We start from the raw sequence: 114,707 nt of genomic DNA on the forward strand, positions 1-114,707 counted from the left end.
GGAAAATCTCATGGTCAGGAAGTCTCTCTTTAGATATCTGTGCTTTATTGTGTCACCATTATTTTTATGAATAGGCTGGCTTGTCCCAGAAAGTTCTGCGACCTCACCCAGGTAGGAGAGTGGGCAAGAGTTTCTGAAACCCCTAGGGATGGAGGTGGGGAGCAGAGCGCTGGGAGGGCCAGAGAACAGAAAAAGCTTATGGTTGGGACCCAAAAGAAACAAAATGCTAGACCTTGAAACCAAAGGCCAGGGACACCAGCAGCTGAAGGCAGAGCCTGAACCCAAGGACAGAGTGGAGGTCGGGGTTGGAGCTGGGGGCAGGGGGGTTGCGGAAACAAGCTCTCTGGCATGAGAAGCGAATGGCCACGCTGGCAAGGTGCCAGGATGATACATGAGCCTCCCCAAGAGCTTAGCGCACCCTCAGGGAGAAGGAGAGAAGGTGCATCAGGGTGGAAGATTCCCAGACTTAAAATCTAGACGTAGCTGAGTTACCTTGAGTAGGTGATTTTGGTCTCTTCCATTGCATTGCTAGCCAGGATGAAAAGATCCTCCACTGAGTTCGGTTACAGATTAGTAGAGCAAGTGACATTTCTGCATGTTTGAATCTTACAACTGAAAGTCTTATCTGCTCTACTAGCAATATGTTGTTTTACTAAAGGATGTCATCTCTATAAGAATGCACTGACTCCCTAACTCCCACAGTTTGTGAAGGTAAAAGCCAGAATCTTTTTTTTCTTTTTTTAAAGTGCCATTAGACATGGAGCACCTCCTCAAATGTTTCATGTCCAACCGGAAATTTGTTTATATGTGTACAAAGGAAAAACAGTAAAAGCTGGTTTTGTATGAATACAGATGTGATTTATACAAAACACAGCTCCTTCTTGATCTGCTATATTTTTAGACCTCTGTTAATTATGTTTTTGGCAACATAATATGTTGGAACACATTCTCCTTTTCCACACAGTCATTGCTCCTTCAAGTGCGAAAGCACGTGAGCAGGAGAGCAGGCTCATGATCAGGCGCCCTGTTCCCTAAAGTGAGTTAACTGGCCAGCATTACTCTCAGGAGATAGGAAATATCTGGGCCTGAGCTATTCTAATACGAAGCCAGGTTTAGAAATCTGACTCACTTGTATTGAAACATCTAAAGAGAGACGCCAGATCTGTTCATGAAGCACTTTTGTGGGTGTTTGCTCACCCACAGGTTTCTTTGCACAATAGCCTTCCTATTCTGGCTGTTTGACAGAGTCTACCTGCTACAGCAGAGGTGCAAATGACAGTTACTTGTTTTTCTAAAACAGCTCCCTTTCACGATGGCATGGGTATGAGCAGCTGTGGCCATGGAGACATAAGGGATATCTGCGGGAAATTTTCCTTAATCATAAAAAGAAAGAGATGCAGGAGGATAGCCTCCTTCTTCCCTCCGGCCTTTAGAAGCACTTGTGAGAGGGTATGATTCCTGGAGCTGTGGCAGCCATCTTGCAACGTGAGGATGCAGGCCTAGGATGAAAGTCAATATGCTGTGGGTTGCAGCCTGGAAATATGGGAAGTGTCTGGCTCCTAATGATACTGTTGAGACGCTGACTCAATTAGGCCTACAGACTTTTTGAGATGTGAGATAAGAAAAACCTTAAACGTTTAAGACATGTCAAGTTGGTTTTCTATTACTTGCAGCCAAGCAATACATTAAAAGTCATAGGAAAGAGAACTAATTTCCATAAGCTGTGAAAATAGAATAAAAATATTTTAGTTTGTGCTCTAATTTTCCTGCTGTGATTCTCTGGATTTAGTGTTAGAGTCTTCTTCCCCTTCCGCTCCACCCCATTCTCCAGAGGTAAATGCTTCATTCTCTCTGGGGGTCCACAAGCCGACTCCCAGCTCCCCTGTCCTCTCAGTACCAAACCCCTCAGTGCCTTGCCTCCCATTCTGGATCTGTTCCTGCTAGGGGTTTCTCCGGCGCTCTGTTTGCAGTGCTTTTAGATGGCTCTTGCATAGTACCATGACGGACCAAATAAATGACTTCCTTATTATCCTGGATATTTGGATATTGTAAACACACATGAGCACAGAGTGGAGAGCTTCTCTACTATTTTTTGTGACCCCATCACCACCTAGATTTTCATTCTTTGTTTTCTTCTTCCTTCCACAACTCTTAAAGATATTCCCTGTGTATTCCCTTTAATGATCTAATTGATGATCTCAAAAAGTAGTCTAATAAGTGCCTTAAGCCATAGTGTACAGGATAAACAAAAAGTATCAAGAGGCATAGTCCCTTTGAGTTGGAATCCTGAGAATGGTAACCAATGTGGGCCATTTTTTATCCTTTCTTATCTTTGTGCTCCCTCTCTCTTTCTCTTTTTCTCACTCACAGGAGAAAGTGCAAGAAGAACCTCTAATGAAGCACTCGATTTCCCAAATCTGAATTTCATTTGGTTTCTTTTGCATAAAATACCAAAAATGAATAAAGAACAGATTTAACAGTGGTTCCTCCAGTATAAGGCTGCCTGACCTCATTTTTACTTTAGAAATTCAGCAGATCACCATCCCTACTTCTACAAGAAAAGTTTCTCAAAGGGTGGTCCATGCGACATCAAGTCAGAATAATATTTTGAAATGCAAATTCCTGGGCCCCATCTCAGAGCTAAGAATCTGAAGTCTTGGTGGTCGGAGAATCTATTAAAGAAGCAAGCAACCCAGACGATGTATATGCACATAAATATCCCAATCTTTCAGTTTACCATTTTAATTATAAATGCTACCTAAAAGATTTAGTGGGCTTTGCAAAGCAGAAACCAGTGACAGTAAACCTTGTTGAAGTATACGTATATTTAGAAAGAATTATAAACACTGGATAGTATAATCCTGATGAGAAAAGTAGGTTGATAAACAGAGTTAGCTTTAGGCAAAATTTAGGTCTTTGAGGTGAGGTCAAAAAATTCCATTTAATTTTGGAAACTTGAGTTCTCCTTTCTCAGCTTCCCTCCAATTCCATATTCCATGACCAAATGGGCCTTTCTCTTCTGTAACCTACCTTACCTGGCATTAACCAATTAAAAAAAAATTTTTTTAAACAATCACGTAGGCTGGTTACATATGTGTAAACTTGTCAAAACTTCAGGTTGAAAAGTAAAGAATTCAGATGCCAAGGCATTTTAATTTACCCATCAATCCATTTATTCATTCAAGATATATATTAGCGAATGTCAAGTTTTGAGGGTAGAAAATGAATAAGACATGGCCCATGCTTTTAAGAAAAATTATCAGAACTTAGAAATTAAGAACTCACATCACATTCTTTTGATGTTTGGGCATTGCTTAACAAGACTGCCCGCGGAGTATTTAATTCTTTAGAAAAATGTACGCGTGTTTGACTGGCTACTCACTGTTAATTAAGGGCTTAGGTTCCATGATGTGACATGTAACTTCCAGACCTACCGGCACCTGGTGGGGGCGGGAGGGGGGTGTGAATATATTAAACATCTTACAACAAATAATTCTCTAGTGCCAAAAGTCAAAGTCGGCGGGACTGAAGTTGGAAAACCCTGTTCCAAAGAGCCTCAAAGGCAATAATTTGGGAAATCAGGAGACCTTTGTCCCCTTCGTGAGAGCAGTTTGAGTGGTTTCTGCCCTCGGCTGATAAATGGTTGGGGAAGCAGGAAGTGAAGACTTTCAGTGGGAAATTTTCTCTTAGAGTTTCTGGTAGTGTCTGGTGTGAGATAAGGGAGAAACACCAGAGGGGAGGCAGGGTTAAGAAGCTTTCTTAGGAAGGATAATTGGTGGAAGTATTTAAAAACATTTGGATCAATTGAAATTTTCATTTTTCCTTTAGACATTTAATGCCTTTGAAGCCCTAACCTAAGCCACAGTGGCAATGATAGCCTGTTGTTGAAAGATCCTTACAGTTTTTACACGTTAAAAAGGGTAGAAAATAATGCTACTTATTTTTGGTCATGTCTTCACAACCGCAAATATTTAGCAAAAGAAAAGAATAGAAGTGCCTTTATGTTGAAAGTTGGATTCTCCTAATTAATTATTTTTTTGAAATTACTGTCGCTCTGTAAAGTTGTATTGCATTTTTCTATGTGAATATCTACATGATTAAAATTAGTTTAACAGTCTTTCATTTATTAAATACAGACACCCCTTGAGTTATACTTCTTATACCATGAGTGACTAGCCAGTCATTACGTCTAGAAGGAAAGTTCCTCCTAGTGTCCTTCTGTTTGAAAAATGTGAGTTTTCCATTACAGAGAGAGAGAGAGAGAGAAAGAGAGTGTAAATGTCATTACAGTTGGAATTGTCTTTATTATTATTTATTTATTTATTTATTTTATTTTTTTAAGGAGCATGGAACAGTTGTTTTGCCTCAGTTGAGAAATCAAAGAGCCCTGTGGCTGAACGGATAGTTCTTTCCTTGCTAGAAAACTCAGCAGAGGCTGTGGTTGGAGGTAAGATGAATTTTTTTTTTTTAATTAGTTGGTAAGCAGATGCCATAGCTGGGAGATGGGGTCTCTCTTTTCATTGGACAGCTATTAGCTGCTGCAACCAGCAGGCACAAGTCCACTTTTTTTTCCCCCTAAGCGGAAACAGCTAAGGCCGTAGCTATACATGGGTGACATCCTGAAATCAACAGTTCTGAGAATCCAGCTGAAACCATATAGTATGTTTTCGTATAGATTATGAAGCATTTTATGGGATTACCTAGAAAACAAACCACAATTTATAGCATGATTTTCATAAGATATATTCCAAGTTCCAAACAAACTATAATTATTTTGGATCCTAATACCTATGGGTTAGTCACTTGCTTTATGAGGCAAGCTTTCTTCTAAAATCATTACAGTGGTGAGTTTCAATTTCCTTCTTTTTCTAGATTCACTTTTCTATGTGTCTTAAGTATGATGATGGGAGTATAATTTTTATAAAATGGAAAAGGTTTTAACAATGGTTGGTGAATTAATGTGTCTCTATTGGGACGCAAGAGTGGATTCTTCCTATAGATTTATTTGCATACAAGAGGCTGTCTCGACTGAACAATTTTTTGAAAGAGATCTGCTGCTAAGTAGAAAATAACCTGTCTTTCTATAGTCTGAGGATAGTGGGTCTGGGAAACTGCTAACCTAAATTTTCTCCAGCAGAACCTTCTACAAAATTGACTTACTACCCAAGTTCAAAATGAAATCTTTTGTTCTACTTATGTATAATTGAAACTATCCCGGTATTTTAACTAATTTGTACATACATGTATTGTAACAATATTTTGCCTAACTGATGAACATTTGACTTTATTTTGAACCTGCCACAAGGAAACTGACCTTGGCTTGTGAAGTTGACATACAAATCATCAAGAATGTCCCTGAACATTTTCTCTCAAGATGAAGAAAACATGCAGAAGGGAGGGGCAAGATTTCTCTTTACTGTGAATCTGTTGAGTTCCATTTTCGAGTGTATCCAAGGGCTGTGCTTTGAATAGGCTGCCTACAGGAAACCAGAGTAAGAATGTGACTTAGAAAGCCTTCTGCAATTACTGAAGAAATTTCATTCCTATCTTCAAGTGTCCCAGGAAAACTGCTGATCATCAAGCAAGGTTGGTATCAATCAGGCAAAGTATATGCCTTTCTGAAAATGACTGTTTCTTCACTGAACAAAAACTTAATTTTTCTAGCCAAACAGGAAGTTTCTAATAAGAATTCCATATTTCAATGATGTCATATTTTTAATAAATGGTTTCAACATTGGATTGCTAAGTAGTATTACATAAATATTGTTGCTAATTTTTCTTTCCTATGTAGTTTTCTAAAATACCATTTAAGTTTTATTCGGCACAGGAATACTGGATCAACTATTTTATTGTATTTAAGTGATTAATAGTTTATTCACTAATTACTTAGTCTTGTGGAAACAGTTAATAAACTTACTTCTATGCCTTTTCCAAAGAAAGCATTTTTCCCTCAGAGGGTCCAATTTAGTCATAGTAATTTCATAATTTGGGGGGTAATTTTGTGTTCTGGGGGTCCCCTAAAAGTAAAAATGCCCCCCAAACACCCCACTTGCATTAGACACAGTGTTATTTTTTCTCTTTTCCCCACGTCTATTCCTAGCCTAACCTGAACATGCTAGATCCACCATAATTCTGTATGTACCCTGTGGCTTACAGATAATGGTTAACCCCTCGAGAGATGCTCCCCATGGGGTAGAGTGCTCTGACCTGGATGTTCAGGCCCTCTTGTAAGAGGAGCAGTGAAGGCTGAACCCCATTATTAACTGGCTTGGGAGATGCAGACAGGACAATATCACCTGCAGACTTCTGGGATGTGCTTATGAGAGGTGTTCTGATGAGCCTCCTTCGAATGTTCTATCAGGCATCAGGATGGCCGGCCTCACAGGGTGTGGTTGAGAGGAAAGGCTTGTAGTCAAGGCTAGGTTTGATTATTGCTTCTAAAACTGACTATGTGACTGGGGCCAAGTTTCTTCACCTCGGCAAGCCTCCGCTTCCTTACCCGAAACATTACTTGTCTCACTGGACTGCTGGGACAATGGAATAAGATGATTCACATCTGAAGAAGGAAGCAGGAATGGAGTGAGTGTAAGACGCAATCAGTACTTTTGCCATGGCCATTGTTCCTGTTGGCTCTCCTCTGGTCTCCAGGTCTGATCTGGGAAGCTTGGAGCTTCAGTCATGCTGACTGGCTCCTCCATGTTGCTCTTTGTGCAGCCAGCCATGGACCTCTCTCCCTCTTCATGGTGGGTGTGTTCTTAATTTTAAAATAATGTCTTCAGTTATTTAGCAACAAAATACTTCCTTGACCCCGGCCTGGAGAAGAAGGTAGGTGTTGCTGTTTTGAGGTAGGAGTTGGTGGTGACATGGTGGCACTTATTATTTTTACAGCTCAACCTACAGTTCACAGAAATTCAGGTTGTAAATTAGAAGACTCCAAGAGCAAAAATATAATAGATTAGAATGTAAATGGCACTGTCTGACCATCACCAATTCCTGAGCCTTAAAGTAAAATCCAGATCAAATTTCTAAAACAAAAGAAGAGTATAGCTTCTCAAGCGAAATGGAGGCAAAACCCTTGATTGCCTTCTAACTAAACAGTTTCTTCACCCTTAATGGTCTGTTCCCTGAGTAAGTTGATAGGTGATAAAAAGATCTGGAAATAATTATACAAGGAAATATAAGAATAGTTAACTATAGAGTAGATTGATAACTGTTACAGGACTAAAACCAATTGGTCATTCAATTGCTTCCTGGAAACAAAACCACTTAGATAAAACCCAAGAAATAAAAAAATAAAACAAAACAAAAAAACCCCTGATAAACCCATAACACACACTTTACCACAGGAAGGACTACGAAGTTCTTAATGCTTTTCTCTTGACTTTACGTATCACTTTCAAAAATTTTTTTTTCAAAATATTTATTTAACACTGAGTATGTGCACTGCGCCAGGCACTGGGGATACCAAGATAGATACCTCCTTGCCTTGAAGAGGGTCCCAATCTCAAGGACCCGGTAGTCACTGACCAAGTAGCAATAACACAGTGTACAAGAGAGAGGTGTCTGCAAGGCAGCAGGGAGGGGTTTTGTGTTTGTTCAATCCTTATCTTTCCACAAAAGTTTTGATGGGGGCATGGATGGATACATATTTTGGGGAGGAGAAAAATGTACAGAGCAGCTTCTCAAGGGAAGCAGGTTAAACTGGATGAATTGGTTTTGACAAGCGGTAAACAGTAGGGCATTCCAGGCACAGACAGCATCCTGAAGAGCACACAGAGACTGGAAAATCTGTGGCTTATGGAAAGATGATAAGACAGTTTGGCTATAGCTGAAGTATAGGATGATGCCTGGTAGGGAAAAGCTGGAGAAGCAGGTGAGGGCAAACTGTGAAGGGCCAGATCATTGTAGCACTGTGCTAGTTGTGACGGAGAAAAGTGTCTTAATCAGTTCCAGCTGCTATAACAAATTACCATAGGCTGGGCGGCTTAAATGACACTTATTTCTCACAGCCCTGGAGGCTGGAAAGCCAAGATCATGGTGCCAGGGTGGTTGGGTTCTGGTAAGAGTCCCTTTCCAGGTTGCAGACAGCTGGCTTCTCCAATGTATCCTCACATGGGGTAGAAAAAGACAGCTCTGGCCTCTTAGTCTTCTTTTAAGAGCAAGAATCCTATTCACAGGGCTCCAACCTTGTAACCAAATTATCTGCCAAAGGCCCCACCTCCAAATCGAATCACTTTGGGGATTAGGGTTTAAATATATGAACTTTGGAGGAACACAAACATTTGTCTATGGCAAACAGAAACTTTGAAACTCCTAACGGTTGCTTCCCACACCCCCCTTTAGTAGTTCCTTTGACGCTACACTCGAGTAAGGGTGGGGGAGTCATTTCTTCTTTTTTAGGTTATCCCTACAACAGTACCTGGCAAGGATTGCTCCTCTCTGGGCTGTTTAGTTTTAACTTTACCAAATGTCAATGGCTACCACTATCTCAGTTTCTACCTCTCAGATAATTTTTACTGAGCAAGGAAAAGAATCAACGATACTGGAGGCAGGGAGAGGGACCAGTGTTATGTAGGCTACAGGAGTCCGGCTATTTTACCCTACTTCCTGGACTTGAAGAACAAGTCAGTACCAGCTGCCATCTTCCTTCTGGAGCAAAGAGTTGGTAAGGCCTTGTTCTCAGCTCACACTCCCTATTTTTATTGAGGGTCTCTTCTGTGCTGTGCACTGAGGACATAGCAGTGAACAACTCAGTGGGCTGCTTCTGGAAAAGCTTAAATCGCAAGGTGCTTTAAGCTTCTTTTAAGTATTATAGAAGAGACAGTATCCAAATCGTATTTGTATCCAAATCTTATTTAAAAAAACAAAAACAAAAACCCCTACGATCACCCTACATAACAGGTTTATAGTATATTGTATTCTGGTTAAACAAAACAAATATTAGTATTATATGGTAATATCCTTGCAAACCATAAAATGAGAGTCAAAGTGGTTTTTGGAATGGAGTGCTCTGCTAGCTAGTTTGAAATCTTAGAAGTGTTAGCCTGCTGTCTTCCAAAATATAATTTTGTTTTAATAAAATGACTGTCGCTATGGCTAGGCTTAATTCTTTAATGCAGCTTGCTTAAAACTCAAAAACCACCTTATAGTCTCAAGGATCCTAGAGAATCCCCATCAGTAAATAGCATTGTATAGATGATAAAATAAGCTTTTTAATTTTTCATAGAGCAAGATTTTTTTTTATATAAATAGGAGTGATCCGTTTTTAATTCCATTCAGCACGTTGGTGGGTGATTTAGTAATCAAGACTAAGTTCTCTGCAAACCTAAATTTAAAGCTCCAAGTGGGGGCAATACAGAGAGGAGTGTGTTGTTTTTGTTTGGCAGAGTTTGTTTTCATCGTACAACCCACAGAAAGTGAAGTTGGGTAAAATCTCTTATGTTAGGGATCTGAGAAGCCTGTGGTTTTCAGCTAAAGGCAACTCAGAATGGTGGGGGTATGAAGAGGTTGGGGATTTGTCATTAAAATGGAACGTGAGTTAAAGTTAAGAAACGTGGTTTCGGACACGATTAGTTATTAGTGTAAGAAGTCTGCGCCACCCTGTAGTGCAGATCAAACTTCAAGGCTGTGCCTAGGAGGGGGAACAAAGAAGGGTATACAGGGCGAGGGGTGAGTCTGGGCGCGGGAAAGAGCCAGGACCGGGGGCCCGGGGGAGACGGGCTTGGAGGGACGGCGGCATCCCGGCAACAACATGCGGTGCGGGCCGAGGCGCCGGCGGAGCGCATTCTCCTTCTGGAAAAGGTACGCTGGGCGCCGGCCCGGGTAAGTCGAACCCCCCGCGGGAAGAGGCGGGAGCCGTAGGGCGAGCGGCCGCGGGCTCCTCCCCCGGCGCCTCCGCTCTCTGGGTCAGGACACGGCGGGCCGCGGGGCCGGACGTGGGGACCCGCGGGCTCCGGGCTGCTGTTCGCCGTCCGCCGCTCCGCTCCCGTCCGCCCGGCAGCAGGTCCCGGGTCCCCGCTCTCCGACGGCGGAGAGGCCCGCGCGGCGAGCTCAGGTGCGTGCGGAGGTGGGCAGGGGGCGGCTCGGCGGGCGGAGGCCCGACGCGCCCAGGGTGCGGAGGGCTGAGGCGGCACTTCCGGCGACCGCCGCGGCACTTCCGGGTCTCGCAGGGTGGCAGCCGCCGGCTCTGCGGGGCATCCTTCCGCCGGCGGGCGCCGCGTTGCGCCCTCCGGCTGGCAGAATCGGCTGGCGGTGGCTTTCCGCTGCCGGGGCAGCCCTGTCGAGCAGGCGTCTGGAAGCTTCGGTCCTGGAGCTGTCAGGTGTTTCCACTTAGGCCGCCCGTCGTGGGTGCGTGCGGAGCTGACGGTGTGCTGCCGCGGCCCGGCGGGTCCCTGCAGACCGGAGGAGTTGCAGCCGGAGACACTGGGTCGCCTCATAGCCTCCGCTCCTGGGTCTTACCTTTCAGCCTCCGGCAAACATTTGTGTTGTGTTGTGTTTTGCTCTGACTCCGATCCTCTACCTATTTTACTACAAAAGGAAGGCCAGATTTTCAGTGCCACAAACATTTGCAAATAAGCCAAACATCAGCGAGCCCTGAGTTTAAAAGAAATTATTAAACAGGGAAAATAGTGAGAACCTGATGAAATAGTATTTGAATTCACTTAGAAAGTATTAGGTTATCCAGGTCGCTGTGAGGAATCTGATTGCCAATTCATGGTCTCAGAGGTAATCCTTTGGGAAACAAACCTCAGGCCTTGAGTGTAACCCATGATGTTCCTTTCCCCTTCTTGCAAAATTTTTCATACATCTTCCAAGTACCAGAGTTACATTTTTATGTGCTTCCCCCTAAGATTCTGCTGATGATTTAAATGAATATATATTGCTAGATACTGCTGAAAACATTGTAATTTGATAAAGCACAATTTCCATTTCTAAAAATTAATTTTAATGTAGAAATTTCTTTAGCGTTAACATTTTGGTGATTTATTACTTCAGTAGGATTCTTGGTTCTCATCTGCAAATAATTATGTATTACCCATTAATTTCAGATGCCAATATTTTTTATTAAAATAATGTCTCATTTTCTATCATTACTGGCACCTTACAAACGAAACTTGTAAGGGGAATAATACTTAACATTTGAATAGTCAATACATTTTTAAATTACTGTGTTTTCATACTAAAGTATAGTGTACACTAGTTTGATAATTAAACAGAGAAGTTACATAAAAATGTAATATAACCTTTGAAATTATACTGCAGGTAAGCAAGTATTCTGATTTATTACTTTGCTAGCTACTTTTTTTTTTAAGATTTATGTATTTTTAGAGAGAGTGAGTGCAGGGGACAGGGGCAGAGGGGAGAGGGAGAGTCTTAATTAAGACTCCAAGGTCAGTCTGAGGAGGGGCTCGATCTCACCACCCTGAGCTCATGACCTGAGCGGAAACCAAGAGTCTGGCACCTAACCAACTGTGCCACCCAGGTGCCCCTGCTAGTTACTATTTTTAATGAGTGGCATTTTTCAGATTGGCGGTTTAGAAGCAGGTGTATTTTATACTGATACAAAATTGAAGCATAGCTTGCTCTATTAGTCTCTGATAGTGGCTATTTAAAAGCAATACCTGCCACTGATTGATTCTAGTTTTTCCCCCAGTTGATTTTTATAGTTCTGAAATCCTGAACATCTCTGCGCAGTTCAGCATCCTCCTTCATAGCCTTAGGGATGCTTTCTGAATCTTCCTCATGCAGCAGTACATCCAGGAGTTGTCAGGGTAACAGTTTTCCTGTCCTAGTCAGATGGCCCCTGGGTAAATGACTTGACAGCTGGATGCCTGTTTGCTTATCCGCCATAGAGATAATACTAGGACCTGCCTCCAAGAGATCATTTGGAATTGGTATAATTCCTAAAGAAAAGGTCAAACAAAAATTCATGCTCCCGGCCACCTATTTAAACCTGGGGCAGTCTCAGGGATAAGATCGCCTTCCTAGGTAGACTTTGACTTCCATTTATTTACTTAATTAAATGAAAATAATTTCAAACTAGGCTATGTTTTTTCATGTAACATTCAAGGAAGGCCCAGCAGGAATGAGCCAAGAAAGCAATCAGAATAGGAAGATTTCTTTTAATAGACCTCTGGATCAGCATATGAACATTCTGCATGCATCGTTTTATTGACAAAAAGCCAAGAAGATCAAGTTTGATGCATGCTTATTAGATGTAATGCAAATGGAAGTCATGGGCACATAATGACTTTTCTTAATATCTGTTGCCTTTTTGCAATAATCTTTCAAAATAATTTAGTTTGGTGATAAATTTTTTTTGTGTGGAAATAAGTATACAGCTAATAATAATTACCCACAACTTCAGCTGAATTGATCCCAATCTACTGCTGGCCTGTCTCCTGTTTGGGATAGGAGAGGACGAATGGTTAGACTTACAGTTCCGTTCTACCAATTAGGTAAAAATGCTTTTTGCTTAAAAAAAAATTAATTCCAGGCAAACTTCCCTGAGGTCAGGCAGGCCAGATTAAGCACACAGCCTTTCTCCTAGAATCTTTGGCTTTAGAAGAAGGGATTCTTATTCTCTTGGATATAATACTCACCAACATCTGAGGTAATTTCTGGAAAGTTACTATTTTAAAATCATTCGTCCTTCTCTTTTACACTGAGACCTGTAATGAAATGGAGCATCCAAATAGGATCCTCCCTGCATTCAATGCATATCCTCTAAATATATTACTTAAGGAATCTGAGAAGACATTCTCTTAGGCAAACTTCTTGGAAATAATCTTATTCACTCTCCCATGTGGCACCATTTGAAGCACCACTTTTAGTTGCTCATTTAGAGTATAAGAAACAATGGCTTGCTCAAGTATGTGGGATCATGGGATATAGACCATAGGAAGGTACGTTTCAGGTATACAACTGAATTCAGAATTCCCATCTTTCCAGTGCTCCTTCCCCTGTTCTCACGCTCAGCTGTTTATTTTGTTTCCTAGTTCACTTGGAACAATGAAGCAACCACAGAGAACTTTCATAAGCTCCCACTGTCACATCTACCCACCTTCCTGAATCTGCTCACATAATCTGCCTTTTCTTTCATTCCTATGAATGAACGGTTTGTGTTTCCATCAAAGGTCAACGTCTGTGCCTGTGTACTGCAGACCATCCGTGCCTCTGCCTTCTCAAGTTTACTGCTGCAGTGATTTTCTGATCTTTTACTTCATCATTTTATCTTCCTTTTTAAAAAAAAATTGGATCTTGTCCATGCCCAAATAGAAATGCTATTATTTCTCCATCTTTTTGGCACCATTTTCCAATATAGTCATGACATCATTTCTTCTCTCCTTCCTTGCTGTTTGCCCGTTTGTTCTTTTTTCTCCCTCTTCTGACTTCTTTTGGACTAATTGAATATCTTTACTATTACATTTTTATCTCCACTCTTGGCTTATTATTTATACCTTTATGGAGTTTTTTAAACTGTTCTTGTTTGTTTAGTGTTTGCCCTTGGATTTACAACTGTACATCTTTAACTTACTATTATGACACTGCATTATAATCCAAGACCCTTAAAACAGGAGGTCCTATTTTATCCCCTCCCATACTTTGGGCTATTGTTGTCCTCAGTTTTTACTTCTACGTATGTTATAAACGCCATAATTGGTTAATACCATTTTTGCTATAATAAGTGAATGTTTTATAAAGGAATCTTAAAGTGAGAAAATTGACTTTCATATTCACCCTCATAATTTGCCATTACTGATGTAATTCATCTATGTAGATTTAGGTTTCTATCTGTTATCATTTTCCTTCTACCTGAAGAACCTCTGTTAGCACTTCTTGTAGTGTGTGTCTGATGGCAATGAATTCTCTCAACTTTTCTTTGTCAAAAAAGTATTTGTTTGGGATGCCTGGGTGGCTCAGTCGTTAAGCGTCTGCCTTGGATTCAGGTCATGATCCCAGGGTCCTGGGATCGAGTCCGGCATTGGCCCCTTGCTCAGCCGGGAGTCTGCTTCTCCCTCCGCCTGCTTGTGCACTCTCTCTCTCTCTCTCTCTCTCTGACAAATAAATAAATAAAATCTTTAAAAAAAAATAACCACTTTAAAAAGTTTTTGTTTTACCCTCATTTTTGGAAAATATTTCACTGGGTATAGAAATGTAAGTTGACACCTTTTAAAGATGACACTCCGTTGGTTTTTTTTTTTTGCCTGAATAGTTTCTAAGGTGATTCACTGAGACAACGTGTGTTGTAATCTTATCCTTTTTTATCTGTAAACATGATGTCATTTTTCCCCACTGACTACTTTTAAGATTCCTTCTTTATCGCTGGTTTTCAGTGTTTTTGTCTAATTTGGAAATTTTTTGGCCATTTTTCTTTCAAATACTTTGTATACCCCTTTTTCGTCCCTATAACTTGAACTATATATGTTTTAGACTGCTCGCTATTGCCATAGGCTGTGCTTGGCTTTTCATTTTTTTGTTTCTTAGTCTTAATATGTGTGTGTGGTGTATGTATATACACATAGTTTTTAATTTTTAAAAATTTTTTAAATTTAAAATTTTTTAAATTTTTTTATTTCTGTGTTTCATTTTATATGGTGTCTTAGTCCATTGGAGCTGTTGTAACAAAATACCATAGACTGAGTGGCAACAGAAGATTTATTACAGAACAACAGAAATTTATATCTCACATTTCTAAACCTAGGAAATCCAGGATCAAGGCACTGGCAGATTCATTGTCTTATGAAGGCCAATTGGTTCATAGATGGCACCCTCTCCTTATAACTTTACAAGGTGGAAGGGTGGAGGGGTATCTGGGGGTTCTGTTTTATGAGTGCCCTAATCTCATTTATGAAGACTGCCTCCTGAAGTCCCCACCTCCTAACAGTATTACCGTGGGAATTAAGATCTCAACATATGGATCTAGAGAGGACACAAACATTTAGTCTTTAGTAGATGGTTTCTGTTGCTTTGTCTTCAGGTTTGCTGACTTTTTTCTCCACAATGCTTTTTCTTCTATTAATCTCATTCAATAAAATTTTATTTCAGATATTTTATTTTTCATCTCCAGAAGTTCTATTTGGTTCTGCTTAATACCTTCTATTTCTCTCCTCATCATGTTTATGTGTTTCTTTAACATATTTTTAATATTTATATTAAATAGTGAACATATTTGTAATAGTTGTTTTAACATCCTGTCTGCTAATTACATCATCTCTGTCATTTTCCTGCTTCTTTATGTATTGAGTAATTTTTGATTGGATGATCAACACTGCAATTTTATGTCATTGCGTTCTGAACTTTTTCAATTCCTTTAAAGAGTTTTGGACTTTCTCTTGGATGCAGTTAAATTATTTGTGAATTAGTTTGATCCTTTGGAGGCTCGTTTTTAATCTGTTTTAGAGTAAGTCTAAATAGATCTTAACTCTAGGGTTAATTAGGCCTCATTTCCAAGGCATTACCCCTCTGAGATCTCTACTGAAAGCCTCAGATATTTGGTAAACACTCTCTACTCTGGCTGGGGGGAATTTGTATAATCTTTAGGAATAGTTAGGTTGATAGATTCCTGGAAATTGTTCATTTGCCTGTCCTGATGGGGTTTGACTATGCATGTTCAGACTGGTGTTTGCAAAGTACTGGATATTGATGGGAAGATAATTTGGGGAACTTCAAAGTGTGTAAAGAAGCCACACTATATTTTATTCTAAACACAGAAGTTTATTGCAGTACTAACATACTTACTGCCATTTTAAAGTCTTGGAAGGAAAAGGACTTTATATTATTATAAATATTATATTTACATTATATTATTATATTTTATATACTTATTTATATAATATATATTTGTATATAATATTATGTTTATTTAATAATATATTATGAATTATATTATATTATACTATTGTTTTCCATTAATGGTCTTCTGATTTTAAGAACAGAGATAAACAATAAAACTTGTGAAGATGGGATATACCAAAGAAAAATTATGGTGCATTTAGTCAGAGTAGCTGAGTTTATGTGGAATTAGGCAGGCTAACGCTTGAGCCTTGAACGTAAAACAGTGAAAGTTCAGATGGAAAGAAGAGTCAAAGAAAGGACATTTTTGCTACTTTAAAAAAGAGGAAAACTTGAAAGAAAATAAAAATATTAAGACCTCAGGCAGAAATAGAAATGTAAAGAGCAGAGGCCTTCTGGGTCAAAAGAAGAAAGGAGATGAAGCCTGCATGTGTTAGCATTTTTGCTCTGCATGCTGAAAAAAAAGAGATGAGGTGGGTTATAAACTTGCCAGAGCTCCTGATATATTTTATATTCCAAATCCTTGGGCTTTTAAAATGTTTATTACTCTAAGTATATGTGTGAACTGGGTACTAAGAAAAAGCTCCTTGGACTTCCTTAAAGATTGGGTAAGACTCAGAAATCAGCATACTAATTTTATACAGATAAAGGGTGCAAACACAGTTAAGCACAACTTGAATTCTCAAATAGCTTTTTTTTTTCAGAAATGTATAATGATGCTTTTACCACTATACATCATACTCTTTAAAAATTCAGATCAGTCATGTAGAATACAAATTCTGAATTAAAATTGAAACTTTACACTGGACTTCAGTGATATCCTTAAAGTAAATCTTTCGATGGGGCCACATACAATTTAGGGGTAAATATATTATACTTATTATTATATATAAATTTTAGTTTATGATTTATCGTGTGTGTGTGTGTGTGTGTGTGTGTGTGTGTGTGTCTGTGATGTAGACTTGACTTCTCTTGATTGAGAAAGCTTTAATATTTTTGTCTTGGGCGAAGACAGAAACTACATTCATTTACATTTATGCTTTCAATTTTAGAAACAAAACCCAAGAAATGCCTCATTCCGCAAACAAAGAACTGATGCTTGGCATCATGGTGGGAACTACTGGAATCAGCTTGCTTCTTTTGTGGTACCACAAGGTTCGTAAATCAAGGACATTGAATTTACCTAACTTTCTTTCCCTGGGTAGTAAGTTTGATTCCGTGACTTTTCAAGATGAAATGTGTAATGGCCAAGGAACAGCCGCGATCTTTCAAGGAAGGCAGCTTCAGATATTGGAGAAGTTAAACGAATTACTGACAAATATGGAAGAACTCAAAGAGGAAATCAGAGTTCTTAAAGAAACCGTTCCAAAGCTGGAGGGATATATACAAGGTGAACTTGGAGGGAGGATAACTGTACATAAGATAAGTCCTCAGCACAGAGGTAGAAAAAGAAGACTTGCCACAGTTCAAAGTTCTGGAACAAGCAATAGTTCAGAGGAAGCAGAAAGTGAAGGAGGGTAAGTTTCTTGATGATGTTTCCCATGGTGAATTGATTATTTATTTCATTTTTGCTATTATTTAGGTACTTTCATTATGCATTTCCAGTTATGTATTTTGCTACGAATAAGATTAAAAAAAGAAATGATTTTTTGGCTTACATCATAATTAAAACTATATTCAATAGTGGTCTGTATTTAAGATAGTTTAGACTGCAGTGACAAAAAGAATTTAAGTGACTTACTAGCACCAGGTACCATTATGTGAGTAATAAAAAAGTCATTCATTGTTTGCCAAAATGTGTAACCTATTTTTATATGTGGCAATGGTGTCACCCCTTATATAAGAACTGTACAAGAAGTGCTCTCAGCTAGAACTTTCTGTGATGACGGAAAAGGTCTAAATCTATGCGGCCAATACGGTAGCCATTAGCCACCTTAGCCATTAAGCACCTGAAATGTAGCTAGTGCAAATGAGAAACTGAATTCTTAATCTTATTTAATTGTAATTAATTTAAATAGCCATGGGACTGGTGGCTTATGGAATTGGGTAGTGAAGACCTAAAAAGATTTGAGAAGGTACAAATGATTCAGTTTCATCCTCACCATCCTCAGTGGTAAACCTTTGAATTCTAAAACCAAGAACATAAAAAATATTCTTTTAGAAGAAAAACAAATGATTTATGAGTTTAAAAAAACCTGTGCCCAGCTAGTGTTTCTGAGGTGTAAAATAGGCAAGTAAATAAAGAATCACTAGAGGTTCTTTAGGGCAGGGACACTGTGTTTATCTTGTTATATTCTTAACACCTTGCTCTTGTACCTAGCACAGAGTAGATGCCAATAAATATTTCACGAATGAGTGAGTGCTCTGCTAAATCACCATGGAATTGGGAGAAGAGAGGAGAAGGGAGAAGAGAGGAAACAAAGGGTAGGGATAAAAGTGTGATTTCATAGAAAAAGAAATGTAAATGGTGGATCAAGTCTTTGATATCATGCTAGGACTGGAATTACTTAGCATTTTTATATATGAACTGGAGACATAACTCTATGAAAAATCTTTCAGATAGGGAAGAGCCACAAGTGGTAGATCTAGATAACAGGAAGGTTTTAAACATTTGTGTTCCTGAACAATGACAAGTTGTAGACTGATTTTAAAATTGGCAGTAGAGTGTTTAAAAGGAATTGAAAAGAGTTCTAAATATTCCAGAACTGTAACTCTGAAAAGGCCCTGTAAATTATTAAGGGTATAGAGAACAACAGCTTTGTACTCCAATGAGGACAAAGATCCCAACACAACATTGTACATCGATGCGTTATTGAAGACCAGCAATGGTTATCATACCTTTATGTAAATCTAGGGCATTTCCTCATGAGGAATCCTGTGTGCAACTTTGGCAAGCACATCTTCAAAAGGACATAATGGAGCTAAGGACTAGCCAGAGAAGATCCCCTAGACTGGGAGGAGAGATGGCAGTCCTGGTAAAGGAGTGGAGGCCAAAAGGCTGAATATGCCCTTCATCTAAAAAGACCCAGGTTAGATTGAGCACAGGCTTGTTCAAGAACTTCTAAAATTCTAGGAAGAGAGGCACCTTTCATAAGTTTAAGATAAGTTTGGGACAGTCAGAGAAAGACAATTATCATATGGTTTCACTCATACGTGGAATATAGGAAATAGCTCAGAGGACAATCGGGGAAGGGAGGGAAAACTGAACGGGAAGAAATCAGAGAGGGAGACAAACGATGAGAGACTCTTAACTACAGGAAACAAACTGAGGGTTGCTGGAGGGGAGGCGGGTAGAGGGAAGGGGTAACTGGGTGACGGGCATTAAGGAGACCACATGATGTGATGAGCACTGGGTGTTATACGCAACCGATGAATTATTGAATACTACGTCTGAAACTAATGATGTACTATATGTTGGCTAATTGAAATTAAAATTAAAAAAAGATAAGTTTGGACAAATGAAAACAAGGTAACTGTGGGACTTAATTAACTTCAAGTAATGGTATAGGCATACATTGTTTATGTGAGTTCAAGAAGGATTTGTGAAATTTATAAATAACAGTCACAGATGGCTAATAAAAACTTTTAAGATTGATGTCAGGTAAGATATTTCCCCTTCTTGCTCTATCCTGGGTGCCTTTGTTAGCAACAGAATACTAGGATAGAGGCAAGGGAGCCCTAATGACTTGGACTAGATTAGGGTGAATGGCCCTTAATACAGCAGAGGGAAACTTTTTCCTATTTAGCTATACTTCAATAAAATAAAACAAGCAAACAGATACTTAATGTGAATTTTTTTTGAGAGAGGAAGAAGATACAGAAAGATTTAATACCTCTTTCTAAATAAAAAACCTAGAGACAAACTTTTTAAATAAATAATGTACTTTTTAAAAACAAGGTCTCTATAAAGTATATTTGTGTAAATTTTAGATTGCCTCTCCTGATAAACCTCCCAGGCAACAGAAATGACTGGTCATGGTAAGATACAGTCCTAGCCCCATTAACATATTTAAGTTGAGATGTATACATCTTAGTGTCCTTGACAGCAAAATTAAAACATCAAATGATAATTGCATGTTCCATATGTAAAGTTTATCTTTTACCAAAGGTTCCTGGAGCTTTTGACTTCTTTTAGTAAAAAAGGTGCCAGTCACAATTTGCTGACACTGTTCTTTCTACACAAGAAGAGGGAAGAAACGAATTATATCCTTAAGTGGTATCAAAACCTTGAGTGGGTAGATCAGTAGAACGCATTTTCTGCCAACAGTACCTTCTGCATGCCTGTCTTAGTACACAGCATCATTGTGGACATAGGGATTTATGCCTTTTTTGGACTTAGCTAATTTCATCTACTTCATTGTGGAGGTGATGGTGCCAGAGGCTCAAATTCTCATAATGTGGCCATCAGAGGGCCTGTCAAATTTTTTCCTTTTCCTTCTTAGCACTAGTGTGAACATCTTGGAAGGCATCTGTGCTTCTTGGTAATATTATGTTTTGACGGATTTTGTTTTTGTCCCTGCTCCAAGACTTGGAGTCAGCCACTGCCTTGGCAGCATTGGTTCCTTTCAGGGACAAATAGTACTAGACAGTAGCAGCTGGGTGTGCAGACACGTACTATTTGTAGGCAGGATGATACCAGAGCTTGTTTGGGCCCATTTAGGGTCAGGGTAAAGAAAAATAGTTTTAAATATTTTCCACATCATGAGTTCACATTGGTGTTTTCAGCTTAGAAGTCCTTCCTTATTTCTGAAAACTTTTTAGCTCATTTTCCTTTTCAAGCTGCTCACTGCTCTTTTTTCTGCCAACCTTTATCTGTATTGCTCTATCGAACCGTGGGTTTAAAAAGTTATTTAAATCACAATGTTATGTGGAGGTGCCTCAAAAAATTAAAAATAGAGCTACCCTATGACCCAGCAATTGCACTCCTGGGTATTTACCCCAAAGACACAGATGTAGTGAAAAGAAGGGCCATATGCACCCCAATGTTCATAGCAGCAATGTCCGCAATAGCCAAACTGTGGAAAGAGCCGAGATGCCCTTCAACGATGAATGGATAAAGAAGATGTGGTCCATATATACAATGGAATATCACTCAGCCATCAGAAAGGATGAATACCCAACTTTTACATCAACATGGATGGGACTGGAGGAGATTATGCTAAGTGAAATAAGTCCAGCAGAGAAAGTCAATTATCATATGGTTTCACTTATTCGTGGAACATAAGGAATAGTATGGAGGACATTAGGAGAAGGAAGGGAAAAATGAAGGGGGGCAGAACCGGAGGGGGAGATGAACCCTGAGAGACTATGGACTCTGAGAAACAAACTGAGGGTTCTAGAGGGGAGGGGGGTGGGGGGGCGGGCTAGCCCAGTGATGGGTATTAAGGAGGGCATGTACTGCATGGAGCACTGGGTGTTACATGAAAACAATGAAGCGTGGGTCACCACATCAAAAACTAATGATGTATTGTATGGTGACTAACATAACATAATAAAATAAAATTTGAAAAAAAATTTTAAAAAATCACAATGTTATGTAAAGCTTTAGAAAGCTCTCTTTCAAAAGGTCATCTTGTTCTACTTTAGATTAAAGTAATATCCCATAATAAATTCATAGTTCTTCATTTTAAGTGAGCTTTACGAAGAATAGATGTGTTTCAGGAAGCCTGGGTGGTTCAGTCCGTTAAGCGGCTGCCTTCGGCTCAGGTCATGATCTTGGGGTCCTGGGATCGAGCCCCGCATCGGGCTCCCTGCTCTGCGGGGAGCCTGCTTCTCCCTCTCCCTCTGCCCCTCTCCCTGGCTCGTGCTCACTCTCTCTTTCTCTCAAATAAATAAAATCTTTTTAAAAAAAAAAAAAGGACTAGATGTGTTTCATTATTAGATAAATCAGGGTTGTATAGAAATCCTACAGGCCTTCTTTCTTTTTTTCTTGATGTAGGTATTTTCCTTTTAGTGTTAAGTTCATATGATAGCTTCAGATAGTATCAACAGACACACAATTATTTGAAAAGAAAAACCCCACAAATCTACCCCCAAAAGAATACCAAGCCATAATACATGCCACAATACCTAGTACCTTAGATATTACTCTCCAAATAGAGGATGGTGATGCCAGCAAGACCACAGACAGAAACAGGCTTTTTGAAATTTTATTTAAAACTACTTAAATTTTCAGGGCACCTGATGGCACAGTCAGTTAAGCATCCAACTCTTGATTTCAGCTCAGCTTATGACCTTGGGGTTGTGAGATCGAGCCTTGCCTTGGGCTCTACGCTCAGCAGGGAGTCTGCTTGGGATTCTCTCTCTCCCTCTCCTTCTGCCCCTCCCCTGCTCGCTCACTTTTGCTCTCTCTCAAATAAATAAATAAATCTTTTAAAAAGTCCTTAAATTTTCATTTCATGAGCCAAAATATAGTCTTTGCCTTTTGTTCATTTGCATTTTTTATTCTTACTATTATTTACTTCTGCCAAGTCAGTTTTACTGTTGGACTTCAATTTCTCAAGGCTTTGAAAGACAAATTCAGATATTCATGATGTGGTACTTCTGTATTCTTTCATGTTGTAGAAGAGCACATTTGCACACAAAAAATTGTTTTCTGTTTATGATTTTTAAAAACAAAACCTTACCACATAAATGAAATCCTTTTTGTAGTCCTTTCTCTTGGAGGTAACCATTATCTTAAAGTTGGCACAGATTCTTCCTTTGAAAGTTTGAATGTTTCTCCTATATGTGTATGATTATATCAACAATGAATAAATGGTGCTTGGTTCTTAAAATTTACATAAAAGGCATTATATGGTATACAACATTTTGTAACTTGCTTTTGCATCAAATGTTTCTTTAAAATTTTTCCAGATTGACGTATATAAATTTATTTCATTCTTTTCTGTTGCTATTTTGCATTCCATTGTATGAAATGCCTTAGTTTATTTCCCTATGGATGGATGTTTATTTAGGTCACCATCTTTTGGTTCTTCTAAACAATGCTTTATTGAACACCTTTATATTTCTTTAGGCACATGTGGAATAATTTCAAAGTTTATACTTAGAAGTGGATGCTGAGTTATAGACCAAATATAGTGTTATGATATATTACTAAGCTATTCCTCAGAGTGTGCCAGTATATGAGAATTCTTATTTTCCCATACAAATTTATATAGTTAGACTTTTTAATTTTAGGCAAACTGATGGAGATGAAGTAGTAACTAATCATTATTTCAGTTTGCATTTCCCCCGAACACTAGTAAGATTGGGCATCTCATCATAGTTTATTTGTATTTTGGTCTTCTCACCTATGAATTTCTTTTAAAAATGAAATAATAAAGGAAGGTAACACTAACAGTTGGTGTCCTCTTTATTGATTCTCTGAGGGTGTCCACTCTATGCCAGGCACTGTGTAAGCTCTCCAGGTACATTAGGAAACAAAACAAAGTCTTCCAAGTCAAATACAGATTTTTTTAAACAATGTAACAGAATGTTAAAGAGAGATACTGTGTTCTAATTTTAACCAGAGTCCCAAAGGCCAAGAACAGAGTGACAAGGGCCAGGTCCCCTTGCATTCTAGACCCTCCTGGGCAGGACTTGCCAAAAGATGGAAGCCATTGCCAGCGTGAGCATTCACCCACCAGTAGCCTGTGAAAGGAAGCAGCTGAAGGGCTGAGAGAAGCATTTCTTCAGGGAAAGTCGTTCCTGTGCTGGGCATCCCACCAGTATGTGTATGATGCTGAATGCTGTAGGAACGGGTGGCATTGCTCAGGCAGAATGTGTCGCACGGGAAGAGCGACAAGGTAGAGTGCAGAGCCTCTTGGCACCAGTACCGAGGGAGTGGGCAGAAGTGGGGTACCATGCCTTTGGTGTTCTATCTAAAAAGTTATTGCCAGACCCAAATTTATCTAGGTTTTCTCCTGTGGTGTCGTCTCCGAGTTTTATAGTTTTGCATTTTATATTTAGGTCTGTGTTCCATTTTGAGTTAATGTTTGTGAAGCGTAGAAGGTCTGCATGACTGACCACTCTTTGTCTCAGCCATATGTCAGGATTGTGGGGAGAAACCCTGAGGAATGAGGTGATGTTCCCCTCCAGGACCAACAGCACACTTAGCAGATTTGCTTACTGCTTGGGGTAAGTGTAGTGGGTTCCCTAAGCTCAGCGTTCCTTTCTTTGTAACACAAATCAGTGCAAATGCAGGAGTCTCCAGGCCCTCTGTGTTGCCCTTGTGGGACCTGGAGTCTGGGAGAACCAGCACAAATATGCCAGTGATCATACTGTTGGATTTGCTGTGCGTAATAAAGTCCTCTTCTTCTGACCCAAGAACCATTTGTGAGACATTAACTGATTAAGGTATTAGCTTATATGTAGGGTAAAATTAGATCACGAAACTGACAATTATATGATGAAAATGAGAGAGCATTAGGCCTTCAAAAACTAATTTGTTCAGAGGTTTCCCAAAGAAGATTGTTAGGAATGGAACAAAATCAGAAGGTGGTAGCAGGGTATTCAGGATATCGAGAAGTAAAAAAGTTTATATTTGAGGCAGTGTTTTATGTCATTACTGGCTTGACAAACATACCTATTATATGGATAGGGCTTCAAGTTGGTTTGGAAAAGGAGAGGACAATATTTCTTTTCTGATACCTCTATTACCCTTGTCTTTAAATGGATATAAGTTGTTTCAAAGAGTTAGAAACAGTAACAGAGCAGATCTCTATAATCTGTGCATCTGGCCCACATGATCAGATTGCATGCTTTACTGCCAACATAGACAAAGCTTATCTCATTCTGGGGGGCAATGATGTTGGCTATTTAGGTTTGTTGGTTTGGTTTTTTTCCTTCTCCATATATCTTTGGACCAAAGTCTGTAATGGTAACTTTTCCATATCACTGGAGGGTATAAAAACCCAGGGTGAAGAGTGTTCATGTGAAAGTAGAATGAATTAGTAAGCCAGGGGTGTGTAGGGCGGCCAGTGAGAGAGACAGTCCCAAGCAAAAGATCGTGCAGGTATTATATATGTTACTGCCTTCATGCTGTTTTCTCGTCCCTTGATTTATTGGCTGACACCTTGAATACGGTGAAGTTACAATACACATTACCCCTTCACGTGAATTGCAGCTTTTCAGAAAGGCAAACCACAGAACAATTTCATCCGAACCTGATGTCATAAGATTCTAGAGTCTGCTGTCATCACATTCTGTGTTATTGCCATGTTAATTCCACACGCAGCTTAAGTGTTCAGTCTTCTGACCTGTTCCACCTACACAGGGCATTTTATAGCTTAAGGATGATGGCTTAGGAAGGAAGGGAGAGATTTACTTTGGATTAAATTCAATATGGGAAAATGCTTAAGGTAAGCCTTTAAAAAGAAAAGAAAAACCCCCACTGGTCCATATATTTCATGTGCTAAAGAACATTGACATGTTCATGAACCCAGCTTTAACACTTCCTTTAGTTTCCCATAATAACTAAGTATGAGGACTAGCTGGATGTTTATCTGAAGTATTCTCTCCAGAGCGGTCCTACTTCATCCATGGTTAATATTTTAAAATATATTAGTCAACAGGGCATACATTTATTCTACTTGTCTCCTTTAAATATAGCAGTTCAAGAGTCTCAAACAGATACTATGATTTACTATTTTTAAAAGAGGAAGCCCCCTCCTTTCCTTCAGGGGATATTTTCGTTCTTGTGCCTTGTCATATGTTTCCCCTGGTCTGTCTTTCTGCCTGTTTCCCTGAGTCTTTCATCTGATCTTCCCAAGGTTTAATAGATTGGGCAGGTACTGTGTAGGTAGAGATAATCTTTCAGACTTGGGCATTTTGGGAGGATACATCTATGTGACCATTAATTCTGGTGCCATAATTTTCTCATTCCCTATTGTTTCCATATTGATAAAGTGGGTATTACTCTCCAGGAGGCTTGGCAGGTCTCCACCTCTGCTCCTTATTTTTTTTCCTCATTTGACACTTTTCTCACTCTAGCCGCAGCAAACAGGACCAGAGCGTGCAACCAGATTATCCTGCAGTTCCAGTTACTTCGGACCCCCTGCAGCATGGAGCCTCTTCTTTCACTCATCGAACTCTATCTCTTGATCCTAAAAGAGCTCATCTGTCTGAAATATGTAATGTCAGTTCACGTAGTGAAAGTAAAAATTTACCTTCTTCATCAAATTTATCTACTCACTCATATTTCTCACGAAGAAGACATTATTTACTTGCTAAACTTCAGAAAAGCTGTATTTTCCCCAACCATCAACACAGTAGAGCTAACTTTGATTCTCAAGAACAAAGAATCTTCAGTGATTTAAAATCAGACCATCTTGGCCTTAGATTCCAAAGTTTTTTCTCTGCCCCTAAACTAAGTGTAATTTCCTGTTATGAGAAAGCTAGTTTTTTTGATCTTCAATCAAGTGGTCGTAGCATCTGTATTCATCATAATACAGATGAAATTGAAATGGTTTGTAAAAACTCAAGTATTACTGGTGCTGAAAAATATCTAAGCTCTTGTTCTCCTGAATATAACATTACACATTTTATGAGTTTTGGAACAAAAGCTAATCCTTCAACCTATCCACACACCGTTGGTGGAAACACCTGTCAACACAGCACAGCAACCTTGGTTTCTCTTGCAACTGTTCTCTCCTATACCTGTCAACAAAACGAAACTGCAACTGATATTGAAGAAAGAGGCCAATCAAGGAAAGTTTCCCTTCATCCTGTTCTCAAAGTCACCATACAGATCATTCTCCACCCGTGATTCAGCAGCATCCCTCTCAAAGAGTAACTTCCCCTGTTTTCTGTAATGTTGGATTTTCACTTTATAAAAAAATGCTTGTCACTTTATCCCACCTCAGAAGGACATTGCTTTAGATTCCTTTGAAGATGAAAACATTGTTATTCCATCTTACGATGAAGACACATCTTCATCCAATGCAATTCATAAAACAAGGTCACCTCAGACTTTCCACTCTCTTAGAAGGGTAGCTCAAAGCAGAAAATTTTTCCACCAGGCACACTGTAGAAATCACGGCTCAGCTCTCCTAGAAGTCTCCCATCTCACTAAGCTTCACTGTCTTTTCAGAAAAAAAGACCTCCACATTGCAGTCTAAATTTAACTTTAATTGCTATGTTTTTTTGGAAAGATGGCTTATTGACATTATTGGAATTGGAAGTCAAAGGTTATTAATCTTTTTCAGGCTTTTAACAGATTGACTACTGACATGTTGACCAGTCTCAGATTTCTGGATGATTATTGTAATATTTCTGTGGTCTGAAAAATACCATCAAGCATTGATATATAAGTCTTCTAGATGTATGACATTCTCTGAGAGTTTTAACATTTTCTTTTATCCTACTCTAGTCATTATAGACAGTATTCCTACCTATGTCACCTATAGAGGTATACTCAGCAATTTACAAATTTTCATTTGTATCAGCCTTGTTAGCTTCATTTCTCATGCCAGATAGCCTGGGGACAGATGATATTTTTACTAATACAAGGATCAAATTATAAGTAAAAAATATTGTAATAGAAATATATAGAATATATTGAAAACAGGTATTTTAACTAAATAATTTTAATACACATTTGTGTGTGCATGTCTGAGACTTCAGAGAACTCTGAGATCAGAGGTAATAAATGCATATATTAGTCTTTATTTTTCAAAGTGAATATTTTTTAGATTTTTTTCCAAAATTTTCACTTAAAAAATTTTAAATAAAAATTTTATTTTAGAGCACCTGGGTGGCTAGTTGGTTAAGCAACTGCCTTTGGCTCAGGTCATGATCCCAGAGTCCTGGGATCAAGTCCCACATTGGGCTCCTGGCTCAGTGCATAGCATGAGCTATGCTATTTCTCTCTCTCTCTCTCTCAAATAAATAAATCTTTTAAAAATTTTTTATTTTAAAAAGTATCTCCCAAAACTTTATTTTTGAGTATCTTTCAATTTTTTCCCACTATATTAAACTCTATAGATATATTTATCAGAGTAACTAATGAATGAAAAAATGCATATAGACAACTAAAAATACTTAAGTTAGAATATAGTTAGTCTTTGTAGAGGAAAGAAATTGGCATTATGTTCAATTATTTATCATGATAAAATGCCTCCTAAACCTGTATCATTGGGCTAAGATATTACCTTCACTTTTGTGTTTTTCTCCAAGTTTTAGCATGTATCTTAAAAAAATTTTTTTTCTACTTCATTTTTTTAACTTGTGGTAAAATATACATCACATAAAATTTACTGTCTTAACCATTTTTAAGTTTAGTGACATTAAGTACATTCATATTGTTTTGCAACCATTATCACCATTTTTCTCCAGAACTTTTTTCCTCTTCCAAACTGAATTCTGGACCCATTAAAATCACTCCACACTCCCCCCATTCCCCCCAGCCTCTGGCAGCCACTTTTCTACTTTCGGTCTGTGTGAATTTGATTCCTCTAGGCACCTTAAAGAAGTGGAATTATGTCTTTTTGTAACGGCTGTTTCACTCAACATAACGTTCTCAAGGTTCATCTATGTGTCATAGCATGTGTCAGAGTTTCTTTTTTAAGGTTGAACAGTGTATGTATAGACCACATTTTACTTATTTATTCATCTGTTGATGGACACTTTTGTTGCTTCTACCTTTTAGCTATTGTGAATAATGCATGAACATGGGTGTACAAATATCTCTTCAAGACCCTGTTTTTTATTCTTTTGATTGTATATCCAGAAATGGAATTACTGAATCATATGGCAATTCTATTTTTTAATTTTTTTTGAGGTACTGCCTTATTTTTTCCATAGCAGCTGCACTATTTTATGTTCCTCCAAGAGTTCATAAGGTTTCTAGTTTCTCCACATCAATGCCAACATTTGTTCTTTTCTGTTTTTTGACAGTAACCATCCCAATTGGTACAAGGTGGTTTCCCATTGTGGTTTGCATTTCCCTAATGTTTAGTGACACTGAGCATTTTTTCATGTGCTTATTGGCCTTTTGTATATCTTCTTTGGAAAAATGTCTATTCAAATCCTTTGCCCATTTTTTAACTGGGTTGTTTGCTTTTTGTTGTTGAGTTGTAGGAGTTCTTTATATATCTCAGGTATTAACCCTTTACCAGATATATGATTTACAAATCTTTTCTCCCATCATGTGGGCTGCCTTTCACTCTGTTATGTTCTTTGATGCACAAAATTTCATTTTAATTTTGATGTCTAATTTATCTATTTTAATTTTGGTGTCTAGTTTATCTATTTTGCTTCTGTTGCCTGTGCTTTTGTTGTCATACCCAAGAAATCATTACCAAACACAATGTCATGAAGCTTTTCCCCTATGCTTTATTCTAAGAGTTATAGTCTTAGGTTTTACATTTAGTAAATAATGCATTTTGAGTTCATTTTTAATTTTTGCATAGAGAGAGTCCAATGTCATTCTTTTGCTTATGAATATTCAGTTTTCCCAGTGCCATTTGTTGAAGAGACTACCCTTTCTCCATTGATTGGTCTTGGCACCCCTGTCAGAAATCATTTGACCATATATATGAAAGTTTATTTGTGGGCTTTCTATTTATTCCATTGATGTGTATGTCTGACTTTATGTCAGTCCACATTATTTTGATTACTGTAGCTTTGTAATAAGTTTTAAAATCAGGAAGTGTGAGACCTCCAACTTTATTCTTTTTTCAAGGTTGTTTTGTCTATTCAGGGTCCCTTGAGATTCCACATGAATTTTAAGATGGATTTTTCTATCTTTACAAAAAAAAATCCCTCTTTAAGAGGGATTGTACTGACTCTATCAATTGCTTTGGGCAGTATTGACACCTTAACAATATTAGTCTCCAAATCTATGGCATGGAGTTTCCGATTGTGTCTTCTTTAATTTTTTTCAGCAATGTTTTATAGTTTTCAGTATACAAATCTTTCATCTCCTTTGTTAAGTTTACTTCTAAGTATTTTATTCTTTTTGATGTTATTATAGTCATTTTTTTATTTGCTTTTTAAATTGCTTCTTGTTAATGTATAGAAACATCTGATTTTTGCAAATTGATTTATATTCTGAAACTTTGCTGAATTTGTTTATTCTTACAGTGTGTGTGTGTGTGTGTGTAAAATCTTTAGGATTTTCTATATTTAAGATCATGTCATCTGCTAAGAGATAATTTTATTTCTTCCTTTCTGATTTAGGTGTCTTTTATTTCTTTTTCTTGCCTAATTGCTCTGGCTAGGACTCCTAGTACTGTACTGAATAGTAGTGGCAAAAGCAGGCACTCTTGTCTCGTCCCTGATGTGAGAGGAAAAGCTTTCAGTCTTTCATCATTGAGTATGATGTTAGCTATGGGCTTCTCATATATGGCCTATATTATGTTGAGGTAGTTTCCTTCTATTGCTAGTTTTTTACACACTTTTTTTTAAGTAGGCTCCACACCCAGCATGGAGCCCAACATGGAGCTTGAACGCACAACCCTGAGATCAAGACCCAAACTGAGACCAAGAGTCAGATGCTCAATCTACTGAGCCATGCAGGGACCCCGGTTTTTTACACATTTTCATCATGAAAGGGTGTTGAATATTGTCAAGTGCTTTTTTCTGCACCAATTGAGATGGTCATTTGGTTTTTTTCCACCCTTAATTCTGTTAATGGTGTATCACATTGATTTTCATATGTTGGACCATCCTTGCATTCCCGCTTGGTCATGGTGTATAATTGCTTTCAAATCCTGTTTGCTAGTATTTCTTTCGGGGTTTTTGTATCAATATTCATCAAAGATGTTGGTCTACTTTTCTCTTCTTATAGTGTATTTGTACAGCTTTGGGATCAGGGTAATAATGACCTAATAGAATGAGTTGGGAAATGTTCCTTTCTCTTCAGTTTTTTGGGGAGTTTGAGGAATACTGGTTAATTCCTTAAATGTTTGGTGGAATTCACCAGTGAAGCCATGTGGTCCTCGGCTTTCTTTTGTTAGGAGGTTTTTGATTACTGATTTAGTCTCCTTACTAGTTAGATCTGTTCAGTTTTTCTGTTTCTTCCTAATTCAGTCTTGGTAGGTTGTATGTTTCTAGGAATTTGTTCATTTCATCTTGGTTATCCAATTTGTTGGCATATTATCCTTCATTGTACTCTCATAACCCTTTTTATTCCTGTAAAATGGATAGTGATATTCCTCTTTCATTTCTGTTTTTAATTATTTGATTTTCTGTCCTTTTTTCTTAGTCTAGCTAAAGGTTTGTCAATTTTGTTGATCTTTTTGAAGAACCAACTCTTGGTTTCATTGATTTTCTTTCTTTTTTTTTTTAATTCTATATTTTCACTTCTGCTTTAATCTTTTTATTTCCTTTCTTTTGCTAGCTTTGGGTTTAGTTTGCTATTCTTTTTCTAGTTTCTTAAACTATAAATTTAAGTTGTTGATTTGATATCTTTTTAAAGATAGCATTTATAACTATAAATTCTCCTTTACCACTGCTTTCATTGCATCCTGTACATTTTGGTATACTCTGTTTTGCTTTCTTTTGATTCAAAATATTTTCTAATTTCCCTTGTGATTTATTCTTTGACTCATTTGTTGTTTAAGTGTGTTATTTAATTTCCACATATTTATGATTTTCTAGTTTTCCTTCTGCCATTGCTTTATACTTTCATTTCATTGAAGTCAGAAAAGATGCTTTGTGTGATTTTAATCCTTTAAAATTCATAAGACTTGTTTTGTGATGTAATATATAATGTATGCTGGGGAATGTTCCATGTTCACTTGAGAAGAATGTGTATTCTTCTATTGTTGAGTGGAGTATTCTGTATATGTTAAGTCAAATTGGTCTATAATGATATTCAAGTCCTCTGTTTGCTTATTGATCTTCTATCTGGTTGTTCTATCCATTGCTAAAGTGAGATATTGAAATCTCCTACTATTATTATGTTACTGTTTGTTTCTCCCTTCAATTCTGTCAATGTTGGCTTCAAATATTTAGAACCTTTAATGTTTAGTGCATATATGTTTATTATAGTTAACATACTCATGGTGAATTGAATCTTTTATAATTATATAATGTCCTTCTTTGTCTCTTGTAAGTTTTTGACTTAAAATCATTTTGTTTGAGGCTGGTATAGCCAACGTTATTATTTAGATGAAGCATCTTTTTCATCTTTTTACTTTCAATTCAGATGTGTCTTCAGTTCTAAAGTGAATCTCTTATAGATAGCATAGAGGTCATCCTGATTTTTTAAATTTATTCTACCAACCTGTGCTTTTTTGATTGGAGAATTTAATCCGTTTACATTTAAATAATTAATTAGTAATTTAAATGAATTACCAAATAATTACTAATTTGTTTTGTTAAAGATTTATTTGTTTATTTGAGAGAGAGAAAGTATGACTGGGGAAAGGGACAGAGGAAAAGAATCTCTAGCAGAACGTCCCCACCCCCCTGCCACGGAGCATGGAGCCCAACATGGGGCTGGATCTTACAACCCTGAGATCATGACCTGAGCTGAAATCAAGAGTCAGATACTTAACTGACTGAGCCATGCAGGCACCCCCAAATAATTACTAATTTAAATTTATTAATAGAGAATAACTCACTACTGCCATTTTACTATTTGTTTTCTGTATGTCTTATGGATTTTTGGCCTTCATTTCCTCTGTTACTGCCTTCCTTTGTATTTACTTGATTTTTTGTAATGACATATTTTGGTTTACTTCTCAGTTCCTTTGGTGTGTATTCTGTAGATATTTTCTTTGTGTTTACCATGGGCATTGCATATAACATCCTAAAGCTATAGCAATGTATTTTAAACTGATACCAGCATAACTTCAATTGCATGCAAAAACTTCTCCTTTAACAGCTCCACCCATCATTTAGTTATTGATGTCACAAATTATATCTTTATATATTATGCAGCCATAAATAGATTTATCATTATTTTTTGCTTTTCTCTTTTAATACTGTAAAAGAATAAAAAGTGGAGTTATGAACCAGAATTACAATAATGCTGGTATTTATATTTATGCATGTATTTTGCTATGTCAGAAAACTTTATATTTTCGTATGGCTTCAAGTTGCTGCTAATGTCCTTTCATTTCAACTTGAAGGACTCTATCATTTCTTGTGGAACTGATCTAGAAGTAAAGAACCCCCTCAGCTTTTGTTTATCTGGGAATGTCTTAATTTCTCCCTTATTTTTGAAGGACAGTTTTTGCTGGATATAGAATTCTTGGTTGACAGTTTTTTTTTTCTTTCTTTCAGCACTTCAAATATATTATCCCACTGCCTTCAGGCCAGAAGATTTCTGCTGAGAAATCCATTGATAATCCTATGGGAGATCCCTTATATGTAATGAATAGTTATTCTCTTGCTGCCTTCAAGATTTTTAAGATTTGCCTTTAAGTTTCTACAGTTTGAGGATGTGTCTTAGTGTGGATTTCTTTGAATTTATCCTAGTTGGAATTCACTGAGCTTCTTACATTTGTATATCCACATCTTTCCTCAAATTTGGGGAGTTTTTGGTCATTATTCCCCAAAATAAGCTCTCTATCCCTTTCTCTCTTCTTCTGGTATTCTAATAATATGTATATTGGTCTGGTTTATGTTATTCCACAAAGTTTCTTAGGCTCTGTTCACTTTTCTTCATTTCTTTTTTTTTTTTAACTTTTTAGATTCAAGAATTTAAAATAATCTGTCTTCAAATTTGCTGATCCTTTATTCTGCTTGTTTGAGTATGTTGTTGATTCCCTCTAGTGAATTTTCCAAGTTACTTATTTTTTCAGCTCCAAAATTTGTTTGATTTTAAAAAATAGTTTCTAGCTCTTTGTTGGTATTCTCATTTTGTTCATATATTCTTTTCCTGATTTCCTTTTGTTCTCTCTACCATGTTTTCCTTTAGCTCTTTGAGTACACTTACAACAATTTTTGTTTTAAAATTGTTGTAAGTCTACAGCCTGTATTTCTTTAGAGTCAGGTTCTGGAAATGTATTTTGTTTATTTAAATAGTCCATTTTACCCTGTTTCTTTGTATGGTTTGTGATCTTTTGTTGCACATTTTGGGGTGGCTGGGTGGCTCAGTCAGTTAAGTGTCTGACTCTTGATCTCAGCTCAGGTCTTGATTTTGGGGTCATGAGGTCAAGCCCCACATTGAGCTCCATGCTGGGCATGGAGTCTACCTAAAAAAAAGAAAAGAAAATTACATACTTGAAAAAACAGCCATATATCCTCCCTTTGTAGATTGGCTCCATGCAGCGGAAGACCCTCACTAATTAGCCCAGTGTGAGGGCTTAAGGACTTCTCAGGTCTTTTCTAGGCATTAGTTTTCCCTGGGCCCGTGTGTGTGTGTTTTCCCCTAATTATCCCATATAGCTGACTGTTTTTAAATATCTTAATTTCAGTGAGTCTTACTGCTGTTCTTAGATGTCTCATTGTATTCCTCTCCCCATAATCTCTTGTACTAAGGCACCCAGGAGTTTGCAGTCCCCCTCTAATTCTCACATGCCACAGTGCCTGCCACTGCTTTCAGTGACCTTCAACCTGATATCCAAATGATACCTTCATTTCTGTCTGAGCTCTGAGGCAAGTAAAGCAGAAGACAGTCTCTCAGGAAGCTATTAGACATGCCAGAACATTGCAAATAAGATCCACTCTTTCTCTTCTGTCCCAAGGGAGGAGCTGGGAATTGCAAACTTCTCATCAATACTATAATGCCAGGGAGGGGTGAGGCAAGGGTGAACAAAAACAGCATGAAGTTTCCTACCATTTTGAGTATGGTTTTTTCTTGATTTGGCATTCACTTGGTTGCTGCAAATCCTTGACTAGCTTCTAAATCTCCCATGAAGCTGTTTCATTCTCTCTATTGTCCATCTAGTGTTTCCATGTAGGAATGAGGGCCTATAGCTTCCTCTCCACCATCTTGCTGACATCAGTCTCTCTTGGCATGTATGTTTTGAAAAGAAGAAAAAAAAAGTTGGGGGAAGTGAGGTATTGGATAAGGCCGAGCAAAAGGAACTGAATCAGGGTGCCTGATACGGCGAGATGGCGCAGTACTGTAACCAGACATGTTTTTGCCTAGTCTGATGGAACTCACCACGGATTGACTTTTGTAAATACACTACTTTATTTTCGTAGAAAATAATGTCATTTTCTCTTTAAATAGTGCAATGATACCTTCAGAGATGCTATTGTTGCTATTGAAGCAAGTAATTGATTATGCAGAAGAAATGAAGGGATAGGGGAAATGGCATAGTTCTTATTCAAATTGGGGGCAGAAAATAGGGCCAGAAAAGTACATGAAGTTGCAAATGTTTGTAAGTAAATTTGACATTTTAGGGTGAATCTCTCCAGACCTGCTAAAAGAGTGTTGGAAAATTCTGTTTGACATCAGATAATCTATGAATTGCCTTTCTTTTTTTTTTTGGCCCCTGTACAAATCTCAGCTTTAACCCAAAATTAATACATATGTTTGATTTTCCCATGCCTATTTAGATATGCCCTATTTATAAAATTTGCTTTTAATAAAACTTTCTTATAATTTTTGATAAATGTGCAGTTATAAGTAGAAGATTCCTGTCCAAAGTAGGAAAACAGTTTCCCCACACTTGAGTGTTTCTAAATGTGGGGAAGAGACTAACTTAATGTTCTCTTCTGTTTTATTGGCCAGTTTGTCTACTGTTAATGTCAGTACCACTCTGACTTCTTATAGCTTTATCCTTTATGCTATAGTCCTGATAGCTATTATTTATAAGTGTCTTTGCTCTTCTTGTACTTGCCCTTCCATATTAATTTTAGAGTCAGGTAAGTTCCATAGGAAAAACCATTGTGGTTTTGGCTGGAATTGCATTAAAGTGTAGTTAAATTTGGGGTCATGTGAAATTTGTTTAATGTTAAGTTTTTCTATCCATGGATATAGTATCTTTGTCCATTTATTTAGGTATTCTTTAATGTCCTCAAAGAATATTTTTAAATTTTCTATAAAAAGATAAAATAAAAAACATAAAACTATGTGGAATTTTTTCCCTAGGTACTGTGTATTTTTCCTGTAAATGTTACATTTTATGAAATTACATTCTCTAGGGTTGCCTGGGTGGCTCAGTCAGTTAAGCATCTGCCTTCGGCTCAGGTCATGATTCCAGGGTCCTTGGATCGAGTCTCGCGTCAGGCTCCCTGCTTGGCAGGGAGCCTGCTTCTCCCTCTACTGCTGATCCTTTTGTGCTTGCTCTCTCTCTCTGACAAATAAATAAATAAAACCTTTAAAAAAAAAAAATTACATTCTCTAACTTGTTTTATAGATATAAGGACATGATTGATTTTCAAAAACTGATCCTAAGTATTGATTAACTTTATTTACTTATCTGTAAATTTTGATAGGATTTTTATTCTATTGCATAAACTTCAAATAAAAATAGTTCTATTTCTTCTTTCCCAATTCTTATAATTTTTGTTTTCTTTTAATATTGTGCTAACCTGTAGTACATTGTTGAATAGAAGCAACAATATTGAACATCCCTTTCTATTTCTTATTTTAAGGAGAATGCTTCTAATTTTTCATCATTAAGTGTGAAATGTATAATAGTTTTGGCATATAACCTTGTGTTCAGAAATCCCCTTCTACTCCTTGTTCATGGGTTTGCTATTTCTTTGTCCTAAAATGGAGCTGAATTTATTGAGAAAAAAATCTGTAATCACTGAAATGATCATGTATTGTTCTCATTCTATCTGTTGTGCTAAAGAAATGTTCTCATGTTAAACTGTGCTTGTAATTCCTGGGAGAAATCCAGTTTGGTTATGATGCATTCTTTCATGTTTGTTATAATTTTTTGAAATTTTTGATGTCTTTGATATCTTTGGTTGATATTTTTACATCTATATTTATGTGTAAAATTGGTCTGTATTTCTTATACTATCCTTATTTGATTTTGGTGTCAGTTTTACCAGCTTCAAAAAATGAGCTGAGGGGTATTCCCTGTATTTGAATTTCTTGGAAGAATTTGGGTAAATCTGATTCTTTGGATATTTGGTAGAGCCTGAGAGAAATGATCTGTCTCTCGATCTCTGTCTCTGTCTCTGTCTCTCTCGCTCTCTGTGTGTGTGTGTGTGTGTTGAAATAGATATACACATTCTGGTTTAATTTATTTAATGTCTATAGGAATATTCACATTTTTGTTCTTTTTTCTTATAAAAATAAAATCTTTATTGATATATTCTTCATATGCTGTATAATTCACCCCTTTAAAGTGTACAATTTGGTGGGGTTTAGTTTATTCACAGAATTAGTTGTATAGCCATCACCGCTATCTAATTTCCAAACACTTTCATCACTCAAAAAAAAGCCGTGTACCCTGTATCCACTCATTCTCTATCTCTCCTCATCCCCAGGCCCTGTCAACCATTATTCTTACTTTCTGTTTCCATGGCTTTGCTTATCCTGTACATTTCACAAAGTGGAATCTTAAAATATGTGGCCTTTCACTAAGCATAATATGTTCAAGGTCCATTCATGTTGTATCATCCAACAGTACTTCATTCCTTTGTGTTACCAAATAACATCCCATTGTCGACTCATTTTGGTTACCCATTCATCAGATGAAGAGCATTTGGGTTATTTTCATTCTTTGGCTATTATGAATAAAGTTTCTATGTACATTCCTATACAGGTTTTTGTGTGGACATAGGTTTTTCAGTTCTCTTGGATGTGTACTTAGGAGTGTAATTGCTGAGTCATATGATAACTCTATGTCAAGCATTTTGAGGAACTACTGAATTGTTTTCCAAACTTAATGCACCATTTTATCCCATTAGCAATGCAGGAGGGTTCCAGTTTTTCCACATCTTTGTCAACAGTTGTTATTGTCTCTTTTATTTTAGCCATCCTAGAAGGTGTGAAGTGATAATTCATTGTGGTTTTGATTTGCATTTCACTAATGACTAATATTGAGCATCTCTTCATGTGTTCTTTGGCCATTTGTTATCATCTTTTGATGAGATATCTATTTACTCCTTTTTCCATTTTTAAATTGAATTATTTGTCTTTTTATTATTGAATTGTAAATTCATCTGTATACTTGTTAGATATACGTCAGTATATTTGTCAGTATACTTGTTAGATATATGTCAGTATATTTGATTTGTAAGTATTTTCTTCCATTTTTGAATTATCTTTTCATTTTCTTGAAGAAAATTTCCTTTAAGCACAAAAGTTTAAAATTTTGTAAAATCTATTTTATCTATTTTTTCTTTTGTCACCTGTGCTAGACCATTGCCTAGTCCATGATCACAAATATATTTACTCCTGTGTTTTCTTCTAAGAGTTTTATAATTTTAGCTCTTACATTTAGGTTTTTGATCCATTTTGAGTTAATGTTTATATATGGTGTGAGGTAAAGGTCCAACTTCATTCTTCTGCATGTGGATATCTATTTGGCCCAGTACCATTTGTTGAAAATAAAATTGTATCCTCCACTAAGTTGTCTTGGTATTCTTGTCAAAACAAATTGACTGTAAACATAAAGGTTTATTTCTGGACTCTAAATTCTTAATAGGTCCTTAATCCCTATTCCATGTCTATCATCCTTATGCCAGTATTGTCTTGACTACTGTGGCTTTATAGTAAATTTTGAAATCTGGAAGTGTGAATTCTCTAACTTTATTCCTCTTTTACAACATTATTTTGGCTGTATTGCGTCCCTTGCATTTCTACATGAGATTTAGGATCAGCTTGTCAATTTCTGGGGGAAAATGTTGTCAGCAGAGATTTAATAGAAATTACTTTGAACCTGTAGATAAATTGGGGGAATGCTGCCATCATAACAACTAAATCTTCTGATTCATGAGCATGAGACTTCATGTACTTAGATCCTATTCTTTAATTTCAGCAATGTTTGATAGTTTACAGTATATAAGTCTTGCACATATTTTGTTAAATTCAATCCTAAGAATTTTATTCTTTTTTTTAAAGATTTTATTTATTTATTTGACAGAGAGAGACACAGCGAGAGAGGGAACACAAGTAGGGGAAGTGGGAGAAGCAGGCTTCCTGCGGAGCAGGGAGCCTGATGTGGGGCTCGATCCCAGGACCCTCGGATCATGACCTGAGCCGAAGGCAGATGCTTAACGACTGAGCCACCCAGGCGTCCCGAATTTTATTCTTTTTTAAAAAGAGTATTTATTTATTAGAGAAAGGGAAAAAGGGAGAGAGATAGAGAAGGCATGCACATGAGTGGGGAGAGGGGCAGAGGGAGAGAATCTCAAGTAGACTCCCTGTTGAGCGCAGAACCTGACCTGGGGCTTGATCTCACCACCCATGAGATCATGACCTGAGCCAAAATCATGAGTCTGACACCCAACTGACTGAGCCAGCCACATGCCCCAGAATTTTATTTTTTTTTAATAATATTATAAGTGAAATTGTTTTCTTCTTTTCATTTTTGTATTGTTCATTGCTAGATGTATAGAAATACAATTTACTTTTATAAGTTGATCTTGTATTTTGCAATCTTGTTGAACTTGTTTATTAGTTCTAATAGCTTTTTATGGATTTATTAGGATTTTATATGAACAAGATGATGTCAAATGTGATTAGAGATAACTTTACTTCTTTCCAATCTGGGCACTTTTTATTTCATTTTCTGGACGAATTGATTGGTTTCTCCTTGAGCAGTTTTAGCCAATTATTATTTTTCTAGGTGGTTGTCTTTCATTTCAAAGTTTAAATTTATTATAAAATTGTTCATCATAGTCTGTTATTTAAATCTATGTTCTATCTTTAGTAACAATGGTTCTTTGTTTCATTCCTGATGCTGTTTATAATGACTTCTGCTTTTCTTTCTTACATTCTTTTAAATCTTTTTTTTTTTTTTGAGAGAGAGAGAATGAGAGATAGAGAGCATGAGAGGGAAGAGGGTCAGAGGGGAAGCAGACTCCCTGCTGAGCAGGAAGCCTGATGTGGGACTCGATCCCAGGACTCCAGGATCATGACCTGAGCCGAAGGCAGTCGCTTAACCAACTGAGCCACCCAGGCGCCCTCTTACATTCTTTTATGTATGAGATATATCTTTTTAAAATTCTTTTTAAACTTTATGAAATACAGAATACATGTGGAAAAGCATACAAATAACAAGTACACAGATGGATTTTCAAACTGAATACAGTGGTAAAGTCAGCACCCAGATTTAGAGACAGAATATTATTAGTACCTCAGATATTCCCAACATGCCGTCATCCAGTCACTCCCTGGCACCAAGAGGATAACCCATCTTGATTTCCAAATGCATACATTAGTTAAAATTATGTTTCTACTTTATCTAAATGAAATAATACACTACATACTCCTTTGTGTCTAGCTTCTCTCAGTTGATATTAGCTTGTGATACTCATCCATTTTGTTGTGTGTGGTTGAAGGCCATTTATCCTCACTACTAACTACTCTTCCACTGTGTTAATATACCACAATATGTAAGCTTCCTATTCCTTTTTTTTTTTTAATTTTATTATGTTAGTCACCATACAACACATCATTAGTTTTTGGTGTGGAAGCTTCCTATTCCTAATAGGCATTTGGTACTTTCCCGTTATGGACTATTCTGATTGGATAAACATATGTAGACATTTCTTTTGGGTATATACCTGGGAGCGAAATGACTAGATCCGTAGAGTATGTGTATGCCAGCTTAGGATATATTGCCAAACATATTTCCAAAGTGGTTGTTCTAATTTATGCTCCCATTGGCTATATATAAGAGCTCCGTTGGCTCCAAATCCTCAAAAACTTTTGGTATTTTTTGTCTTTTCATTTTAGCCATTCTAGTGGGCACGTAGATGGAAATGTTTCAATTATTTTTAAATTTGGAGGTTTTCTCACCTACTTTTTAGTGGTGATTTTAAATTAGTTGCATTGTGAACAGAGAATATGTTCTACACAACAGATTGCTACCATTTGTGGCGTGCTTTGTGACCTTGTATATGTGGCTGTTTTCATAGATATGTCATAGATATGACGTTGTTTTCCAGGGGCTCAATGTCTAGTTCTGTATATGTTAGTTGGATTTGAGCTTGTTAATTTTGGCATTTAAATTGTATCCTTACTTTTTCTTATACTTTATCAATTACTTAGAATGTTGTATTAAAAATCTCCCATTCTGACAGTAGATTCAATTCCTCTTTGTATATGTTAATTTATGTTTTCTGTGTATCTGAGACTTGTGTTTTTAGACGCATAGAAGTCTAAAACTGCTCTTTCTTTATCATAAATTAAACCATTTAGTGTTGGTGTCCCTCTTTAAATTTAATGCTTTTTGCTCTAAAGAATATTATGTCTGATATTAAACTAGTTACTTCCTTTTGGTTATCATTTTCTTATTCTATCTCAGGTACATAGAATTGGATTAAAAACTACTTTTAGCTCTTACAAACTCTAGGGACTGGTCCATGCATGTGCCACTTTTATTCATTTAGCTAGTTATTATGAATAATGTAAAAGCATCCATGAAACTACCTCCTAAAACAGAGAAAGGACCTAGACAATATTCCTCATCAAACCATTTGGCTCCCATGCCTTCCCTCATCTGAAGGTAACGGTTACCTTATATGTATAATCTATATTGTTCATTCCTTCCTTTTTTAATAATATCATTTTATTACAGGTGTGTGTATATTCCTTAAGATGCACATTTAATTTTGATTGTTTTTATGGAAAGGGGATTGTGTTGTATATAGTTTTAAGAGCTTATTTTTCTGCTTAATAATAAGTTTTTAAGATTCCTTCATATTTTGCACATCACTGTATTTCTCTCATTTTGATTGTTGTATAATATTCAATCACTCTTTGGTGGGCATTTGGGTTGTTTCCTGGTTTTTGCTATTTGAAAGTACTACTGTCTCTATTTTACATATCTTTTTTTGCACATATGCAAGAGACCAAGTTACTGGGTCCTAGGGCATGTGAAAGTTCACTATTAAAAGATAACTCCAAAGTGCTTTCCCAACTGGGTTCACCAGTTTGGATTCACATCAGATCCTGTCAATTAACTTCATCCCCAGCATTTGGTATTGTCAGACTTTTCATGTAATGTCTCTCTGTGGTCTTTATTTGTATTTCTCTAATTGCTAGTGAACATTGAACATCTTTTCTTATGTTTATTGACTATATGTATTTTCTCATTTGAGAAAGTCTATTTATATCTCTCAAGCATATTTCTATTGAGTTCACTGCGTCTTTTGTTATCTAATTTTAGGAAAGCTTTTATGTGTTCTTGATGTCAATGTTCTCCATGTGGGTGTGTTGCAAAACATCTATTCCTGGTTTTTAATTTGTGTTCTTATATTTTTGAAATTGTCTTTTGATTAGCAGCAGTTTTTCATTTTAATATAGCTAAACTGATTAGTCATTCATAATTAATCATTTATAGTTAATGCTTTCCTATCTTGGTTAAGAAAATTTTTTGCTCCTGAATGCCTGGGTGGCTCAGCCTGTTAAGCGTCTGCCTTTGGCTCAGGTCATGATCCCAGGGTCCTGGGATTGAGTCCCACATTGGGCTTCTTGGTCTACAGGGAGCCTGCTTCTCCCTCTGCCTGCCATTCCCCCTGTTTGTGCTCTGTCTATCTCTTTCTGACAAAAAAAAAAAAAATAGAATCTTAAATAAAAAAAGAAAAAAAATTTTTGCTCCAAAGACTGAAAGATATTCATTCACCTATAGTTTCTACTTAGAGTTTAGAAAATTATTTTTAACACTTAATTCCTTTTATCATCCAGAGTTATTTTTATAATATTATATGGTAGAGATTCAATTTCATTGTTTTCCATAGGAATAACCATTTTTTTTCCTGGCCATTCCCTTACTTTCCCAGTGATCCGACAGGCCAACTCCATCATGCACCACCTCTCCATAAATATATGGATCTGCTTCTGCCCTTTTATTTCATCAGTCGCTTATCTGTTCTTGTATTCATAGCATACTGGCTTGTATTTTAAAAGAATCACTCTGCCTATTATCATATAACTTTCAAGAGATTTGATCATTATTTATTATTTCTGAATTTTAGGTATATTACAGCTAATACTGACACAGAAGAACAGAGTTTTCCAGTCCCTAAGGCATTTAACACACACATAGAGGAATTAAATTTAGATGTCCTTCTTCAGAAGGCTGATAATTTACGTATGAATGAATGTAGCAAGATGGAGAGTTTTGAACTACTTTGTGATCACAAAGAAAAGGTAAGAGATATGAGACAATAATGTTTGTATAGTTTTAATTTTTAATTTAATCTGCTCTCCTATTCATGTTATGACTGTAACATTGCGTTACATACAGTTTATATAAGCTAAATGGTTGATGCAAATTTTTCTATAATCTAACCGAAACTTTTAAAAAGTAAATTATAAGAGTTTATTAGGCTCTAAGATCATGAAAATGAGAACCAGAGGTATGATTATACACATCTATTTTTATTTGATTATTAATTTGCCATATTTGGTATGTACTTTATAACAAAGAATAAGACCTACTCCTGTTGGGGCAGGAAAAGCTACATTTTAAGTTTTCTGTCTTAGAGTTATTAAAATAACAGCCATCAGTTTCAGTGTGTTTCTACTAATGGTCATTTTTCAACATTTAACGTTGGGCTGAATTGAGAAAGCCCATCCCTCCCACTACTACCACCAAAGAGAAAGAAAGAAAGAAGGAAAGAGAGGAAGGGAAGATGGGGAAGGAAGGAGGGAAAGAAGGAGGGAGGGAGGGAGGGAAGGAAGGGAAGGAGGGAAGGGAGGGAGGAAGGAAAGGAGGGAGGGGAGGAAGGGAGGGAGGGGGGAGGGAAGGAAGGGAGGGAGGGAGGGAGGGAGGGAGGGAGAAATTTCTCTGTATCCCAATGAGCAGTAAATCTTTCTTTCCTATGAGCAATTTAAGTCTTAAATCCTTTGTCTGAGGATTTAGCAACTCCAAACATAAGGATTATGATTATATTTGTAGGTAAAAAATGTGACTGCTCTTTTGAGTATATGTGATCTGTAATGCTCGCTGAGGCATTATAATGAAGGTAGGTAACTTAGAAAGGAAAATAAAAAGAGGATACTATAATCCAGGGAAAACTCACAGATTCTGGCACCTATCAGTTCTCTCTTCTATGTTGGTGTAGAGCTAATGTCTGGGTAACACTCCTTAGTTTTAAGATCTAAATGTAACACTATATTAAATCACATTTTGTAGCCACAAAAATTTAATTTAAAATGTATGCACATGAATAGATTCAGTCATCCATAAATATCAGTTCACCTGCCTAATTTTTTAAAAGTTGCAGTGGAAAACATTTATAGTCTGGTCAAGTTGCTGAGTCAATCTAATATATAGTTCTATCTTTTCTTTTCAGTTTAGAGATGAAATAGAGTTTATTTGGCGGTTAGCTCGTGCTTATGGAGACATGTATGAGCTATCTACTAACGCACAAGAAAAGAAACATTATGCTAATATCGGTAAGTATTTTGTAAAGATTCATTATCCTCAAGTGACAATCTATCCTCAAGTGACAATCATTATCTATAATAACCCATTAATGAATTTTAATTAAAGTTAAAGTATCTTAGCTAAAACCAATATGTTTAATCTATTTTAATATATCCTAGTACTGAAAAATATACACAGTCTAAGGACAGAAAGGGTTTTTTAGGACTAAAGTATATATTCTTTAAAAATGAGCATATTAGAATAAGCAACTGAAAAACTCAAATTTCAGATATTAAAGTTTATAAAATCACAGACAAAACATTCAGAGGTAATATTTGAAAAGCAAAAGAGGCAGAGGATAGTTGTCTTCAGCACAATTAAAATAACCCTCCCTGATTCCTGTAAGGTAGAACTTCAGGTGCCACAGAGAAATAGCTACTCAGGGTTCAATGCTTTTTTTCAAAATTCATCTTGATAAAAGAAGATTAGCCTTGAGTCAATCCTCGTTTAGGTTTATTATACTGTCCTCTGTACTTTTTTGCATATTTTTGAAATTTTCCATAGTAACAACAAAAGAATAACAGCCGGAATGTCAAATCTTTTATATATATCTCACCTTGACTCTCACTGAATACCAAAACCCTTTCTTGCAAAAAGCCCCGTAGCTGCCATTTTTCTGAGCTTCAGCATAGTAACCTGACATCAAAACTTCTTTAATTCTTCTTTTATTCCAAACCTCCTCTTTTCCAAGCTTTCTTTCTCTAAGATAGCATAAGGAAGAAACAGCAAAACATAATGATACCACAGATCTCATTCCAGTCTCGTTCACTGTCATTTTTATTTCCAAGAAGGTAGTATCTCCAAACTCCTTGTAATTACATTCCTTCCACTTATAGATTTCCTCGCCCAGTGACTTTTGCACAAAGAGAAAAAGCTGATTTATGTTCATATCTACTGAGAAAAATCACAGGATATCTATGTAAACTGTTTCAACATTCATCCATATTACTTTTTATTTCCCATAGGCACCTGCCCTGCCCTGGGCATTAGAGCTCTTCCTGTGTGTGATAGGAGGTAGAAATGATAGCAAAATCACATATTCTCAGCCTCTACACGAGCCGATGGCTTTGTGGGGAAGCAGTATTATTGAAATAACCATACATATAAAGAAACAGACGGAAATCCATTGTGAGGAAAGGAGAATGCGGGACGTTAAGGGTGATGACAGCAAGGATTTGATGGCAGGGGCTGGGGCTGGGGCTGATGCAGAGAAGGCTTTCCTGGGGGAATTAAGAGTCTCACAGAGGTGAAATTACTGGGGATCTCTATTTTTAAATGGAGTAGAAGTGTAATTGAGTTAACGTATGAGGTGGTAAAAATGGAAAAAGAAATAGGCTGGAGGAAATTGGGGGACAAAAATGGAGCGTAGATTGGAATAGGATCTATTTAAAAAAGAGAGAAACGTTTATGACGTCAAGAAAAAGGAGTGAAAGCCTCAGAGGCATTCATTCATATATTGAAATATATTAAAAAAGAATTCTTTTCCTCTCCATTTAAGAAATATTTATTTGAAATTACCGTGTCCAGGAACAATGTTAAAATGAGGGGTGGAGGGAAGGAGAGAAGGGAGAGAGGAGGGAGGTGAATGTGATTAAGACGATTCTACACCAAGGAACTTGCTAGAAAGATCAACATAGAGACCTCCCATCATACCTCAGGGTTCCGGTAGTAAGTGCTTGGGAAAGGTGATGACAAAAATAGGTTCAAGCTGAGACCAGCGTTGGAGGACACTGGAACTCGGCGTGAGGGAGGAGGAAGTGCGGAATATTATTCCCCATAATAGCATATTTAAAATTCTTTAAAAAAAAAAAAAAGAGCGGAGGTGGGGGTGGCGCCTGGGTGGCTCAGTCAGTTAAGCTTCTGCCTTCGGCTCAGGTCATGATCCCAGGGTCCTGGAATTGAGCCCCACATGGGGCTCCCTGCTCAGCGGGGAGCCTGCTTCTCCCTCTCCCTCTGCCTGCCGCTCTGCCTACTTGTGCTTTCTCTCTGTCAAATAAATAAATAAAATCTTAAAAAAAATAAAAATAAAAAATAAAATTGTTATGCCAGGGGAAGATGTGATCGCTGAGGAGTGCAGAATTCTTTCAGGGTACTCACGCTAGGGTGGAGCGTTATGCAGCAAATCTTTCAAAGTACTCTGATCTTAATTTGTATTCCAAATAAAATATGAATCCTATATCTAAAGGAACATTATTATACTTTCCAGAATTAAATGATCAATACAAGTGCCTCAAATAGACCACAAAGTACAATGTTGTAAAGGAAATAGCTTTCCTTTCAGACTTCTGGTGCATCAGTGAGGCTGTATGCTACCCAGCTCCCTTTTATAGTCTCAGGGTCTTTTATAGACTCTCTATTTTAGGCTCGAGAGCGTGCACCCAAAGCTATTTTTGTTCATTTGGCCAAGTAGCTAAAATATTGATTTTGTTTCTAATATTTAAATGTATATTTAAAATTATGTTTTTCAATCATTTATTTAAAGATTACTCTTTTAATATATGTCTATGATATAATGTCAGTTAGTATTAAAACACTTCACTTTTTTTTGTTATCTTACTAATAGACTCTATGAGCTAATTTATTAATTTATTTTTATATCTTATTTTAGTATGTTAATCACCATACATTACATCATTAGTTTTGTTTTTTTTTAAAGATTTTATTTATTTATTAGAGAGAGAGAATGAGAGATACAGAGCACGAGAAGGAAGAGGGTCAGAGGGAGAAGCAGACTCCCCGCTGAGCGGGGAGCCCGGTGCGGGACTCGATCCCGGGACTCCAGGATCATGACCTGAGCCAAAGGCAGTCGCTTAACCAACTGAGCCACCCAGGCGCCCAAATCATTAGTTTTTGATGGTAGTGTTCCATGATTCATTGTTTGCATATAACACCCAGTACTCCATTCAATATGTGCCCTCTTTAATACCCATCACCAGGCTAACCCATCCCCCCACCCCCCTCCCCTCTAGAACCCTCAGTTTGTTTCTCAGAGTCCATAGTCTCTCATGGTTCATCTCCCCCTCCGATTCCCCTGCTTCATTTTTCCCTTCCTAATATCTTTTTTTTTTTTAACATGTAATGTATTATTTGTTTCAGAGGTACAGGTCTGTGATTCATCAGTCTTTACACAATTCACAGGGCTCACCATAGCACATACCCTCCCCAATGTCTATCACCCAGCCACCCCATCCCTCCCACCTCCCACCACTCCAGCAACCTTCAGTTTGTTTCCTGAGATTAAGAATTCCTCATATCAGTGAAATCATATGATACGTGTCTTTCTCTGATTGACTTCTTTGCTCTTAGCATAATACCTTCTCATTCCATCCACATCATTGCAAACGGCAAGATTTCGGGGTTTTTTGATGGCTGCATAATATTCCAGTGTGTGTGTGTGTGTGTGTGTGTGTGTGTGTGTGTGTGTGTGTGTGTGTATATATATATATATATATCACATCTTCTTTATCCATTCATCTGTTGATGGACATCTTGACCCTTTCCATAGGTTGGATATTGTGGACATTGCTGCTATAAACATTGGGGTGCACGCACCCCTTCAGATCACTACATTTGTATCTTTGGGGTAAATACCCAGTAGAGCAATTGCCGGGTCGTAGGGTAGCTCTATTTTCAACTTTTTGAGGAACCTCCATATTGTTTTCCAGAGTGGCTGCACCAGCTTGCATTCCCACCAACAGTGTAGGAGGGTTCCCCTTTCTCCGCATCCTCGCCAACATCTGTCATTTCCTGACTTGTTAATTTTAGCCATTCTGACTGGTGTGAGGTGGTATCTCATTGAGGTTTTGATTTAGATTTCCCTGATGCCGAGCGATGTTAAGCACTTTTTCACATGTCTGTTGGCCATTTGGATGTCTTCTTTGCAGAAATGTGTGTTCCTATCTTCTGCCCATTTCTTGATTGGATTATTTGTTCTTTGGGTGTTGAGTTCGCTAAGTTCTTTATAGATTTTGGATACTAGCCCTTTATCTGATATGTCATTTGCAAATATCTTCTCCCATTCTGTTAGTTGTCTTTTGGTTTTGTGGACTGTTTCCTTTGCTGTGCAAAAGCTTTTTATCTTGATGAAGTCACAGTAGTTCATTTTTGCCCTTGCTTCCCTTGCCTTTGGTGATATGTCTAGGAAGAAGTTGCTGCGGCTGAGGTCGAAGAGGTTGCTGCCTGTGTTCTCCTCAAGGATTTAGATGGATTCCTGTCTCACATTTAGGTGTTTCATCCATTTTGAGTCTATTCTTGTGTGTGGTGTAAGGAAATGGTCCATTTTCATTCTTCTGCATGTGAATGTCCAATTTTCCCAACACCATTTGTTGAGGAGACTGTCTTTTTTCCATTGGATATTCTTTCCTGCTTTGTCGAAGATTAGTTGACCATAGAGTTGAGGGTCCATTTCTGGGCTCTCTATTCTGTTCCATTGATCTATGTGTCTGTTTTTGTGCCAGTACCATACTGTTTTGATGATGACAGCTTGGTAATAGAGCTTGAAGTCTGGAATTGTGATGCCACCAGCTTTGCTTTGCTTTTCTTTTTCAACATTCCTCTGGCTATTTGGGGTCTTTTCTGGTTCCATACAAATTTTAGGATTATTTGTTCCATTTCTTTGAAAAAAAGTGGATGGTATTTTGATGGGGATTGCATTAAATGTGTAGATTGCTCTAGGTAGCATTGACATCTTCATGATATTTGTTCTTCCAGTCCATGAGCATAGAATGTTTTTCCATTTCTTTGTGTCTTCCTCAATTTCTTTCATGAGTATTTTATAGTTTTCTGAGTACAGAATCTTTGCCTCTTTGGTTAGATTTATTCCTAGGTATCTTATGGTTTTGGGTGCAATTGTAAATGGAATTGACTCTTTAATTTCTCTTTCTTCTGTCTTGTTGTTGGTGTATAGAAGTGCAAGTGATTTCTGTGCATTGATTTGATATCCTACCACTTTACTGAATTTCTGTATGAGTTCTAGCAGTTTTGGGGTGGAGTCTTTTGGGTTTTCCACATAAAGTATCATATCATCTGCAAAGAGTGAGAGTTTGACTTCTCCTTTGCAGATTCGGATGCCTTTTATTTCCTTTTGTTGTCCGGTTGCTGAGGCTAGGACTTCTAGTACTATGTTGAATAGCAGTGGTGATAGTGGACATCCCTGCCGTGTTCCTGACCTTAGGGGGAAAGCTCTCAGTTTTTCCCCATTGAGAGTGATATTCGCTGTGGATTTTTCCTAGATGGCTTTTATGATATTGAGGTATGTACCCTCTATCCCTACACTGTGAAGAGTTTTAATCAAGAAAGGATGCTGTACTTTGTCAAATGCTTTTTCTGCATCTATTGAGAGGATCATATGGTCCTTCTTCTTTCTTTTATTAATGTATCACATTGATTGATTTGTGGATGTTGAACCAACCTTGCAGCCCAGGAATAAATCTCACTTGGTCATGGTGAATAATCCTTTTAATGTACTGTTGTATCCTATTGGCTAGTATTTTGGTGAGAATTTTCACATCCATGTTCATCGGGGATATTGGTCTGTAATTCTCCTTTTTGATGGGGTTTTTGTCTGGTTTGGGGATCAAGGTAATTCTGGCCTCATAAAATGAGTTTGGAAGTTTTCCTTCCATTTCTATTTTTTGGAACAGTTTCAGAAGAGTAGGTATTAATTCTTCTTTAAATGTTTGGTAGAATTCCCCTGGGAAGCCATCTGGCCCTGGGCTCTTGTTTATTGGGAGATTTTTGATGACTGCTTCAATTTCCTTAGTGGTTAGGGTCTGTTCAGGTTTTCTGTTTCTTCCTGGTTCAGTTTTGGCAGTTTACACATCTCTAGGAATGCATCCGTTTCTTCTAGATTATCTAATTGGCTGGCATATAGTTGCTCATAATATGTTCTTATAATTGTTTGTATTTCTTTGGTGTTGGTTGTGATCTCTCCTCTTTCATTCATGATTTTATTTATTTGGGTCGTTTCTCTTTTCTTTTTGATAAGTCTGGCCAGGGTTTTATCAATCTTGTTAATTCTTTCAAAGAACCAGCTCCTACTTGTGTTGATCTGTTCTACTGTTCTTTTGGTTTCTATTTCATTGATTTCTGCTCTGATCTTTATTATTTCTCTTCTCCTGCTGGGCTTAGGCTTTATTTGCTGTTCTTTCTCCAGCTCCTTTAGGTGTAGGGTTAGATTGTGTATTTGAGAGCTTTCTTGTTTCTTGAGAAAGGCTTGTATTGCTATATACTTTCCTCTTAGGACCGCCTTTGCTGCATCCCAAAGATTTTGAACAGTTGTGTTTTCATTTTCATTTGTTTCCGTGAATTTTTTTAATTTTTCTTGAATTTCCTGGTTGACCCATTCATTCTTTAGTAGGATGCTCTTTAGCCTCCATGTATTTGAGTTCTTTCCGACTTTCCTCTTGTGATTGAGTTCTAGTTTCAAAGCATTGTGGTCCAAAAATATGCAGGGAATGATGCCAATCTTTTGGTACCGGTCGGGACCTGATTTGTGACCTAGGGTGTGATCTATTCTGAAGAATGTTCCATGGGCACTAGAGAAGAATGTGTATTCTCTTGCTTTGGGACGGAATGTTCTGAATACATCTGTGAAGTCCATTTGGTCCAGTGTGTCATTTAAAGCCTTTATTTCCTTGTTGATCTTTTGCTTAGATGATCTGTCCATTTCAGTGAGGGGGGTGTTAAGGTCCCCTACTATTATTGTATTGTTGTTGGTGTGTTTCTTTGATTTTGTTATTAATTGGCTTATATAGTTGGCTGCTCCCATGTTAAGGGCATAGATATTTACAATTGTTAGATCTTCTTGTTGGATAGACCCTTTAAGTATGATGTAGTGTCCTTCCTCATCTCTTATTACAGTCTTTGTTTTAAAATCTAATTTGTCTGATATAAAGATTCCCACCCCATCTTTCTTTTGATGTCCATTAGCATGGTAAATTGTTTTCCACACCCTCACTTTCAATCTGGAGGTGTCTTTGGGTCTAAAATGAGTCTCTTGCAGACAGCATATCAGTGGGTCTTTTTTTTTTTATCCAGTCTGATACCCTGTGTCTTTTTGGAGGGCAGTATGAATTTAGTGCCATAAAACATTTCATTTTTTAATTTTTTCCAGTTTAGGTAGATTTCTACACAGGATGGTTCTCTTAATGGATAGAGCTATAAAATACAGAGTGTTCCACCATAACAAATTCACAAATAGAATGGTTTTAGAATAAAAGATCCTTATTTATAAAGATTATCTCAACCACTTATTTAGAAGAGCATTTTGCAGATCACTGGATATTCTCTTCAAGGCAACAACAACAAAAACATGGAGCAGGGTAAAAGGAGATAGTATAAGACAAAGCAGCCCCTTTTTGAAAAGGATGTTCAGAATGTTGTTCAGTTTTGTTGCAAGCATTTTGACTTTTCAGGCCAATAGACAAAGCTCTATCTAAAGTAATTATGACCTTATGAAAAGTTATCCTAAAACTAAAGGAAATGATTTGGGATGATTATTTATGTACAGAGCCTGTTCATTGTTGTGCATGATTAGGTAGGCACTTCTCTGGGAAGCCTTCCCTTTAGATGGACTTAGTTACTCTGTTCTCTGCCTTGCTCTCTCTTTCTCCTTGCTTTTAGTTTTTGCATGCATTTTGTTTGCTTCTATACCTGCTTTCTACTGAAATGTGAACCCTTGGAAGTCAAAAACTGTATCTTAATTTGACTTTTTATTCCCAGAGGTTATGATGTGGCACTTAGACGGCACGCAGTAAATGTTGGTTAATTACAGAACAGTCTTTATTAAAGCTTTCAAATAATGATTGAATGACTTTTCCTGCACTTGGTTACATGACTTAATCCAGTGAGCTTAAAACTTGAGCATACAGCAGAATCTCTAGAGGCTAGTTAAAACAGGTTGTTTAGCCCAGACTTTGTTAGGGAATGGGTCTCCCTTGTAGCTCCATATTTGCTTTTCTAACAAGTTCCCAGGTGATGCTTCTGGTTTTGGGACCATATTTTGGGAACCACTGACTTAATTCAATAATTCAGCTCCCACCAACTTGCATGAAGGTACTAAATGTAAGAACATTTTTCTTTCAGGGAAGACGTTAGGGGAAAGAGCAATCACTACAGCACCCACAAATGGATATTGTCATCTGTGGTAAGTACATAGAACTTATGCAATCTTTTTAAATTCTCATATACCTCTGTATAAGTTACAATTGATTTTTAAGATATTACTGACTCATTTTACCTGTCACATTCACTGGAAAATATATTTAGTAGATAGCACAGTAACTGTTCTTATTCTTATGTATTTTGTGGTATGTACATTTTAAATATATTCAAAGTAAACTTTCACTGAAAATTTCGTAAGTGAATCTACCAAGTGCAGTGCCTTTGAACATGATAAATACTAATTAAATATAATTTAATGTTTTGTTTGGAAACAAATACTGAAGTGATATCATGTTCCTAAATGAAATGTTGGAAGAATGCTTCAAAGAATAAAAGCATGTCACTCATTTCTTATACCTTAATGAGTCCATGTGTACAAATTCTACAGGTCAAAGAGAAGCCACTTTTAATATAAGAAAGCTCAAACAAAGGGAATTTAATTCGTGGGGTAGGTGAATACCCTTAGGGAAACAAAATTATTCTTGAATATGTTTTGTTTTGGATCCTTTGTATGTTTAAAATTATAAAAACACAAATAAGAAGAAATATATTGTTTTAAATTAACACTCTGTGGTTGCGTTTTTTTTAAAGATTTTATTTATTTATTTAAGAGAAAGAGAGCATAAGCAGGGTGAGGGGCAGAGGGAGAAGCAGACTGCCCGCTGAGCAGGAAGCCCAGTGCAGGGATCATCACAACCTGAGCCAAAAGCAGACACTTAACCAACCGAGCCACCCAGGCGCCCCTGTGGTTGCATTTTTACAACATCTTTTAGTTCCTTACAGCAATACTGGTACTTTAGGTGCTAGGAAGATAATAATAAGTTAATTTGTGACCCTTCTCTCAGACCTAGGCTTCCAGAAATCTACCTCTATTCGGGATTATTTTTATTCTTCTGAAGCACTTTTAGGCAAAAGTCTCTCTCAAAATGGCTCCCTTTCTGCAAGTCCGCGTTTGCCCCACAGGAAATTCATTTTCATTCCACCAGCTAACTCTGAAATGCAAACCATTTTCCCAAAGCAGACCTGTTTCTTTACTCTGCCACCAGCAGGGGGAGCTCCACTCACACGCTCATCTTAAAGCCTCTCTGGTTCAGAGTCAAGGAACATTTTTTATGTCCCCTAAGGGACACGGGCCAAAACAAATCAAGTCTTTTGATCTGCCCTCACTTGGCTTAAGATGAAGCTCAAGCCTCCCTCCTGCACCCTCCCATGAGAAGGTGGGAGGTAGAACCCACAGTCCCCTAACAATGCTATCCACAGGAATCCTTTACTTTCCCTTCTGTAGCCTGGAGAAGGGTGAAGGGCTGAGCCTGGCAGAACCTGTGAATCATTTCCTTAGCATGTCATGCACTGTCAATAGAGCATCTTGCTTTAGAAACTGGAGCACCTAATAAAGTATTGTTCTATGCCCTTGGTACCTCTGCCACAACTCTAGGAGAAAGACAGTTTTGCAGTTAACATCCTGGTACATATCTTTAAGATCCTTTTCCCAGTATGCAAGGGTCTTGGCTATTATTTCTATAGCCAAATATACCTTCTAATCTAATTTGCACATTAGTATTAATAAATTAACATATGTATGCATTAAGATACTTCTGTTCTTCCACTTTTAGTCGTAACTAATGAATTTGTACTGATAAGCCACTCGCTCTTCATCTCCTTTGATACTGGAGGTGTTTGGGAGCTGGTTGGCCAGGTTTAGACGCAGAAAGAACCCCCAAGCCCTACTCTTAACCTGAGCTCCTGTGCATCCTCCCCCTCCCGCTGCACTGCTCCTCCTGTGTTGTCCTCTTTCTTCTCCCACACATAGATCTGCATCCCTGAAGAATCACGTTTAAAATGTACAGTGGAGGGGCGTCTGGGTGGCTCAGTCGTTAAGCTTCTGCCTTCCCCTCCGGTCATGATCGCAGGGTCCTGGGATCGAGCCCCGCATCGGGCTCCCTGCTCCGCTGGAAGCCTGCTTCTCCCTCTCCCACTCCCCCTGCTTGTGTTCCCTCTCTTGCTGTGTCTCTCTCTGTCAAAAAAATAAATAAAATCTTTAAAAAAATAAAATGTACAGTGGATTTCAATCCTTAGTCTGAGGGCATTTATCTGTGTAAGCTTCAAGTTTTCATAGAGGAACAATGTTGTGTCTTCTCTGGGGGCTTCATAAGTACCTTGAAATCTATCTTGTAAGAAGAAATTATACATAACTCTGCCTTAGTAGGCTACCCAGTCTGTCGTACGCTAGTCTGGCTACTTTTCTTTTGTTCATCTTCTTTCACTTTTTGTGGTGAACGGATTGCCTTGTTTATAACTATGGTATTTGACTCCAACTTTAAATCTTATACACACACACACACACACACACACACACAGAGTAATGATCCAATTGTGTTGCACATGATTTCTTATTCAGTATCAGTTTTAAATTAAAAAAGAATGTTAAAATCTATTCAGTTGATAAAATTTAATAAATTCAAATGTCAATTTTATCTTAGTTCTTAGAATGTATTATAATGTATGTAGTGAATACCAGAGTTTTCATTCAGTTACATAGTGGAGGTTTAGGGTAATGATAAAAGAGAAATTAAAACTTTGAGAGGCAGTGGTTAAAATTTAGCTTAACTGATTCCATGATTAATTGTAGTAAAATATCATTAAAAAGTCTTTTTCAGGATGTTAAGACATTTTCTCATTCATTCAGCATAAATGACAAACTACAGCCCAGGGCCAACTGCCTATTTTTGTAAATAGTTTGATTGGTGCCCAGCCACACCTGTGCATTTGTGCATAGCAATGAGGTTGAATAGTTGCAACCTTGACTATCTGACCCCAAAGCCTAAAATGTTTGCTACAAATTCTGTTGTTTTTGTTGTACCCAGCCTAAAATACTTCTAGAACCAAGAGAGTAAAGTCACTGTGGATTTACAGTTTGTTAGCACAATAGGCCTGACCTTAATTACAAATAATGTCTTACATATTTGTTGTGCTCTACTGTTCACAAATTATATCCACATGCCTTACAGCACATGAGTCACAGAACAACCTGTTTCCATTTTATAGATAAGGTAGTGTGTCTAGGGAGTGTGTGGGGGGAATATGCTGACTAGTATGCAAGAGTCACACAATAAATAGAAAAACAAAAACCAGACCTTTTATTCTTACTCAGTATTTTTCTATTACATTATTTTTCTACTGCTTTCTCACAGTATAAATAGCATTTGTGCTGAATCAGAAGTATGCAGGGAAACTGATGGGTTTATTTTAGTAGTTGTTAAAACAAGAATGTTGGTCATTTATTAAAGATATATTCAATATCGGGACACCTGGGTGGCTCAGTCGTTAAGCCTCTGCCTTCAGCTCAGGTCATGATCCCAGGGTCCTGGAATCGAGTCCCACATCGGGCTCCCTGCTCGGCAGGAAGCCTGCTTCTCCCTCTCCCACTCCCCCTGCTTGTGTTCCTGCTCTCGTTGTCTCTCTCTGTCAAATAAATAAAATCTTTAAAAAAAAAAAAGATATATTCAATATCAATGCAAAGAACATCGCAATTTTTGTCAAAGCCTGTATGGTGAGAATGACCTCTAGGTGGAGGTAATAGACCGTATTGTGAATTAACGTTCTTCAGAGTTCCCGTCAACTTGAGATGGTTCACAAAATAAAATTTTAAATTACTTGTTTAAAGATGAACAGCATAAAAGAACAAAAACCCACAGACACACAGAGACATAAGTGGAACTGATTGCCAGAAAAGAAGTGATGATCCTTTGAGAAAAAGTGGTCAGATGAATTTTGAACTTAGGGTATGTAGGAAGATAGACAATATTTTAGACTTTAAAGAAACAGACTTAAAGGGGTGCCTGGGTGGCTCAGTTGGTTAAGCATCCGATTCTTGATCTCAGCTCAGAGAAAAAAAAAAGAAAGAAACAGACTTCAAAAAAGATTATGAAAAGCATTAAGACTGATTATTTATAAGGGAAATACTCATATTTCATATGATGGTATTCATAAGTCCTAGGGGTTTTTTTCCCCTTTTGTCCTCACTCAGAGTAGCTTGAAGAGAGTTTGCTGACAGAGCAGTGTCCATGTCTAACGCTGCGCACGAAGTCATTCTGATGCTGACGTTTAGCATCAGTAGATGATGGATCCCACCGCTCTAGAGCAGCGAACAAACGTTCTTTTATTTTGATTCCAGCACAGATATTTGGGTCGTTCTGTAAATCTCTGGATTAGAAAGTTCAAATAGATCTGACAGATTTTTCTAAAAATGTGACATGATTTGTTTTTTTATTTCTTTGCCAGCATGTAGAGTAGGGAAATTGAGCGAGTATATCTGGACTTAAGCAAGGCATTCATGTACGTTTACCAGTAACATTCTTGTGGACAAGATGTAAAAATGTGGGCAAGCCTCTGGGTTAGCCACATAGAGAGAAGGGTTCAAGCCTCAGCTATTCAACAGAATAACTGTTGGCAACATCATTGTCAAGCTGGAGGTGATTCTGGGGTTTCAGGTCTGTATCTTAGACACTAGAGTGTTCCGTGATTTTGTCAGTGGGTAAATATATAATAGATACGTTTATAAAAGTTGCAAGTAACAGAGAACTAAGAGGAAGAGGATGTATGACGAATGACAATAGTAATTCAAAAGATTTTCACATGTGTGAATTAATAGGGGGTAAATGTGGAAGGAGGGATGGAGAGAAAAGTGTCAACATTTAACTTAGGGAAAAACAGACAAGAATTTGAATAAAGCATGGAGTTTAGTTAATAATAATGTATCAATATTGGTACATTGTAAAAATTATGTATCAGTATTGTTTGACAGTGTCGGTACCCTTGTGATAAATGTACTCTAGTAATGTAAGATGTAAAGAGTAGAGAAAACCCAATATGGGTATATGGGAACTCTCTGTACCATCTTTGCAATCTCAGACTATTTTAAAATAAAAGCTTATTTTTTTAAAAAGCGGCCTAAGGATGTAAGTCCAAATGCGTCGGAAACTGATAATGCCCATAAACAAAAATGGGAGAAGTTGGGGAAGTAGTTGCATGGAATTTTGCTCTACTTTCTGGAACTCCCCGGGAGGAATGATAGAACAAGATGACAGAGAGCATTTCAAAAGAACATGGTGAGGCTGGAGGTGACAATAGCAGCTTTACAAGGAAACTCATGAGTCTTTTTCCGGTAATCTTTTCCTACATGCTCGATCTCTGGTGGGTGCAGAGATGTATGTGTAATGTAGTCTGATTATGGAATTTGTGAGTAGTAGTATCTCTTAATCTAGTTAAGTTCTCAGATCAATTTTGATAGGCTGATTTAGTCACCATTCATGTTTCTACTGTAGCAGATTTGGTTAATTATATAGAAACTGAAAATTCAGAGGTCAAACAAGTCATAACTGAAAAGTGACTATTTTATTGGTTGCCGTAAGTTGTGTGAATTATGTGATCTTTTGTGTTCAGGAAGGGTCTTACTGTTCCAAATTAAGAAAATCGTTGACTTCATTTTTGTGCTTGAAAGTTATGCTTATCCACAGAAATGATTGAGATAAATATCCAAAATTACATCTTTCATTTCAGTCATGATAATGCAAGTAAAAATTAATACTTACTCTTGAAATATTTAGGTAAATGAATATTTTGCCTCAGAAACACTCTGAAATACTCTGGAGATTTTGCACAGATAGAAACATTCTGGATATAAAAAGTAATATATCCCCAGATTTTGGAGAGAGCAAATTGCTGAACAAATATTGCACCCAATTTATGTTAGATAATTATTGATGTAACTTTTGTATTCCCAGTGGGGGAAAAAAAGTAAACAATGGGATGCGCTATTCTAGTATGCAGTGTTTCCAAGGAAGGATTGAAGGTCATGGGGAATTTTTTGGAAAAGTGTATTCTGAAATTACCTTTGACATTGTTTTAGTCATGATATTTATTTTTGTTTTCTAATGACATTAAGGGAGGCTGTGAAATTTTTCTTTTTCTTTTTATTAAGGAGGAACAGGGATATTGATGATACAATATATTTTTCAATTTATTACTTGTGTGACTAGACTTTTTCAGAGAGCCTCTTTGTGACTTTGCTGTTGATGATGGTGATAGCAGAGGCTCATATTTCTTGGAACTCACTATGTGCCGGGTAGTAGTCTAAACAATTATGTGTTTTGGGTGTTTTGCCCTCACGACATACCTATGAGATAGTTGGTGTTAGTCTCCCCAGTTATAGGTGAGGAAACTGGCTTCATGTTCATGTGAGGTATTTTTTATTTTTAGGGCACTTGCATCTATATGACTACTTCTCTCAAATATTAATGAATGCTTTAGAGATATTTTTAAAATGTTACATTTGGGGGCACCTGGGTGGCTCAGTCATTAAGCGTCTGCCTTCGGCTCAGGTCATGATCCCAGGGTCCTGGGATCAAGCCCAGCATCGGGCTCCCTGCTCGACGGGAAGCCTGCTTCTCCCTCTCCCACTCCCCTTGCTTGTGTTCCCTCTCTCACTGTCTCTGTCTCAGTCAAATAAATAAATAAAATCTTTTAAAAAAATAAAATAAAATATTACATTTGGTGGTATTTGATTAAAAGTTCACACGCTATCCACTGTTTTTACCCTTTTCAGGTATGCGGTTTTGTGTGGCTATGTATCTGAGTTTGAGGGCTTACAAAACAAAATCAACTATGGACATCGCTTCAAGGTATTTCTTGATATTAAAAATATTTTAATGTAGCTATATGTTCCCTTAAAAGATATAAATCAAATTATTCAACGAATTAATCTTAAGGAATTTATCTTTTTTATTTAAATGAAGTGACAGTTTTTTCATCATACTGCGCAAAAAAGAATGAAACTATTTGGGAGATTGAGGATTATTATTATCCTGGATCTTGAAAGAAGTCACATAGTAGATGAGTATTACTTTTTCAAAGACTGAGGATTAGTCTTTTGGTCGAACTCACCAACATCATCAACATGACTGGGACTAATTAGTTAACGTTTCTTGCATATTGATTTAGTGGGAGGAATAGAATCCAATCTAAGGCTTAAACTTAACATGATAAGTGAATAAAATAAATAATGTACATGTACATCATTTATAATGTGCCTCTAGCTTTGATAGCTCCATATAAATGGTCAGAGTTTGTCTTCCAGCTCCCTATAACCATTATAATAATGTCAGGGGAGTAGATTCCTCCACCACCTAGCTCTGTTATTCTTTCCCCCATTATATCCCCATCATTTGATATTTGCAAACATGCTTCCTAATAGTAAGTATTAGCTAGGCAAGGAATGGGAAGACAAAAATGTCACTTGGATGTTTTCTATTTTTATAGTGACATTTGGCTTTAAATTATCCATAGTTTAATTAAATCATAGTCACAGTCTGGTTCTAGTTGTGAGCAGTCATTCCTGATAATTGAATTGTTGGTAAGACTTACTTGTATTAATGATAGGGATTGAGGAGGAGAACCAAACAACACTGTAAAGCCCCTTTGAATTTACTAGGCACACTTCTATGCAACACCACCTGAAATCTGAGTGATGGTATTTGTTTTGGATTTTTTTTTCAGGAACATCTAGATAAAGCAATCCAATTTTTACCTGAAGAACCCTTTTTGTATTACCTCAAAGGAAGATACTGTTATACTGTAAGTTGAATGTTTTGATCTATAAATCTTATTTAAATATACTATGATTATGGGATATATTTCCAGTGACTTATTCTTTAAGTGTTTTACCTAGTGCCTACTGTAAGGAAAATGATAAAATCAGTACATATTTTATGAGTTTATGATTGATTTGTTTATATACTGTGTTACATACAGTATATGATTACACACACACACACACACACACACACACACACACACACACACACACACCTGTATTTTTCCCCTGACCACTCTCTGTTTCCCCTGGCAGCAATCACATGTCCCCTTTGTGCTCTCAGTTGGTGATCAGCCACCTACCCACATGTGTACTACTCTTTGTCTTGTGAGAGGACTTTTTCAATTATCAGTGTGTTGAGCATAAATTATGTGCCCACTGTTCTTGTCTTCAAAGAACTGAATTTAGAAAGGCACATGAAACATACAGAAATAAATCAAGGCAGCTAGCGAGTCTAAGATCCAGTGTCTTAAATGACATTAGTTTATAGAGAATTAACAGAATGTGAAAATCTACCTTAAGAGATGCATGAAAAATTATGCTGAAGAGAAATGCTATTTCTGAATGAGAAAATTAGCATAAGCAAAAGAAGAAGCTTTTTAATGGAGGTTTGAGGATTAGGAATGGAGAAGGAAGCTCTTTTATTGAACACCTGCTATGTATCAAATGTGTGTCAAATCCTTAAAACATCCCTGTAAGCAGTTTTTATTATGCCAGTTTTAAATATTAAGAATCTGAGTCTTCATTAAGGTAGAAGACCCCTCAGGCTTCAAAACCATTGACCCAACCTCACATGAGTCTGGGGCTTAAATATACATTGTTTAGGCTTAAAAGAAAAAATCTGAAAAGACCACATCTATATGGAGGTTAAATAACATGCTACTAAACAGTGAATGGATCAACCAAGAAATCAAAGAAGAAATAAAAAAATACATGGAGACAAATGAAGATGAAAACACAATGATCCAAAATCTTTGAGACGCAGCAAAAATGATTCTAAGAGGGAAGTGTATAGCAACACAGGCCTACCTCCAGAAGCAAGAAAACTCTCAAACAACTGAAGCTTACACCTAAAAGAGCTAGAAAAAAGAAGAACAAAACCCAAATACAGCAGAAGGAAGGAAATAATGATTAGAGCAGAAATAAAGGATATTGAGACTAAAAAAAAAAAAAAATAGAATGGATCAATGAAATCATGGATTGTTTCTTTGAACAGATAAACAAAATTGATAAATCTCTAGCCAGACTCATCCAAAAAAAAAAAAAAGGACTCAAATAAACAAAATCAGAAAAAAAGAGGAGAAATAACAGCTGACCCCACAGAAAGACAAAGAATTATAAGAGAATATTGTGAAAAATTATATGCCAACAAACTGGACAACCTAGAAGAGATGGATAAATTCCTAGAAACATAAAACTTACCGAAACTGAAACAGGAAGAAATAGAAAATTTGAACAGACCAATTACCAGCAATGAAATTGAATCAGTAATCAAAAAACTCCCAACAAAAAAGTCCAGATGTCTTCACAGGTGAATTCTATCATATATTTAAAGACGAGCTAATACCTGTTCTTCTCAAACTTTTCTAAAAAATAGCATAGGAAGGAAAACTTCCCAGTTCGTTCTAATAGGTCAGCATTATCGTGATTCCAAAACCCAGTTAAAGACACAACAACAAAAAAGAACTACAGGCCAATATCTCTGATGAACATAGATGCAAAAGTCCGCAACAAAATATTAGCAAGGCTAATCCAACAATACATTCAAAAAATCATTCACCATGATCAATGGAATTTATTCCTGGAATGCAAGGTGGTTCAGTATTTGCAAATCAATCAGTGTGATACATCACATTATAAAGAGAAAGGATAAAAACCATATGATCATTTCAATAGATGCAGTAAAAGCATTTGACAGAGTACAACATCCATTCATGATAAAAACCCTCAACAAAGTTGGTTTAGAGGGAGCATACCTCAACATAATAAAGGCCTTATATGAAAAATCCACAGCTAATGTTTTATACTCAATGGTGAAAAACAGAGCTTTTCCCCTAAGATCAGGAACAAGACAGGGATGCCCATTCTCACTACCTTTATTCAACATAGTACTGTAAGTCCTAGTCACAGCAACCAGATAAGGGGAAGAAATAAAAGACTTCCAAATTGGTAAGGAAGAAGTAAAAAATTTCACTATTCACAGATGAGATGATACTATATATAGAAAACCCTAAGGACTCCACCAAAAAACTACTAAAACTCATAAATGAGTTGTATCACAGGATACAAAATTGTATCACAGGATACAAAATCCCCATGTACAGAAATCTGTTGCATTTCTAAAAAGCAGAAAGAGAAATTAAGAAAACAATCCCATTTATAATCATAAAAATAATAAAATACCTAAGAATAAACTTAACCAAAGAGGTAAAAAGACCTGTACTCTGAAAACTATAAAAAATTGATGAAAGAAATTAAAGATGACCCAAAGAAATAGGAAGACATTCCATGCTTATAGATTTAAAGAACAAATACTGTCAAACTGTCTATACTACCCAAAGCAATCTATAGACTTAATGCAATCCCTAGCAAAGCACCAACAGTATTTTTCACAAAACTAGAACAAACAATCCTAAAATTTGTATGGAACCACCCAAATAGCCAAAGCAATCTTGAAAAAGGAAAACAAAATTGGCAGTATCACAATTCCAGGTTTCAAGTTATATTACAAAGCTGTATTAATCAAAACAGTATGTTACTCACACAAAAAATAGATGCGTAGATCAATAGAACAGAATAGAAAGCCCAGAAGCAAACCCACAGTTACTTGGTCAATTAATCTTCAACAAAGGAGACAAGAATATACAATGGGAAAAAGATAGTCTCTTCAACAAATGATATTGGGAAAACTGAACAGCTATATGCAAAAGAATGAAACTGGACCACTTTCTTACATCATATACCACAAAAACTCAAAATGGACTAAAGACCTAAATGTGAGGCCTGAAACCATAAAAATCCTAGCGGGGAGCACAGATAGTAATTTCTCTGACATTGGTCATAACAATATCTTTCTAGATGTGTCTCCTGAGGCAAAGAAAACAGAAGCAAAAATAAACTATTGGGTCTACATCAAAATAAAAAGGTTCTGCATAGGGAAGGAAACAACCAACAAAACTAAAAGACAATCTACTGAATGGGGAAGGTATTTGCAAATAACATATCCAATAAAGGGTTCATGTCTAAAATACATAAAGAACTGATACAACCCAACACTCAAAACCAAATAATCCAATTTAAAATGAGCAGAAGACATGAACAGACATGTCTCCAAAGAAGAAATACAGATGGCCAGGGGCGCCTGGGTGGCTCAGTCATTAAGCATCTGCCTTCGGCTCAGGTAATGGTCCCGGGGCCCTGGGATCAAGCCCCACATTGGGCTCCCTGTGCAGTGAGGAGCCTGCTTCTCCCTCTCCCACTCCCCCTGCTTGTGCTCCTCTTCTCGCTATCTCTCTGTCAAATAAGTAAATAAAATCTTAAAAAAAAGAAGAAGAAATACAGATGGACAACAGACACATTTGGAAAGATGCTCAACATCACTCATCATCAGGGAAATACAAATCAAAATCACAATGAGATAGCTCATCTCTCATTGTGAGATATCTCACATCTATTAGAATGGCTAAAATCAAAAACACAAGAAATAACAAGTGTTGGCGAGGATGTAGAGAAGTAGGTGCCCTCATGCACTATTGGTGGGAATGCAAACTGGTGCAGACACTGTGAAGATAGTACAGAGGTTCCTCAAAAAATTAAAAATAGAACTACCCTATGATCCAGTAATTGCACTACTAAGTACCCAAAGAATACAAAAACTTTAATTCAAAGGGATACATGCACCTCAATGTTTATTGTAGTGTATTTTCAATAGCCAAATTATGGAAGCTACCTAAGTGTCCATCAATAGATGAATAAAGAAGTGATATATTATACCACATAATGGAATATTTTTCAACCATAAAAAAGAATGAAATTTTGCTATTTGCAGCAACATGGATGGACCTAGACTATAATGCTAAGTGAAATAAATCAGAGAAAGACAAATACCATATGATTTCACTCATAGATGGAATTTAAGAAACAAAACAAAACAAATGAACAAGGGAACTAAAAAGAGACAAACCAAAAAGCAGACTCTTAACTACAGAGAATAAATAGATAGTTTTCAGAGGTGAGGTGGGTGAATTAGATGGAGGGGATGAAGAGTACACTTCTCTTGTAGAGCACTGAGTAATATATGGAATTGTTGAGTCACTATATCGTACACCTGAAAAGAATAAAACACTGTATGTTAACTATACTGGTATTAAAATGGGGGGAAAAGGAAGCAAAAAAATAAATGATAATATGAAATTTAATTTTGGTGGTTGCTGGTTAAAAAAATTTTCTCCTGGATTGTAAATATGTATACTGGGCCCTCACTTTATACTCCCTCTGGGTTAAGGATCCTTCTTCTATTTACACTTCTGAGATGCTGTGTTCTGGGTAAGGTTGGCAGGAAGGAAGCAAAGTTGGGGTCTCCTCCACTCTGTGCAAAGAAACTCTGTGCAAAGAAATACTGTGTGGTCATCTCAGAATCTTGAATCACATAAACAAACAGGATCAGTATTATTCCCCATCCCTTTCTGTGATTGAACACAAATCTTATCATGAGTATTTCAAATTGATTTGGTAATCAGTGCTTTTAGAGCTCATAGTTTGTTAGAACTATAAAAAAGGGAAGGTAAAATATTAATACCATAAAGATGATCTCTGTCATGTATGTTATATATGGATATGTTTATATTTATATATTCTATGCATATACATACATATACACCTACACACACACACGTCTAATTGAGGAGAGATGATTCTTTCAAAAGGTGATGTCGCCTCCATGTTTGCAGGTCTCGAAACTGAGCTGGATTGAGAAAAAAATGGCTGCTACTCTGTTTGGAAAAATACCATCCTCAACTGTAGAAGAAGCTTTGCAAAATTTCCTTAAGGTATATTTTGTCTCTCTGTTATTTTAGTATCTAACTGGCTACTACCTGCACCAATCCCTCCTACCCTTCTCCGTGTGTAGATCTCGAACGGAAGCCCTGGGTTGAATCCTAGTTTTGGCGTGTCCAGACTGCTTCCCAGAGCAACTGGTTATGCCCTAGGTCCTAGGTGCACAGCCCTTGCTACCAAATCCAAGAGCAGCCCTCCAGGTCGTGTGAGTATGTGCAAAAGCATTCATGCCCTGATTATTAGACTTGTTCCCCAATACTCCCAATTAGCCTAATATAGAAGCAGTTTGATCTTGAAGAACTAAAAGATAGCAAAAGGGAGAGTTATATTTTATTTTTTTTTAAGATTTTTATCTATTTGACAGAGAAGAGACAGCAAGAAAGGAAACACAAGCAGGGGGAGTGGGAGAGGGAGAAGCAGGCTTCCCACAGAGCAGGGAGCCCGATGCGGGGCTCGATCCCAGGACCCTGGGATCATGACCTGAGCCCAAGGCAGCTGCTTAACGACTGAGCCACCCAGGCACCCCGGGAAAGTTATATTTTAAAAGCCATTCCATAAGTTGCAGATGGTTCTATGGAACATGGGGCATCAGACCAAACCAGTATTTTCATTCCTGTCTTAAAATGTATAATTGCTAGGCTAATAAAACTCTAAACAGTAATAATGTGTATGTGCATATAATCAACTTCCTGGTGGGCTAATCCCTTTATCTTTCTCTGGAAGCAATTATAGAATCTTATAGACACTAAGATGTCTTTTCTGTAATGCTATAGACAAAATCAGGCTCTAAACTGTATTTTCCAACATATTATACATGCTCATACTTTTTTGTTGTATCTTAGGGTTTGATTTTGTAGAACTGAGAGGGAATTTAAAGAACATATATTCTAAGAGTGGAAATAGGTTTCATTGCACTTTCCATTTCTGAACGAGTGAATGGTTAGTGGCTACCTGCAATGCCCTGTGGAAAAAATAATTGTTCTGAGATCAAGCATGAGCCCAATGGAAAAGATTGCACGGTATAAAAGCACAGGGGCCAGACATGTCTTATTTTTTATTTAACGTGATCTTTTTTATTTTATAAAAAGGAAATCAAGACCTCAGGAACTTAATTTTTTCTAGTGTCACACAACAGCAGACCGAAGATATGCATGTAGTCTAAGACTGTATCATCACCATTTCTTCACCTTTTATCTACCACTGAGAATTAGTTCTTTTATTTTACATTTTATAAGAATATAGATCATGGTATATTTAAGATAGTTCATAGATGGTGCTAAGCTAATTACGAAAAATGTCATTTGGACTTGAAACTCATTTCTTCATAGTATCAGAGTTATAAATGGGAGCTTAGGTTTTCAGGATGTTACACAGAAGTTCTTAAGGTGCTAATGTACCTGAAATATTAGCCAGATAAAATAAAAAATTATCAGAGGCCCAATATTGTAGAGGGAAGGATCACAACGGCTAGAACCAGACCACCTGGTTAAATCTCAGTTCTACTGCTTACCAACTGATTAATGTTGGACAAATTTCTTTTTTTTTTAATTTTATTTTATTATGTTATGTTAATAACACCCAGTGCTCCATTCAGTACATGCCCTCCTTAATACCCATCACCAGGCTAACCCATCCCCCCAACCCCACCCCTCTAAAACCCTCGTTTATTTCTCAGAATCCATAGTCTCTCGTAGTTCGTCTCCCCCTCTGGTTTCCCCCCCTTCATTTTTCCCTTCCTACTATCTTCTTTTTTTTTTTTAAACATATAATGTATCATTTGTTTCAGAGGTACAGGTCTGTGATTCATCAGTCTTTACACAATTCACAGCGCTCACCATAGCACATACCCTCCCCAATGTCCATCACCCAGCCACCCCATCCCTCCCATCCCCCCACCAATCTAGTAACCCAGTTTGTTTCCTGAGATTAAGAATTCCTCATATTAGTGAGATCATATGATACTTGTCTTTCTCTGATTGACTTGTTTTGCTTAGCATAATACCCTCTAGTTCCGTCCATGTCATTGCAAATGGCAAGATTTCGGGGTTTTTTGATGGCTGCATAATATTCCATTGTATATATATACCACATCTTCTTTATCCATTCATCTGTTGATGGACATCTTGACCCTTTCCATAGGTTGGATATTGTGGACATTGCTGCTATAAACATTGGGGTGCATGCACCCCTTCAGATCACTACATTTGTATCTTTGGGGTAAATACCCAGTAGAGCAATTGCCAGGTCGTAGGGTAGCTCTATTTTCAACTTTTTGAGGAACCTCCATATTGTTTTCCAGAGTGGCTACACCAGCTTGCATTCCCACCAACAGTGTAGGAGGGTTCCCCTTTCTCCGCATCCTCGCCAACATCTGTCATTTCCTGACTTGTTAATTTTAGCCATTCTGACTGGTGTGAGGTGGTATCTCATTGAGGTTTTGATTTAGATTTCCCTGATGCCGAGCGATGTTAAGCACTTTTTCATGTGTCTGTTGGCCATTTGGATGTCTTCTTTGCAGAAATGTGTGTTCCTATCTTCTGCCCATTTCTTGATTGGATTATTTGTTCTTTGGGTGTTGAGTTCGCTAAGTTCTTTATAGATTTTGGATACTAGCCCTTTATCTGATATGTCATTTGCAAATATCTTCTCCCATTCTGTTGGTTGTCTTTTGGTTTTGTGGACTGTTTCCTTTGCTGTGCAAAAGCTTTTTATCTTGATGAAGTCGCAGTAGTTCATTTTTGCCCTTGCTTCCCTTGCCTTTGGTGATATGTCTAGGAAGAAGTTGCTGCGGCTGAGGTCGAAGAGGTTGCTGCCTGTGTTCTCCTCAAGGATTTAGATGGATTCCTGTCTCACGTTTAGGTGTTTCATCCATTTTGAGTCTATTCTTGTGTGTGCTGTAAGGAAATGGTCCATTTTCATTCTTCTGCATGTGAATGTCCAATTTTCCCAACACCATTTGTTGAGGAGACTGTCTTTTTTCCATTGGACATTCTTTCCTGCTTTGTCGAAGATTAGTTGACCATAGAGTTGAGGGTCCATTTCTGGGCTCTCTATTCTGTTCCATTGATCTATGTGTCTGTTTTTGTGCCAGTACCATACTGTTTTGATGATGACAGCTTGGTAATAGAGCTTGAAGTCTGGAATTGTGATGCCACCAGCTTTGCTTTGCTTTTCTTTTTCAACATTCCTCTGGCTATTTGGGGTCTTTTCTGGTTCCATACAAACTTTAGGATTATTTGTTCCATTTCTTTGAAAAAAAGTGGATGTTATTTTGATAGGGATTGCATTAAATATGTAGATTGCTCTAGGTAGCATTGACATCTTCATGATATTTGTTCTTCCAATCCATGAGCATGGAATATTTTTCCATTTCTTTGTGTCTTCCCCAATGTCTTTCATGAGTATTCTATAGTTTCTGAGTACAGATTCTTTGCCTCTTTGGTTAGCTTTATTCCTAGGTATCTTATAGTTTGGGGTGCAATTGTAAATGGGATTGACTCTAATTTCTCTTTCTTCTGTCTTGTTGTTGGTGTATAGAAATGCAACTGATTTCTGTGCATTGATTTGATATCCTGCCACTTTACTGAATTTCTGTATGAGTTCTAGCAGTTTTGGTGTGGAGTCTTTTGGGTTTTCCGCATAAAGTATCATATCGTCTGCAAAGAGTGAGAGTTTGACTTCTCCTTTGCCGATTCGGATGCCTTTTGTTTCTTTTTGTTGTCTGATTGCTGAGGCTAGGACTTCTAATACTATGTTGAATAGCAGTGGTGATAGTGGACATCCCTGCCGTGTTCCTGACCTTAGGGGGAAAGCTCTCAGTTTTTCCCCACTGAGAGTGATATTCACTGTGGATTTTTCATAGATGGCTTTTATGATAATTGAGGTATATACCCTCTATCCCTACACTGTGAAGAGTTTTAATCAAGAAAGGATGCTGTACTTTGTCAAATGCTTTTTCTGCATCTATTGAGAGGATCATATAGTCCTTCTTCTTTCTTTTATTAATGTATCACATTGATTTGTGGATGTTGAACCAACCTTGCAGCCCAGGAATAAATCTCACTTGGTCATGGTGAATAATCCTTTTAATGTACTGTTGTATCCTATTGGCTAGTATTTTGGTGAGAATTTTCACATCCATGTTCATCGGGGATATTGGTCTGTAATTCTCCTTTTTGATGGGGTTTTTGTCTGGTTTGGGGATCAAGGTAATTCTGGCCTCATAAAATGAGTTTGGAAGTTTTCCTTCCATTTCTATTTTTTGGAACAGTTTCAGAAGAGTAGGTATTAATTCTTCTTTAAATGTTTGGTAGAATTCCCCTGGGAAGCCATCTGGCCCTGGGCTCTTGTTTATTGGGAGATTTTTGATGACTGCTTCAATTTCCTTAGTGGTTAGGGTCTGTTCAGGTTTTCTGTTTCTTCCTGGTTCAGTTTTGGCAGTTTACACATCTCTAGGAATGCATCCGTTTCTTCCAGATTATCTAATTGGCTGGCATATAGTTGCTCATAATATGTTCTTATAATTGTTTGTATTTCTTTGGTGTTGGTTGTGATCTCTCCTCTTTCATTCATGATTTTATTTATTTGGGTCGTTTCTCTTTTCTTTTTGATAAGTCTGGCCAGGGTTTTATCAATCTTGTTAATTCTTTCAAAGAACCAGCTCCTACTTGTGTTGATCTGTTCTACTGTTCTTTTGGTTTCTATTTCATTGATTTCTGCTCTGATCTTTATTATTTCTCTTCTCCTGCTGGGCTTAGGCTTTATTTGCTGTTCTTTCTCCAGCTCCTTTAGGTGTAGGGTTAGATTGTGTATTTGAGAGCTTTCTTGTTTCTTGAGAAAGGCTTGTATTGCTATATACTTTCCTCTTAGGACCGCCTTTGCTGCATCCCAAAGATTTTGAACAGTTGTGTTTTCATTTTCATTTGTTTCCGTGAATTTTTTTAATTTTTCTTGAATTTCCTGGTTGACCCATTCATTCTTTAGTAGGATGCTCTTTAGCCTCCATGTATTTGAGTTCTTTCCGACTTTCCTCTTGTGATTGAGTTCTAGTTTCAAAGCATTGTGGTCCGAAAATATGCAGGGAATGATGCCAATCTTTTGGTACCGGTCGGGACCTGATTTGTGACCTAGGGTGTGATCTATTCTGAAGAATGTTCCATGGGCACTAGAGAAGAATGTGTATTCTCTTGCTTTGGGACGGAATGTTCTGAATACATCTGTGAAGTCCATTTGGTCCAGTGTGTCATTTAAAGCCTTTATTTCCTTGTTGATCTTTTGCTTAGATGATCTGTCCATTTCAGTGAGGGGGGGTGTTAAAGCATTGGACAAGTTTCTTAACCTCTCTCTCAGTTTAATCAATGACATGGAGATAATAGTACCTGACTCATCGTGTTGTCAAGATTCAATAAGTTAATACAAGGAAATTGCTTAGTGAGTGCCCAGCACCTGGTAAGCTCAGTAAAAGCTCACAGAATTTTAACTCCATTAAATTGTAAACACGCTGGCAAACCATCTTGGGGACCTCATCATTCAGTCATAACTTAGATTCTTTCTGAAAATGCATTTTGTGGTGTTTGTTGAGGGAGTGTGAAGGCATCAAGAAAGCCTCCCCCTGTACTGGCTGCCACAGTTAAGAGTCCTGAGGAGCCCAGGGTGCTAAAGGTGAAGGCTGGGGAGTATGTAAGAAAACTGGGAGGTGGAGGGGAAGGAACTTGGCTCCCACACCCAAGGGGAGTCTGCAACCCTTGGTCCCAGCTGGAGGTTGTGGTTTTGGACCTCAGACTCCTATCCCCAACTCTTTCCCTCCAAAGAGGGCTCACAGGGGCCAGGAATGTGTCCCCAGGCCATCCAGCTCAGTTCTGTAGTGATCCGGAGCACTGGCTTTAGAATCAGTTTGAGACCTGAGCCTTTTCCTGTCTATATGACCTAGCCATGTTTCTTTATTTCTCCTAATCCTAAATTCTTCATCTGTAAAGCAGGCATAATAATCCCTACTTTATATGGTTTTTGTGAAGATACATAAAATAATACATGTAATTTTCTTAGCCCAGAGCCTAGCACATTAAGTACTCTAACTAAAAGTAAATGTTAGCTGCTATTATTTTGCTCTTATAACTGGTGAAATCTGATCTTCCACAGCATCACAGCATCTAGGGAGGTGGTTTTAGACCAGGAGTCATCTGTGAATCCCCTGTGGGAATTCTTTCAAACTATTGCATGCTTCCCACCTCATCCAAAATTCTGGCATGATTCCCTCCAGCAGTGGTTCTCAACTTTGGGTATTCATTAGCATCATCTGGAGAGCTTTAAAAAATGCCAGCCCTGGCCACCACCCAGACTAATTATTTCAGAATCTTTGAATATATTAAGGTATAGTTTATATACAATAAAATGCACCCATTTTAAGTATACAGTTCACTGAAGTTTGACAAATTTATATACTCATGTAAGAGTTTTTAAGATATAGAACATTTCAGCACCCTCAAGAGTTATCTTTGCCCCTTTGCTGTCAATTTCCTTCCCTCTGCCCCCGGCAATCACTGATCTGCTTTCTGTCACTATAGATTAGTTTAGCCTATTCTATAATTTTGTATAAATGGAATCATAGAGCTTGTATTTTATGTCTATCTGGCTTCCTTTGCTCAATGCAGTGTTTTGAGATTCACTCATTTTATTGGTGTATCAGCAGTTCCTTTTTATTGCCTAGTAATATTCCATTTCGTGGCTCTACCACAGTCTGCTTATGCATTTGCCTATTGGTAGACATTAGAGTTGTGTCCAGTGGGCTGTTGGGGCTATTATGAATAAAGCTTCTATGAACATTCATATGCAAGCTTTTATGTAGACATGTTGTAAATTTTCTTTGGTAAGTTACCTGGGAATGGACTTGGGTCATAAGGGAAGTATTTTAAAAGCTTGATCAGCATTTTTAAAGCTCTCAAAGCTCTTCCTGTGCAGCCCATGGCATGGTTGAGAGCCCAGTGCCTTGAGTGTGTGTAGTAGGATAAGAGTTGTAGTGATGTTGGGGGATCGGTGGCCCTGGTGTCCCCTTGCTGTTTGCAACATATGATCCCAGGATCCCCCTTAGTGGTTTTACCACCTGCAGAGCCTTCATCTGTGTCCTGATATGATGGAGGGCTGCTGCTTGAGGTTATGAGATGTTCTTAAAATAATCCCAGTTTATTCAGTAATGTTTATTAAGCACATACCTGGTAACACAGTGTCAAATGTAGGGAATAGAGAAATGATCAACACAGCTCCAGCCTCCAGGGAACTTGTACAGCCAGGACCAAGTTAACAACTACAATATTCTCCACCTTGTATTATTATAGAGTGTTCTAAGAGCCTAGCTAGAAACTGCTGCCTAACTAGAACATCCTACTGAGCAACACTACCTTCCTTGTAATTCAAGTAAGGCCTTTGGTAAAAAGTCAGAATCTGCTCCATTTTAGGAAGTTGGTATTATTAGTAGCCTATGTTCCTTTGGCCTTCTTTTTTTTAACCATGAAAACAAAAGGAGATGTTCTAATTTATAGTTATTATAGTTAATTAAACATAAGTGCTAAGGTGTGTATGCAGAATTAAAATGCCAACTTTAAAAAAATAAGAGGCTGCTTGTGCTCATATGTTGGAGCAAGTTTTCCAGACAGGATCTGAAAAGAGCTGGGCAACTGTTGGACATAGAAGAAGGTACAATTGAACAAAGTTTAATTGAGGTCTTCCTTATTAGAGTGATTTGAGAAATGCACTTAGTAGACTCAAAGAGTTAAGATGGAAATAACTGGACAAGAGAGAAGCAACAGAACCAGAATCCATCAGCACTGTGGATGGCTCTCTAGGCTTTTCAAGGCTCTGGCTAGGACCGGACTTGACAATGTCCTTCCATTTTTGACAGCCTTACAGTCTCAGTAACAGGTTCTTGGCCAGATCCACACACCGTTCATCTATTTGGTCCTAAAGAGTTACACCCAGTCTGGCTCCCCAGCCCAAGAGACTTTCTTCTCCTCCTCCTAGGACCCTTGCCTTTGGATTTTATAGAGAGTAAATGTCCTTTACCAACGATGTGCACTCCTCAGCACAGGAGTGCCTAGGTCTTAGATTTCCCTCCATTAGTATCCGTCTTTAAAATGTATGTATCCTTTTACTCAGCAATTCAATTTCTAGGAATCTCTTCTATAGACATAATCACACATGTGCAGAAGCATATAGGAGCAAATATATTCATCAGCCATTATTAGTAAGAGTAAAAAAATGTCTAATAGAGAATTCTTAATTTAATTATGGCATATGTGCAGTATGAAATATCGCTCTTAAGAACAATGAGGTAGATCTGTGTATGCTAACACAAAAATGTATCTGTGATATGTTGTGGGAAAAAAGTGTTTGACCAATAATGTAGAAATGGTCCCATATTAATTTTTTTTTCAAAAACGAATTTTTTTTATTTGTGTGTACTTGTTATAGATCTGGTGGGATGCATGTCAAACTGTTGATAGTGCTTACCCCTGAGAATGAGATTAGAACAAAGAAACTTACACTTTTTATTTTTGGAAATGTCCGTATTATTTGTATCTTGTAAAATAGGCATATCTTTGTAAATTTTTTAAAGTAACCTTCTTCTCTTGGGTTCTGCATCTCTCTGGGTTGGATTCCAGGGTCAGACTGGGAGCTTATATTTGCATAGGCCCTTACAACTGCAGAAGATGTCTCTGACTGAAGACTGACTTAGGTTCTAAGAAGTGCTTTCTAGTAGCAATGCCAGAAGCCTGAAAAAAATTCTTATTCACCAGAGATATGAAAGGGAACTGATGCATAAGAGTTTAGTAGATGAGGAGTAAAGTGCCTGCATAATACCCACTTATTAAAATCTGCAAATAGGTCTGCTACTTGGACTGGTTGTTTCACGGGTCAGTATTTGCTTTAAAAACACTTGATGCAATGGACTTCGGATATGATTCAATTCACAGGATGTGTTGAAATCCTAAGAAATCAAATATTAATGCAGTGGAGGCTGCTTGTCATGGGATACCAGTCAACCTCTCCTCATTTCCTAAATAGATTGTGAATTGGATAGGACTTGTCCTGGGAGACTGTATCACCAATTGTTTTTGTTCTTGAAAGGAAAAAAAGAGAAAGGATAGGTTGTATAAAGGAATCACAAAATCTCAAAGCATCGCATTGTTTCATAAGCTTTATGAACATAATAACAACTTGATTTTAATGGATAATCTCAAAAGCTCTATTTCCACTCAGAGGATACTTGAAGTGATAAAATGATTCTGATGTAACACAACCTAAATTTTTAGGACAATTTGGTTAGTATTTGATTTATTGAAATATGTCCTCTTTATTGGTGATGGTGGTGGTTGTTTTAATATTGTCCCATTATTCTCTTTTCTGTTTTCTCTTAAAATCAGGTTGAAGAACTACACCCTGGCTTTTCTAAGTCCAATTACTTGTTCTTGGCCAAGGTGAGGAAGACCACTGTTTTGGGTTTTTTTTTTTAATATTTTATTTATTGAGGCGCCTGGGTGGCTCAGATGGTGGAGCACCTACCTTCGGTTCAGGTCGTGATATCCAGGTCTTGGGATTGAGCCCCAAGTCAGGCTCCCAGCTTAGCGGGGAGCCTGCTTCTCCCTCTCCTTCTGCCTCTCCCCCTGCTTGTATGCTCCCTCTGTCTCTGTCTCTCTCTCAAATGAATAAATAAAATCTTTAAAAATATATATATTTTATTTATTTGTTTATTGGAGAAAGAGAGAGAGAGTGCAAGCGGAGTTAGGGGCAGAGGGAGAGAGAGAATCTCAAGCCGACTCTGCACTGAGCGGGGAGCCCGACTTGGGGCCCAATCCCATGACCCTGAGATCATGATTTGAGCCAAAACCAAGAGTCAGATGGTTAACCAACTGAGCCACCCAGGCGCCCCAGGAAGACCACTCTTTTAAGATCACTTTGAGTCCATTACATAAAAATGTGCTTGCCTTTCATATTGACTATTTTTCATTTCTAGTGTTACATCGATCTTGAACAAACAGATGACGCTATGAAGTTTTGTAATTTGGCCGTGTTGCTTCCTTGTGTTACCAAAGAGGTAAGTCCCAACAGTGACAATGAGGGCTGTTATTTTATTAGTCCTTTTCTGGCTTCAAAGATAGCTTAGAAACATCTGGATTTTTCTCCCATACTAAAACTTTGGATTTAACATGTAGTATGAAGTTTTTAAAATTGCTGCAGGTAACCCTTCACCAGCAGACTCCCTGTATCTTTCAGGGACACACAAATCATGGGCTAGCAGTTAAAACATCCTAATGCCTGTTAAGGGATTAGGCTAAGCCCCACTGGGGGAAGGAAGGAGGACAGCCTAATTCTGGGGAGCCGATGACGATGAAGCTGTGATAGGCAGCAGACAAGTAGGCAAGCTGCCCACCTTGGAGCGAGAGGACTGTCCACATGGCTGCCATCTTCAGGCCTAGCTCACAGCAGGGGAGGGCTCTCCTCTAGCCGGAAGAAGATTAAAAATAACGTATTAGCATTTTCTCAGTCTTTGAACACCTACCACTAATGAAGAAGAAACTATCGTATTGCTTCTTGCCCTTTTGTTCACTAATTCAGGGTTCTGGATGTACTCTGTTTTAGGAATTTCAGAGTTAACAGTCCAGCCTGTGTTCCTGTGAGCCATATATTGGTACTGTGGGAACAAAAGAAAATTAATAAATGTTTTCCTTCTCCCTTCTCATACCACCAAACATTATCATCCTCTGAATCACAGCTAAAAGAAATGCCTCAAGGGGCACCTAGGTGGCTCAGTCGGTTAAGCCTCCGACTCTTGATCTCAGCTCAGGTCTTGATCTCAGGGTCATGAGTTCAAGCCCCACGTTGGGCTCTGCACTGGGTATGGAGTCTACATTTAAAAAAAAGAAAAAGAAAACAAATGCTGCCTCAGAAATAAGCATCCCTCTTCTTCTCTGTTGGAGCCACACTGGCTCTGATGTTTGTGATCTCAAATATAAGCATGTAAGGCATACCCACAGCCCTCTATAGCCTAGAATATAAGTTATATATCCAAATAACTATAGCTCAGGGTGGAAAGCCTGAAGTGCTAAGAGAGGTACAAATAATTGGTTATGGAAATAGTGAAGATGGAAATTATTTTCACCTAGAAGAGATCAAGTAGCATCAGAGGTGGGTTTTGATGACGTGGAGGTGTGAGTGAAGCACACCACAGATCATGAACAAAGGCACGGGGGTGGAAAAGCGAAGATTTGTGTGCTTGGAGGGAAGGGGTTGTTCAGGACAGTCATGGGAAATATGGATGATGGAGAAGGGGAACAAGACCTTCCTGGAGCTTCAGGGTTCGGGGAGGCCCACGTCTGTAGACAGGGCTGGCCAGCCTCCCCCGGGCCTTCCCAGCAACCGCCGGCAGTAGGTCTCGGATGGCTTCTAGGTTCGGGCTTTCCTCTGAGGTCGGTTGTCCTTCTCCCTCAGGTTCCTCGGTGGGTTCTGTTGGTCAGTTCTGAGCACAACAGCACGGGCTCAGTAGCGGCACTTCCCCACAGAAGACACTTGATGTAATTTTGGGGGCAGAAAAACAGATTTTGTCCCTCTGGCTGCCTGCTCCATATCGGTGATGGGGACCCTACCATCTTTCCCATCTCTCCTGAATGATGTCACTTAGGTTACATGCTGTCATCTTAAACTGAGTGTCTATGCCTTCTTATTAGAATTTACGATTAGACTGCAGTATGATAATGAAGTCTAATACCTGGTGTGACATGCAAATATTCGTGCATGAAATTTAGAGCTCTCGTACAAGGGCTAAATATCGATGACCCCCAAGGTTTGGCCCTTGGTCCCGCAGTCTCCCCTCTCCTCTCATCTTCCCTCCTCCCTACCCCACAAGCCTGTTGTCCGTGACGTCAAATGCTATCTCCCTGCCAGGAGTCCTCAAATTTGTATCTCTAGACCTCCCTTCTGAGCTCTAGACCTGATTGTCCACCTTCCCATGTGCCATCTCTACCTGGATGTTTTGCAGACATCTCAAACTTAACTTGTCATCAGGCCTTTGGGTCTGTTCCTCTCCATCCTCTCATCTACTAAACAGCACGTTCATTCATCAGTTAGGAACGCTGGGAATCATCCTTGACCCCTCCTTCTACCTCAGCCCCCACCCCAGACACCCACCCAGCCCCCAAGTTCTCAGGATTCCTCTTCTAAAACATGCCATGAGCCACCCAACAGCCCTCTCGTTCCACTGCCACCACTCCAAACAGGAAACCACCCAAGTTCACCCAAACTGCGCTGTGGGAGCCTCCCACTGGTCCCACCACTTTCTTCCTCCCTCTGGGTCATTCTTGGCTCTCCATAGCAGCCGAGGCAACAGATTAAACAAGCCTCAATCTGTTCCTTCCGTACTTGGAAGTCCTAAATGTGTAGCATGTCCTTCACGGCTCTGATGCATGTTCTCCACTCTCCTCACCTCTGCACCATGCTCTTCCCTGCCTCACACCGTCGGGCCCTGTTGTTGCCTCTTCCGGAAACACTCCCACCCAAACCCTCCACCCCCTTCACCACCTTTATTCCCACTCACCCTTTAAGCCTCACCACAAATGTCATTTCCTTAGGAAAGACTTCCTTGACGCTCCCAGGCAAGAAAGTACTTTGTGCTTTTCCTTCAAGTCATTGAGCAGGGCTGTGGTTGCCTTGTTATGTGTGTGATTGTTCCACAAGAGTCTCGGCTAGGTGGGTCTCGTCCACGCCTCTATTCCTAGTGCCAGGTGCCATGCCTGGCATATAATAAGCACTCGTGAGTCCTGGTAGGAAGAATCAGAAGACTAATAGCATGCAAATAAAACTGCTAGTGCTAATAGTGCTAATAAGTAGGACTGGACATGAATGTAACTAAGAGAGCTGGGCCCTATGGAAATACTTATATAATAAGCAAAATAGCATTAATAAATATTTCCCATGTTACTTTTTTTTTTTCCCAGTGATGTTTCCGTTTGTATTTTCTAGGTTTGGTTTTGTTTTGTTTTTTTCAAGGAGTTAAATGTACTGTCAGGAATATCTCCATTTCTTTTTCAATTAGCAAATAAGCTGAGGAGAGTTATCTGTAGTACCCCTTATCTCTGTAAGGTTTTCCTGATGGAAATATACCCCATTAGTGATTCTGCTGACCCGTCTATTAATTTCCAAAATGTCCAGCAGAGCCACTCATTACAGTGACGGCCACCGGGCCATCGGCGTGCTCTCCCTCACGTGAACTTGCCTGACCTGTGTGCTGCTTTCTCGTGGTGCTTGTAACCGCTTCCTGGCCATGTAGTCACTTGTGACCTGTCTTCCGTCCCTTTCAGGGAGCGCTAACTCATCACACTGCACTCAGTATTGGGAATGTCAGCCCTTGGGCTCTGGGGCCCAGATTCATGCATGTGAGCAGCTTTACATTCCCGGAACTTGAAACTACAGTATTTTATTATTCATGTGGACTTTTCTTGACCCCAGGGAGGTAATAGGTCCTGAGAAACATTCCATTTAAAAAAAAACGGGATTTCTATGTCTAAGGCAGTGTGAGAATGCTTGATGAATGAAGTCATGACCACACAGCAGCCTAGGAGTTCTTTGCCTGGGGGAAGGGTCCAAGTGACTGACCTGGACTATGCTGCAAATGCGCCGTGCGCGAAGCAGCATGTAGTATTGTGTGTTACAACGAGGGGTGCGCTAGTCTGGTAAAGGAACAGACTGTTTTTAAACGGCTGTAATATTTTGAAGTGACATTAATTGCTCTTGTAAGACAAAGTCTTATAGGACAGTAAATAAAATATATGAGAAACAACTCCAGGAAGAAGAGGACACCGGAAGCACTCAAAATAAAGATGACTGTGTCCTGGCTCACAAGTTCTTGGAAGTTACCTGTTGTTTAAAATCCTGGGCTGTATCTCCATGCTGTTACATAGATTAAGAATCATCCCTCTTATTAGTCACCACTCTTAGCAATAAAATCCTAAGCCTGCTTTTAATTTTCTGTCTTAATTAAGACCTCATATTTGATTTTCTTCATTAAGAGATTGGTTTTTCAGGTAAGTTTAGATAAAACAGAATTAGTCTACAGATGTTCACCCTGCTTTCCTGTTATGGGAACACAACAGCTCAGAGTGATGAGTGGGTTACTTACTGAAACCCAGCAATGTTGTTCAGCATCCCATTTTTTAGCAATTCTGATTTACCTATTTATTTCTGGTTTGGATTTATTTATTATAGATTAACTCGTCTGTGCCATCCATGCCTGGAGAATTCATTCTTCCTGGTACATTTAAAAAGTAATAAGGCCACTAAAGGATGGACAGACTTTTCTCACTCTCTGTGAACAGATATTTTCATGAGCTGCCGGCCAGGGGTGCTACTCTGTTTACAACCCCCTATTTCTACTCTTTTGGCTCTTCTCTTGTATTGATTGGCATTCCAAAACATATTATTCGTTAAGCTTTCTTGATATGTAATGGCCTTGGTTGTATTTTTTAAGTTGATCTTTAAAAACACCTTAAAGAAATTTCTTAGACCTCCTTTTAATAATTTTCTTAAAATAACTGATGACACAGCATCGGTTTGGAATCAGTCATTCTTAAGCAGTACCCAGTCTAGTCAAGTTGATGTTTGATAATCATTAGCCAAATGCCAGGAGTATAACAATGTAATATAAGTAAATCTCTCTCTTACTTATCCAAAGTCTTCAGCAGAGTATTGATATATTTTCCCATATGTGCTTCTTTCTTATGGCACTTGTAATCTCTTCCTGGCATGATAGTTATTTGTGACATGTCTTCTGTCCCTTTCAGGGAGCTCTAAGCTCATCACACTGCACTTGTTATTGAGAGTATCAGCCCTTGGGCTCTGGGGCCTAGATTCATGCATGTGAACAACTTTACATTCCCGGAATTTGAAACTACAGTGTTTTACGGAGAGAAAGTGTGCTGTCTCAGCAGAAAGGTTTGGATAGTTTGAATCTGGGGAAGAAAGGAATAACCTGAACTCAGAACCATAACCCAAGTCCTCAGAAGATGACATTTACACAAATATGGCCAATATATTGAGTGCTTGAAACATAATGAAGACTTCAGAATTAATCAGATAGCTGTGCAGTTGACATGCTGTGAAGGAAAAAACTTATATGCAGGCAAGTATCATACCATGTGAGTATAACTCATGTGGCAAAGTCTTCAACTGGAGATTATCACTGAAGGGTCAGCATAGAATTCATATGTAAAAAAATGAATTGATGGATGGATGTAGGCAGACATTTAGCAGCCTCCTCTCTCCTCCTTAGTAGCAGAGATTTCACACTGGAGAGGAGCTCTTTTGAATATAATGAGAATGGGGAAATAGCCACAGCTCAACTGACTCAGTCTGTGGTAGTGGAGAGAATCCCTACAAATGTAACGAATGTGGCAAACTCTTCAGCCAGAAAGCTAACTTTTGTTTATTTGAGAGAATTCACACAGAAGAACCCTTTGCTTGTAATCAGTGTGGAAATGCCTCCAGTAACAACTTATCCTTTAAACAGCATGAGTGAATTCACACTGCAGAGAAACTATATGAATGTCATCTATGTGGTAAAGCCCTTAGCTGATGCTCTAACCTTAGCCATCATGAGAACACACACTGGAGAGAAACCCTATACATTAATGAATGTAGAAGAACCTTCAGCCTCAGCTTTAACCTTTACTCAAGAGTTCCCACAGGGGAGGCACCCTACAGCCTTCAGCCAAAGCTCAAGCCTTGGAAGGCACAGAACACTGAGCAAAACAAGAAGGAGAACAGCAAGTCTCTACTAGGAGGAGGAAGCCATTTGAGAAATACCAGATAATTCTAGTTAGAGAAGCAATCCAATGAAATAAATAGGAGAAACCCTTTTGTCACAGAGTAACATTCCAGGACATGTGAGGTTTCTCACTGTATTAAACACTCTCAGTGTCATGAATGAAGGAAAGTCTTCAGTGACCAGGCATACCTTAGTCAGCCTTCAAGTTCTCACACTGGGGAGTCTCTCAGGCTTCAAGTCCAAGTAGAAATGCCTTTATCTGCAGCTTATTGAAGAAAACTCAGACTGGAGAACAAAACTATCAAGAACCCTTAGAATACAAGTCAACATATAATTTAGACTTTTGGCAAATGACATGGCACTGAAAATAATGTAGTGTAAAAATGCAGAACTGTAATGCATTCTTGGAAATGTAGAATGCAGAATTTGGTAAAATGTAATAGGCAGTAAGATCATCCTTCCTGAGTGGATTAATAAAAGTTGTTGATAAAAAATCTGATACATTGGTCTTTGTCTTCAAAAAATCATGAAACGTTATGCTGAGTAATCAGGCCATTTTCCCTTTGTTACGTCACTGCTGAAAGTTGATCAGTTTCTGTTCTTTATGCAGCTCCAAAAGTATTTACAAAGACTGTTCAATCAGAAAACAACTTTTAATGTAACTGAAAAATGTAGAACACAAAATAATGTGTTCTAATGATTATATTAGTGTTGAAATATGTATCTACATGGCAAAGGTGAATGGAAACATGGACAAATAAACACACACTATGTGATTCAGATATCTCAGGTGATACTGATGTGAGTGGTATACATGCCCTACTTTATAAGACACTAAAAACAAACAAGGGCTTGAAATTGAAAAATATGCCTAAAAGCATTGAATCAAATGTATAATATGGCTGAAATGTTGAGTCCTAGAGGGAGAAAAGAGGTTGAAAGCCTTGTATACCTTTTTCTTAAAGGCAAGGGGAAACTCTTACAGGGTCTTAAGCAACAAGTAACACAGTGAGATTTGGGGGAGGGCACACTAGCTACCGTGTGGAGACTGACGTGGCTTGGAGGGGAGAATTGGAAGAAGGAGTACCATTTAGGTAACTCCTGCAATAACACAGACATGAGCCAGTGACCCAGACTAAGATGATGGCAGTGAGGAGAGCACAGATTTAACAGATTTGTGGGTGGTAGTCTCTACAAGACTTAGACATTGAATTTCCAGGAGATAAAGGACTCAAGAATGAGATCTCGGTTTCCGGCTTTAGAAACTGACCAGGATAGAGGGAGGTACCCTTTAAGGATCCAGGGAACGTTGGAGAACCAGACTTGGTAGAGAAGGTGAGTTCAGTTATGGACCTTTTGGGTTTGTGTCTGTGAGGTTTTCCAATCCATAAAGTGACTGTATATTTGTCAAATAACTGATGTCTGAAGCCACAAGATGGCAGAGACCACCCAGTAAAGTGAGAGTATTCAAAAGCCAGTGGGGCAAGAATCACCTCTGAGAAACCCCAACAGAAGGGAAGGGGAGGAGGAAAAGGAAGCTCCAGTGATATGGAAAGAAGCGGCCACAGGAGACGGGGCCTCAGAAGCCAAAGGATGGTGGCAGCGGTCACCTTGGTCAGATACTCTGCAGGAGTCAGGACGGAGTGAGCTGAACTGAATGATGTCTATGTTATTGGTGATCTTCACCCAGACTGTTGTAGTGGAGCGAGAGAAGCAGAGACTGTGCAGAGCATCAGAGGTGAGAAAATGCAGTCAGCGCATGTCGGCGCCCTTCCAGGAATTTGCCACAGAGGGAGAAAGGGTTTTGATCTTTTGCTAAGAGGGTAGTTGGATGTAGAACCTAATGTGGGTAGAAAGTAAGTCAAAGCAGGAGAAAGCTGATAGAGAACAGTAAGGAAAAAATCACTTTATAGACCCGTAGAAGTTGAAGAATTGGTGTGATTGGATAACTGACCCGAAAAGGTAGGCAGTTGTGTTCAGGGAGCAGGCTGCCTGTGTCAGAGGTGGAGCAGTTCCAGGTCATGACACAGCCCAGGGTGTGCTCACGGGGCGGGGGGGGGGGGGGGGTTGCGGAAGGACATCGGAGCCCCTGGGACGTTGGGACCCACAGGCTGTGGGGACAAGGGTGTCTCCAGCAGTGACGGCAGACGGTGTGGAGAGAGACCCAGGTGCCGAAATCATAAAAAAATAAACGTAAAAGGAGAGTGATCAGGAGTTTAACAGCTAGAAGAAACGGTAGAGGGCCATTATCTTCTACCATTGGCTCCGACCCCTCCACCAGTAATAGCCCCCATCCTCTCCTCTTCCCCCCAAAATATATTCTCTCAGCAGATGCATTACCAGTTATGCAAAAGTGACTTCAAAAGAAGTCTACTAGCAGGAGTGCTAGGGAGCTCTGTAGAAACGTCTGAGAAAAAGGGGGAAAGTGGGAGGTTGAGTCAAGGAGGAGAATTCAAAGGAGGGCAGTATTGGGGGGAATACCAACGAGGATTGATCGTGTAAAGGATGTATATTTTGGATGATAACAGAGGAAAGCATAATTGGAGGTGGTGGTTTTAGCTGGCTTTTTGGGCTAAAAAGCTCTGCCAGTGCCCTCTGTGCATAAAAACATAAATAAATAGAATGCTTGGATGGAAGCCCTGGGAAAGAGGTGAAATGGGAGGCATGTGGTGTGAGTATGTGAGTGTGAGTGTGTGGGTGTGCACATTTGCTGCCAGTTGAATTGGGGTGGAGGTTAGATGAACTCTTCTTTGTGGTGCGTGAGTATAAATATTGCTATACTGTGATCTTAATTTTGAATCTTTCATTATGGCTTATGCATTTTCATTACTTTAGGCATCTAATTGAAATAACTCTCTCATTGATGTCATTATTCTGTAAGAAATTGATTCCTAGAAATTGATTGATGGGAAATGTAACTGTACATTCTAGCATCAAGCCACTGATAGTAGGCATCATCCATCTCGGGACTTCTAGGTGCCAGGCACTCAGCTGGCCATGGGGTTACAAAGACAAACATGGATTACAGCTTGTTTTTTATAAGTTCTTTTAAATAACACATTAGTACCCTAAATTCATTAATCACATTTTCTCACAACCTTCAAAAAATATTGATTTGATAGAAGTAGACATCCTACTGACCAGACACTACATTATGATTAAAACTATTGAAGAACTTCCAGATTTAAAAAAAAAAAATCTAATAGCTACTTCCAAATATTACTTTGTTCATTTTTCCTCATCTGTTTATTTTCATTTGTTGCATCCCTTAAATTCTTTCTGATTAGGTGCTTAATACATATTTGGGTTTTTTTTTAAGATTTTATTTATTTGAGAGAGAGAGAAAGAGCACGAGCAGGTGGGAAAGGCAGAGGGAGAAAGACTCCCTGCTGAGCGTGGAGTCCGATGGAAGACTCCATCCCAGGACCCGAGATCATGACCTGAGCTTAACCAACTGAGCCACCCAGGCACCTCTCAATAAATGTTTGTTAAATGCAAAAGTGTAGAGGAGTACCCTGCCATCTGAATTTATCGCCACAGTTTCTAACCACCACACTTGTTTTAAAGAAATTACGATACACGTGCAGTACTAGAGAAAAAAATTACATGGTTTTTCATCTTAAACTACTTGATAAAGTCAATAATGAAAGGTATATTTGCTAGTCTGGATCATGCAGTGGAATCTCAGATTTCTTCAAATCCTGCTGCTAGGGCTGGGACTTCTTCCACATGGTACAGTTGAAGAAGAAAATAGTGTTCACCATTAACACGCTAGTGAGATCGAGCGTGTCTGCTTACACGAAAGGCTCTCTTCTCCCTGTCTTCCCACCACTCTAGACCTGGTGAGGGAAACCTTGGAAATAGCTCTCCACATGGCATGTATTTTCAGAGATCTGAATCATGCCTGAATCTAAGAAATCTGTAATTTCTTTGTAATGGTCCTTCAGAAAGTATCACCTCACTCCACCGAAGATTGCTTCAAAGTACCCAGAGTAGCAGGATCAATGTGTGAAATTTCATTGTGTACTTGTTTTTTCTTTATAGGATAAAGATGCACAGAAAGAAGTGAAAAAAATAAGCACTTCCTTGAAGAGGTAAATAAAAGAACTTACTCTTCAACAAATCAGATGTGGTCTACTAAACTTTAAACTAATCCAAGTTGTGTTTTTTTAATTATCTTTTTTTCTTTTTTGATGTAAGGGTAGTATGCTCAGATTTGAAGGTAAAACCACGTTTCTGCAGAATGCATTCCAATAGTAGCACAACAAAACTGATCATGTTGTTGGGAGAAATCAAGTTCCCATAATGTCAGTACAAAATTATCTTTAAACATGTATGATTTATATTTTTTCTATCAATAAACTATAGTCTTCAGAGTATGTCTTTAAAGAAAATATTTAAATCAATTCAATAAAGTGAACTCTAGTGTTTTATTGCTGCTTCAATGGAGACTTTACAAAACAAAATTTCATTAATGTGGATAAAAAATGGGAAAAATGGGCAAAGGTCATGAACAAGTTGTTGACAGAAGAGGAAAAACGAAAGAGTAAACACATGGTAACTAGTCATCGGAAATGTGAATAAAATTACAGTAAGATACTGTTTTGTCATCAAATTAGCAAGGATTGTTTTCTTCCAAGAGATGTTCAGTGCTGGTAATGATACCACAAGTTGGAACATTCTCAACCACAGCTGGTGAAAGGGTATTTTGACACAAACATCTGGTAAAATGTATCCTAAGCCTCAAAAATGTATTAATTCTTGAATCTTGTAATGTCATTTCAGGGGAATAGTCCTAAGGAGAAAAGGACAATTATTTATGCACAAATGTTTATAACAGCATTGTTTATTATAGCAGAACACTATGTCCAACAATAAAAAAGCAGTTAACCGTATTAGAATCTAACCATATTAGAATATAACTACAACAGGATATTATTTTGACACTGAAAAAATTACCGAAATTGTGCAGTGCACAAGGCATCTTAAGTGCAAGTACAAAGCAAAATAGTGTATACATATCATCTCAGGTATATGAAAATGTGTGCAGAAAAACATCAATTGGAAAGACACTAATCTGGTAGCAGTTCATATTCTGTGGAGTTGCGTTTTATTTCTTCTATTTCCCAGTTTTTAATAAACAAAGGATTTTTTTCATTGCACTTAGCTAGCAGTGATCTGTAAAGATTTCCTCACTACACTTTAACCAGCCTCATCCTGGAAATCAGATCAAAACTTGAAATTCCTCCTTGCTATCCCAAATATATGCATACATTTATACACTCAAGATTTCAAGCCCTGACCTAGAGATGCCATTTAATCAAGCTGAGCGAGTTCCTCTCTCTTTTACACCGACCCATGGAGATACCTGAATCGGTTCAACTGATTCTTGCCCAAACTCTGACACCTGGTCTAATGTTGACAGCGCTGGCTGGAAGGGACAGGAGTCTGGCAGGTTCCTGCACAGATACGCGGTGTCCACAGGCTATATAGGATGCCTCTGGCTCTCTCTGAACTGCTCCAAGAATGTGCCAGTTGAGACAGGTGATTGTCACTAACAGCAAATGAGAGAATCAACCCCGTTGTGGGAGCAGCTCATTCCGGCAGAGAGCAGTGCAAAGACTTCTGCTAGGAATTATGAGGGACATCTAACCGATCTCCGTTTGTTTTAACAAAATTCCTCTTTGGTCCCTGGAGTCAATATGTTACAATGGGAGTGTAACACTCCTAAAAGTTACTTGAACCTTTAAAGCATTCGGAATTGCTGACACATTTGACAATTTCTCCAGTAGGATGTTAGCAGAGGAAATCTCCCTCCCTGTCATGGTTATATCGGGTCCCCTTCAAATGATCATTGAAGCCCGGCTGTCTAGGTCACAAGGGAACACAGTCTCCACATTAAATTTGCCCCCTTTTAAAAGCTGAGTATTTTTCTCAGATGGCAGCACTATTTGTAGATTGGTATACTTACTCCAGTGAATTTCCCACGAAGTGAGTCATGTGAACTGACTGTAGCTTGCTTTCTATGGTTACTTCACTCACCATTTGTGCTGTTGACCTGGGAGAAGACCATATGTCTCCAGAGCACTTCCGAAATGATCCTGAGGGGTCCCTAAGGCCAAGCTAGTGGTGCGCCATCCACCACAAGCAAAATACACAAACTCCTAACCTTTCAAGAGACTTGACGCACAGCTTTGAAAAGGGGAGGTTCTGATCCAGAACTTCAAATATATTCAATTTCAGAAGATAATAAACTGCATGTTAAAATTTCTCATAAAATGTTAAAGAAATCAGCGTTCTGCTAAAATTTTAGCAATCGTCCTATCCATGTAATTTGCAAGCTTAGTTATCTTTCTTACTAAATAACGAATGACCTTCGCCGGAACATGAAAAACTCCATTGTGCCTAACAGTGGTCCAAAAGCTTTTCATTTGATAATATGGGTATAATTTTGAATTATAAAAAGCAGTGTTAACAGCTGGATGGGACCGTGGAGACAGTCTTCTAGACCAGCCTTCTTATTTTCCCCAGGACACAGTCTAAGCTCTGATGCGTAAACCACATGGAAGGGGTCAGGGAGCTGGGGACTGGCCGAGCCAGGACTGGGTTCCAACTCAGAATCTCGTGCCTTGTGCCCTCTTCTCTGAGCCCAGGGCTTTTTACATTTAACTGATTGAAGCCCAGCATGTCTGTCGTAGATTAGGGGCTCCGGGAACGGTAATACTGCATGGCATTAACCTGTGGTTCTGCCTGTTTTAAGTGCTTTACCTACATCAGCTCATTTAAATCTCACCATGGCCCGAGAAGAAGGAACTTTTGGTATCACTCTATTTCCAGACAGGGCAGCTAAAGCAGGAGACACTAAATGCCATATGGAGCACAGCATGAGATTTGAACTTGAGCAGTCTGCTCCGGTCCGTGCTGGAGTCTGAACCGCCGTGCAACCCTGCCAGCAAAGGGGCGGTCAAGGGGACGTGGGGGTAAAAGAAGGTGGAGGGAGAGAAGGGGGCAAGGGACATGAAAGGAAGAAAGGGTTTGTTAAGAAAGGAATGGTAGAGAAAGATGGTAAGGAAAAAAGAGAGCAAAGGCAAAGAAAAATCTTTCCTTGTATTTTTTGGATATTGATAGCCGTTTTCTGGTTTCACATATATTTCCAACAACCCGTTGTGTATCTCAACTTATATTAAGGCTGTTTTCATATTCCCCCCATCTTTCCCAAGATAAGGAAGGAAGAAAAAAGGAGGTGGTGAAACCTGCTTTCAACGACTCGCTCCCCTCGATCTGTGGGGTGGGAAAGCCTCAGTAGAGACTTTATGACCTATTGTTGGGCAGTTAACAAGAATATTTCATTTCACAGTTAAAGACAAGGTCACCTTTTAGAACCAAGTATCATTAATATCTTGATGCTCCATGATTTTTGCAGCTCCCAAACCAGGATTTTGCTCTAGGTGCCCGAAGTCACATCATAAGTTCTAAAAATAGCTTTATTGGGGTGTAATTGGCATACCAAAATGCACATATTTAAGGTGGATAACTTGATGTGTTTTGAGATCTATATTATATACCATATATATCCCTGAAACCATCACTACAAGATAATGGACATTTCCATCACCCCAAAAGTTTCCTCACACCCTTTTGCAACCCCTCCCTTCTGACTCCCTGTATCTCCTGTCCCCAAACAACCCCTGACCTGCCTTCTTGTCACCATAGATTGCGTTTTCTGGACTTTTATGTAATTGGGATTGTACATTATGTTTTCTCTTTTTTTGTCTGATTTTTTTCACTCAACAAAATTATTTTGAGATTCGTTCATCTCATCGTGTATCCTAAGAGTTCATTCCTTTTTATTGCTGGGGTTATTTTATTGCACGGATATACCAGAGTTTTTTCTGTCCCTTCACCTTTTGATGAACATTTGGGGAGTTTCCAGTACTTGATTATTACAAAAAAATCTATGAATATTCATATAAATTCTTTAAATGGACATATGCTTTCATTTCTCTTGGATAAATACATAGGAGTAGAATGGCTGAACCATGTGATCTATGTTTAGCATTTTATTTTTTTATTTTTTAGCTCTCAAGTTATTTTATTTTTTACTTTTTTATAATTTTTTTTATTGTGTTATGTTAGTCACCATACTGTACATCATTAGTTTTTGATGTAGTGATCCACGATTCATTGTTTTCTTTTAGCACCTCGTGTTCCATGCAGTACGTGCCCTCCCTAATAACCCATCACCAGGCTCACACGTCGCCCCACCCCCCTCCCCTCTAAAACCCTCAGTTTGATTCCTGGAGTCCATAGTCTCTCATGGTTCATCTCTCCCTCTGATTGCCCCCCCTTCTTTTTTCCCTTCCTTCTCCTAATGTCCTCCATACTATTCCTTATGTTCCGCAAATAAGTGAAACCATATGATAATTGACTTTCTCTGCTGGACTTATTTCACTTAGCATAATCTCCTCCAGTTCCATCCATGTCAATGCAAAGGGTGGGTATTCATCCTTTCTGATGGCTGAGTAATATTCCGTTGCATATATGGACCACATCTTCTTTATCCATTCATCTGTTGAAAGGCATCTCGACTCCTTCCACAGTTTGACTATTGCGGACATTGCTGCTATGAACATTGGGGTGCAGGTGACCCTTCTTTTCTGCATCTGTATCTTTGGGGTAAATACCCAGTAGTGCAATTACCGGGCCATAGGGTAGCTCTATTTTTAACGTCTTGAGGAACCTCCATATAGTTTTTCAGAGTGGCTACACCAACTTGCATTCCCACCAACAGTGTAAGAGGGTTCCCCTTTCTCCACATCCTCTTCGACCTTGTCAATTTGTTGTTTCTTGCCTTGTCAATTTTTGCCGTTCTAACCAGTGTAAGGTGGTATCTCCGTGTGGCTTTGATTTTAATTTCCCTGATGGCTAAATGATGTTTAGCATTCTAAAAAACAGTCAAACTGTTTTCCAAAGTGGTTAGCCCATTTTATATTCCCACCAGCTATGAATGAGAGTTCCACTTCCTGCACCTTCTTAACAGCACTTGGTATTGTCATTCTCCAAAATTTTAGCTACTGCTCTATGTGTAGAGATATCTAATTGGGGTTTTAGTTTGCATTTCCCTAATGGCAAATTACATTGAGCATTTTTTCATGTGCTTATTTGCCACTCGTATATCTTTGGTGAAGTATCTATTCAAAATTTTTGTCCATTATCTTAATTGAGATACTTGTTTTCTTTTTTATTGAATTTTGAGAGTTCTTTATATATTCTGTATGATAGAAGTCCTTTATTAGATAGGTAATTTGCCAGTGTTTTCTGTCTGTGGCTTTTAATTTCCCTAACAGTGTCTTTGACAGGACAAGCTTTTCATTTTGATGAATCAATTTATACTTTCATGTATATTGTTTTTGGTGGTGTATCTAAAGATCCTTGCTTAATCTGAGGTCATAAAATTTTTCTCCTATATTTTCTTCTAAAAATTTTATACTTGGGGTTTTACATTTAAGCCTGTGGTCCATTCTGGGTTAATTTTTGTATATGGCATGAGGTAGGGATTGAATTTCATTCATTGTGTATGTGGATACACAATTGTTTCTAGCACCATCTGTTGAAAAGACTTGTTCCCCCACTGAGTTGCCTTTGCACCTTTGTAAAAAATCAGTTTTCCATATATGTATGTAGTTTCTATTTTGTTCCATTGATCTATTCATCAGTATTACTGCCAACACCACACTGTTGATTGCGGTACTTTTATATTATCTTGAAATCAGATATTGTTATTCCTTCAGCTTTGTTTCTTCTCAAACTTGATTTGGCTATTCTAGCTTCTTTGCATTTCCATCTGAATTTTAGAATCAATTTTTTAATTTCTAAAAAAAAATCTAGCTAGAATTTTGTTTGGCATTTTGTTGACCAATTTGTCTCCTCAACTCAAGGAGATTGTGGGACTCCTCTCAGGCTCCCCTTCTGTGCATTGTTGCCTGGAAACTCTCTCAAGGCAGTAACCCCAGGGAATTGTAGGGGTCACCTTGTTTGTTACAGTCTCTCAGGAATTACTGTCCTTTCTTTCCCACTGTCCAGTATCTTGAAAACCATTGATTCATACATTTCATCCATGTTTTGGATTTTGAAGAATAGAAATTGTAACTTCAGGGAGTTGTCATTCTGGAGCACTTTCTAATCCTCTAAACCATTATTTTGTATACAACAAGCTCAAACATATTAAATTGCTTTTTAAAACAAGTTTCTGTAATGTTCAAATGTATCCATTCTATAATATAAAATAAGTCGAACAATTGTACTATGAAATTAATTATTTATTTAGACTTTGGTTACAACTCAGATAAATTCTTTTTAAACAGCATTCTTAAGCTTTGGCAAATACAGTTTGCATATGAAGAATTAAATTATTCCTTTCTTCCTTCTTCAATACTTTACATTTACACAACCCAGCAAATTTAAATTTGGGAAATTTGACTGGGGAAAAGACTCTGCTAAAAATTATAAGTAGAAACAGCATTAGGAATTATTAATGTCACTTAGCTGTGCTGTTCACAGAGCCCTAAGTGGGCAGCCACTTCCTGTCAGGTAGACTAGTCGCACCGTGGTGTGTATGAAATTCATCTGGAGCCCAAAGTTGGCTGTCCTAATTTTTAAAAGGTCCCGGTCATGGGCACCTGGGTGGCTCAGTCGGTTAAGTGTTCAACTCTTGATTTCGGCTCGGGTCATGATCTCAGGGTCCTGCAATCGAGCCCCGCGTTGCGGACATCTCTCTCCCCACTCCAGGCCTGGCTCAAGTGATAGAAGGTCCACCATAAAACCTTCCTGATCCACATAACTAGATGTGCTCTCTCCTTCCTCAAAATAGCAAGGCACTTTTTGTGTCCTTTGTGAGCCTGACCAGCCCTCAGATCTTCAGCAATGCTAGGACAAGGACCAGGTATTAGTCACTTTTGTATTGCCTGTCTAGCGGTATGCACTCGATTAACATGTGTTCAACTAAATCAGACAACTCAAGAAACACAAAAGCACTTCACAGCTCCTACAGTTCCTAAAAGAGAAAATTAAGGGTCATTTCTACCCTCGGAGATGATGTGGGAGTGAGCAGAGGGAAGGAGGGCAGAGCAGGGCAGGAAATGGAGCCACTTTGCAGCTCAGGGGCTAGGCCAGAGGCAGTAAGCTCGAGGCAATGCCAAGACCAGCCCTTGACTTCAAATTCCTAGTACTCTCTTTCTCCCCTAAAAACAACACAGACACGTGGACGTTCCATTTTATTTTTTACTACCACCTGCATTGAATGGAATATGGACCATATACTAGACTTAATCATTGTGGCATTTCTAGGACCCAGTTGTTGTTTTTTTCTTTTTGAAATTTTAATTCATATTCCATTTCCAGGCTTTAGTTTGTAGTCTCTTGGTTTAGTAATAAAGTAACTCCTGCCGTCCCCCAGTGTGGAACTTAAAACGATCTAGAGAGGTGACAGAGGACCGTTCCTGACAACCTAGTGACAGTGAGCACTAATCTTGGAGGGACACCTAGCCCTTGGGCTTGCTGCTAACAGATTGGAAAATTTTAAAGTGAGATGATTTTTATTGCTTTAGGGACCAGTCCTACTGCATGTTACATCTAGTGATAGCACATATACTATGTTTATAACATTGTAAAAGTTGTCTTTTAAATGCAAAAAAAAATCTCTGCTTTATATTCATATCAAACTTTCACTTTTTCAAAGTGTTAGCACCAGATGTAACACTTCAGTGCAAACTTTTTACTTGCTGAGATTGGGAAGGACATGGTGCCATCTTAACTTGACTGTGAGGAAACTGGAATGCAGTTAGATTTGCTGGAGGTCACACACCTAGCTCATGAGAGAGTGGAGCCTGGACCCAGGTGCCCTGAGTCCCAGCCCTGGCATGTGCAGTGAGGGAGGAAATCATATTCAGATCCATACAATCAGCCTTAAACCATTTTAGATTTAATGTACTTAGGAACTCTTTTTCCTTTGTTTTTATTTACCTAAAAAGTGCCTATAGCAGTCTCTTTTATTTGTAAAAACAAAGACTTCTTGAAGTTCGTGTAATTGTTAACTTAGCCAACGACACACAAGTATCTCCCACAGTGGGGGAAATGGTTCATTGGAAAGGAAAACAGTAATTAAGATGGACTTTGGATAGGGAGTCCAGTGTCCATAGAATATAAATTCATGGGAATGTCCTGGAAAGGTGCCTTACTCTATTTAGGAAACAATTTACATACATCTGGTTGTGGTAATTTCTCTACAAGATGCTGCTCACAGTCATACTTTGTTTCCGGTTTAATTTCAGTGTAATTATGTGAATCATCACTGTTCCATAACTATAATTTACATTTCAGAACAGACTTAGTGGAGATTATGATCTATCTCACAGTTGCAAATCTCCCCTCCCCAAATCTAGACTGTTCCAATGTGGCTCACTGAGTTGGCTGAGAAGCTTGGGGGTGAGAGGAAGTTTATTTGGATTTTCCCAAACTCAGCCATGTATTATGAACGCCTGGTATCTTTACAAAGAGGATAACTTGCTGGGGGCGCAGAAGCAAAAGCCGCCCATCTCCTTCTGACCTCCTACTGTGTCTCAGACGGGAAACGCTCTCCGAGCAGGGACCCTCTTCAAGATGCACAAGGCCCACAAAGCATGCTCTTCCGAACCACAGTTAGCTAGACTCCCAACTTAAGTTTCTTGTCCAAGGGAGGAGCCAGTGAACTGAGTTGGGTCTCAAAAGCAGCATCCAACCAAGCAGACTGTGCACCGTGCCTGCCAGGCTCTGACTCAGCCTCCACCCTTGAACAGCACTGTAGCAGATGTGGGGCCGAGCTGCTCACTGTCCATCACCCCCAGGCATTTCTCACAAGTGAGTGCGATCTCTCACTGGTGCCCCTGTCCTGAAAGCCCATTCATCAGAGAAGGGGCCGCCTTCTCTTCTTACGTCAGCTTTGTTGAGGTCTACATTACATACAACCAAATGCGTTCATTTTAAGTGTCAAGTGTGATGCATCGGGACGAATTTATACACCAGTTTAAGCCCTACCACATTCGAGATATAAAACAGGTGCATCTCTCCAGAAAGTTCCCTCGGGTCCCTTCCCACTCCATCTCCAGCCCGCACCCCAGTCTCAGGCAACCGCAACCACTTTCTGGTGCCATAGATTAATTGTTTTTGAGAATATCACATAAATGGAATCATTCCTTCTCTGAGCACATTTTTGAGATCCATCCATGTTATCGGGTGTATCAAATTGTTCATCCCATTGTGTGGCTGTGTAATACTGCATAACCCGAATGTCATAAATCGTTTATCAGTTCACCTGTTTGGGGTTGTTTGCAGTTTGGGGCTATTATGAATGAAGCTGATGTGAACATTCATATACTAGTCTTTCAAGGACATGTTTTTATTTGGAAGGAGGAGGCAAAAGCCTAGGCATGAAGTTGTCACATGTTCGATTTATGAAAAACTGCCACACTGCTTTTCCAACGGCAGCGCCATTTGGCATTCTCCTCAGAAATGAATGAGAGTTCCAATTGTTGCACATCCTCACCAACACTTGGCACAGTCAGCCTGTCTTTAATTTTAGCCATTCTAACAGAAGTGTGGTGGCATTGCATTGTGGTTTTAATTTGCACTTCGCTAATGACTGAGCATCTTTTCATGGGCTCATTGGGTATCTTTCTTCCTTGACTCGCTCTGACTAAAGGATGGCACTAAACTCAATAATCCTATAGCCAAAAACATCCTTCTCACCTGCTGGTAGGTTTCACTTTTTCCTTCTTGCCTTAACACTGGCAGCACATAAGGAAGCTGACAGGAGCTCTGATTTGCCTCCCGTCCCAGGATGAGGTCATCAAAACAGACCTTCAGAAACCCCATGGAAATAAAGGTGAGCAGCTAGATTGAGCCTATGACATTGGAATAATGTTGGGAGAAGGAAGATGAATCATATGTCCCTCTTCCCCGCTTTGCTCCACTATACTTACAGGAACCCCCACTGATACAATCCCGACAACCAGTTATGAGTTTTCTGACCTCTTGCAACACAGTCCATACTTCTTATTTTGTTATTCAATTCTGTATTTTTTTAAGATTTTATTTATTTATTTGAGAGAGAGCGAAAGCGAGAGAGAGCACAGAGGGAGAAGGAGAAGCAGACACTGCTGAGCAGAGCACCTGATGCGGGGCTCGATCCCAGGACCCAGCTCAGGTCATGAGCTGAAGTCAGATGCTTAACTGACTGAGCCACCCAGGTGCCCCACAATTCTGTATTTCTTTGAATTGTTATTGACTCCATATGCACATGTATTCACTCCTTAAACAGATTACAAAGCACTCCATTTTATCTTGCTTTTGTGTTCCCATGGTGCTCAGTGAGTACTTTGAATTAAATTTGCAATTTTCAACATATATGTTTATTTTAAATATATACACATATATAAACATGTATGTATATGTATATATTTAGAGAAACAGGGGAAAAGGGAAAGAGAGAGAGAAAAGGGAGAGAGGGAGGGAGGGAGAGACATGGAGGGAAGGAATAAGACTGAGCTTGAACTTACTCTAGATTATAGAGTACTCATTCTATCTGGACCCAAACTTTTCATCTCCAGGAGTTTACAAGATTCCTCCCCCAACTCCCTACTCTTGTTGACAATGTAAAACAAACCACAGTTAGCCTGGGAATTATCTTTATGGAATAAATCAGCATATTGTTTTGAGTTTTTGCACTGCATGTATTAATTTAAAAAGAACACGTCTTGGTTCAGTAAAAATTTGCAGAAAGCCAGACATCTTATAAAAAGAATTTGTTGTTTCAGATGTTTATCCCTCCAGCCATCTTTTTTCTTTTTTATGACTACAAAGAACACTTGTGTTTCTTTACTTGTCAGAATCATCTACTCAAGAAGACTTCTGGCAGTGGCCCCGACAGGAAATCTCACTGTGCTGAAGCAATGAGTCTTTATGAGGTCTGGTTCCTTCCCATCCTTTGAGTGGTCTGCCCATAGGTATGTCACCACCTTGCCTCTGCCAGAAAGAGCGTCTTTCAACCAGGACACTCTGTTTGTCCAAGGCATGCTTCAGAGTAGCAGGACCCAGGCTACACAGGCCCACCCTCCATCCCACCTCTGTCATATTACGGTGCCTCCACGATGGGGGTTGTGGCTGGGGAAACCCAGCATATTGCTGCTTCCCTGAAAGTGTCTGATGTAGAGGAAGACATTCAGAGGGCCATAGAAATCAGACTGTTTCAGAGGTGAGCTAAGGCCTTCCAATGATTGATGCTTAGTTAGCCAATCTTCCATCAACTAATAAGATAACCAGTATCCATAATGATGAACCTAAAGCATTCAAGATCCTCAAGTGCCTTCTGCATTTAAAAAAAAAAGCTAAATTATATGTGGTAAATGTTAATATTTTAATATAAGTAATTTTATTACAATCTTGTAAGCCCATTGGTGTCCAAGCTTTTTTGATTGCATGCTTGATTCAATCAGTTTTTAAAAGTTGGCATCCCCCAACATATTTACATTCATTTATTTATAAATTACAAATATTAAAACTCTATTAAAATGTTCAGGATAAAACATACACACATATAGAACTTTTCAAAGTATAGGATTGCCTCCTTTCTTGATTAAAAAAGAAATTCTTTTAAAAAAGAAATAAAAAGATACTTTCTTAAAATGATAAAATATTTATCTGAGTCTATCATGCTACTAACACAGAATTTAGAAACATTTGTACAGAAGTCAGGGACAACACAAGGATGATATTATCATTACTATTATTTAATATTATTCTGGAGGCACTAGCTCTAATTTTTGAAGATTTTATTTATTGGGGCTCCTGAGTGGCTCAGTCGGTTAAGCAGCTGCCTTTGGCTTGGGTCATGATCCCAGGGTCCTGGGATGGAGCCCCATATTGGGCTCCCTGCTCAGCGGGGGGCCTGCTTCTCCCTCTGTCCCTCTCTCCCCCAGCTTGGTCTTTCTGTCTCTCTCTCTCTCTCTCTCTCTCTCTCTCTCCCCCCCCCCCTCGCTCTCTCTCAAATAAATAAATAAAATCTTTTTTTTAAGATTTTTTTAAATTAATTTATTTAGAGAACATGAGCAGGGGATGGGCAGAGGCAGAGAGACAGAGAATCTCAAGCAGACTCCAGGCTGAGTACAGAGCCCCATGCGGGGCTTGATCTCACCACCCCAAGATCATGACCTAAGCAGAAATCAAGAGTTGGACACTTAGCCAACTGAGCCACCCAGGCACCCTGGTACTAGCTCTAATTTAAAAAGATAAGTAAATTACAGAGTCCATTCGGAAGTAATATTTTAACAGAGTATAATAAATATCTTATTTATGTAGGTAAATCAACCTGTATACACAAAAACCTGAGACAAATAGCTGCAAAACTATTTTCAAACATAAGAGAGTTTACTAAGACAGTGCAGTGTGTAGAGATCAACAGCCATCCCAAATACAAATAGCCAGGTCGAAGATGTAATGGAAGGTGAGACTTTATCTACCACAACCACAAGACTGAGTCAAATCTCTAGGAGTAAACATAAGAACCGTGCCTGATACACAGCAGAAATCCAAGGGCCTCAGGGTGTGAACAAGTAGAAAGACCTACTATATTTTGACTAAGAAGACAGCATCCTGAAGTTCCCAAAGCTTCCTCAGTTAATCTACATATTTAGCGTAATTCCCATTAAAATGCCAACAAGATTTTTTTCGTGTCCTAAGATTCAAATAGAAAAACAACAGCAAGAATAGTTGTGGAGACTCTGAAAAAGTCAAGGAAGGAGGGGCAAGCATACCAACCTGATAAGAAAAAATGTAGTATGAAGCTCTAAGAATTAAAGCAGTATTGTGAGTGAATAGCTGAACCGATCAGTGAAGCAGAATAGAGAGGCTGTAAGAACACCCAGATACACATGCCAGTTTAACAGAGGATCAAGGGGACACGTAAAATAGTTTATGCAGTAAAGGAGCCCTTGGAAGAAAAAGAGGGTGGGAAAGATGGACGAGACTGTAAACTTGTTTCCCAGCAGGAGGCAGCGGCATCCTGAGACCCGTCCCCCGGCAGCACGGTTGTTCACTCTGGGCATTGCCCATGTCATAGGCATCCTCTCGTGCCAAGCGCAAAGGACTCGGTAACTGCTCCCTGAGGTCTGGACGCTCGTTAGCCCTGAATACCACAGCGCGGTATCGTGGACAAGTGGAGAAAGAGCCTCGCTGGGCGCACACCCAGGGGACCCTTGTTGACGGGCCCAGCTTGAGGATTAAAGAAAGAGGTGCCTGTGATGGAGAATTGTGGAGATCTCATCACAGAGAGATTGAGGTGTCAGCCAGGAGCATCCATCACCTGCAGGACGGTCTTACCAGAAGGCTTACTAGGAGCACGGCTCAGTGTGCTCAGCAAGCCAAGTATGTGTTGTTGGGGATACTTCTTCCAGCTGTGCCCAGCTCATAGGCTTCCCCCAAGAAGGGCACGAAATGACAAATGTGAGTACACTTTGCAAACTCTGGTCAGAGGGAAGTGTTCCCTTTGTGCTGAGCCTTCCTTGTAACAAGCACGCCCCTCGCCGTTGTCACCTTTCATGTCCCAAGGAGCCATGGCCTTTGTAGACTCCTCAAGAATCCAGATAGCCTCCCTCCAAAGGAAGGTTGGGAGCCATGGAATAATCAGCACCCTGTCCAAAGGCAGGGCCCTGGGAGGAGCGTTCCCCCCCTGCCCCCCAGGAGCGTCCTGCTTCATTTGCCTTCATCTTGGCAGGTAGCGAGGCATCTTGAGGAACTTGATGAAAGACACAGAGCTCCGGCCCGAGCAGGGGAACAGCGAGACTTTCCTGGACGCGGAGCCAACATCAGAGCTCTCTTCTTCTGTGCTGACATGCGTAACTCTTTAGCCAGTCTGATAACACATACAGAGACAGACTCTCAGGTTCCTGCAGGGAAATATTAGAGCCAGGATGTTCTGGACTGAGCTGGCAGATATGCCAAAATCCACGGTACTGATGGCCACAGCCACCTCGGGGGTCCTGGTGGCTTCATGATCTCTTTCCAGAGAGAGGGTAGGAAAGGGGGTGCAGAGCAAAGAATATGGGGAAATGTGCCGTTTTATCCCTGGAGTTCATTTATTTTCCATAAATTGAGGCTTCCAGAGAAAGGTGGCACGATATAAAAGAGAAACAAGTACTGCATTTCAGAATCGGATTCAGGTCCAAACCCGCTCTTGCTCCATGCGTAAAGTTGCACCAGTGACTTAAGCTCCATGAGCCTTCATTTCCTCATCCCTAAAACGGTGCTAAAAATTCCTAAGAAGCAAGATTTTGGGAGAAAGATTGAGTAAACGCAAATAAAATAATTGGCATAGGGACATGGAGAGGATTTCTCAGCTTCCCTCCTGCAGGGACAGAGCCTCTGCGAGCTGTTCACAGCTTCCCAAGATGTTTCCACGTTGCTTTTTACCCCCATAACCCTGTCGTGTGCCTGACGTTGCCCATACATAAGAATGCGGTAAGTGCTTGTTGTTTAGTGAGTATCTGCAGAGACAGGCCCGGCAAGGAGCTCACAGCCCAGAAGCCCAGGGGAAGGGCCCGGTGGCATCCACGGACTCCATGCAAGTCCTGGGGGAAGACAGCCCGTTGCTGCCAAGACCGTGCTGCGCACACACTCCTCCCTGGGGAATCCATGTCGGTGTCCTTGACTTAACTGGGTCTCAAAATGAGTTCAGAATCCTGGTGAGTCTTTCCTGGACCCACATATTTTGTTCGATCGCCTGTTCAGGTTCCCATTGGCTGCTGAGAGCTTGAAAGTAACTCAAGGCAGGAAACTCACAAATGGCTCAGGGAAGACACTGCCTGAAATGCTTTACCCACTCTGGCTCTTGTCCTTCTCCCCCACAAGGTCATTATGCCCATTTTATTTATTTTGTGATAAAACACAGGCTCCCCAAGGCTAAATAACAGACCTCCCGCGGGCCTGAGCTGGGAGTCACATCCAATGCAGCCAGAAAGAGAGGTGAGGGAATGAGAGTTTCAAGAAAAGATTAAATGCCTTCAGTCCCTTGTCTCATCTGTCTTCTCCCTCATTCCCTTCTTTGTTTCCATTCCCCCCCACCGCCCCACCACCCCCCACCCCCCGCAGTTAGACCACGGAAGGCACTTACTGGTGACGCTGAGCCAGCGGAAATCTCCCGATCCCCGAGGGAGGCCTTCAGGGACTTTCCACGGAGGGCCTCAGCCTGGCCTCGCGGGGAGCCCTGCGCGGAGGCGGCCTGGTCCCCGGGGTGGGCAGGGAGACTGTGGGCAAGGCCGCCGCTAGCTGCCAGTCTCTCGGCACCAGGCACTTTGGCCTTCCTTCCCTTGGGGTGTTTTTGGTTTTTCCCAACAATCACATAAGCCGAGTGTTCTGTGTAACCGGTTCAGTTATCTTGGTACATGCGGGAAGGAGCCAAGGAGAAAACTGATACTCCGTGTTGTGTAAGCTGGTTTCTGGGAAATTCAGCACTGTCTCCTGCGTGGCTCAGGGCTACAGCCCCTTGTCTGCAGCCCCCGCTGCGGGGCCGTCTGTGTCTGGGCCTGTGCATTCGGCGGCGTGGTCGGTGGCTTCCTTCCATCTTCCTGAGCTGTGGTGCAAGCACACACCTTCAGTCTTTGTACTCACAGCTTCTAGAATGAAACCTGCCACACAGCAGGCACCTGGTAAAAGTCTTTTGAAATCAAAAGGGAGCGTGGGTTGATGACACTGGGGGCTTCTTGGAACCCCACAGGGTTGAGACTAATAGGTAGATCCCGGACAAGTAGAGGCAGGGACTTTGGTCTCACCAGACCCGATTCTGAAATCTGTATCTGAGGACCGTGCATCATGTCTCAGCATCACCCATGCCAGCCCTGCCCTGAGAAGTTCTGCCCCTCTCAGCACCAGGAGGGTCAAGGCCGGTGTTTCGGGTTCGGGTATGTCCCCTAGAAGCCAAGCAGGGTTTTTTTGCACCCAACCTTGATTTGAAATGTTTAAATGATGATGAAAATACAGTTGTGATTTTTTTTAAGCAACGGTTAAAAGCCAGATGCTATTCAACATTCCATATATATACATAATTCATATATATATATATATTTTTTTTTTAATGCATATGATCGTCCTAGAAAACTCAGTCTTCATTTTAGGATTGTCCTTTAGGATTTTAGTCATTTGGGCTTGTTCTCATTTTACAAGTGCAAAAACTATTGTCCAGAGAGGCTAACGAACTTGTCTAAGGTCATAAAACTAGTGAGTCACAAAATGTGATTCTAATTCAGAACTGTCTGGTTCCTAAATCCATAGATCGGCCATGGCGTCGATGGCAGGTGACATTCAGTCTGTAAAGTTTTTCCTGAGCATCCCCAGGCACTCCTGTTTTTTCACTTCTTCCTTGGAAGCCGTGACTTCCTTTACTTGAGGGGCACGGCCCCTCCTATGTCACCCCCCTGCCCCTCTGCTAGGTCATTTCTGTGTTGATGGAAACATTCCCCCTCCCTTTCACTCCTCTTGTTACCAGAAGGCCCTGCCTCCACTCACAGAGGAATTAGGTGTGCAGACAGATGAGGGAAGACCCCTCTTCCTCCCTTGCCACAAACGCACCCATTGTCTGAGGCTGGACCGTGTGTTTCCTGAGGGGTCAGGAAGGACAGCAGGGAAGGATGCCGGGCTGGCCCTGCCCTCCCCAGGCCCTAATGGCTCCTGTTTCACCCCCTGGCCCTGGATGCCAAGGATCAGGCCTTGCTGTGAGGATTCAGTGAGACAAGGAATGGGAACATGCCCAGCACCACGTCCGACAAACCCACAGCAAGCCCTTCTCACCCCTTGCCCACTTCCCAGGAGCCCCTCCTCTCCTCAGGCTGTCCCCCGCCCCACCATGCTGCCAGGGGGCTCCCTGCACTTCCAGCACAATCCACAGGTGTGTCTCAGGCAGGTGTAGACCCTTGCCCTCTGGCACCCAGCGGACCAGCAGCAATCAGCATGTTCAAGTTGGGGGAGGGCCACTGTGGGCTTCGAGGACAGAGAAATTCCAGAAGGCAGGTTGTGGAAAGACTGAGGACGTAATTTTTCTTCACATGTGAGTGGTTTGTACTCGAGCGAGCGTGTGTGCGTGTGTGTGCCTCCGAGGGAGGAATTTAAATTTGAGATCTTATCCCTCCATTTTACACAGGAGGGGGTAGCTACTTAAAGAGGTTAACTTGCACAAATTCATGCATTTCTACAAACTGACAGAGACTAGATTTGAACCCAAAGTTTGATGAAAGCGCTTAGCCCCACCTTACGTGGATTCCATGTCCCTGGCCCAGCATCTCCATGTGCATCCCATGTTCTGCTGTCTTCTCAGGGACTTTACCCCTACAACAGGCTCCTTTCTGTCTTGCTTCATCCTCTCCTCTGCCTGTAGGACCGCTGTGGTCAGCATACACACCTGCCTAAGCATTATCTACTTCAACAAACTATGTCCCTTGACCATACATCTCCTTCCACATGTCCCTACTTACAGCCCCAATTTCTCTGATTCCCCTCTCATGTTTGTGAAAAGGCAAGCAACATCACCAGTCCATTACATTGTTTTCAGATCTCAGAGGTTCTCGTGGAGTCTTTAAAAGCCCATAGGCCTCTGCCCTGGCTGACTGGGATGTAATCTAGTCTTTAACTGGGCAGAACAGATGCCCTGGATATCCCACCATGGTTCAGTTTCTAAGAGAGCTCCTGGTCACCTCATTATGAACTTGGAACCAAGAGAAAACATGACCCTGCATGAAGGCCACGTGTATTTCTTAAAGTAAGATCAGAGGACCATTCACTCCATGGCTCTGAGTGATGACCATAACCTCCTCATCTACTGTATTGGTATAATAACATGTTGTTCTATTGAATTATTGTGATTTGTGTTGTTATCCGTAAGATCTATGTAGACAAAAAAAACCAGGCTGTCAATATAAAAAGTCCTTAAAAAGTTAGGACCACTCTGGGGAGCCTGGGTGGCTCAGTCGTTAAGCGTCTGCCTTCGGCTCAGGTCGTGATCCCAGGGTTCTGGGATCGAGCCCCATGGCAGGCTCCCTGCTCCGCGGGAAGCCTGCTTCTCCCTCTCCTGCTCCCCCTGCTTGTGTTCCCTCTCTCGCTGTGTCTCTCTCTGTCAAATAAATAAATAAAATCTTAAAAAAAAAAAAAAAGTTAGGACCACTCTGAGAGCAAGCTGCTCCTCGAAAGACATGAGTTTAAAAAACTGAAATCAGTTCCTATTTAATTTTGGAAGATTATGCCTAGGATTGTTATTTATGGTTTCCCCCCAACATGCTTAATAGAAGCATCTTAATTTGAAGTCAAATAGCAATTCTTAATCTGAGTCTAGCTTCCTGGCTGTGAGAGAGATTTGCCCAACTTCAAAACTCGAGTTGGACACCCCACCCCACCCACCACTGTGGCTGATGCCTAAGTATCAGAGGCATATGGGGGGGGGGGAGCAGCACCCAAACAAGGCTCATGGGTAATCCTGTGCTTTTGTGAATCTTCCACCTGGAAGAATTACCTGGAAAATATCGTAAAGGGCTCATTATTTTTAGGGGCCAGAATCGGAGATGGAGAGAGGGAGAGCAAGGTAGAACGTGGCCTCGTGGGGCTGGTTGTGCCCTGGGAAGTGAGCCTCTTCAGGAAAGACATCCCCAAGCCTGGTGACAAGGATTAAGATGTCCTTCAGGGCATGAAACCTCATTAGCTCAGGCTTCACCAATCTGGAATTTATGTAATTAGACCAAGTCTGGTTTGATGTTTATCTTTGAGTTGCCAACCCCTTTCTTCAAGGTCATGCAGAGTCATAGCAAAACCAAATTGCCAGGGGAGTGTTGAAGATATAGTCGACCCCCGGCAGTCAGGTGGGATGTGCCTGGAGGTGTTTGTGAATGGCAACAGAGTTTTACATGCCCTCTGTACAATGCAGTCAAGTGGAAATGGAAATTCTGAGTGACCTTCATATTCTTAATGATTCTCCATAGGCATTGATGAACCCGCCTAAGGACCCTTCTTTGATGACGTCTCTGTCTTTTTATTTTCATCACCAGCAGTCGTTGTTTGTCCTGGGGACATGTTCTACAAACTTTTTTTCTTAATCAGTTCCCAAGAATTACAGGACCCTGAGGTCAAGTAGAAAATGTTAATGCTATTTTGACATGAGCAGGTGGGCAGTGGACTAGGTTCACCAGCTAATGGATTCACTCCCATCCTCTGGCCTTGCTGGCCATGGCATTCAAATCTGTGCCTCCGAAAAATCACTGTATGGAACGGACCCTCAGTCACTAACTCCACGACTGCCAAATCCATAAATGTCAAGGCTCTTTGTAGTACAAAGCACTGGTTCTCAATCCCAGTTGTGTATTTTAATTACTGTGAGATTGAAAGTCATTTGTTCGTAAAAATAAAGTCCAACAAGTACAAATAATAATGTCTCTTAAAAATAAATGGCTCGGTTAAGCAATTGACTCTTGATTTTTGGCTCAAGTCATGATCTCAAGGCCGTGAGATCGAGTCCCACATTGGGCTCCAAGCTGAGCGTGGATCCTGCTTGGGATTCTCTCTCTCCCTCTGCTCCTCCCTGGCATGCTCTAAATAAATAAACAAACAAACAAATAAATAAATAAAACAGTTGATTTAAAATTATTCCTATAATAATATAACTTTCTCACTTGAATCATGATATGCTTTTTTGAGTGAGAGAATGAATAGTGCTTTCCAAATACAATTGCCAGAGACGAACAGTCCATCTTACCTAAGGCCAAACAGCCCGTAGGTGGCTGTTACTGGCGTATTGTTAACAGCTGGATATCTCAGCACTATTAGCTAAAATGTCCTGGGCCGTGTGGGAGGTTTCATGGGAATGCCAAGTGCATACACAATGTTGACCCCATGTGCCAGAGCAGGAGAATGCTTCAGCAACACTGTTGAAGAGAGTATAAGCTGTTTCCAGGGGCCCCAAGACGAGCTATTTATTTATCCACAGACGCATGAAAAATCAAATTAAAAGTCAGTCTCATCTCATCCCTGCAATGGTTCCCAAATAGCATGTTACTAAGTATACAAATGAGCCCCCACTCTTTCTGGATTATCACTACCCCCAAGCACGTCAGATTCATTCATCCAGCAGGTATTTACTGAGCGCATACAAGGGGCCAACACCGTCGCAAGCACTGGAGACCCAGCAGGGAACCAGGCAGACCACCAGGCCCTTCCATACCTCAGCGCCCTTTCCCAGGATCTTATCTCTCTGGTCAACCCTAAGCATCTTTCGAGGCCCAGCTCACATGGAACCTCCTTGGCAGAGCCAGTCCCAACCCTCATCTCCCCACGTTCCTTAGGGGAATTGGGTCTGTTCTGATCTTTACTGCCCCCGCCCCGGCACTTCATCCAGAACTGTTGCTGCATCCATCCCACTGTGTTCGGGGTGCTCGAGTGTGTCTCCTTGAACAGAGAATAAACACCACTGAATCAGGAAATGTGTTTGTTTTTATAGTAGTTTTCTCTTGTAACAAAATCTAACAGTGCTTAACAATTCTTAGAAGCATAAGTTGTGGGGCGCCTGGGTGGATCAGTCGTTGAGCGTCTGCCTTCGGCTCAGGTCATGATCCCAGGGTCCTGGGATCAAGCCCCCCATTGAGCTCCCTGCTCCGCGGGAACCCTGCTTCTCCCTCTCCCACTCCCCCTGCTTGTGTTCCCTCTCCAGCTGTGTCTCTCTGTCAAATAAATAAATTTAATTTAATTTAAAAAAGATCTTAAAGAAAAAGCGTAAGTTGGATGTGAATAAATGATCTGAATGGACATAAAATTATACTTGATTTACTCCACTCTGCACGGAAGATCCTATGAGAGTTGCTCAAAAACACACTTCAGAGTGTCGCCTGTGACCATATAAGAGGAAGAATTTCGTTTATTTGATTGGTTCAGTTATCTCAGGCTATGCGTAATAATTGTGAAGGGCACTCTTTCAGATGATATAAACCTACAGAAACCAAATCGTTCGGGGAAGAGGAAAATAATTGAGCAAGAACTTCAAGTCCTGAAGCCACGATCGTTTTTTTTGTTTTGTTTTGTTTTTTATTTTGTTTCAGTAATGTTACCACACTGCGTGGGTCTGAATATTGCCTGAACGTAACTGCTGTGTTCTCTAGTCTGTCATTCAATGCCTACATTTTCAAACAATCTGGAATATTACCTTGGTAAAAAAATACCTGTCACCCATTTCTGCTCCCGAATGACCTCATGTGGGGTGTTGGCTTTGTGGGCTCACGTCTACCTGTGAAGCAACCTCAGCCTCCCAGAGCCGAGCCGGAGCCCAGGACAATTCAAGACAGAGGGGAAAATGGTGTGCGGGAAAGTGTTCTGTCAACCATAACGTGCTTGAGGACCATGAGGACGTTATTATCAATATTTGCTGGTGCCTCCAGAAGGGGATGGTACAGACCAGGACTGGCAGGCACCCTTCTTCTGTTAGGGCCAGAGAGTAAATATTGTCAGCTTTTCGGGCCTTGTGGCCCGTGTCACAACTTCTCAACTCTGCCTCTGGGGAAGGAAAGCAATCATAGACAAAAAGCAAATAAGTGGATGTCATTGGGTCCCGGCATAACTTAATTTACGCATACAGAATTTTGAGTTTCATGAAATGTTCATGTGTCCCGAAATACTGTTCTTCTTTTGATATTTGCCAGCCATTAAAAAATGTAGAAACCAGTCATAGCTCACAAGCTGGGAAAAAATAAGCCATGGGCCGGATTTGGTCCGTGGACTGTGGTTTGCTGACCTCTGGTGCAAACCACAGAAGGTGGCATCTATCTAGATGGCTGGTGGTCCACGGAGCCCCTGAGGTGGTCCCAGCAGTGTCAGAAGAAGCACTCCGCAAGTATTCAAACCGTAGTAGCGGCCTCGGAGAGCTAGAGCAGCTCTTCCAAATTTAATTGATTTCTGTAGAAATAACTGTGCTCCTCACATGCCCTCTTCCTTTGTCCTGAGTTTATTTTCCCGCTGGGAGTATGGGGTCCTCCACCTGTGAGTGAGGTCCAGGCTAATACGAGTCAGCACCTACGGGCTCAGGGGAGAGGGTAAATGAGCCCAGGCGGAGAATCTCAGATATCCGAAAAATCACATTCAATCACTCATCGACCTGCAGTAGAGCTCTTTAGGTCAAGACTTCAAGCTTCGTCCCGCAAGGGGAAGCGGCATTAGGAGAAGAGTCTCCCTGCATTGGCACTCCCAGGCAGAGGGGAAGCATCAGAGAAGGAACCATTCAAGTGTTGTCAGTCCCAGCCCTGTGCAAGCAAAGGACGTCAGCACCGGAAGTCTTTGTTTCCGGGGGGACTCATTGTCCCAGGGCAAAGGTGAGGGAGAGGTAAAAGCAGAACCCCAAAGCCATGGGAACTGTCACTGTTAATCTCCTGGTGTGGAGCTAACTTTCCTATCAGGTTATGACTGTATACAGGTCCTCTCCTCTAGTTATCTCAAGGTGTTGAGTGTCCTGTGCTTTCACACTGAAGTAATGGGCAGTTTTCTGTTTCAGATCCACCTCCTCCAAGAAGTCTTCCTTGATTTCTTACCCGAATTGAAAAATATAAATCTCTCCTCCCTTTGAATTCCTGCAGTCCTTTATCTGTATCTACCTCAAGGCTTTTGATACATATCTTTTCATATTATATTTATCTTCAGACCCACTTGCTGAAAGAAGCAAGTTCTCTGAATTCAACCCATGCAGTGTGCATTTCTTATCATGGTGCCTTACTCCAAGTAGACACTAAATAGATAGCTACCACTTGGATAAAAGAAAAAAAATCGAATACATTGACAAACTGATTCATCTATGGCAGTGCTGTCCAATAGAACTTTCTGCTATGATGGAAGTGTGTTATATCTGTGCTGTCCACAGCGGTAGCCACTAGCCACACGTGGCCACGGAGCACCTGAAATATGGCTAGTATAACTGAGGAGCTGAACTGTAACTTTTTCAATCTTAGTTACTTTAGATTTAAATAGGCACATGTGACTAATGGCTATCTTATTGGACAGCACAGGTCTATACGACAACAATTAACTAACTGTGTGTGTGTGTGTGTGTGTGAATGGATTATTTCAGGCAGTGATCAGATCACACAGATGTTGTGTAGAAAACCTAGCAGGATGATTGGATATTCTACTTCCCAAGCAACATAAAGATGTCCATTCTTACATTCTGTGGAGTGAGGTCCATTAGAGACAGACAAAAAAACATAAACAAGATGGAAAGGTTAGGTATATTAGCAGGAAATATGTGCTATGAAATAGAAAAAAAGAAACACAGAAGACATAGAGTAAGATAAGGTGAACTGAGAGTGTCTGGCCGGTGGTCAAAAGAGGTAGGCTTCATCAAGAAGGTGAGGTCTGGGGCACCTGGTGGCTCAGTCGGTTAAGGGTCTGCCTTCGGCTCAGGTCATGATCCCGGGGTCCTGCGATCGAGCCCCGCATCAGGCTCCCTGCTCGGTGGGGAGCCTGCTTCTCCCTCTGCCCACCGCTCCCCCTGCTTGTGTTCTCACTCACACTCTCTCTCTCTCTCTGACAGATAAATAAATAAAATCTTTAAAAAAAAAAAAAAAGTGTGAGGTCTGAGCTTGGACTAGAGCGGGGGGGCCGGAGGAGCAGGTTGGGCAAAGAAAGTGATAAAGGAGCTGAACTCCACAGAGCCCAGTGGCAGCTCTGGATCATGGGCTGAACCCCCTGCCACATGGTCACAGAGAAAATGAGCTTGGTGGGGCCCTGAGGAGGGAGGACGGTTTTTTGGTGGGTTTCGTTAACAAAGCCTTGATAGGTATTTCCAGAACCATCTCGTGAAGTTAAAAAAGAAAACCAAGTGGCAAGCAGGCTTGCTCCACTTTTTACCGCAATGAGTTTCTGGAAACCACGCTGGAAAACACAACAGTAAAAAACCAACCTTATTCTTCCACCTCTTTGTCCAGCCTGTGTTTCCCCACTTTTTCCCTCAATATCAATGCCAAGTGCTGGGAAAGCAGCGTGCCAACTGGATTTGCTCGGAGGCTATGGAAACTGCAGAAGCAGAGTCTGAAGCTAAAATGATGATTGCTGAGAAAGGGAGTAGGAGAGCCAAAGTGCCCCATGGCCCCCTGAAGTGGGGCAGCAGTGAAATGTGGGGGCCGGGGGTGGTGAGCACCCGAGGAGGCGTCAGAAGGCCCAGCACAGAGCCTGCCAGCCCCAAGGGAACTGTGTAACACTCTCAGAGCTGGGTGTGACCCTCGCTCTGGTGTCCCAGCGCCTGAACAACAGCCAGAGCTGAGTGATAACAACAGCAAAGCAAGGCCCACAAAGACAGCCTCGCCAGACCCGCGCTACGATACCGGGGATGTGAGACCGGGGGGCACAGTAACCCCAGGCTGCTTGCTCTTCTCCGCAAGCCCGCGGAAATCAGGGTGGAAATCCTTTTCAATCAGACACAATAAAAGTTTCATTCAACGGCCGGAGATAGAGTCTGTGAAATATTCCAGAAAAAGATCCCTTGAGTGCTCCAAAGATTTGAAATCCTTTGCTGCTCGTAAAGTTGCAGAATCTGCAGGCCGTTTTAACTTGTACTTTTCACAGCACCGTTGTCAAGTACGGTAGCGCCGACATCCTTATGTACACAGAGGGCCGACTCGCTGGTGATTCTCCAGGAGTTGCTTCGTGCTCCCTGGGGAACAGGATCGGGAAGGAGTTTGGGAGTCAGAGGCAGGAAACGGTCTGGACCGTGCTCAGGCCATGCGGCAAAACCAAAAGCCAAAGCTGATTAAGGGCTTGCCTACAACATCTGTCATTGGTCATGCTGAAGTGATTTTATTTCAGACTGTGGCCTGTGACTCATTAGTGACCATAGAATCAATTTAAGAGTTGTAACCAGCTTTTTTTTTTTTTGTAACTAATTTATTGTCTGAAAACTCAGTGCAGGTTATTTCCTTCCCATGGGGTGGGAGGAGGAGGAGGAGGGCGCTTGTGCTTAATTCTACTCCTTGCCACCTCCTTCCAAAAGGCTGCTCCTTCTAGACGCCCCCAACACGCGCACACGCACACACACACACTCCACGCTGTTTCATTGTCTTTACAGCACCAGGGCACTTACTACTAACTGAAGTCTTCTTTCTTTTCTCTCTCCATGTCCACTCCACTAGAATATCAGCTCCAAGAGCTCAGAGCCAGGTATCTTCCTCACTGTTCTATCACCAGTGCCCAGAACAGTGCCTGCCACACAGTAGGTGCTCAGCTCACACTCACAGCATTGCATCTAAATTGCACCAAGTGGCAGGTTCCAACTCACGACTTTTAGCTGCTGTTGTTCATTGCAAATGCTGGTGTCCTACTTTCCGGTTCTGCTCTGAGGGCCTGCTACCACCCTTTCCCCTCAGCCTACAAGGACTCAACACAGGTGACGCTGGCTCACACAGCCGGACTTGACCTTCTCTGTTCAGTGCTTCTCTGTCTTCCAGCAGCTTCTGTCCTATCTACCAACCTCCATTCAGCTTCACTGAAGCTCATTTGCACCAACTCTCCTTCAAAACTATTTTTCAGCCTATTTTAATGTATAGTTTTATAAATTTTAACACACGTATAGATCTGTTTAACTATATTGCCACAGTCAGAAACCCCCCAAAACTCCACCACGTTCTGTAGTCACAGCCTCCGTCCACCCCTAACCCTTGGCAACCAGGGATCCGCTCTCCATCACTTTAGTCTTTTTGAGAAAATCTCAAAACTGGATTCATACAGTATATAACCCTTGGAGGATGGCTTCTTGACTCACTGGTGTTTCCTCGAGATCCCTCGAAGCTGGTGCATAAATTGGCTGAGTTCATTGCTTTTTTATTGCTGGGTGTCACCCCTCTGCATGGATGTACTAAGGTTTGTGTAGCCAATCACCTGTGAAGCACACTTAGGTTGTTTCCAGTTTGGGGTGATTATGAATAAAGCTGCTATAAATATTAATATAAAGCTTTGATGTGAGTGAATTTTCATTTCCCTAGGATAAATATCTAGGAGTGGGATTGCTGCATCGCACTGGACCATTTTGCACTCCCCACCAGCAATGTTTGAAAGCTCTAGCATCTTCACCTTATCTCTAGCACTTATTATGATGAGGTGTTTGTTTTTTAATTTAGCCTCTATCAAAGGTTTGTGGTGGTATCTCATTACGGTATATTTTTAATGAAAAAAATAAAGTAGATTTGAAAACAGATCACATCACAGAAAACAATAGTGAATACAATGCTTTTAAAGATTTTACTTATTTATTTGACATCGAGACAGAGAGAGAGCGCACAAGCAGGGGGAGCGGCAGGCAGAGGCAGAGGGAGAAGCAGGCTCCCCGCCGAGCAGGGAGCCCGATGCGGGGCTGGATCCCAGGACACGGGGATCCTGACCTGAGCCAAAAGCAGACGCTTAACCAACAGAGCCACCCAGGTGCCCTGGTAAATGTTATTTTTATATAAGTATGTAAGTACACAGTCACACACATAGGTAATACTAAGTCATAATGCAAAATATATTTTATACTGCAGATTCTGGTAAAAAAATGTTTGAAAGTCACTGTTATACCACAGAAGGAAGACCCAGGATTGGCATTTCTGCTTGCTTCAGAGTGAGTTAGAACCTCAAAACCTTAACTAAGCTCAACATGATGGCAGGGAGAAGAAACCGAGGTCAGACTTGAAGGGCACGGATTGAGAATGCAGTCGGGAAAGATGGTGTCATCAGCGCTGAGAAGCAGGTTTAACAGAACTCACTCCTTTGTTCATTCTTAACTGTATATGCAAACCATCATTCAGTAACAAGCTGTTGGCACCTGGGGCCTGTTTTAATGATTGTACCATCGAAGACAGATGTGCTAGATCTACAGATTTATCTACAGGATGTATTGAAAAATGAGGGTAGACAGCTCTTAAAAAAAAAAAAGTCTATTTAATGCATTATACCTCCCTAAACGGTATATTGCATGTATAAAATAATGAGGTCATTTCCATGTGTTGTTGGGGACATAGGTGTAGAGGGACCGTCTCACGGCTGACAGGAGTGTGTCTGGTTGCATCCTGGAGAACATGCTTACAGTCCCCAAATCACGTAGACACAAACCTGCTGACCTGACAGTTCTGATGGCGGGTATGGTGTCTATTACAAACTTCTCACAGGTCCACAAGGGAACATGTACAAAAATGTTCCTTGAAGCATTATTTGGGGACACATGAAATCGGAGGCCATTTGGGTGCCCATTCCCAAGACCTGGATTGCGAAAATGCGGATGAATGCCTGGAAGCACGAGGCAGTGGGCAGAAGCCACGGGGTCGGACAATACTGAAGGTATCGTACGAGGAGAAGACTAAGCGGCGGGACGAGATATAAAAAGCACTTGCATAAATTAAAACCACATTGTATAAAAAACAATAATGCAAATTTTGCTGGAACACATGCAAACAAAAAGTACCCGTGAAGCACCGAGAGAAACAAAAATAGGCAGGTAGGAATAAAAAACAGAATTAAACATTTTTAAGAGAGCCTAGATTTTCCAGGCTGGTGGAGTGACTCAGCTCTGACCTGAAGGGATCTTAGTGGCTGCTGGGTTTGTGCTGTTATATTGTGCAATTTGTACAATATTGTGTTGTTTATTTAGTATAATACTTACTTAGCTAGTTAGTTGATTTAGCCTATCACCTAGAGGGATCTCAAGTCATCTGATACTAGTTCCAGTAGCTCCAGGAAGCTGTTTTCAAAGGCAGGCTTCCCGTCAACATGCCAGTCTCCTTCATGCCTTGGTTTTGTACTCTCTCTGGTGGATGTTGTGTGTTTACCCTACTCAAGTTCGCTGAGAGCAGGAAATGTTCTGACTGGTCCCATGAGCCGATATCCAGGGTGGTGTCCCCCTATCAGAGAGAATTCTTGAATTAGGCCACTTCACAGGCAACTGGTCCTACCTATGAATGGCCTTTGGCTCAGGCAAGGATCCTTAGCCCAAACAGATTGTAGAAATTTTAGCATTATAAAACAAAGCATGACCTTTCTCTCTTTCCTTCTTTCTTTCCTTTTTCTTTCCTTTTCTTCCTTCCTTCCTTCCCTTTTCTTTTCTTTCTTCTTTTTCTTTCTTTTCTTCTTTCTTTCTTTCTTCTTTCTCTTCCTCTCCTTCCCTCCCTGTCTCCCTCCCTTCTTCTCTTTCTTTTTAATAAGGAAGTTTAAGGATGCTTTTCTCAGAAGAGAGGAGTGTTGGGAGTCTTCCTGGCACTTCACAATGTCAGTCACACCCTGACTTCCGTGTGCCATGTGCCCTATACAGAGGAGATGCATGGCTGTGAAACCCAAGGATCAGAGGGATTGAAACAGACAGACTAGACTGTCCCCCAGACACAGCCGGGTTGGAAGGTGACACTACAGCATGAGGACAACAGGTTTTGGACTTATGTCTGGGGACCATCCAGACACTGCCAAATACTCAGTGTAGGACACGCTTCATTACTGTCCCACACACAGACTTCTTGCGCGGTTATGCTTAGCGTGGTGATTCAAAGAATATGTGCTCCATGTATTCTGGTTGTGCATCTTCCACTCATACCTGCCTCGCGTTGGGAAGTGTCAGTGTAGACCACACAGCTTGTGTGTGAGCATCAGCAGCTCCAGGCATCAGTGGCCGTTTGCCTGTAGCTTGCCCAAACCTATTGAAAACCAGATTTTCTCCAATCTTTCCTTGCTTCTGAATGTATTCTTTTCTTTTTCTTCCCTTCTCTGAGAATTATAGCTAGTAGGTCAGAACTGGAGAGCAGGGAGCGTGTGAGTCACTGAGGCGAAGGGAGGGAGTGTCAACAGCCCAACTTTTGCAGAAAAATGGACTGGCTTCAAGGTCAGAGAAATAACCTCTATGCGTTTGCAGCAATTGTGCCTGTCTTCTGTCTAAAGCTCCATCCATTTCCCACCCTGCACTCCAGCCTTATATTTTAGTGGATTGATTGGGGAGAATTCAACTCTGCTTGACATTTTTGCAAACGCCTGACGCCACTTAGAATTTTGTTAAAATTTCTCCTGTGGAAAAATGTATTTCACTCGTCCTAAAACTTTATGACCATTCCGAAGATCCTATGTTAGCACATTTTGGAGAACAAGTGGGTTTTCTCTTAAACCAATTTATAGCCATACCTTTTAGTTGCTGCAATGACGTTGTCAAGCCAAGGCATCAATAACACTGTGTGCACTTTCACTTCCCAATTTCTTTTTCTGTTTTCACGGTAATGGGAGCTTCGGTCTGGAAGAAATGAGAGCCCTTGGCACTGCACACCCTGTCATCTGTGCGGGTGGGGAGGAGAGAGCCTGGAGAGTCCCAGCAGAGGCCCTGGGAAGTCACATCTTTCACCCACTAGAAAGGTCAGCAGGAAATATTTCCACAGAGTATGTGACAGAATGCTCTCCTCCATTCTATTTTTATTGGACATGAATTGCATTTATTAGTTAAGGCACATGTACCTTAAAAATGAATGAACGAATGTGTATCAACCAAATTGAAAACAAAAGCTTTCAAAACACACACACACACACACGCGCGTGTGCACACGCGCACATATAAAAGCTTTCGTGACAAAAGGAAACAAAATGAATGAATGAAATGCTAAAGGAAAGGACTGGCGTGCTGCTGAGGGGTGAGAGTACATCCTGCATTTTTTAGATGAAGCAAAAATAAAAGGTCAGAGTCTTAAAAGTCTCAGTCTAG

The 114,707-nt window shown here is 39.6% G+C and overlaps 1 protein-coding gene, 1 long non-coding RNA gene and 1 pseudogene across 7 annotated transcripts; 2 read left to right on the forward strand and 1 right to left on the reverse strand.

The window, feature by feature from the left end:
• The first annotated feature begins 5,379 nt into the window (after positions 1-5,379).
• Positions 5,380-85,299, forward strand: LOC112820961 (regulator of microtubule dynamics protein 2). Of its 6 annotated transcripts, none has more exons than XM_073897302.1 (13): positions 5,380-5,586; positions 16,848-17,312; positions 42,787-42,961; positions 44,110-44,212; positions 52,329-52,389; positions 59,011-59,086; positions 59,961-60,038; positions 65,007-65,105; positions 65,186-65,317; positions 74,529-74,582; positions 75,119-75,199; positions 84,965-85,014; positions 85,121-85,299. In XM_073897302.1, the coding sequence occupies exons 2-13, from the start codon at positions 16,864-16,866 to the stop codon at positions 85,224-85,226; spliced, it is 1,464 nt and encodes a 487-aa protein (XP_073753403.1). In that variant the 5' UTR covers positions 5,380-5,586; positions 16,848-16,863; the 3' UTR covers positions 85,227-85,299. The 6 variants fall into 6 exon arrangements, with proteins under 6 accessions (XP_073753403.1, XP_073753407.1, XP_073753406.1 ...); XM_073897306.1 differs by lacking the exon at positions 5,380-5,586 and adding an exon at positions 6,607-6,743; XM_073897305.1 differs by lacking the exon at positions 5,380-5,586 and adding an exon at positions 8,362-8,665.
• LOC141369923 (uncharacterized) lies at positions 24,840-27,195 on the forward strand (annotated as a pseudogene).
• An 11,336-nt stretch (positions 85,300-96,635) lies between the features above and the next one.
• On the reverse strand, positions 96,636-100,299 carry LOC141373570 (uncharacterized). Its single transcript, XR_012379695.1, has 2 exons — positions 100,119-100,299; positions 96,636-99,264 (listed from the first exon to the last, which is right to left on the reverse strand). It is a non-coding gene; the product is annotated as an uncharacterized lncRNA (long non-coding RNA).
• Positions 100,300-114,707: the final 14,408 nt, after the last annotated feature.

The sequence above is a fragment of the Callorhinus ursinus genome, unplaced genomic scaffold, assembly GCF_003265705.2.
Source record: "Callorhinus ursinus isolate GAN/ISIS: 27379988/994484 unplaced genomic scaffold, GSC_fseal_2.0 scaffold10, whole genome shotgun sequence".
Classification (NCBI taxonomy): Eukaryota; Metazoa; Chordata; class Mammalia; order Carnivora; family Otariidae; genus Callorhinus; species Callorhinus ursinus.

What these genes read in the sequence shown, in the direction of transcription:
- LOC112820961 (XM_073897301.1), top strand. Translation starts at nt 9,752, where the DNA reads ATGCGGTGCGGGCCGAGGCGCCGGCGGAGCGCATTCTCCTTCTGGAAA. An exon ending in CTTTGCAAAATTTCCTTAAG is followed by an intron (nt 65,106 to 65,185) that starts GTATATTTTGTC and finishes CTCCGTGTGTAG; the next exon opens with ATCTCGAACGGAAGCCCTGG. An exon ending in AGAGCAGCCCTCCAGGTCGT is followed by an intron (nt 65,318 to 74,528) that starts GTGAGTATGTGC and finishes TCTTAAAATCAG; the next exon opens with GTTGAAGAACTACACCCTGG.